The sequence below is a fragment of the Mobula hypostoma genome, chromosome 1, assembly GCF_963921235.1.
Source record: "Mobula hypostoma chromosome 1, sMobHyp1.1, whole genome shotgun sequence".
In the NCBI taxonomy this organism is placed as follows: domain Eukaryota; kingdom Metazoa; phylum Chordata; class Chondrichthyes; order Myliobatiformes; family Myliobatidae; genus Mobula; species Mobula hypostoma.
Window position 1 is genome coordinate 137,987,089 of NC_086097.1, and position 141,042 is coordinate 138,128,130.

General features: G+C 47.4%; 1 protein-coding gene across 1 annotated transcript; it reads right to left on the bottom strand.

The window, feature by feature from the left end:
- Window positions 1-21,460: 21,460 nt before the first annotated feature.
- Window positions 21,461-80,332, bottom strand: LOC134344248 (angiopoietin-1-like). The gene is made up of 7 exons (XM_063043770.1): window positions 80,294-80,332; window positions 58,038-58,193; window positions 55,681-55,802; window positions 47,894-48,126; window positions 38,266-38,375; window positions 30,158-30,259; window positions 21,461-21,631 (listed from the first exon to the last, which is right to left on the bottom strand). The coding sequence occupies exons 1-7, from the start codon at window positions 80,330-80,332 to the stop codon at window positions 21,461-21,463; spliced, it is 933 nt and encodes a 310-aa protein (XP_062899840.1).
- Between the last annotated feature and the right edge of the window lie 60,710 nt (window positions 80,333-141,042).

Genomic DNA, 141,042 nt, shown 5'->3' on the forward strand with positions numbered 1-141,042 from the left:
GGGAGGGTCACGGTGATGGAACGAGGGAATGAGGGAGAGTCACGGTGATGGAACGAGAGAATGAGGGAGGGTCACGGTGATGGAACGAGGGAATGAGGGAGGGTCACAGTGATGGAACGAGAGAATGAGGGAGGGTCACAGTGATGGAACGAGGGAATGAGGGAGGGTCACGGTGATGGAACGAGAGAATGAGGGAGGGTCACGGTGATGGAACGAGAGAATGAGGGAGGGTCACGGTGATGGAACGAGGGAATGAGGGAGGGTCACGGTGATGGGAACAGAATGAGGGAGAGTCACAGTGATGGAACAAGAGAATGAGGGAGGGTCACGGTGATGGAACGAGTGAATGAGGGAGAGTCACAGTGATGGAACGAGAGAATGAGGGAGGGTCACGGTGATGGAACGAGAGAATGAGGGAGAGTCACGGTGATGGAACGAGGGAATGAGGGAGGGTCACGGTGATGGAACGAGAGAATGAGGGAGGGTCACAGTGATGGAACGAGGGAATGAGGGAGGGTCACGGTGATGGAACGAGGGAATGAGGGAGGGTCACGGTGATGGAACGAGGGAATGAGGGAGGGTCACGGTGATGGAACGAGAGAATGAGGGAGGGTCACGGTGATGGAACGAGAGAATGAGGGAGGGTCACGGTGATGGAACGAGAGAATGAGGGAGGGTCACGGTGATGCCATGAGGGAATAAGGGAGGGTCACGGTGATGGAACGAGGGAATGAGGGAGGGTCACGGTGATGGAAAAAGGGAATGAGGGAGAGTCACTATGATGGAACGAGAGAATGAGGGAGCGTCACGGTGATGGAATGAGAGAATGAGGGAGGGTCACGTTGATTGAACGAGAGAATGAGCGAGGGTCATGGTGATGGAACGAGGCAATGAAGGAGAGTCACGGTGATGGAACAAGAGAATGAGGGAGAGTCACGGTGATGCAACGAGAGAATGAGGGAGAGTCACGATGATGGACCGAGAGAATGAGGGAGAGTCACGGTGATGGAACGAGAGAATGAGAGAGGGTCACGGTGATGGAACGAGAGAATTAGTGAGGGTCACGGTGATGGAACAAGAGAATAAGGGAGTGTCTCGGAGATGGAACGAGAGAATGAGGGAGGGTCACGGTGATGCCACGAGGGAATAAGGGAGGGTCACGGTGATGGAACGAGAGAATGAGGGAGGGTCACGGTGATGGAACGAGGGAATGATGGAGAGTCACGGTGATGGAATTAGAGAATGAGGGAGGGTCACAGTGATGGAACGAGGGAATGAGGAAGGGTTACTGTGATGGAACGAGAGAATGAGGGAGGGTCACTGTGATGGAACGAGGGAATGTGGGAGGGTCACGGTGATGGAACGAGGGAATGAGGGAGAGTCACGGTGATGGAACAAGAGAATGAGGGAGAGTCACGGTGATGGAACGAGAGAATTAGTGAGGGTCACGGTGATGGAACAAGAGAATAAGGGAGTGTCTCGGAGATGGAACGAGAGAATGAGGGAGGGTCACGGTGATGCCACGAGGGAATAAGGGAGGGTCACGGTGATGGAACGAGAGAATGAGGGAGGGTCACGGTGATGGAACGAGGGAATGAGGGAGAGTCACGGTGATGGAATTAGAGAATGAGGGAGGGTCACAGTGATGGAACGAGGGAATGAGGAAGGGTTACTGTGATGGAACGAGAGAATGAGGGAGGGTCACTGTGATGGAACGAGGGAATGTGGGAGGGTCACGGTGATGGAACGAGGGAATGAGGGAGCGTCTCGGTGATGGAACGAGAGAATGAGTTAGAGTCACGGTGATGGAACGAGAGAATGAGGGAGGGTCACGTTGTTGGAACGAGGTAATGAGGGAGGGTCACGGTGATGGAACGAGAGAATGAGGGAGGGTCACGGTGATGGAACGTGGGAATGAGGGAGGGTCACGGTGATGGAATGAGGGAATGAGGGAGAGTCACGGTGCTGGAACGAGAGAATGAGGGAGGGTCACGGTGATGGAACGAGGGAATGAGGAAGGGTCACTGTGATGGAATTAGAGAATGAGGGAGGGTCACAGTGATGGAAAGAGGGAATGAGGAAGGGTTACTGTGATGGAATTAGAGAATGAGGGAGGGTCACGGTGATGCAACGAGAGAATGAGGGAGGGTCACTGTGATGGAATTAGAGAATGAGGGAGGGTCACAGTGATGGAAACAGAATGAGGGAGAGTCACAGTGATGAACAAGAGAATGAGGGAGGGTCACGGTGATGGAATGAGGGAAGGAGGGAGGGTCACAGTGATGGATCGAGAGAATGAGGGAGCGTCACGGTGATGGAATGAGAGAATGAGGGAGAGTCACGGTGATGGAACGCGGGAATGAGGGAGGGTCATGGTGATGGGAACAGAATTAGGGTGGGTCACAGTGATGGAACGAGGGATTGAGGGAGGGTCACGGTGATGGAACGAGGGAATGAGGGTGGGTCACGGTGATGGAATGAGGGAATGAGGGAGGGTCAAGGTGATGGAACGAGAGAATGAGTGAGGGTCACGGTGATGGAACAAGAGAATGAGGGAGGGGCTCGGAGATGGAACGAGAGAATGAGGGAGGGTCACGGTGATGCCATGAGGGAATAAGGGAGGGTCACGGTGATGGAACGAGGGAATGAGGGAGGGTCACGGTGATGGAAAAAGGTAATGAGGGAGAGTCACTATGATGGAACGAGAGAATGAGGGAGCGTCACGGTGATGGAATGAGAGAATGAGGGAGGGTCACGTTGATTGAACGAGAGAATGAGGGAGGGTCATGGTGATGGAACGAGAGAATGAGGGAGGGTCACAGTGATGGAACGAGGGAATGAGGGAGGGTCACGGTGATGGAACGAGAGAATGAGGGAGGGTCACGTTGATTGAACGAGAGAATGAGGGAGGGTCATGGTGATGGAACGAGAGAATGAGGGAGGGTCACGGTGATGGAACGAGGGAATGAGGGAGAGTCACACTGATGGAATGAGGGAAAGAGGAAGGGTCACGCTGATGGATCGAGGGAATGAGGGATGGTCACGGTGATGGAACGAGAGAATGAGGGAGGGTCACGGTGATGGGAACAGAATGAGGGAGAGTCAAGGTGATGGAACGAAGGAATGAGGGTGAGTCACAGTGATAGAACGAGGGAATGAGGGAGGGTCACAGTGATGGAACGAGAGAATGAGGGAGGGTCACAGTGATGGAACGAGAGAATGAGGGAGGGTCACAATGATGGAACGAGTGAATTAGGGAGGGTCACAGTGATGGAACGAGGGAATGAGGGAGGGTCACGGTGATGGAACGAGGGAATGAGGGAGGGTAACGGTGATGTAACGAGAGAATGAGGGAGGGTCACGCTAATGGAACGAGAGAATGAGGGAGATTCACGGTGATGGAACGAGAGAATGTGGGAGGGTCACGGTGATGGAACGAGGGAATGAGGGAGAGTCACAGTGATGGAACGAGAGAATGAGGGAGGGTCACGGTGATGCAACGAGGGAATGAGGGAGGGTCACGGTGATGGAGGGACAGAATGAGAGAGGGTCAAGGAGGTGGAACGAGAGAATGAGGGAGGGTCACGGTGATGGAACGAGGGAATGAGGGAGGGTCACGGTGATGGAATGAGAGAATGTGGCAGGGTCATGCTGATGGAACGAGGGAATGAGGGAGGGTCATGGTGATGGAACGAGGGAATGAGGGAGGGTCACAGCGATGGAACGAGAGAATGACGGAGGGCCACGGTGATGGGAACAAAATGAGGGAGGGTCACAGTGATGGAACGAGAGAATGAGGGAGGGTCACGGTGATGGAGTCAGGGAATGAGGGAGAGTCACGTTGATTGAACGAGAGAATGAGGGAGGGTCATGGTAATGGAACGAGAGAATGAGGGAGGGTCACGGTGATGGAACGAGGGAATGAGGGAGAGTCACGCTGATGGAATGAGTGAAAGAGGAAGGGTCACGCTGATGGATCGAGGGCATGAGGGATGGTCACGGTGATGGAACGAGAGAATAAGGGAGGGTCACGGTGATGGGAACAGAATGAGGGAGAGTCAAGGTGATGGAACGAGGGAATGAGGGAGGGTCACGCTAATGGAACGAGAGAATGAAGGAGATTCACGGTGATGGAACGAGGGAATGAGGGAGGGTCACGGTGATGGAACGAGGGAATGAGGGAGGGTCACGGTGATGGGACGAGGGAATGAGGGAGGGTCACGGTGATGGAACGAGAGAATGAGGGACGGTCACAGTGATGGAACGTGAGAATGAGGGGGGGTCACGGTGATGGAACGAGGGAATGAGGGAGAGTCACAGTGATGGAACGAGAGAATGAGGGAGGGTCACGGTGATGCAACGAGGGAATGAGGGAGGGTCACGGTGATGGAGGGACAGAATGAGAGAGGGTCAAGCAGATGGAACGAGAGAATGAGGGAGAGTCACGGTGATGGAACAAGAGAATGAGGTAGATGATGGAACGAGAGAATAAGGGAAGGTCACAGTGATGGAACGAGAGAATGAGGGAGGGTCACAATGATGGAACGAGTGAATTAGGGAGGGTCACAGTGATGGAACGAGGGAATGAGGGAGGGTCACGGTGATGGAACGAGGGAATGAGGGAGGGTAACGGTGATGTAACGAGAGAATGAGGGAGGGTCACGCTAATGGAACGAGAGAATGAGGGAGATTCACGGTGATGGAACGAGAGAATGTGGGAGGGTCACGGTGATGGAACGAGGGAATGAGGGAGAGTCACAGTGATGGAACGAGAGAATGAGGGAGGGTCACGGTGATGCAACGAGGGAATGAGGGAGGGTCACGGTGATGGAGGGACAGAATGAGAGAGGGTCAAGGAGGTGGAACGAGAGAATGAGGGAGGGTCACGGTGATGGAACGAGGGAATGAGGGAGGGTCACGGTGATGGAATGAGAGAATGTGGCAGGGTCATGCTGATGGAACGAGGGAATGAGGGAGGGTCACGGTGATGGAACGAGGGAATGAGGGAGGGTCACAGTGATGGAACGAGGGAATGAGGGAGGGTCACGGTGATGGGAACAAAATGAGGGAGGATCACAGTGATGGAACGAGAGAATGAGGGAGGGTCACGGTGATGGAGTCAGGGAATGAGGGAGAGTCACGTTGATTGAACGAGAGAATGAGGGAGGGTCATGGTAATGGAACGAGAGAATGAGGGAGGGTCACGGTGATGGAACGAGGGAATGAGGGAGAGTCACGCTGATGGAATGAGTGAAAGAGGAAGGGTCACGCTGATGGATCGAGGGCATGAGGGATGGTCACGGTGATGGAACGAGAGAATAAGGGAGGGTCACGGTGATGGGAACAGAATGAGGGAGAGTCAAGGTGATGGAACGAGGGAATGAGGGAGGGTCACGCTAATGGAATGAGAGAATGAAGGAGATTCACGGTGATGGAACGAGGGAATGAGGGAGGGTCACGGTGATGGAACGAGGGAATGAGGGAGGGTCACGGTGATGGGACAAGGGAATGAGGGAGGGTCACGGTGATGGAACGAGAGAATGAGGGACGGTCACAGTGATGGAACGTGAGAATGAGGGGGGGTCACGGTGATGGAACGAGGGAATGAGGGAGAGTCACAGTGATGGAACGAGAGAATGAGGGAGGGTCACGGTGATGCAACGAGGGAATGAGGGAGGGTCACGGTGATGGAGGGACAGAATGAGAGAGGGTCAAGCAGATGGAACGAGAGAATGAGGGAGAGTCACGGTGATGGAACAAGAGAATGAGGGAGATGATGGAACGAGAGAATGAGGGAGAGTCACAGTGATGGAACGAGAGAATGAGGGAGAGTCACAGTGATGGAACGAGAGAATGAGGGTGAGTCACAGTGATGGAACGAGGGAATGAGGGTGAGTCACAGTGATAGAATGAGGGAATGAGGGAGGGTGACAGAGATGGAATTAGAGAATGAGGAATAGTCACGTTGATTGAACGAGAGAAGGAGGGAGGGTCACGCTGATGGATCGAGGGAATGAGGGATGGTCACGGTAATGGAACGAGAGAAGGAGGGAGGGTCACGCTGATGGATCGAGGGAATGAGGGATGGTCACGGTAATGGAACGAGAGAATGAGGGAGGGTCACGTTGATGGATCGAGGGAATGAGGGATGGTCACGGTAATGGAACGAGGAATGAGGGAGGGTCACGCTGATGGATCGAGGGAATGAGGGATGGTCACGGTAATGGAACGAGAGAATGAGGGAGGGTCACGTTGATGGATCGAGGGAATGAGGGATGGTCACGGTAATGGAACGAGAGAATGAGAGAGGGTCACGCTGATGGATCGAGGGAATGAGGGATGGTCACGGTAATGGAACGAGAGAATGAGGGAGGGTCACGCTGATGGATCGAGGGAATCAGGGATGGTCACGGTAATGGAACGAGAGAATGAGGGAGGGTCACGCTGATGGATCGAGGGAATGAGGGATGGTCACGTTAATGGAACGTGAGAATGAGGGAGGGTCACGGTGATGGGAACAGAATGAGGGAGAGTCATGGTGATGGAACGAAAGAATGAGGGAGAGTCACAGTGATAGAACGAGGGAATGAGGGAGGGTCACGGTGATGGAATGAGAGAATGAGGAAGAGTCACAGTGACGGAACGAGGGAATGAGGGAGGGTCACGGTGATGGAACGAGGGAATGGAGGAGGGTCACGGTGATGGAACGAGGGAATGAGGGAGAGTCACAGTGATGGAACGAGGGAATGAGGGAGAGTCACATTGATGGAACGAGAGAAAGAGGGAGAATCACAGTGATGGAACGAGAGAATGAGGAAGGGTCACGGCGATGGAGGGACAGAATGAGGGAGGGTCATGGTGATGGAACGAGATAATTAGGGAGAATCACTGTGATGTAACGAGAGAATGAGCGAGGGTCACGTTGATTGAACGAGAGAATGAGCGAGGGTCATGGTGATGGAACGAGGCAATGAAGGAGAGTCACGGTGATGGAACAAGAGAATGAGGGAGAGTCACGGTGATGCAACGAGAGAATGAGGGAGAGTCACGATGATGGACCGAGAGAATGAGGGAGAGTCACGGTGATGGAACGAGAGAATGAGAGAGGGTCACGGTGATGGAACGAGAGAATTAGTGAGGGTCACGGTGATGGAACAAGAGAATAAGGGAGTGTCTCGGAGATGGAACGAGAGAATGAGGGAGGGTCACGGTGATGCCACGAGGGAATAAGGGAGGGTCACGGTGATGGAACGAGAGAATGAGGGAGGGTCACGGTGATGGAACGAGGGAATGAGGGAGAGTCACGGTGATGGAATTAGAGAATGAGGGAGGGTCACAGTGATGGAACGAGGGAATGAGGAAGGGTTACTGTGATGGAACGAGAGAATGAGGGAGGGTCACTGTGATGGAACGAGGGAATGTGGGAGGGTCACGGTGATGGAACGAGGGAATGAGGGAGCGTCTCGGTGATGGAACGAGAGAATGAGTTAGAGTCACGGTGATGGAACGAGAGAATGAGGGAGGGTCACGTTGTTGGAACGAGGTAATGAGGGAGGGTCACGGTGATGGAATGAGGGAGGATCACGGTGATGGAACGTGGGAATGAGGGAGGGTCACGGTGATGGAATGAGGGAATGAGGGAGAGTCACGGTGCTGGAACGAGAGAATGAGGGAGGGTCACGGTGATGGAACGAGGGAATGAGGAAGGGTCACTGTGATGGAATTAGAGAATGAGGGAGGGTCACAGTGATGGAAAGAGGGAATGAGGAAGGGTTACTGTGATGGAATTAGAGAATGAGGGAGGGTCACGGTGATGCAACGAGAGAATGAGGGAGGGTCACTGTGATGGAATTAGAGAATGAGGGAGGGTCACAGTGATGGAAACAGAATGAGGGAGAGTCACAGTGATGAACAAGAGAATGAGGGAGGGTCACGGTGATGGAATGAGGGAAGGAGGGAGGGTCACAGTGATGGATCGAGAGAATGAGGGAGCGTCACGGTGATGGAATGAGAGAATGAGGGAGAGTCACGGTGATGGAACGCGGGAATGAGGGAGGGTCACGGTGATGGAACGAGGGAATGTGGGAGGTTCACGGTGATGGAACGAGGGAATGAGGGATGGTCACGGTGATGGACGAGAGAATGAGTTAGAGTTACGGTGATGGAACGAGAGAATGAGGGAGGGTCACGTTGTTGGAACGAGGTAATGAGGGAGGATCACGGTGATGGAACGAGGGAATGAGGGAGGGTCACGGTGATGGAATGAGGGAATGAGGGAGAGTCACGGTGCTGGAACGAGAGAATGAGGGAGGGTCACGGTGATGGAACGAGGGAATGAGGAAGGGTCACTGTGATGGAATTAGAGAATGAGGGAGGGTCACGGTGATGCAACGAGAGAATGAGGGAGGGTCACTGTGAGGGAATTAGAGAATGAGGGAGGGTCACAGTGATGGAAACAGAATGAGGGAGAGTCACAGTGATGAACAAGAGAATGAGGGAGGGTCACGGTGATGGAATGAGGGAAGGAGGGAGGGTCACAGTGATGGATCGAGAGAATGAGGGAGGGTCACGGTGATGGAATGAGAGAATGAGGGAGAGTCACGGTGATGGAACGCGGGAATGAGGGAGGGTCACGGTGATGGGAAAAGAATGAGGGAGGGTCACAGTGATGGAACGAGGGATTGAGGGAAGGTCACGGTGATGGAACGAGGGAATGAGGGAGGGTCAAGGTGATGGAACGAGGGAATGAGGGTGGGTCACGGTGATGGAATGAGGGACTGAGGGAGGGTCACGATGATGGAACGAGAGAATGAGGGAGAGTCACAATGATGGAACGAGAGAATGAGGGAGGGTCACGGTGATGGAATGAGGGAGGGTCACGGTGATGGAACGAGAGAATGAGGGAGGGTCACAGTGATGGAACAAGAGAATGAGGCAGGGTCACATTGTTGGAACGAGGTAATGCGGGAGGGTCACTGTGATGGAATTAGAGAATGAGGGAGGGTCACGGTGATGCAACGAGAGAATGAGGGAGGGTCACGGTGATGGAACGAGGGAATGAGGGAGAGTCACGGTGATGGAACGAGAGAATGAGGGAGGGTCACAGTGATGGAACAAGAGAATGAGGCAGGGTCACATTGTTGGAACGAGGTAATGCGGGAGGGTCACGGTGATGGAACGAGGGAATGAGGGAGGGTCACTGTGATGGAATTAGAGAATGAGGGAGGGTCACAGTGATGGAAACAGAATGAGGGAGAGTCACAGTGATGGAACGAGGGATTGAGGGAGGGTCACGGTGATGAAAGGAGAGAATGAGGGAGAGTCACATTGATGGAACGAGGGACTGAGGGAGGGTCACGGTGATGGAACGAGGGGATGAGGGAGGGTCATGATGATGGAACGAGGGAATGAGGGAGAGTCACGGTGATGGACCGAGAGAATGAGAGAGGGTCACGGTGATGGAACAAGAGAATAAGGGAGGGTCTCGGAGATGGAACGAGAGAATGAGGGAGGGTCACGGTGATGCCACGAGGGAATAAGGGAGGGTCACGGTGATGGTACGAGGGAATGTGGGAGGGTCACGGTGGTGGAACGAGGGAATGAGGGAGCGTCTCGGTGATGGAACGAGAGAATGAGTTAGAGTCACGGTGATGGAACGAGAGAATGAGGGAGGGTCACGTTGTTGGAACGAGGTAATGAGGGAGGGTCACGGTGATGGAATGAGGGAGGATCACTGTGATGGAACGTGGGAATGAGGGAGGGTCATGGTGATGGAATGAGGGAATGAGGGAGAGTCACGGTGCTGGAACGAGAGAATGAGGGAGGGTCACGGTGATGGAACAAGGGAATGAGGAAGGGTCACTGTGATGGAATTAGAGAATGAGGGAGGGTCACAGTGATGGAACGAGGGAATGAGGAAGGGTTACTGTGATGGAATTAGAGAATGAGGGAGGGTCACGGTGATGCAACGAGAGAATGAGGGAGGGTCACTGTGATGGAATTAGAGAATGAGGGAGGGTCACAGTGATGGAAACAGAATGAGGGAGAGTCACAGTGACGAACAAGAGAATGAGGGAGGGTCACGGTGATGGAATGAGGGAAGGAGGGAGGGTCACAGTGATGGATCGAGAGAATGAGGGAGCGTCACGGTGATGGAATGAGAGAATGAGGGAGAGTCACGGTGATGGAACGCGGGAATGAGGGAGGGTCATGGTGGTGGGAACAGAATTAGGGTGGGTCACAGTGATGGAACGAGGGATTGAGGGAGGGTCACGGTGATGGAACGAGGGAATGAGGGTGGGTCACGGTGATGGAATGAGGGAATGAGGGAGGGTCAAGGTGATGGAACGAGAGAATGAGTGAGGGTCACGGTGATGGAACAAGAGAATGAGGGAGGGTCTCGGAGATGGAACGAGAGAATGAGGGAGGGTCACGGTGATGCCATGAGGGAATAAGGGAGGGTCACGGTGATGGAACGAGGGAATGAGGGAGGGTCACGGTGATGGAATGAGGGATTGAGGGAGAGTCACGGTGATAGAACGAGAGAATGAGGGAGGGTCATGGTGATGGAACGAGGGAATGTGGGAGGTTCACGGTGATGGAACGAGGGAATGAGGGATGGTCACGGTGATGGAACGAGAGAATGAGTTAGAGTCACGGTGATGGAACGAGAGAATGAGGGAGGGTCACGTTGTTGGAACGAGGTAATGAGGGAGGGTCACGGTGATGGAATGAGGGAGGATCACGGTGATGGAACGAGGGAATGAGGGAGGGTCACGGTGATGGAATGAGGGAATGAGGGAGAGTCACGGTGCTGGAACGAGAGAATGAGGGAGGGTCACGGTGATGGAACGAGGGAATGAGGAAGGGTCACTGTGATGGAATTAGAGAATGAGGGAGGGTCACAGTGATGGAAACAGAATGAGGGAGAGTCACAGTGATGAACAAGAGAATGAGGGAGGGTCACGGTGATGGAATGAGGGAAGGAGGGAGGGTCACAGTGATGGATCGAGAGAATGAGGGAGGGTCACGGTGATGGAATGAGAGAATGAGGGAGAGTCACGGTGATGGAACGCGGGAATGAGGGAGGGTCACGGTGATGGGAAAAGAATGAGGGAGGGTCACAGTGATGGAACGAGGGATTGAGGGAAGGTCACGGTGATGGAACGAGGGAATGAGGGAGGGTCAAGGTGATGGAACGAGGGAATGAGGGTGGGTCACGGTGATGGAATGAGGGAATGAGGGAGGGTCAAGGTGATGGAACGAGAGAATGAGGGAGGGTCACAGTGATGGAACAAGAGAATGAGGCAGGGTCACATTGTTGGAACGAGGTAATGCGGGAGGGTCACTGTGATGGAATTAGAGAATGAGGGAGGGTCACGGTGATGCAACGAGAGAATGAGGGAGGGTCACGGTGATGGAACGAGGGAATGAGGGAGAGTCACGGTGATGGAACGAGAGAATGAGGGAGGGTCACAGTGATGGAACAAGAGAATGAGGCAGGGTCACATTGTTGGAACGAGGTAATGCGGGAGGGTCACGGTGATGGAACGAGGGAATGAGGGAGGGTCACTGTGATGGAATTAGAGAATGAGGGAGGGTCACAGTGATGGAAACAGAATGAGGGAGAGTCACAGTGATGGAACGAGGGATTGAGGGAGGGTCACGGTGATGGAAGGAGAGAATGAGGGAGAGTCACATTGATGGAACGAGGGAATGAGGGAGGGTCACGGTGATGGAACGAGGGAATGAGGGAGGGTCATGATGATGGAACGAAGGAATGAGGGAGAGTCACGGTGATGGAACGAGGGAATGAGGGAGAGTCACGGTGATGGAACGAGGGATTGAGGGAGGGTCACAGTGTTGGACACAGGAGGAATAGAGGGGCCGGTCACCTTGGAGATGGAGTGGTTTTGAGAGGGACAAGGGGTGCAGTCCGTGGAAGGATCCGAAAACACGGCTGGGGATTTGCTGGGGATTTCACTGAGCTATTGCCATCCATTGTGCCAGTGCTCCCCAGGGAGGACGGCTGAGGGGACTCATTCTCCGAGCTGTTGTCTGGCTCACGTGAGTTGTTAGTTACGTTACTAACACTGAGAGATGCGAGATTGACTCACGCATTGGAGCTGCCACCTGCAGAGTGCTGAGACGACTGTCCACACTCTCGTCACACAAGCAGTTGGTAATCGCTCTAATCGGCTCACAGCCTGCTTCTCCCAAAAATAGTCGAAGTGACAGGGAACATTGAGTCTGCCGAAATCATTCGTACAGCCTCATCTGATTGTGAGTCCCAGCTCTCCCTGTGTGTTGAAGTCATTGAGAAAGTGAAGCCAAAATTGACACTGATAGATCCCAGTGGAAGCAGCCTGTGTGGGGGCTGAGACTGTAATCGAACCTCGTTCCACTGCATGTGATGTGTCAGCCTGACGTGCAAGCAGAGCGCACACACACACGCACACATACACACACACACACACACACACAGTGATACACACACACACACACACACGAAACAGACAGACACACACATACATACACACACACACGCACACACGAAACAGACACACACATACATACACACACGCACACATACATACACACACACACACACACACGAAACAGACACACACACGCACACATACATACACACACACACATGAAACAGACACACACACACACACACACACAGCTCACAAAATCCCAGCTCACCAGGGCCCATTGCAAAGGAACATAAAACGGGTGAAAGTGACACGGGGAATTCTGCACAGAGGGAGGGTGGTACTGAGGGAGCGTCTGTTCGCAGGTCCAGGCGGCGGGCAGTCGGGAACTCTGCCCAGGCCGAGTGCCTGTCCCCTTTCCGGGGGATGCGTTCGTGCCCGGTGCAGTGGGGGATTTCCGTGAACAGTGGGCCTCCCGGGGAATTGACTGTTTTACAGACAGTAATAATTATATTTTAATTTGAATTTAATTCGTAAATATTTGATGTTTGCATTTCATGTATTTTTGTGTGAATAAACTTGAGGTTTTGGAAAAAAAAACAGGGTTGGTACGGGGGGGGCGTGGTTACGATGGGCTGCACTCTCGGAAAAAGCTCCCTTAAAAGAAAGACTAGTTTTATAGAAAGACTTGGAGATGAGTGCTGAGAGATCGTTTAAATAGCACACCAGAGCATAACAAACATAAATATTTGAGGAATTGGGCCAAAAGTCAGCCCAGCTGGGACACTTTGGAGAGGACAGTTACTGTGTAGACAAGAAAGTGTTGTGGTATTCAAGCATTCCGGAAAACATTCCAGGGCAGACGAGGATCGGAGGGGGGAGAAGGGACATTTACTCCGAAAGGAAGCAAGCCAAGATTTGAGACGGCTTTGATGCTGTCCCAGGTCGCTGGGCTGAGGAACTTTCTAGAAAGCATGATCATCAACAGCACATAATATAAATGTCTATTTCAACAGTGCGTGCAAACTCGGCTGACAGCTTTGGTCAGGACACTCCCGGGGAACCTCTGCATCAGGCTGGGCCATGCCTGTACCAGTCGGTCCCTCAGAGAAGCCAGCATGCTTACAGCTATCACCCAGTCCAACTAACTTACAACTGGATTCGAGACTACCCTCCCCACAGTGCACCCGAGGCTCAACAGGTCGTTTCAAACCTCCGGACCCCAAGCCGTCATCTATTCAGTCGGGTTAGCGGACGGACAGGACAAACGTTGCGACAGAATCCCCAGACGTCAGCCAGTGGCGTGTTGGAGGTGCAGAAGCTGGTACTTTGAGGAAAACATAACAGCCTATTTCTACACGCACTTGCCAAGTCTTCCTGCACCTTATGCTTCGTGCAGACTGGTATCTCACCTGTCCCTCTATCCATCCCCCTCCCACCACCACCCACCACGGCCCTATGGGCAGCTCTGGGATTCCTTCCGTAAACCCTGCACCTCATCGGGAATGGGGACAGTGGCTGGGGTCGGATTAACACAGCAGAGGTACCAACAAATAATGACTAGCAACAACATCACAGAACAGGACAGGCAGTAATGTCACAGGACAGGGAGACACCACAGGACAGGGGAGACACCACAGGACAAGGGTGACATTATAGAACAGGGGAGACACCACATGACAGGGAGACACCACAGGACAGGGGAGACACCACAGGACAGGGTGACATCACAGGACAGGGGAGACATTATAGAACAGGGGAGGCATCACAGGACAGTGGAGACATTATAGAAGACAGGGGAGACATCACAGGATGGGGAGTCATCACAGGACAGGGGAGACATAGAACAAGGGCGACATTATAGAACAGTGGAAACATCACAGGACAGGGGAGACATCACAGGACAGGGGGGTGACACCACAGGTCAGGGGAGACACCACAGGTCAGGGGTGACATTATAGAACAGGGGTGACATTATAAAACAGGGGAGACACCACAGGACAGGGGTGACACTACAGGTCAGGGGAGACATCACAGAACAGGGGTGACACTACAGGTCGGGGTGACACCACAGGTCAGGGGCGACACAACAAGTTGGGGGGGTGGAAGGTGTAACACCACAGGATGGGCATGATACTACTGGACAGTTGTATGTGACACAAAGATAATGTAGAAGTATATTGCTATGTCACATCTAACACAAAGTAAGGGTGATAGTCCCGTTTACAACTGGGTACTTTGTGGAGTTACTGTTATATTATGGGAACCTTAACAGCCAATTTGTGCACAACAAGCTCCCACAAACAAAAATACAAGAATGACAAGATAGCGATGGTTAGTGAGATGTTCTAGGAACGGTGCTGAGGGGCCTGTTATGAGAGTAAACAGATCTGGATTTAACATCCTTTGACAATGTACATTTCCCCAGTACTGCATGGGAGGGTCTGTCTGAAATACCCTCTCACGCCCCGGTACAGCTTAAACCCAGAACTCTACCTAGGAGTCCTGCTCACTGCCACAGCTGACATAGAAAGCGGGTAGAATACTGTCCGTGATCTTGGTTAATTCTATGAGGGGTCTGCACTCTTTTAGTGACAAGACCATTTACACTTACAGAGAGTTATGGAGGCAGAGTTACTGAATAGAGTCAAGGCTGAGACTGACTGATGGCTGGTCAACGGCAGGGCAGTGAGGCAGAGGCCAAGAGTGATTCCACCAGAATTTCATCAAGTGCTAGGGTAACTTCTAATAAGTTTAGGAGGCTTTGCCAAGAACACCAGTGTGACATGTACAATGCTTGAGTCCCAGATGTTTCCAGCTGACAAACAGGTCAAAAGGAGGAAGTGCAATATATTTTTATGTTAGTAAATCCATCCTAGTTCCAAAATCCCCAATTCCAACTTAATATGTCAGTGCTGTCACAATTCTGCTAACCAGACCTAGAATATCTAGCAGTTAAGTGCTGTCTTTTTTACCTACAACGGGTATCTTTGATAGCAGTTTACATTCCATGTCAGGCCAATGTCAGGCAGGCTTTAGATGATCTGAGCAATGGGATCAACATGCACGAAACAGCGCACCCTAATGCATTTGCCATCATTTTGGGAGATTTTAACTAGGCCAGTCTGAAAAAATCACTAAGCAATTACCATCAACAGATCACTTGCAATACCAGAGGAAACAACACACTGAACCATTGTTACATTGCCTTCAAGAATGCCTACCGTGATATTCCATAAGACAAAGGAGCAGAAGTCAGCCATTCGGCCCATCGAGTCTGCTCCGCCACTTTATCATGAGCTGATCCATTCTCCCATTTAGTCCCACTCCCCTGCCTTCTCACCATAACCTTTGATGCCCTGGCTACTCAGATACCTATCAATATCTGCCTTAAATACACCCAATGACTTGGCCTCCACTGCTGCCCGTGGCAACAAATTCCATAGATTCACCAACCTCTGACTAAAAAAATTTCTTCGCATTTCTGTTCCGAATGGGCACCCTACAATCCTTAAGTCATGCCCTCTCATACTAGACTCCCCCATCATGGGAAACAACTTTGCCACATCCACTCTGTCCAGGCCTTTCAACATTCAAAATGTTTCTATGAGGTCTCCTCTTATTCTTCTAAACTCCAAGGAATACAGTCCAAGAGCGGACAAACATTCCTCATATGTTAACCCTCTCATTCCCAGAATCATTCTAGTGAATCTTCTCTGTACCCTCTCCAACGTCAGCACATCCTTTCTTAAATAAGGAGACCAAAACTGCCCACAGTACTCCAAGTGAGGTCTCACCAGTTCCTTAACATCACATCCCTGCTCCTATACTCTATTCCTCTAGAAATGAATGCCAACATTGCATTCGCCTTCTTCACCACCGACTCAACCTGGAGGTTAACCTTAAGGGTATCCTGTACGAGGACTCCCAAGTCCTGTTACATCTCAGAATTTTGAATTCTTACCCCATTTAAATAATAGTCTGCCCATTTATTTCTTCTGCCAAAGTGCATAACCATACACTTTCCAACATTGTATTTCATTTGCCACTTCTTTGCCCATTCTTCCAATCTATCCAAGTCTCTCTGCAGACTCTCTGTTTCCTCAGCACTACCTGCCCCTCCACCTATCTTCGTATCATCAGCAAACTTAGCCACAAAGCCATCTATTCCATAATCCAAATTGTTGATGTACAGTGTAAAAAGAAGCGGCCCCAACACAGACCTCTGTGGAACATGACTGGTAACCGGCAGCCAACCAGAATAGGATCCCTTTATTCCCACTCTCTGTTTCCTGCCAATCAGCCAACACTCTATCCACGTATGTAACTTTCCCGTAATTCCATGGGCTCTTATCTTGTTAAGCAGCCTCATGTGTGGCACCTTGTCAAAGGCCTTCTGAAAATCCAAATATACAACATCCACTGCATCTCCCTTGTCTAGCCTACTTGTAATTTCCTCAAAAAATTGTAATAGGTTTGTCAGGCAGGATTTTCCTTTAGGAATCCATGCTGAGTTCTGCCTATCTTGTCATATGCCTCCAGGTACTCTGTAACCTCATCCTTGACAATCGACTCCAACAACTTCCCAACCGCCGATATCAAGCTGACAGGTCTATAATTTCCTTTTGCCTCCTTGCCCCCTTCTTAAATAGCGGAGTGACATTTGCAATCTTCCAGGCCTCCGGAACCATGCCACAATCTATCGACTTTTGAAAGATCATCGCTAATGCCTCCGCAATCTCCACAGCTACTTCCTTCAGAAAACGAGGGTGCATTCCATCTGGTCCAGGAGATTTATCTACCCTTAGACTATTCAGCTTTCAGAGTACTTTCTCTGTCGTAATTGTGACTGCGTACACTTCTCTTCCCTGCCACCCTTGAGTGTCCGGTATACTGCTGATGTCTTCCTCAGTGAAGACTGATGCAAAATACTCGTTCAGTTCCTCCGCCATCTCCTTATCTCCCATTACAATATCTCCAGCATCATTTTCTATCAGTCCTATATCTACTCTCACCTGTCTTTTACTCTTTATATACTTGAAAAAGCTTTTAGTATCCTCTTTGATATTATTTGCTAGCTTCCTTTCATAGTTAATCTTTTCCCTCTTAATGACCTTCTTAGTTTCCTTTTGTAAGCTTTTAAAAACTTCCCAATACTCACTTCGGGAAGTCTGATCACCTAGCTGTACTTCTACTCCCTGAGTATAGGCAGAGACAGAAGACTGCAGCACCAGTAGTGAGGATCATGAAGGTTTGGACAAGGGAAGCACAGGAGCGCCTTTGAATCAATGGACTGGACTGATTTAGTTATTCATCTTCAAACCTGGATGAGTATTCTGCAATTGTTACCGACTTCATTAAAACCTATGCGGATGAGCGTGTGCCTACAAAGACACTGCACATCCCCAAACCAAAAGCCCTGGATGAACCAGGAGGTACATGGTCTGCTGAAGGCTAGATCTGTGGCATTCAAGTCTGGCAACCCAGGCCTGCACCAGAAAACCAGGTATGAATTGCGGAGGGCTATTTCAACTTAGCACTCAACGTCAGTAAGACAAAAGAGCTGATTGTGGACTTCAGGAAGGGTAAGACAAGAACACATACCAATCCTCATAGAGGGATCAGAAGTGGAGAGAGTGAGCAGTTTCAAGTTCTGGGTGACAAGATCTCTGAGGATCTAACCTGGTCCCAACATATCGATGTAGTTATAAAGAAGGCAAGACAGCGGTTATACTTCATTAGGAATTTGAAGAGCTCTGGCATGTCAACAAATGCACTCAAAAACTTCTATAGATGTAACTTCTATAGAGCATTCTGACAGGCTACATCACTGTCTGATATGGAGGGGCTACTGCACAGGACTGAAAGAAGCTGCAGAAGGTTGTAAATCTAGTCAGCTCCATCTTGGGTACTAGCCTACAAAGTACACAGGACATCTTCAGGGAGCGGTGTCTCAGAAAGGCAGCGTCCATTATTAGGGACCTCCAGCACCCAGGGCATGCCCTTTTCTCACTGTTACCATCAGGTAGGAGGTAAAGAAGCCTGAAGGCACACACTCAGCAATTCAGGAACAGCTTCTTCCCCTCTGCCATCTGATTTCTAAATGGACATTGAACCCTTGGACACTATCTCACTTTTTTTAATATACAGTATTTCTGGTTTTTTTGCACTTTTAAAAAATCTATTCAATATACGTATACTATAATTTATTTATTTATTATTTTTATTTTTATTTAATTTATTTTTTTCTATATTATGTATTGCATTGAACTGCTGCTGCTAAGTTAACAAATTTCACATCACATGCCGTGAATAATTAACCCGATTCTGATGTTAAAAAAATAAATTGCTGTATTTTTTTTGGTCAACTCCAGTAGAGGCATGAAGCTGGGAGAGATTATGTCTGGGTGTATCAGAGAGTGAAGGGCTGAAAGACAGCCTGCTGCTTCTAATCCTTTCTTGTTCTGATTTTTAAGACTACACATCCAGGACATCCTTACAGAGCTACTGATTGGGGGAAGCACAATCTGACCTAATTTGGAGGCAGCACAGACCGGGTGCAGACACAACCTGTTGAAGTCACACAAACTAAAATTGTTTCAGAGAATGGATGTGATTACTTTAATAATTCAATGTTAAAGCAACATCAATGTGGCAGCAGGTTCTTAAAATGTTGTTACAGAAATGGAATAAAACCTTTAAGAATAATTCGAGCCTTTTATAGGTGACTGAGGCTTTCAGAACAGCAACAGCCATGTGATGGGAAGTGTGAAGTTACACTATACAAAGAGTTGTGCCTTGTCTTAGTGCTGCGAGTCTTAGGGATCACCAAGAGAACTACCAGATGTCCTGCTTCTAATTCTTGTCTGTCACATGTCTGCCCTCTGGCTTGATCAATAGAACGTGACTCAATCTAGAGCCAAACCTAATTATTTTCTACAACTGAAAGCAATAAAACTCATCAGTTCTCCTTATACTTGGGCATAATCTGTCTCTTCCAGCTCCATACCGCCCCTGACGGAGTTGGCCAAAAAAAGCAATCAGTAATTTATCTTCATTAAACTGGAATTGAGGATTTTGGGGCTAGGATGAATTTATTAACAGAAAAATCTACAGTACTTGCTCCCTTTTGACTTGCTTGTCAGCTGTAAACTTCTCAGTGAAATGTTTAAGGAGACATAGAGCTCAAGCATTTGTATTTCATTGCACATGTTACAACTGTGGTCTTGGCAAAGCTTCCCAAACTTGTTAGCAGTTATTTGAATCAGATCGCTTAATGACTATATTATACAGCTGCTATCGCAATAGATGTTGTGGTGTCATCTCCACATGGGAAAACTATTTAAAACAATGACATAGCTTGTGTACATTTCCTCTACAAGCTCGTAGCCAATCCAGCGCCACGATGGAAAACCAGTGGCAAGAGTCAGAAGTTGTCTTGTCATGCCAGAATACTTTCCCAAGGTGTCAAACAGTTGATGAAACTGCTACCCTATCTCGTGCATAACATCGTGTGCTCACAAAGCAAGCTCTCACTCTGTCGTTCTACAGCTTGCATGTATATAGTGGTCTTCATGGGACACTTAGTGGGATGGCCATGAAGTGGACCAAAGAGGCTTGTTTAAAGAAGAGCCTTAAAGCAAGTGAGAGTTAGAGAGGTTTAGGCCACAGGCTGCTGTACACACAGTTGTCTAAACCACTAGAATTAAACTCAGGAAGTGTGTCAGAGGCCAGAATTGGAAGATTGTGGAGTCTTTGGCAGCAGGAGGCTAGAGATAGAGAGGGTGAAGTTATAAGGGGATTGGAAATCAAGAGTGTCAATTAGAGGAACATGAAGTGAAAGATATAAAGTCCAGTAACTATCAGCAGGAAGACTGGGATACCATGACTTACAATCTATATTCTCCTCCTCATCAAAAGCAGACAGCCAATGTCACCGAGTTTTGTTCCTTGTGTTAACATGATCTGAGCTTTAAAAGCTGTGAGATTGCCACTGCTTACTGACATCTAAGGTCACGAGAGTGGTGCCTGGATTTGATCTTCTCCAATGAAGCCATCTGTGCAAACATGGTTCACTAGCCGCCTCTGATAGGAACTTATCTGGCTGAAGCCCAAGATTTCTGTCTAATATGAAGGGGAGTGGGTAAGATACCACTAAATCCAATCATACACAACCAATATAGGGCAAAGTATATAAAGATGAGATTGACAGAAACTTGAATCCCTGGGTACTGGATCACAGTGACTGGGTTTAGTGACCTATGACACTGGGTCAATCATACAACTTCAATATAAACTCTTTAAGCTGCCATTGTGTGGTTCAGAGCTGGTCTTGTGATCTGCACACAAATGCCGGGTTTATGATCACAGATAACATGATGCTGTGTCAACAGCATTACAGACCCCGGCAGGAAAGGATTGAGGAAGGACGCAGAGAGTTGTCTGAGGACGTGAAGAGTGGCTCATCAGCCAAAAGACCCGAGGTCAAAAGTGTGGCCAGCAGGTGCCTTTACCAAACACCACTGATCTCAGCATGGCCGATCTCACCGACAGATACAGAAAATGAAAATGTATCTCTGGTCACATGCACTGAATATTGTCTTCTGCTGCTGTGTTTCGTTGCTGTCACCTTCAATAGAAGCGATGTTCAGATGTAGGGTACAAGGTACAGGTATGTCCTTTCACCATCAGGTCAGAATTTAACTCTTGGCCCCAAGACCCCACCATCTACAGAAAACAAGTTCTCAGTGATTAGACCTATCTATTTTGAGGACCAGTTCATTAATTCAATTGCACATTCGATAGATTTTGTGATGTAGTAAAGGACTGAGGAATGTCACATGGCTTTGCTGGGAGATACAGAGTATCCTCCCATCTTTGGGATCCTCTAATCGGATGCCTCGGTCTGCTAATGAGTCATCAATGAGGTGCTACGATTAGTTGACCACGCTGCTGTCATTGGATCCCCCACTGACTCCAGAGTTTCACAACTTGCCAAGATTCAGCAGAGGCGCGGGCACACACTACCTGTAGTTCTGCTTTTCACTTGCCACTTGAATTTTCTCGTAGAGGGAATAAGCCTGATTTCCTTCCCAGTCTCGCATGTCAATCCTCAGGGAGTATTGCCGCTGGTTTGTCTGAAGGAAGAGCATCTCATTGCCAAGCCAGTGTTCGCTGGATGGATTCCCAAAGCCCTAGAGGAGAGCGGATAACAAGTCAGTGGTGTACACCTGCTGGGACAGGGGCGTAATATAAACATCAGAAAGACTGCCCGTGCTGGAAGTCCAAAGCAACACACGCAAAATGCTGGAGGAACTCGGCAGGCTGGGCAGCATCTATGGAAATGAATAAGCAGTTAATGTTTTGGACCGAGACCCTTCTTCAGGACTGAAAAGGAAGGGGGAGACAGCAGAATAAGAAGGCAGGGGGAGGGGAAGGAAGACAAGCTAAAAGGTGATAGGTGAAGCAAGGCGGGTGGGAAAGGTCAAGTGCTGGAGAGGCCAGTGGAGCACAGGAGAAAGGGAGAGAGGAGGGGATCAAGGGGGAAGCGATAGGCAGGTGAGGTAAAAGGCCAGAGTGGTGAATAGAGGAAGAGAGGAGGCGGAGGGAAAAAAAACCTGAAGGAGAACTCGACAGTGCACCACAACTTGCACAAGTATGTGAACTTTGCAAATGCGTTAACCGTTAATGCTGAGGTGTTGAGGGATCTCCTTCCCTGCAGGCTCAAGGACAGCTTCTATCTCATTCACCCCGATCTCTCATATACTAAAAGGTTTACTCTTGCTCTCGCATTCTGCCTTGCTGTGGACCCATGTACTTTATTTATCTGCCTGCTCAGTATGCTTCCGTAATTGTTACACTAAATTCCGCATTATGTTTTTTTTCTTTTCCGTAACGCCTCGAAGTGCTTATGTATGGAATGATCTGTCTTAGATGTCACACAAACAAAAGCTTTACACTGAACCTTGGTATGTGCAACAATAATAAATCAAGCACTAATTAGAAGCAGGGACTGTGCGATCTCCAGCTTTGTTTTCCAGCTATCACTTCTCAAAGCTGATGAAGACTGAGTCCTGATGAGGGATCACCCTCCGGTATAAAATTCTGAATTTTCTGGTTCAGCTCAACCGTTGTTCACTATTAAAATCTGGAAGGATGAAGCAATTCCGCACAGGAGGAGGTTGTGTCAGCTCTTTGGAAGAAATCTTCGACTGGTCTGATCCTCTCTGCTGTCCCCATGACCCTGAAACACTTGCAGCCTTCTCTTTGCAAGTCCCTGTGAAACTGTTCCCTCACCACCTCATTCAGTATCTCTCAAACCACTGGGTGTAGACGTTCTCCCCTTCTCCCCTGTTCTCTTACCAGCCTCCCTCACACCACCTCAGGCTCCTCTTTGTCCCTCTCTGAACCGGTTTCAACACCTCTTCACCAAGGAGAGAAATCCCGGCTGGTTACGGAGGTGGCATCTCGCAGTCATGTTACAACAGTTTGGTAAAACACGTACCAGCACTTCGCAGAGCCTCTCAACCAGAGCTGGACCCCAAAGCCTGCTGTGTCTGCAGGTCGGTAAACATCCAGTCAGAGGGGGATGCTTAATAGGGAGCTGGGAGATGACTCAATTCATCACACATCTTCTACAAACTCGACTACCCTCTAAAACACCTTACAGTTTTGCTACCTCTTATATAGTTTGCACTGTAGTGCCACGGCAGCTGATCTACACACAACAAGATCCTACAGGCAGCGTTCTGTACCTCAGGATGTTACCTGGACAGCAAACATTGGCCAGGATTCCAGGGAGAACCTTTTGGCTGCTCGTTTACGTCGTGTCGTTTTAAGACTTGGGAGTCCTCGTGCAAGATTCTCTAAAAGTTAACTTGCAAGTTGAGTCTGTGGTGAGGCAGGCAAATTCAATGTTAGCATTCATTTCGAGAGGACTAGAATATAAGAGCAAGGATGCAATTCCAAGGCTTTATAAGCTATTGGCCAGACTGTGTTTAGAGTATTGTGAGCAACTTTGGGCCCCTTATCTAAGAAAAGATGTACTGGCATTGAAGAGGGACCAGAAAAGGTTGACAAGGATTATTCCAGGAATGAAAGGGTTAACATATTGGGAGTATTTGATGGCTCTGGGCCTGTACTCACTGGAGTCTGGAAGAAAGATGGGGGATTTCATTGAAACCTATCAAATATTGAAGGGCCTAGATGGAATGGATGTGGAGAGAATGTTTCCTATAGTGGGAGAGTTTAGAACCAGAGTACACAGCCTCAGAATAGAGGGACTTCCATCTAGAACAGAGATGAAGAGGAATTTCTTCAGCCAAAGGGTGGTGAATTTATGGAACTCATTGCCACAGACAGCTGTGGAGGTCAAACCATTGGATATATTTAAAGCGGAGGTTAATAGGTTCTTGATTAGTTGGGGCAACAAAGGTTACAGGGAGAAGGCAGGAGAAGGGAGTTGAGAGGGATAGTAAATCGGCCATGATGGAATGGCAGAGAGACTCGATGGGCTGAGTGGCTTAATTCTGCTTCTATGTATTATGGTCTTATGGTCATTGGAGTAGAGGGTCAGTTTAATGTCCAGTAAATGAGCAGCACCTCTGACAGAGAGCACACTGGCAGTCAGCATGGCTGATTTTCTTGATAACTGGAGAGGGACTTCATCTGATAATATTCTGAAGTGAGAGTACAGACCTCGGGGCAAAGGGATGGTGGTAGGTAGAGGGAAATCTCAGCCGGAGGAGAGGAAGTGTGATAACATGAACAATGCGAACCAAACCAATACACTAAGAGCATTAACCTCGACGGAAGAGGGTGGACCATGGGGGAATGAGAGAATTGTAAGGCAAACATCAGGCAGTTGGAAGAACCAGCTCAGAACAAGGACATTGTTGTCTGCTAACCAGACTAACTATTAAATAGCCCTCTGCTTAATTGTACTTCAGGGTATTTATTTCTTTTCTTCTTGCAGTGTTCAAGTAGACCTGAGTGGGTTTGCTGTAAATTATTTCTCCGACGGTTTCTGGTTTCTGACAAGCCGTACACAGTGAGTGCTGGGAAGGAAGCTCAGCACAGCCAAAGTACTGGGGGGGTGGAGTGATGGGATAGCTAACTCCATACCACCTTCCGTCCTACCACAGCCCAGAGGTGCCACGTACCTAATCAGACCACAGCCAAGGCACTTGAGCAACGTACACAGAGCGGTGCATCACGTAGTGCTGCTGCCACACAGCTCCAGTGACCCAGGTCCAGTCCCAATCTCTCGTGCCGTCTCCGTCGAGTCCATTCGTTCTCCCAGTGGCTGTGTGGGGTTTCTCCCACATTCCACACACATTCCGGCTGGATCATCTGGGCTGGACAGGGGTGGCAGTACGTCGCCCTTGGGCTTAGACAAGTGGGCACCAAACAATGGGTGTGTGGGAGGAATTAACATTGCAGAGAGGCAGGCAAGTGAGGGGAAATGGATTGATATGAGATGGCATGGGTTCAATGGACCGAATGGCCTCTGAGTTGTTGTTGGATCATGGACACTGCCACATCACCCTTGGTGCAGCCAAACGGACACCCTTGGGGAGGCAGTTGAGTAACTCTTCAAATGTTCAAGTGATGTCATTGGCATCCCATGACGTGATGGTATCACCAGGGCCCACCTGAAGCCCTTGCAATGAGAAGCTGTTGCCATCTGCCTGATAATCCTTTTACCCGTATTTGAGACCATCCAGGGCTATGGGATGCCTGGGAGGGGAGAAGTGTTATCTTTCTCATTGTCCCCTCACAGACAATATCCTCATCCCCTACCCCTCACTCACCATTCTCATCCCAACCCTGGGGTCCCTCCCTTCCTGAAGATCGGAGCCCAGACCCTCATGGCAATGACGGGGAGAGAGCACTGCTTCACTTGGAGCGTGATGGAAACCACTGACTCCCTGGATCCAGGAGTCCATGTAGCATTTCACTTGGAGCTGGCAAACTCTGCCATTATTAAGGGTGTAGCGACCACAATCAGTCGAGTGAAGATGTAGATCAAACATCCTATGACTAGTGGTGTGCCACAGGGATCAGTGCTGGGTCCATTGTTATTTGTCATCTATATCGATGATCTGGATGATAATGCGGTAAATTGGATCAGCAAAATTGCTGATGATACAAAGATTGGAGGTGTAGTGGACAGTGAGGAAGGTTTTCAAAGCTTGGACCAGCTGGAAAAATGGGCTGAAAAATAGCAGATGGAGTTTAATACGGACAAGTGTGAGGTATTGCACTCCGGAAGGACAAACCAAGGTAGAACATACAAGGTAAATGGTAGGGCACTGAGGAGTGCAGTAGAACAGAGGGATCTGGGAATACAGATACAAAATTCCCTAAAAGTGGCGTCACAAGTAGATAGGGTCGTAAAGAGAGCTTTTGGTACATTGGCCTTTATAAATCAAAGTATTGAGTATAAGAGTTGGAATGTTATGGTGAGGTTGTATAAGGCATTGGTGAGGCTGAATCTGGAGTATTGTGTTCAGTTTTGGTCACCAAATTACAGGAAGGATATTAATAAGGTTGAAAGAGTGCAAAGAAGGTTTACAAGGATGTTGCCGGGACTTGAGAAACTCAGTTACAGAGAAAGGTTGAATAGGTTAGGACTTTATTCCCTGGAGCGTAGAAGAATGAGGGGAGATTTGATAGAGGTATATAAAATTATGATGGGTATATTCAGAGTGAATGCAAGCAGGCTTTTTCCACTGAGGCTAGGGGAGAAAAAAAACCAGAGGACATGGGTTGAGGGTGAGGGGGGAAAAGTTTAAAGGGAACATTGGGGGGGGCGCTTCTTCACACAGAGAGTGGTGGGAGTGTGGAATGAGCTGTCAGATGAAGTGGTAAATGCAGGCTCACTTTTAACATTTAAGAAAAACTTGGACAGGTACATGGATGAGAGGTGTATGGGGGGATATGGTCCAGGTGCAAGTCAGTGGGACTGGGCAGTAAAATGGTTGGCACAGCCAAGAAGGGCCAAAAGGCCTGTTTCTGTGCTGTAATGTTCTATGGTTCCATGGTTCTATGGTTCTATTATCTACCAAAGCCTACCACACACTGAAAGGTCTGGATAGAGTGGACGTGGAGAGGATGTTCCTATTACTAGGAGAGTCTAAGAGATGAGGGCACTCTCTCATAATGGAGGGATATCCCTTTAGAACTGAGATGAGAAGGGGGCAGTGAATCTGTGGATTTCATTGCCACAGAGGGTGGCGGAGGACAAGTCATTGGGTACATTTAAGGTAGAGGTTGATAGGTTCTTGACTGGTAAGGGGGTTAAGGGTTATAGGGAGAAAGCAAGAGAATGGGGTTGAAAAGAATCAACCATGATTGAATGGCACAGCACACTCAATCGCTTGAGTAGCCTAATTCTGCTTCGTTTCTTATGGCCATATGATAATCTGATTGAATGGTGAATGGCTCCTACAGTCCCTGTCTCTTTTCTTGTTCCAGGAACAACCCTGAGGACAGTATACCAGCATGGGAAGAATGAAAGAAGCAGGTTCTACTATTATTTACATATTATTATTTAATTATTTATGGTTTCATATTGCTATATTTATACTCTATTCTTGGTTGGTGCAACTGTAACTAAACTCAATTTCCCTTGGGATCAATAAAGTATGTCTGCCTGTCTAAAAGAATCCTGAAATGTTCTAACATAGGCTACGGCCCTTTGGCCCATCATGTCAGCCCTGACCTTCTGCAAGAATATCCAATGAATCCTATTCACTTATTCTCTTTTACAAATTAGCGTTGCCCCAGAGATCTATTTGCAATATCCTTAAAAAACAGTGAGGTAATGAGAGGCTGATTTTCTGTACAAAGAGCCCAGACTGTTTAAGCTCAGGGTCAACTCCCCAACCAGAGAAATGAAAAATCTCTTAAACTAAAGCAACAAATACTGTATATCATTTTCCAAAGTTACATATCAGTTCCCATTGTGCCCACAATGAATAAACCTGCTAAGATTTTACATGGCTAACACTGACCCAATGAGTGCAAGCAATTTATGGACACATTAAGACAAGTCTCCAAGGCACAGCCATTAAACAGGCTAGGATATCGAGTGACGCAGACTGGCGCTATTGTTGCTCAGCCTCCATCCAGGAAGTTTTTGGGTCTGATCTTCTGCCCAGTCTTCCTCCGTCCACTCCCGAGTTTCCTCCCTAATTCCAGACAGGCAGAGACGTTTACATAGCAAGTGAGACACCTCCACTCAAGGGAAAATTTATGCAGGAAGAAGATTGTTGGTCAAAGCACCGGCACTTTGGGTGAGAATCAGTGGTGATTTTGTATCTTTGCACTCTCTCCTTGGAAATTAAGATGGTAAGAAACAACAGGAGTAGGCCAGTTGGCCCATCAAGCCAGCTCTGCCATTCACGGCTGATCCTGCTACTTGTCTACTTGATTCCCATATACCTCATTCACTTCCGGGACAACAATCTGTCTTTCCCAGCTTTGAACATACACAATGCCTGAGGAGGCAGAGTCTACTAGAGCTGGGAGTTCCAACAATTCATATCTTCCCCAAAGTAAACTGGTGAATAATTTTATTATTGTCACATATACCAAGGTACCGTGAAAAACTTTGCTTTGGAAGCCATCCATACAGATCACTTCACTTCAGTACATCAGGGTGGCATTAGGGAAAGCAATTAAAGAGAATAAGATGTAAGGTCATTTGAGGTCACGAGTCCATCTTAGAGTACTGTTCAATATCTTAGTGCACAACGGGAGACCCATTTTCCTCAAGCTGTGGCCCTCCTCAGACTCTCCGAAGGGAATTGCCCTCTTGCCTTCCACCCTGTCCGTCACCCCTCGTATGTGTCCGAGTGTGGATTCACAGGCTGGCAATTCAAAGGTTGCGAATCTAATCCAGTGGTGGTGGGGAGAAGGTGTTGATCCCACACACACTAGAGTTGGAGTGAGTCACACACACCCTCTAATAGCAGGGCTCTACCCCAAATTCCCAGTTGCCACTCCAGTCTCCGGTTGTAAGGGAGTGGATTCTAACCCTGCACCTGCTGCCTCAGCACGGAGTCAAGGGAGAATCCAAAAACCAGGGCAGAACAAGGGCTGAGTTCGATGTCCGATGTCAGGGTCCTGACACCATCTACTCATCAACAGACCTTCAAGAGCAGAAGGGAACCAAGTTGTATTGTGATTCTCTTCACAATCTAAGAGAAAATAACCCATTTTGTATCCGGAGTTAAATATTCCGAATACTTCATAGAATTACAACAAAGCTCAAGACTCTGACGGAATACTCTGTAATATAATTAAAATCTCATTTCCCCAATGAAAGTGCATACAAGTGCAACTGGATATTAAGTGTCTGGAAATTTGGAGAGGTTCCGATTGGACTGAGATCCTATTGAAACATTCTACAAGGAGCATGTTGGACACATTTTATTGAGACCTTTTGCTGGTCTTTTAACCCATTCTTCACTGGGCTGGGATGCAATCTCTTGCTAAGCCCAACCTTCTGGCAAACGAGCACTGGTCCAAAACTCCTATAGGTAGGGTGGGAATGATTGGAAGTGCTCTGGAATTCTCTTTCCAAGAAGGATTTGGCTGGGTGGAGGGGGGGAGATTCACCTGTGGGTTGGAGGGTTTGCACAACCTGAATGCCAGAGCCAGCCCTTGCCAGAGAGGTGACTGGAGGGTCTGCCTCACAGAAAAGGCAGAGGAGATCTGGAATGCTCCCAGCTACAATGCCATTGTATTCGGGGTAGCATCCATAATACTGAGCATCTGGATAACCATCAGCTGGAAGATTCGAAAGCACAATATCACATTCCACTAGGCTCAAGGACACCTCCTATCCCACGGTTATCGCCCCTTGTGCTATAAAGATGAAAACTTGATCTCTCAATTTACCTCACCATGGGCCTTGCATTTTGTCTACCTGCAAAGTAATTTCTCTGTAACTGTGACACTGCATTCAACAGTCTGCTTTCATAGAAACATAGAAACATAGAAAATAGGTGCAGGAGTAGGCCATTCGGCCCTTCGAGCCTGCACCGCCATTTATTATGATCATGGCTGATCATCCAACTCAGAACCCAGCCTTCCCTCCATACCCCCTGACCCCTGTAGCCACAAGGGCCATATCTAACTTCCTTTTAAACATAGCTAATGAACTGGCCTCAACAGTTTGCTGTGGCAGAGAATTCCACAGATTCACCACTCTCTGTGTGAAGAAGTTTTTCCTAATCTCGGTCCTAAAAGGCTTCCCTTTATACTACACTGATGTACTTACGTGTGAATGATCTACCCGGACAGCATGCAAACGGAAGCTTCAACCTGTATCTTGGTATGCGTATCAATAAAAACCAATTACTAATGAGCAAAAATCTTGCATAAGAGATAAATTTTAAAGATCATTTTAAAGTGAGGTGGGGAGGGAGTTCCAGAACTCAGGATCCAGGCAGCTGAAGGCACGACCATCATTTATGCTACAATTGGGTGCAGAGTCGAGATGGAAAAAGAATCAAATACAGGTCAGCCCTGGACTGACGAAAGGGAGAAATGACTTGAGGACTGAATGTCTTCCTTTCCCTAATGAAATAACTCATTTCCAGAAAAAAAAGTTTCGGAACTAATGTTTCTGTTGTAACTTCTAATCCTCACACTGACAGCACTTCATCTCTAAGGGACATCAAATATGTCGGCTGAAACTTTCCACTCACCATTTTATATTCCTTCCAGGTCCTGTGAAAGTCTACACTGCCGTCCCTTCGGTGTTGGATGACTGTCCAGCCACCTCCAGCAGTCTCCATGTTGCAGTACACCTGAAGAGGAAACAATGGCTTGGCTTAGGGTGACAGCTGGCAAACATTTCACTCCATGTGTTGTCATATCCACCAGGGAGTCAGTGTATTCACCTGCTACAGCACCAAACATTGATGAAGGCGGGGTGGTAGACATTGTCTACGTAGACTTTGTAAAGCATTTGACAAAGTCTCGATGGTAAGCTGGTCCAGAAGGCTAAGGTTCATGGGATCCAAGATGAGCTGGGTAATTGGGTGATGGGGGCCTACAATGGTGGTGTGATGACATTTTTCTGTTTGGAAGACTCTGGCCAGTGGAGTGCCGAAGAAGTGATAGATAGTATATTAATAACTTGCTTGTTAATGTAGAAGCTATGATTAGTAAGTTTGTGGATAACATTTAAATTGGTGGCATTGTGGATAGTGAGCAAGGTTGTCTAAGGCTACAGCAAAATAATGATCAGATAGAAAGTTGGGCAGAATGTTAGCAGATGGAGTTTAGTGCCAACAAGGGTGAGGTGATGCATTTTTTGAAGTCACTCTGAGGTAGGACATACACAATAAATGGTGGGTACTATGGAATGCATATAAACTGAGGCACGTGGGGGTCTAGATCCATTGTCCTCTGAAAGCGGTAAGTCAGGTTGATAAGGCAATGAAGAAGGAATAAAGATGTCATACTTGCCTACATAGGACAGGTCATGGAATATAAAGTAGGATGTAATACAATACTGGCTAGACAGCATAGTGTGCAGATCTGGTCGCTACACTATAAGAAGGATGTGATTATGCTAGAGACAGTGCAGAGGAGATTCACCAACATACTGCCTGGATTGGAGGACTTCAGATATGGGGAGAGATTGATTGGTTGGCTTGTTTTCTCCAGAGCAAGGGTAAAGGTATCAAAATGAGAGGGCATAGATTTGTGAGTGAAAGGAGTTTGAGAGGGACTTAACGGGCAAGGTTTTATACACGGTGAGAAGTTGATTTCAGGAATTCACTGCCAGAGGAGGGGGTGGAATCAGGTACAATTATTATATTTAAGAAAGCTTCAAGCAGACACTTAAATAGGTACCTTATATGGGCAAATGGGATTAGTGTAGATCGGTAAAGAGGTCAGTGTAGACGTGACAGGCCAAAGGGCCTGTTTCTGGGCTGTTCAACTCTATGCTTCTATGATGTGTCCACCTAGGCTGGAAGGTCATTGATGTGGGCAGCAGACAGAACAGGAGTTGAAATAAACACATGAGGGAGAAGAGAAAAGAGATGTTGATTAGGTGTGAGAAATCGGGCTAGGAAATGGCTCCCACACCATTTTTGAATCCCAATTCCATCTCCATCCTCAATTCCATCTCCTATCCTATGCCTACTTTTAATATCCAACTTGCGTCCCTCTCCAATGTCTATTTCCTCTCTCATGCAACTTTATGGCCACCTTTCAGGGAGCTCACTGATTGAATCTCTTCATTCACATTTTTGTCTCTGCCACAATATAGATAAAGTTCTGCCCGCTCAACAACGTCACATGATATCCTAGTGCTAGTGTTTAGGGATAGGTTGACAATGGCCAACTCTTGCTTCCTCTCTCTCCTACTGTCCAAATCTCTCATCATCACCATCATCAGGTGCCATGCCTAGTCTGAGCTTTGACTGCCATGGCCCACACACTCCTGTTTCGGGTCAAGTGGATCAATTCATTGGTATTCATTTCCAGTCCTCTGGCTGCTGTCTCCATCATCATTTGTCTTTGCCTTCCTCTTGCTTTCTTCCCTTCAATCTTTCCCATAATTACCGTGCATTCTAACTCCTCTTTCCTAATCACATGTCCAATGAAGTTACCTTGCCATTTCATGATCTCATACATTATTTCTCTTTTTCTGCTTGCTCTGTTCATGACATCCTAATTAGATATTCGTTTCGTCCATGATATTCTTCGCATCCTCCTCAAAAACCACATCTCTGCTGCTTCAATTCATTTCCTCATGTTACTAGATATTGTCCAACATTCTGATCCATATAACATAATTGGATAAACGTAACATTTCAGTACTCTGAGGCGGGTTGTCATGCCTAGTTTAGTATTGGTCAGTACACTCTTCATTCTTGTAAAGGTGTCTTTTGCCATCCCTATTCTTCTTTTGATGCCCATGTCGCACCTGCCATCTGATCTCACCCAGCTTCCTAAGTAGCAACAGTTCTGTACTTGTTTTATGTCTTCCCCATTTATTTTCAGCCTGCAGATAGGATTCTCCTTCTTTTTGGAAATCATCATACATTCTGTCTTTTTACGATTGATAGATAGACCCATTTTTGCACTTTCTTAAACAATTACATCAATTAAGTTTTGTAGTTCTTCCTCCGTACTTGCAATTAACACAGCGTCATCTGCATATCTGAAATTATTGATGTTTTCACCGCCAACTTTGATTCCCAAGATGTCTTTTTTTTTTGTAATATTGTTTCACTGTACACATTAAACAAATCGGGGAGAAAACACATCCTTGTCTAACGCCTTTCTTGATTTTCGTAAACTGACTCACTTCTCCATCTATTCTTACAGCGGCAGTTTGCTCCCAGTACAGATTTCTGATTAGGCAGAGGTCTTTCGAATCTAGATCTAGAGTTTCCTGTAATATTTTGAATAACTTATTGTGCTTCACTTTATCAAATGCTTTTGTGTAGTCGATAAAACAAACAAATCTTTTTGCACTTGAATAGCTCGTGTTTCTTTTACCCTTGTCTTTCAAAAAACCACATTGTTCTTTACCTATTTCAGCTTGTATCTTACTTTTAGATCTTGTCATCAAAATTCTTAGAAGTATCTTAATGATATGACTCATTAAACTTATGGTCCTATGTAATTCACATTCTATTGCTCCAGGTTTCTTAGGAAGAGTGATAAGTAATGATTTTTTTCATCTCTTCTGGTATTATTCCAGTCTCATAAATGTCATTGATTAAATCAGTAAGTTTTTCAATTCCATAATCTTCAAGGGCGATAATTTGTTCTATTACTAATTCATCAGGGCCTGCTGCCTTTCCTTTCTTCATCTTATGTATTGCATTGCAAACTTCAGATTTTAAAATACTTGGACCTTCAATGTTCTTCTTAATTTCTGATTTTTCGCCTCAATCGTCTTCAAACAATTCCTGAATATACTCAGTCCATCTGTTCATAATATCATCTTTCTCCATGATAATGGTACCATCCTTTGCTTTCAAACATCCACCTGAAGAACAGAAGAGCTTTTTACCAGTGATATTCTTGATTTGTTGATGTACCCTTTTTGGATCAGTAATAGGGATTCCTTCCAGTTGCTCACATTTCTGGTTTAACCATTCTTCTTTGGCTTTTTGACATAAGCTTTTTACTTTTTTATCTGAGGACATACTCCATAGGATTTGCTTTCTTCAGTCTCCTTTCTTCCATTAGATTTTTGATTTCATCTGTCATCCGTTTATTCTTTGTGCTCTTTTCTTTTTTAGGAATCACTAACTTTGCTGGTTCTACCAAGGCATCCTTCAGAGAGTTAAACTTCGTTTCTACATGATTGCTATCATCTTCAACAGATTCTATTTCTAGACTTTGAAATCTATTCCTTACTTCAATTGTAAATTTTTGTCTTAAATTTTCTTCTTTAATTAATTGCAAGTAGTCAAGGGATTGTTCCAAATCTCTAGTCTGACATTTATTCCAATTAAACATTAAATTTGTGCCTGGTCTCCATCTCAGTCTCCTGACTATTAATATCATCCCTCATTAACAACTACCATAAAGGAACCTGACTGTAACCTTTGGGCTATACATTACCAGAAGATGGGCTTTGGACCAATTTTAGGACCATTTGTATCTGCCCTCATTATCCAGCATGACATAGCCCTGTCCCAAATCCTTAGCTACTTCTGGGCCTTTGCTAATTCAGCAGCCCTTATGATACATTACCTAAACCGAATCTCATCTAAATCTCCCCCTCTTTGAAATCCTGATGGAGAGTCTTGGCCGGAAACACCAAACGTTTATTCCCCTCTGTAGATGCTACCCGACTTGCTGAGTTCCTTCAGCATTTTGTGTCTGTCCCTCTCCAAGCTGTCACCAAGATTTAGTTAAGCACTACATGATTTTAAATAACATCTGTGACCTACAACCTCCGAGGCCATTCTTAGCCCCTCAGTCACCAGGATCCAGCACTGGCAGCTGCCTAGTCCAAAACTCTAAAGTCTCTTCACAAACCCTCTCTGCCTCTCTCCTTCCTCATCTTTGTGTCACCTGCCCTAATATCTGCATCGATAAGGCTCTTTTTGGGATTGGTAAGAGATCTGAAGGTCATAAACCTATGACAGGATCGGGCTGCAATGTGGACGTAGATCTAGCTGTAGACTGAGATTAATAATCCACCCTCCTGTGTGTCTTTATAATTCATAAAATGTCGGAGGTAAATTGTCACTTTAGAGAAACGCTTTCTGGTGAAAAGTGAAAGAGATTAAAACAGAGATCATATTGCTCTCTGAAGTGCTGCGGTGGGGCCTCAGCACTGACTGGGCCATTGATGGATCTGTAGTCACTTTCTCCACAGCTCAGCCCTGTCGAGGAGCTGGCTTCCGCCTGCAGCCAAGAATCCATCACTCATGGCTGACAGGTCCTAATGAGGGGAGCCAGTCACTCAACTCACTAGCATCGAGGCACTGGACATTGGCTCTGGGGACCTGGGAACTTTCCACTTCATCAACCTCCTTACCAGCCCTCCGGTGTTTCTACTGGGGTGAGACTGCCCCCCTGTCAGAGGGTCAAGTGTGAGGGGGGTTTGTACCAGAACTAAGTGTGATCTGCCACAGTGAAGAGGTGTATGAAGTAATGTGCGTTGTACAAACAAATTGAGGCCTACTTTCCATTGTAGAGCTCATCGAGACTGAACTGTTTCTCCCACCCGCCCACTGGGCCCCGACACCAGCAGCTAATCTTTGGTGAGGCCCTTGAAACAACTGGAGGATGTGAGAGATTTGGTGAGATGGCAGTGTTGGCGGGAGGGAAGGGTAAGGGGTAAGATGAGAGGGATTTGAACTCAACTCAACCCGTCACTATTTCAGACAGATCACAAAGACAGTAGGTTCTGAATGACGCAAACACGAGGAAACCCGCAGATGCCGGAAATTCAAGCAACACACACAAAATGCTGGTGGAACACAGAAGGCCAGACAGCATCCATAGGAAGAAGCACAGTCGACGTTTCAGGCAGAGACTCTTCGTCAGGACTAACTGAAACAGCCCAGGCTTCAGAGTTGATGAAGCAGCAGGTACTTGTTTGACAGGAAGTGCACCATAATGAGCTTCCAGAAAGGCCTTACTGTCTCCTCAATGTCACTGGGACAAACTCCTGGATGCTCCTAGGTTGGAGGAAGTTTAATAACCATTGATAAGTTCCCTCCATTTTGTAGAAACCTATCTGGAGCCATAGCTGATTGGGTGTGAATACCCAATACTTCAGAGGATCAGATTACCTTATACAACACCAGTGTGTGAAGCCTTGTTATCCCCCCCCCAAACACCCATTACTTGCTCATTTATATCTTGTGATTTGAATAAAAGAAATACAGTGCTAACGACAAGAAAAAGTGACTTTGAAATTATTCGCAGTGTTGTGACAGGGGAGCTAATGGTGGACTGCGACCCGTAAGAAAACCTAGACAAGGGGCTTGTCTGTATTTTACAAATTCACATGATTTCAGTCTGAGATTCACAATTGCCTATACCCCTAGAGCTATGCGATGCACGAACAAGGCTGAGATTTTAGGTCTGGTTGCAAGAGAGACCAGGAAGGCTGGGACTGTTATTCCTGGAAGAGGGGAGGCTGAGAGGGGGTGGGGGGAGCTGATAGAGGTGTACAAAATTATGATTGTGGAGACAGTTGCCAAGGAGGGTGGGTCAGAGACAAGAGGATGGAGGTGTAAGGTAGAGGGTTGGAGGTTTGGAGGGGGAGGAGGGAGGATCTAAGCGGGATTTTTTTTCACTCAGTGTGAGTGGTGGGTAGAAGGTACTGATTGAGGAATGGTGGAGGTAGACACTCTCACAAAATCTAAGAAGCATCCAGACAAGAACATGAATTTCCAAGGCATGGAAGACTATAGACCCAATATAAATATATGGGATTACTGTAGATGGGTATGGTACAATGGGTGGTGTGTGTGTGTGTGTGTGTGTGTGGTGTGTGTGTGTGTGTGTGTGTGTGTGTGTGTGTGTGTGTGTGTGGGCCTGTCTTTGAGCCGTGTGACTCAATGACTTTCTGACTACAGAGGGACTGTGGTCCAACTGACAGGATAGTATTAAATGAAATATCATTGTTGGTTGGGATCACTCTTATTTCAGAGAACTTAACTTTATAAGTTTATAAAATGAGTTGATGAGTTTATTTATCACATTTAAACATTTGCTGTAATCTTTGTGCTGGCACAGTGTCTCAAGAATTTGTTCCAAGATTCAGGAATTGACAAATAACGGGGATAATTGGTTCTTAAGTGAAAGCCAGCAAACAAATGAACTAATCCCAGTCTAATTTATTCCTGGCACACCACGCTCCTGCAGTTTCCCATGCCAGCTTGCAATCTGTGTGTGTGTTTTAGCCGTGTGTCTGTTTTCCTGTGATTGTCAGTGTAAATCGGTTATGACTACTTTGACAGCCAGTGGCACAGGGTCAGGACTGCACAAGGGTGTGTGTGTTTGTGTGTGTGTGTGTGTGTGTGTTTGTTTGTGTGTGTGTTTGTTTGTGTATGTGTGTGTGTGTTTGTGTATGTGTGTGTTTGTGTGTGTGTTTGTGTGTGTGTATGTGAGTGAGAGAAAGAGAGAGATTGAGAAAGAAAGAAAAACTGTGAAGCATGAGTATGTGAGAGAGTCTGTATGTCTGAGGTATGTATCAGAATAAATCGGCAACAGCTCTGAACTGGTGAACAACGAGCAGGCGATCAGCTCTGCACAGAATTGAAGGAGGAAAAAAATCATCGCATTTTTAAAATTTGTCAGTGAAAGCAAGAAACTGCTTTTTCAGACCAAATAAAAATGTGAACAGTCAACGTCAGATAGAGGGAACATCCACTTCTTGTTCTGGCCTCCACCAACCATGTCATGTGTCCCAAATGAAGCTTCACAGCCACCGAAAGGGCTCCACAATGGGGGTCTAGACATGTGACAACACAGCAAAATAATTCATACTTCCACCCCATCATTACTGGGACAGAATGTCCTGGGGAGCTTCAGAGGAACCTTAGCAAACACACAGTGTCTGCTGAGTGACAGAAAGATAGACAGTCAAGAGCTGGGTCAGAGCAGGAGGGACTACAGGGTGTGTTACGCACCGAAAGGGGTGTGGAGAATTAGAAGAAGGTGGCATGGTGGTGCAAGATGACATGGGGAATGTGAAGATGAAGGTGTATATCAGCCAGGAGTTCGAGGAGCTGATATAGTGTGAGGTGATGCTGGAAGGGATGGAGGACACAGAGCTGCCATCCACTTCAGTATCCACAGATAGAACGATGGTGTCCACGGGACAGTCAGCTCTAGAGGTGGCAGGATCGGCAGTGATGGTTACCTGGGGGCTGGGGTGGGGCTGGAGGATGTCAGTTTGGTGAGGGGACGCAATGTAGTCTCAGAATCATCTTGGGGACAACTCTCAGACCAATACGAAGACTCACATGGCCCAGTGTAGATGTGGAACCAAGGGTCTGATGTCTCTGAAGCCAAGGAAGGGCCTAATGATGTTGGACCCAACTGCTCATTCAGGCTGGAAAAAACTTCCAGAGTAACGCTCAGGGTGACTGGAACCTGAGGGAAAAAATCCAGCCACTACCCCATAGCTGTAACCCCTCACCCTCTCTCCCTCACTTATCCCCAGACTCCATCATCTGGATGCTGACAGGTCCCACTGCCCACCATGTGCTGCTCAATGCTGAGATGGCGAGGAGCAGTCCCCCTCATCCCTGGACCCCTCACTTCACACGGACCATGGCCCAAAGTCCCGGAGCGAGTTCTCACGCCTTGCCTTCCTGGGCTCCGACATCTCAGCGAGGCGGATGCTGTAGACCCCACTCGTGTTGTGGCCAGCCTCATAGGCCTCAGCACAGTCCCGGAATAACTTCTCCTCCGGTTTCCCTAGGATTGGAGAGAGGAAATGGAGAGCTAGTTACAGGGCTGGAGTGTTCTGTGATTCGGAGATTCAGACCTAATGAAACTGGCCTCTTCCTGCCTACATTCTAGTACACATACAAATTAATCTGAGCTACGGACTCAATGAGCAAGGCACAGTGCGAGAAGCAGGACTGAGGGAGTGTCACACTGTGGGATGGACGGTACTGAGGGAGTGTCAGACTGTGGGATGGACAGTACTGAGGGAGTGTCACACTGGGGATGGACAGTACTGAGGGAGTGTCACACTGTGGGATGGACAGTACCGAGAAAGTTCCTGGAAATTAGAGAATCGATGTTCATGCCATCAGATCGGAGGCTATCCAGATGGAATATGAGGTGTTTCTCTTCCACACTGGGAGCAGTCTCATCATGACAGTTGAAGAGGCCATGGACCGACATGTTGGAATGGGTAGGGGGATTGGAATTAAAATGGTTGTCCTCCAGCATATCTTGCTCGTTGCTGCTGGAGTGACAAAGTGTGTGGGGTTTTGCCAGCGAAAAGGAATCAAATACTGTAGCTGGAGGACTGGAGGACCAAATACTGTAGCTGATCCCAACAGACACACAGGTGAAGTGTTGCCTTACCTGGAAGGACTGTTTGGGGCCTGAATGCGGGGGGGGTGGTGTGCGGACAAGCGAGGAGGTAAGTGGGCATGTGCAGCACTCCTTGTGCTCGCAGTGATAATTGCCAGGAGGGAGAGGGATGAATGGAGAAGGTGATCATTGAGGGAGCAATCCCGGTGGAAAGTGGAGTGTGAGAAGCAGGGGGGGAGGGCTGATTGAAGGTATGTTTGGTGGTAGGATCTGATTGAAGATGGAGGAAGCTGCAGAGAGTGATGCGCTGATTGCAGAGGCTCATGGGGTGGTAGTTAAGGACAAGAAGTACTCTGTCCTTGTTAGGGTGCTGGTAAGGGCAGATGTCAGGGAAATGGAAGCAAGGTGGGCTTGGGCAGCATCAATGGTGGAGCTTGGGAACCTCTGTCCTCTGAAGAAGGAGAACACCTCCGATATTCTGGAAAGGAAAGGCTCATCCTGGGAACCGATGTGGCAGAGACGAAGAAACTGAGAAAAGGGAATAGCATTTTTACAAGTTATAGGTTGGGAAGAAGTATTGTCTGTATAGCTGTGAGAGTCAGTGGGTTAGTAGGTAGGTGGTAATGAGTAAGTTCTGGGATAATATTGATGCAAGTAGTAAGCCCACCCCCACACCCAGCAGTGGAATGATACATCTTCTTCATAACTTCAGCAATCAACTGAACATCGATCTGTTTTGTGGGATTTGTCCATTGATGATTCTTTCGAGATAACTTGGCAATGAATAATGAATCAGAATTGCCTGGGAAGCTATGGCTTGCTGTGCAGGATTTGGTATAACCTCTCACAGGTATCTAACCTGCAAGAATAGAAACAGATTAATTTTTACTTTGAAATAACAGAAATTTGGAGAATGTTAACCGTGCCTGGAGGACAGAGGAAACGTTCTCAACCTCTTAGTTGCAAGAACGCAAGAAGGTCCTGTTCCAAAGTTTATTTAAAAGAAATATATCTGCTCTATTCTCTCCATGACGTTTAATAAAAAAAATAAATAATTTGCTTAGGCTTGTTTAAACCAGGAAGATGGAGGATGAAGAGTCGGTGAGGTCCTTAAATATCCCTAATCTGAGCAGAGCATAGGCACCAGGGTTGTGCTGAGGTATCCCAGGAGCACTGCAGCTGTTGGCAGTGTCCAATAAGACAGGTCAGCCTTTAACATATCTCGAAGCAGAGTTATTCAAAACACATAAAACCTATGCTTGTTATATAACATGAAAAGAGATTTCCCCTCCCATTTGTTCTGTGTCAATTCACAATGCCTCTGTTTATCCACAGATTTCAACATCTGGAAACAATAATGATTATGGGGATGGCCATTGAAGGAATCCTTCAGTGACTGACGGTGAGGGCCATCTGTGCATCTCTGCAGTCTTCCAGGTTAGACGGCAGCAGGTGAGACCTTCAAAGCAGAACAGTTTCTGGTCAAGGCAAGGCCAAAGCTGAAAGTCCCTGAGCTTGTTTGGAGCTGTTCAGGGGTGCAGCAGGGAGTGCTCCTGCCTCACGGCTTCCGCGACCCAGGTTCGATCCTGACCGTTGTCAGTGTGGGATTTGCTCTTTCTCCCTGTTTCCCCCAAGTACTATGGTTTCCTCCCAACTCCCAAAGACCTGCCAGTTGGGATGTATAGGAAAGATGTGGAGGCTTTGGAGAGAGTTCAGAAAAGGTTCACAGGATGTTGCCTAGATTGGAGAGTGTTAGCTAGAAGAAGAAGTTGTATACACTTGGATTGTTTCTCTGGAGAATAGGAGGCTGAGGGGGACTTTATAGAAGATTACAAAATTATAAGAGCCATGGAAGGGGTAAATAGTCAGAGTCATTCTCCCAGCATGGAAAAATGAAATACTGGAGAGCATATGTTTCAGTTGAGAGGGGTGCTGTTTAAAGGAGATTTACAAGGCTGGTTTTTCAACACAAAGACAGCTAGGCACCTGGAAGGCACTGCCAGGTGAGGTGGTAGAATCGGATATGATAGCAACATTTAATGGGCATTTAAACAGGCATATGAACAAGCAGAAGATGGGGGGAGATGGACCATTTTCAGACAAGTGTGATTGTTAGATTAGCATCATGGCTAACCCAGTTACAGTGGGCCGAAGAGCCTGCCCCTGTGTGGTACTATTCTATGTTCTATGTGTTCTATGAAATAATCCACCTATCTTTAATAGAATTCCTTTGCTTCCCCCAGGCTCTGTCTTCATTCTTTCCCTGGGTGTTACATCGTCCTCTTCACTGCTGTACCTGAATTTATCTGGATAAAAGAGGCTGCAGATGCTAGGACATGGAACCAAACGCCTGAACAAAATGACGCAAAGTCTTGATCCAAAACATTGTGCATCCTTTTACCTCCACAGGTGCTGTTTGACCCCATTGAGTTCATCCAGACTTTACCTTTTTCTCTCTCTGGCCCCATTTCTGATTCTCAACCTTTCAGTAGTACCATCCCCCCCATCCCTCCCTTCCTTGCCTCTTGCTGCTTGCGTACATCCTACTGTGGGACTTTGCTGGATTGACTGCAATAATCCCCCTGACATTTGACCGGCATGGATTCAATGTCATGTCTTCTGTTATTTTAAAGAACACAAGAGTTTAAGTATACACAGGATCTGTGAGGTTGACTTTGGCACTCTTTAACCAAGGGGCAAGTGGCAAGTGTTGGAGGAATGTGGCTTTTTCAAATCACACTTCATCAGACCAGAGGGATCTCACCCTCTACAATTCTTCCATGTTTTAGTCAAAACCAATTCACGGAACGTCCTGTTGTTATTACAGTGCTGACAACTCATCGCGGATGTTGAGTGATGTTATTTAATGTGAATTTGTTTTTTTTTAAATAATGGTTCCTCTAACTTCAATTGCTCCACAGGGCTAGGATCTCAACGACCAAACTGTCAGTCAAGCCACACACCGGGCGCTGATGGGAAACGGTTGGTTCTAGCTGCTATTTGTGAAGCAGGAACCATCCTATTACTAGGATTATTGCTGTTATTATTGTAATTAATTTACTTTTTCTCTCAGCTCACCTGGTAAAATCAGAGGTACGGACATAGCCAAGCACACTCATATGTCAATTGCTAGGAACTTTTGGATTATTCTAGTGGTGTTTAGTATTTTGGCTTTCTGGAGATTTACACAGACATTGCTGTGTAGCCCTAATTGTTTGATGTTATTGGGTAGTGACTTTGGGATGATACCAGTTGTAGATACAACTATTGGGACAATGTATACCCTGTTCATGTTCCACAGTCTTTCAATTTCCTTTTTCAATTCAGCATATTTCTGGAGTTTTACACTTATTGATTTCTGTAAGTTACAGTATGTGTAGTTGGAATGGCTCTTATTATTATTATTAGGTGGTGCAGTAGGGTAGCGATTAGTGAAATCACATTACAGTGCCAACAATCATCAATCAGGGCTTGATTACCACCACCATCTGTAAGGAATTTATACATCCTCCCTGTGACCAGGTGGGTCTCCTCCACCTGCTTTGGTTTCCTCCCACATTTCAAAGATACATGGTTGGCTTTAGGGTTAGTGCATTGTGGGCATACTATGTTGCCGCCGGAAGTATGGCAGCACTTGTGGGCTATCGCCAGTGCAATTCTTGGACTCTGTTGGTCATTAATGCAAAATTACTGCATTTCACAATGTTTCTATGTACATGTGACAGATAAGGCTAATCATCTTTAATCATCATGTAACTCCAAAACATAAAAACTAATCAAAATAAAAACAAGGCCATCCAGAATAATGTATCTAACTTGGTGTTGACTTTAAGTGAGGTGCGCATGTATGACGTAGTGGTGTAATGACGTATGCCATTCACATACTTTTTCAGAATACGCACGATGCATTCTGTGAGCAACAAAGAATGCTTAATCAATCAATATAATTACAACATTACTCAAACATTACTGAAATGTTAAATACACAACACTCCTGAGCTATACACTCCAACTCAATATATATGTTATAATATATAACCCAACTACTATATAGACATCCACAGCATAGTAAATTTTAAATTGATTTAGATTTAATCATTGCAGAGGATTCCTTACTCTTGAGGGATAATATCTTTCTTGACGAGGGTGTCACTCTGCTTGGCAGTTGAGACTTGTGGCTATGAAAAGATCCTGGGTTCTGGGGCCTCTCCACGGTGGCTGTAGGGGCTGACTCTGAGACTGCAGAAGCAGTTCCGACAGCTCTGGATACCCTTCTTCTGGGTGTATTGACATCCCAAAAAGTGTCTGGCAAGGTTCACTGGATGATGTGGATCATAATATGTGAGTACAGACTCGGACATCGCCATTTCACCGCCAATTCACTTGGTCTATCTCGGAACTCAAATTCGCTTGGTCTATCTCGGACACTTCTCTCCCCTTTCTCGATCTCTCGGTCTCCATTTCTGGAGACAGACTGTCCACTGACATATTCTACAAGCCCACTGACTCTCATAACTACCTCAGCTATACCTCTTCCCAACCCGCGACATGCAAAAATGCCATTCCCTATTCCCAGTTCCTCTGCCTCTGCCGCATCTGCTCCCAGGATGAGGCCTTCTGTTCCAGGACATCTCAAATGTCCTCTTTCTTTAAGGATCGTGGTTTCCCTTCTGCTGTCATTAATGATGCCCTCACCCGCATCTCCTCCATTTCCTGCACTTCGGCCCTCACCCCATCCTCCCAACACCACAACAGAGACAGAGTTCCCCTTGTCCTCACCTACCACCCCACCAGCCTCCAGATCCAGCACATTATCCTCCGCAACTTCCGCCACCTTCAACAGGACCCCACCACTAAGCACAGCTTTCCCTCTCCACCCCTCTCCACTTTCTGCAGTGATCGTTCCCTCCGCGACTCCCTGGTCCACACGTCCCTCCCCACGGATCTCCCACCTGGCACTTATCCCTGTAAGCGTACGTGCTGCACCTGCCCCTACACCTCCTCCCTTGCCACCATTCAGGGCCCCAAACAGTCCTTCCAGGTGAGGCAACACTTCACTTGTGAGTCTGTTTGGGTCATCTATTGCATCCGGTGCTCCCGGTGCGGCCTCCTCTACATCGGTGAAACCCGATGCAGATTAGGGGACCGCTTCGTCGAGCACCTCCGCTCCGTCTGCCACAACAGACAGGATCTCCTGGTTGCCACCCACTTCAACTCTGCTTCCCATTCCCATTCGGATATGTCCATACATGGCCTCCTCTACTGCCATGATGAGGCTAAACTCAGGTTGGAGGAGCAACACCTCATATTCCGTCTGGGTAGTCTCCAGCCCCTTGGTATGAACATAGAATTCTCCAACTTCCGGTAATTCCCTCCCCCTCCCCCAGCTGCCTATCACCTCCCTCATGGTTCTGCCTCCTTCTACTACCCATTGTGTTTTCCCCTATTCCTTCTTCACCTTTCCTGCCTATCACCTCCCTGCTTCCCCTCCCCCACCCCTTTATCTTTCTCCTTACTGGTTTTTTACCCGGAACCTTCCAGCCTTCTCCTTCCCACCCCCCCCACCTTCTTTATAGGGCCCCTGCCCCCTCCCTTTTCAGTCCTGATGAAGGGTTCCAGCCCGAAATGTTGACTGGTCATTTCCATGGATGCTGCCCGAGTTCCTCCAGCGTGTTGTGAGTGTTGCTTTGACCCCAGCATCTGCAGAGTATTTTGTGTTTTCCATTTCCTTTACCTTTTGGAAAGGCACATCACACTGCTTTGTCCAATATCATTTTTTTTCTTATCTGTAGTGATGAGTGCAAGGGGTGGAGCTCAGTAGCCAGGTTTTGAGGGAACATGTTATAGTAATTGACAAAACCCTTCCTTTGGTTTGGAGCATCCACCACTTCTTGAATTTTCTCAGCATACTTGTGTGACCATAGTAAGAGATGCTTTATAGTCATATATATCACTTTGTGAGTGTTAACGGTGAGAAACACTTTGGACTCTTCTTCCATCTCCATCTGTAGGTGGGCCTCAGCTTAGTCCACTTTGCTGAAGTGTTTCTCTCCAGAAAGGTTTGCAAAGATACCTTCTATCCTGGACAAAGGGCATTGATCTACTTTCAGTACCGGGTTGATGGTGACCTTAATATCATCACAGACCCATTCTTCTTAGCACTGGGATCACTGGCATTGCCTAGGGGCTCCACTCATCCTTGGAAAGAATTCCTTCAGCCTCCATGTGATCTAGCTCACAGGCTTCTTTATCATGGATGGTTTAAGGAACCAGACGGGCTTTGTAAAACTTGGGTGTGGAATCTTCATTTAACACTATTTTACCCTAGATATGTTTGAGTTTTCCAATGCCATCCTTGAACACTGTCGTAGCATCATCCAGTACCTTCTTTGATTTGCTTCCAGTTGGCGCTATTACAGAGGATATGACATGCAAATGGTAGATGGATCTCCAATCAAGTTGTAGTTATCTCAACCACTCATAACCTCACATTGCTGGCCCTCTTGTTTTTAAGACATACAAGCCCACTTTTTCTTGTTGGTTTTTGTATTTCACTGTTATGAATGTCATTCCCACAGGAGTTACCTTTTCTTCTGTATAAGTTCTTAACAATACATCTACAGGCTTCAATTCAATATCTTTTAAATGCCATTCAAACTCACTTTGTGGAATGACTGAAACCTCCAAGCCAGTGTCCAATTCCATTTTAATTAATTTGCTGTTCACTTCTGACGTAAGTCATCTTTCTATCTATTGTTAGTTTTCACACTTTAAATCTCAAGGCTACTCAGTCCTATGTCACTCTCATCATTATCCGATGTTTCAATAACAGCGTGCAGATTAGTGCTCCTTTTGAAACTGCAACCTGACTTTTAAAAAAATCTTTTTCTCTTTCCTGTGCAGTTCATTTCTTTTTGTCTGCCCGAAATACTCTTTGTACGTGTCCTACTTTGTTGCATTTTCTGTAAGTTTTGCCTTTACACCTGTATTGGTCTGCTGTATGTGAGGCCCTGCCACAACGGCAAGCCAATTTGTCTGGTCAGGCCAGTTTCCGTTTAGATGTTGCAACTGTGTTCACACTCACTCCCATTCCTGACTGCAGCTCAATTGTGTCGCTATCTGCTGTCTCAGAGGATTGTATATGATTGCATGTATGTACTTTGACAATAAATTTACTTTGTTCTTTGCATCTGTTTTCTGACTGGCCATGGGAAGGCAAGCCTCTATAAGGGAGGTTGGTCGACCAGTGGTGGGATTGTGGGGGGGGGGGGGCGGTGGGCTATGGAAGAAGGAGTCATGTGATGTATCGGAGTTGGCAGCATTGCATGGAACCCAGGTTACTGATGTGCTCCCGGGACTGCTAGTTCAAAGCCCAGGGCAGCAGGTGAGTAGTGAAGCTGGAGAGTAACTGACTCACCTGCTGCTTGTTCAGAATTACATGTCAGATGCAAAAAATGTAGTGTGGGTGGACATAGTGTTGGACAGAATGAGCAGTTCACTGTGGAACCTAGGCGTGAGATGATTCCAACATGCTAAGATGGAGAACTGCACTTTCCGTGCCCCTTTCACAAGCTCAGGACATGCCAACACTCAGCATAGTCAACGGTGCTAATGGACAAAACACAGCAGCCAACTATGCACAGCAAGATCTCCGAAGTACCAATACAATGGTGCTTCTTTCTTGGTGAGTGACAAACGCTGTCAGTAACACAGGAGAGAGCTCTCCTGCTCGTTAAGCAGAACAGATTCACTAGAGAGGCAGCAGTTTTCTGGAATCGGACTAGTTTAACAATGGTCATCACCCCCTGTCCTGCCAACTCTCACTGGATAAGCCTCAGTTGTAAATCCCTTATCCTTGCTTTTAAATTGCTCCCTCCTTCCCTCTGCCTCGGTCAGCCTCCTACAGCCTCCAGGATCTCTGCTTTAATCCTCTCTACTCTTCATCCCCACTTGTAGCAAAGAAATGAGCTGCTGGAAATCCCTCCTGAACCTCCCTGCTTCTTGGAGACATCCCACAAAGCAATCTCTTAAACCTGTTAGATCCCAGTGTGGTTGCTTATCAAAGGGTGGATAGCACTCCTGTGAACGTTCTTGGCCTTCCTGTGTAACAAGACAATGCTGCCGACCTTCCAGGCAGGACTATGAGCCAGCAGATGCACTGAAGCTTGGTGCAACCAACAGACTGGCTGTGCGGAAGGCCACAGTCCAGGATCCTGTTGCCTCTGGACGGTAAGGGACTGAATCCTGCGTCACAGACCCGCAGGCTTACCGCAGGTACTTTTCTTAAAGGGAAAACATGAGCAGCAATGACGCACTGCGAAAACTCTGGTATGATAAAGATGAACTCTTGACCTTACTATCTACTTCACCATGGCCATTGCAATTTATTTGTCTTGCCTGCACTACACTCATTTGTTACAAGTGTAACATAGGGGCCAGCACGTCAGTGTAGTGGTTAGCACAATGCTTTACAGTACCAGTGACCCAGATCCCACTCCTGCCGTTGTCTGTAGGAAGTTTGTACGTTCTCCCCATGACCGTGTGGTTTTCCTCCGGGTGCTCCGGTTTCCTCCCACAGTCCAAAGACATACAGGTTAGTAGGTTAATTGGTCATTGCAAATTGTCCTGTGATTAGGCAAGGGTTAAATTGGGGGAAGGGGGCTTGAAGAGCTGGAAGGGCCTATTCTGCACTCTATCTCAATAAATAAATATTTTGCATTCCATTATTTTTCCCTTCGCACCAACTCGATGTAGTTATATATGGAATGACCTTGCTGGATGGAACGCAAGCAAAACTTGTTCACTGTGTCTCAGCACGTGTGACAATATTGAAGCAATTACCAATTAATGATGTGCATTGGCTTGTTAGGGAAATGGTTGTACTGAATTTTCTGTAAATATTTTTCATGAGCAAAGCGTATTTTTGAACAAAAGGGAAGTCTGCTGACCTGACCCCCGTGAGACGAGTTGGAGGAGGTTGTTCACGGTCTCGGCGAGCTGCCTCTGCTGCTTCTGCAGGCTGGTGTTGTTGATGGTGACCCAGCCCAGCTGCGTCTCCAGCTCACCGATCAGGCGACTCTGCCGAAGCAGCAGGTCCTGGAGGCTCCCCCTCTCCTGCCTCAGGCTCTGCATCTCTTCCTTGTGCTGGCTTTCCATTGCCAGGAGTTTCTGCTCCAGGAAGCTGATGGTGAGTGAGGGGGGAGAGGGGGAAAAAAGCACAGCAAATCCCTGTTACTGAATCACCACAGGGAGAAAGCAGACCATCACAAGGTTAAAGAGAACCATCTCCATTCCAGACTCAAGCTATCCCTCACCCTCAGCCAATGAGGTGCTTTCGATAATGTACTCACTCTTGTAGTACAGGCTGCACAATGGCCATTTAGTACACAGAAAGATGCCACGAACACCAACGGCCCTATAACCATCTTGGGTGATTTAATCAGGCAGTCTATATATGATCACAGAGTAAAGCCTGATCTGCCAATGAGTGACTGTGACCAATTGTAATGACCCAATGGATGGAAAGATTAAAGCAAAATTAACCCACAAAATGAACTTAATGGCAATATGGATAACATTGTGCAAACTGTTTTTTAACATGTCCTGGCCTATTCCGTGAAATAACAGCTGATTAGGAGCGCCATCACCTGCACTTTTCCTCCAAGTAGCACACCATTCTGACTTGGAAATATATTGCCAAACTAAACCCTGGAACTCCCTCTCCAACTCTCCCCCCTAACATACACCTTCACCAGAAGGACTGCAGCAGCTCAAGCTCACCCCTCCACCACCCTCAAGAGTAATTAGGGTGGGCAATAAATGCTGCAACTAAACAAGATTAAATGTAGAAAAGAAAAATTGTCAGTTCATGAAGGAAAATATTTTTGCTTCAATAATGAGATTAGTGTTTACTTTCTTTGCAAACGGACAGGCATGCACCATCCTGACACACATGTTCCACTCCAGCTGCTGGAAGTGATATCAATGCAATAGATCTGCAAACCACTCCCTGGTCCATCTCCTTAAGAAAAATAATAAAATGCATTTAAAGCCACACACACAAAGTGCTGGAGGAACTCAGCAGGTCAGGCAGCATCGATGGAAGCAAATAACAGTCAATGTTTCAGGCTGAGACCCTTCTTCAGGACTTTTCCATAGATGCTGCCTGATCTGCTGAGCTCCTCCAGAATTTTGTGTGTGTGTTACTCTGCATTTTCAGCATCTGCAGTATCTTTTCTGTTTATAAAATGCCTTTGGATCTTTTTTCTTCAGCTGGTGACCTGGCCATTATCTTTTGATGTTTATGGGATGTTGCTCAGAACAAAGTTGGACACCTCCTCATCACCTTTCCAAAGCTGTGCTTTAAGAAGTGTTTATTGAATGGAAATTGATTGTAAGGTTCCAAGACGCAATGGAATTTGAAGATTCTCTCTTAAATGGAAGAAACTGATCTAAATGTGCAGTTTGCAGTTTCCTTTGACTCCAGGTGAACCACAGCAGAAATTAAGGCATAGCTTCAATGAATATCACAGCAGCAATGAGTCCTACCATTGAACTCAGTTCAATGTTTGGAAATGACTTTAGTGAGCAAAGCTCTCAACTGTCAAAATAATGTGCAAACTTGCTTAAGTGATCCCGGATAGGAACTGACCGTAACTGGGAAATATCATGTTTCTCACTTTAAGGAAAACAACTGTAATTGAAGAAAATGGGGAACTTCTATCAGTGTGATTCTTGTCCAATGAAGACCAGCATGTGATAAATTTCTGCTGTGCTTCTCTATCCATTCACAAGGCAGGTTTAGGAGTATGTGACAAAGTTCTACCCTGCGTCTCAATCCATTCACAAGGTAGATGTAGGAGCATGTGACAAAGTTCTACCCTTCACGAGGCAGATTTACGTGCTTTAGTCCTGTCAAGGACACCCCAGGTCCGGTAATCTGTCCTAGCCAGCAACTTGTAACATTGAAGCAGATCTGTGGAAATCTCCCATCCCAAATAGTTGAAACAGCAGGGAGTGTAGGATACTTTCAGAGTGAACAGAAGCATAGATTAGTACTCTGTCAGATATTTACCGGTGTTACACAGGGCTTTATTGGCTCAGATCACTGATCAATGAATGACATTAAAGCAATGAGAGAGCTTTAGAATATGATTCCTGACAAAATTCTCCCTTCAATCCCTTCAGTCCTGATTTAAATTTCACTCAAATGATGGAATTTGCTGCAGTGGGAAGAAATTTACAGGCTGAGGCCTTCTGGCCCAACGGGCGTATGCTATAAATCTATCCCTCCGTTCTACTCCATCAGTCGACACTGCTGTTCCTTCTGGCCATTTATGTTTATCTAGTTTCACCTAAATATTCAACATCCCAGTGAGCCAGTCTGCAAGTGTGATATATATGCCATGGAAGAGAGCTATCCTACTGTACAGATCAGCTCAGACAGCATGCAAAGAAATTGTCCCCTTCAGCGAACTGCAAGAGCCAGGAGACGTGGGTTTAATCGGGTTCTAATGCAAGATGCAATCCGCTGTTTGGACAATTTAAACTCCGGCCCAGATAGACTGGAAAGGCAGGGTCGGGCAGGTTTCGTGCTGAGACTGTGAGAATGCCGCGGCTGCTGTGCTTTGTGTCTGCAAGTTTGCGGCAATTTTGTCTGCTAATATGATGAACCGAGACCAAGGCTTTGGGCCTACTCTGGCCTGCTTCAGGGATTCGGATCATAGGACTCAATTTGGTTCAGAACGCTGCTGCTCACTTCCATTGTTTGCATGATCAGTGTTGTTTCTCTCTTTCGCTGCACATTGGGTGTTGGTCTTTATTTTTTTTAATTGGGTTTTTTTTCCTGGTTTCTTGCTTTGTGGCTGCCTGTAAGCAGACAAATCTCAAGGTTATATCTTCTTTGATATTAAATGTACTTTGAATCTTTTGTTTAACATCAAGGAGAGTGTGAGGAAAAGCTTTTTTACTCAGAGTGTGGTATTGATCTGGAACTCAACGCGTGAGAACAGTCAATGGGGACCTTCGACAGAGGCACCTGGGTGAGAATAAATTTGTAGGGACGGTGAGCTAGTGAGATCTCTGATGAGATTACTTCACTCAGGGTCAGCATAGATTCAAGGACCCAGATGAATTCCCATACCATAATCTATGACCTGTTTGGGAAGTCTGGCCACACACTCTGGTAGAATGAGTCCACTTATTTACCTGTCTCACTTGGCCCCACTCTCATTGATTCAAAACCCACATCTTCTGCCCTCCCAGGCATCAACACTGCAGGTAAAGACAACCTGTTTCAACCAATCACAATCTCTTATTCTTCCTAGTAAACCACTGGGGAATTTGCCTGTGATCAGAACACTGAATTAAATTGTTTCCTCAAGGTACAGTGGGGAAGGGGAACACTGCTATGATCGGAAAAGAGCAGTGGGAGCAGTTCGAGTGGGTGCCACATAAATAAAGTAGATGTTAGCAGGGCTGGGGAAGGAGTAGGGGAGTAGGACTAATGAGACAGCTCAGTGAAAGGGCTGACACAAGCTTGGTAAGTCAATTGGCCTCTCTTGCACCATGTGATTCCACAATACTGGTGGCATTAGAAGTATAATCATTAATCAACGATATCTAACCCAGTTCCTGCAGGAATCTCTGTGGCTGATGCTGGTGGGAATAATCTTGCTTCCAATCTCCAGTTGGAATTGTCCTCCAGATTGTTCTAACATCTGTGTTCACTAACACTCTCCACAGCCTGTCACTTCTCTGTTCCTTCCAGTACCCTGCACAGTCACCAAATACACACTCCACCTTGCCACTTACAACCCCTGTCTTTACTCAGGGTGTGGTACTCCTTCGCCTTTGTGTCAGGAAGATGTGGATTTGTCCCACTGAACAAATCTGGGGGTAGCACCCTTGCGGCAATGTGGGACTCTTGGACTGTCTTCCTGATGAAACATTAATTGGAAGCCCTGCCTTCCCTCGCGGGTGAATTCTGAAAATCCCATGGTTCCAGAAAGAGAATGGAGTTCCTGATGTCATGGGCAGCACTTCCTTACCGCTGACCTCCAAACAAACCCCCATGGTCAGACTGGCTACCACGTTTCCTACAACACAGCAGTGTCTAGGCTTGAAAGGCAGTGGGAACTGTAGGAAGTGTTGAGATTGCCTGCTTCATCTCTCCACTGCCTGGTTTTGAGCTTCTGGTCACTTTACCGCCTCTGCTGCTGATTGAGAATTAAACTCATGCTTGTCTACTTCAATGTGATGACAGGTCTTGCAACAATTGGTTTACTGGCCTGAACACACAAATCCACATGCACTGGAGAGGGGCCAAACCCCAAAATCAAAGCAGCTGGCAGAGAAGCAACATCAGGCCTGTTTTTCCACAGTTGTGGACTGGCTTTTGCTCATCCCAGAATCATGGAAAACTTACAATCCAGAAGATGGCCATTCAGCCCATCGTGCACGTGCTGATTCAACAGATCTTCCCAGCTCCGCTTACTGGAGTCAAGGTCTGCTGTCAGCACTCCAAATATGCAACCAAATAGAAGTGTAATTGGCTCCTACCTCTCCCACTGTTTCAGAATTAAGTTCCCACCCATAAATAACAAACACTTTACTCCATCTCCCATGTGATCCCTCTACTCTAAGCTCAGATCCTGTGGCTTAGGACAAAAGGAGTCTTCTCATTTACTTTATTCAGTCCCCTCATCACACACAGCACACTTAATCCTTCCTAAGCCTTCCGCATTCCAAAGAACACAACTTGAGCTTTTCCTCAGAACTACACATTTCAGTTCTGGCCACATCATTCTCTGCCCTCTCCCCAGGGTACTCAGATAGAACAGAGCATATCAAACAGTGGAGCACAAGAACAGACCCTGGAGTCAATAATGTTGTGCCAAACACTATGCCAAATTAAACTAAATCTCTTTTGCCTGCACATGATCCACATCCGTCTATTCCTAGCACATTGAAAATGAAAAAGAGAAGATAAGATCAAGCAGAGCAGGCAGTTTTGGAGTGCCATTGTGAGAGTGGGCCAGAGTAAGAGTGGAGAACTGAGGCTAATGACTAGAGAGTCTCTGGTGAGTGAGCAGCAGGTAAGAATCAGGCTCTTATTTTTCCGTTAATGCGTGATATTTGACAGAATAGATCAAATAGTAGTCGGGGCAGTGGAATGCTCCTTCTCCAAGATGTGGGAAGTTAGGGAACCTCAGGGTCTCCTCGATGACTACGTCCGTGGGAAGCGCCCTCCTGGCAGAACAGGTCCAGGAACTGGAACTGGATCCTGATACTCAGCGTCATCTGACATTCCGAGATGAGGGTTTTAATGAGGTGGTCACACCACAGGCATCGACTGCAGACAGGTGGGTGACTACCAGGAGAGGTAAAGGAATAAGCAAACAATTCCCCTCAATAGTTCTGATATAAAAAACTGTCCTGTCATTTTTAAATGTCCTGTAGGGGTGGTAGTAGATCCAGGTACTTTAGGGTCATTTAAGAAACTCCTGGATAGGGACACGGATGATAGAAAAATGGAGGGTTAGGTAGGAGGGAAGGGTTAGATTGATTTTAGAGTAGGTTAAAAGGATGGTATAACATTGTGGGCTGAAGGGGCTGTACTACATTCTATTTTAACAGGTATACTTGTTTGAATAGTGGTGTTGGGGGGTGCGGTGACCTTTCAGAGACCAGCAGCAGTAGGCAGGCCAGTGGCATTGTGCCCACCTCTGAGGTGGGAGTGAGGTCAGGCAGAGTCATACTGATACAGGAGCCATAGTAAGGGGAACAGATAGGTGCTTCTGAGTTTGTAATCGAAACTCTGGGGTGGTATGTTGCCTCCCCGACGCCAGGGTTGAGGGTCTCTTGCAGTGGGTGCAGGACATTCTGAGAGGGGAGGGTGAATAGATAGAGGTCATGCTGCATATAGGTACCAGTGACATAGTCATGAGGTCCTGCAAAGGGATTTCAGGGAGCTAGGTAGAAAGTTATAAAGCAGGGCTTCCAGGATTGTAATCTCAGACTTAGTAACCGAGCCATACTGTATACTAGTGAGATGAGAAATAATTATGTAATGCAGGGTTGAGGGGAGAAAGATGGCACTATATTTAAGACTGAAAGGGCAGACTAATCAACACAGTGAGACTAGTGGGCTGAAATGCGTTTATTTCAGCGCTAGAAATATACGTCAGGAAGGATGAGCTTAGACTAGATCAGCACATGGAATGACAGTGTTGCCATCACAGAGACCTGAGGGGAGGGAGAGGCGGATCAGCACTCCTGGGTTTTGTTATTTTAGACATGACAGAGAGGGGGTGAGAGAGGTGGAGGGGTTGCACTACTGATTCGGGAGAAGGTCACAGCAGTACCCAAGAGGACAGACTCGAGAGCTCATCCACAGAGGTGATTTGGGTGGAATTATACTATAGGCTCCCAGTAACTACCAAGAGGTGGAGAAACAGATATTTAGACAGATATAGGAAAAATGCACAAACAATAGGGGGACCTTAATTTCCCCAGTATTGATTGGAACTTCCTTTGTACAAGAGGCTTAAATGGCGAAAGACTTGCATCTTGAAACAGCATGTGGAGAGTCCATATTTAGGAGAAAACATGCTAGACCTGGTTTTGGGTAATGAGGGCAAATTCTGGCTAGAGGCCTGTGACCAGTGATCAGTTCTGGGACCTCTGTTGTTTGTGATATAAACCAATTGTAATGATTGCTTGGACAAACTTGAGTTGTTCTCTCTGTTGCTTCAGAGGCTGAGGGGAAACCTGATAGAGGTTTTTAAAGTTATGAGAATCATGGATGGGGTAGATAGAATCTTTTTCCGTGGGTGGAAATGTCAAATGTCAGAGGACATGCTTTTAAGGTTAGAGGGGGAAAGTTTAAAGGTGCTGTGAGGGGTAAGTTTTTACATGCAGAGAGTGGTGAATGCCTGGTAAATTACTAGAGTAGTAGTGAAAAAATGCAATTTGTTAAAATTAAAGAGGCTTTTAGATAGACACATGAATATGAAGAGAATGGAGGGATATGGACGGTGCAGGAGCACATTTAGTATAAATTGGCATGAAGATCAGCACATGATGGGCTGAATAGCTTGTCCAGTGCTGTAGAATTCTAAGTTCTATATTCATATATCTTTTATAATCTATGAATGATTTACGTTCAATGTATGTGTTTCATCTGAAGGTGATGTGTGTGATGCTGCTACCAGTAAGTTTTTCATTACACCTAAACATACATATACTTGTGCATCTGGCAGCAAACTCAAAACTGTTTCGACTCGACTATCTAAAAGCTTCTTAAACTCCACTATCATAGCTGTCTCCACCACTACCTGGCACACAGAACTCTGTATAAAAAAATAAGCTTACCTGGCACATCTCCTTTAAACTTTCTCACTTTCACCTTAAATGCACTTCTGCCCCAGGAAGAAGATTGTACCCGCCTTCAGAACACGTGATAAACTCTCCCGAAACATGCAGACCCGAGCTGTGCTCAAGCCGTACCTAACCAGTGTAGAGCTGTGTTCAAGCATAACTCCCTGTCTGGTCCTGCAACTGTTAAGGATCTGTGGATGTACCCTACAACATCCCTTGGACCCGAAACCTTCAGTGCTGTTTTATCTCTCCCCAGCATTCTCTGTTCTTGTTCCAGTGAGAATTTAACGACTTCCCTTCCGGAGTCTGCCTGTCGCTGGGTGCCTCACGCTTAGTGATTCCAGGTGGAGCATACCTGTTCTTTTCGCGCAGCCAGTAGATGTTGTTGGTCTGGAGCAGCAGCTCCTTCTCCAGCTTGTTTGTGAATAAAGAATTTTCCAACAGTTGGATTTCCAGTCGCGAGGTTTGATTCAAAACCTAAACACAGTAAATCATCATTATCTCAAAACAAATCATCATTCTTCAATAAACACTGCAAACTAGGACATCAATTAATGGAAACAGATTAAAGTAATTTGTAAACAAAATGCAAATATAGAGTTTACAGCACAATCCCAGTTCCCCCCTCATAGACTTGGAACACCATGTTTGTTTGGCGAGTGCAACACCCCCCCAAAAAAGACCACCCCCTCCCTCTTCTGTCATTCCTGGTCTCCCTCTCACCTTAGCACAGACATTTCTTTCTCGGTACTCTGCCACCTCCTTTCTGCAACTTACAACTTGGTTTGTCTCTCTCTGTCCCACATCTTTCAAAAGATCTCCAACCTATTTTTCCCTCTCCACAGTTGCCGCCTGACCCACTGAGTATTTCCAGCTTTTTGGTTTCGTTTAGGGTTTCAGCATCTGCAGCATTTTGCAGTAGGTTCCGTCCCCAGTCTGTGTTGTGGAAGCTGATCCAGGAAAGAAAGGGAATGGATTCCTTGAGCCTGCTCCTCCATTCAATATTTCACAGCTCCAGCGAACGAGACTCAATCCTGACCTACGGTTCTATCTGTGTGGAGACTCTCCCCATGACCACGCCGATTTCCTCCAGGTGCTCTGATATCCTCTCACATCCCAGAGGCACATACGTTGGTAGATTAATTGGTTGCTGTAACTTCCCCCAGTTTGTAGACGAGGGGAAAATTTGGGAGTTGAGATGAATATCAGGAGAGTAAAATGGGATTAATGGGAATGCGTTGGTTGACGGTCCTAGTGAATTCAATAGGTGGTAGGGCCTGCTTCGATGGTCTGCGGGTCTATGATCACTTTGCCTTCATTCCACTTAAAAACACTCTAGGTATCCAAATGCAGCCACCCACTCTGGGCTTTGACACAGTGAATCCTGGAAAGAGAATCTCTCTCCAGAAGAGGCTTGAGCTCAGAGACCAGAGTAAAATTGACCTCCCAGTCCTGTATTCCAGGCTGGCACCAAGCAGTGACTGAGAGGGAATGCTCCCAGCTGATTGGCTAGTCACTCAGGATCCCTAAACATTGCAGAATTCTACAAAACCTTGAAAGTCTACGTTGATGCCCTAGAGCAAAATATTCACTCTGTGGATGTGTGAGAGAGAAAGTATGTGTGAAAGACTGAGAGAGTGTAACAGAGTGACTGTGAAAGTTTGACTGTAATTGTTACTTAGCTCATTGTCACATACCGATGTTCAATGAAAAATTTAGATATGTTAGACATTGAAACACATGACTTCTGAACGTAAGTGCATTGAGTAAGCACAAACAGGAAAGCAATAACAGAGTTACTGTTGCAGAGGAAGTATTGCAGGTAGATTTGGAGATCAAGGGTTCACCTTTATTTGAAGAGGTCCATTCAAGTGTCTTACAACACCAGGATAGGAGCTGTCCTCGAGCAAGGTGGTGCAAGTTTTGCAGTTTTGTGTCTTTTACCCAGTGGAAGGAGGAAGAAGAGACAATGACGTCGCTGCGGGGTGGGGGGAGGTGTCCCTATGATAGTGAGACTGTGTGAATGTATGGGCTGAGGGTGTCCTTTTGAAGGCTGTATGTGCAAGTGTGTTTGTCCCAGTTTACTCGATTCTTCTCATCACAGCGCACATTTTGAGCCACTTAGCACAACATTGGGAATAAAAGCTGAGGGTTTCTCCAGGTCACGCTGAAGAGTCCGGATGCAGAACCACAATCTCAAGGCTGGGGGCCACTGGTTTTAAACCAATGGTACCTCGCCACATCAGGCCTAAACCTATCACCCACTCACAGCTGCCTGGCTTTCACTCACAAAGAATAGTCTCTCTCCTCAGAGAAGGACCCTCCAAGTCAGAATGATATTACAACTATTTATTGACATTTCGTACAGCTTTGTTAAAGTGCCAAGGGCCGATTCACTCTTTCAAACCTAATTAAACAAAATTCTTACAACATGTTGTAACCAGATAAAGATACCAGTGATGTATTTACAAGAATCACTCAGTCCTGACTGAACATTGCCAGGAATTTTTTTCTTCAAGAGCTTGTATTTAACTTGGAAGAGGTGCATAAGACTGTGTGTTATTCTGGCCCAGCTTAAGTGTAAAATGGTCCCTTGTGCCACTTGCAAAAGAAGACAGAACCCAGCCCCCTCTTGTTGTTCGCTGTCCGCAATCAGCTACCCAAACCAACCTTCCTCCCACCACCCCCACCCCCAAGTCTCAAGGGCCGTACCTGCGTCTCAACATCTGTCAGTCTGCGTGTGTGCTCGGCAGTCTGGCTCAACAGACTGTTGCTGATCTCCAGCATGGTGGCTGTGTGGTTCTGCACAGCGTTCTGCTGTAGCTGGGCCAGCTCGCTCTTCATGTTATCCTGGATGTAGGTCTCCAACTGGGGAGAGACATTCGAACACCATTAGAGAGTTAAGTCCTGGCCTACACTGAAGCAGGATCCCCATCTTCCTGATCAAGTTCAGGCCATTACTGGCATCAATCCCATCAATCCACCAATGCTCTATCCGTGCTAGTATCTTTCCGGTAACACCATGGGCTCTTATCTTGTTAAGCAGCCTCATATGTGGCACCTTGTCAAAGTCCTTCTGAAAATCCAAGTACACAGCATCCACCGATTCTCCTTTGTCTATCCTGCCTGTTATCTCCTCAAAGAATTCTAACAGATTTGTCAGGCAAGATATTCCCCAAGGAAACCTTGCTGACTTTGGCTTATTTTATGAGAACCAAGAACCCTGAAACCACATCCTTAACAATTGACTCCAATATCTTCTTAACCACTGAGGCAGGCTAACTGGCCTATAATTTCCTTTCTTCTGCCTCCCTCCCTTCTTGAAGAGTGGACGACATTTGCAGTTTTCCACTTGTCTGCAACCATTCCAGAATCTAGTGATTCTTGAAAGATCATGACTAATACCTCCACAATCTCTTCAACTACCTCTTTCATAGCCCTGGGGTGTAGTCCATCTGGTCCAGGTGACTTATCTACCGTCAGACTTTACAGTTTCCCAGCACCTTCTCCCTACTAGTAGTAAGTGCACTCACTTCTGCCCCCAACACCCTCGAATTTCCAGCATACTGATGGTGTCTTCCACAGTAAAGACTGATGAAAAATCCTTATTCAGTTCATCCACCATTTCCTTGACCCACATGACTAACTCTCCGGTGTCATTTTCCAGCAGTCTGATATCTACTCTCACCTCTCTTTTGCCCTTTATAAAGCTTTTGGCATCCTCTTTGATATTATTGGCTAGCTCATCTTCATATTTCATCTTTTCCCCACTTAATGGCTTTTTTAGTTGCCTTCTGTTAGTTTTTAAAGTTTCCCAATCCTCTAACTTCCCACTGATTTTTGCTCTATTATATGCTCTCTCTTTGGCTTTTATGTTGTCTTTGACTTCTCTTGTCCACCATGGTTGTGTCATCCTTCCTGCAGAATACAAAGAGTTGAGCCACAGCTACTTTCCAATGGGCTAGTTATAGATTAAAGTAAAACAAACCCCTATAGTGACCAAATGTGCAAATTTACAGATTTATCAATGGTGTTTTGATCGGTAAGATTTGGGTCTGATCAAATACTAAATAGACTTAAAAATAAATAAGGATGTCCAAAGTTTCAAAAGGTGCTTTGCAGATACAGATGTGGGAAAGAGACTGTTTTGCAGCAACGCAAGAAGATAGGAAAAAGAATAGGCTATTCAACTCCTTCGATCTGTCCCGCCATCCAATACAAACTTGCCTGAACTGTCCTAGGGCTCAACTCCTCTTCAGCTCAGTTCCCTGATAAGGTCATTAGAAAATGTAAAGAGTTTCATATCACAGAATAAAATAAACATCGTATAAATTAGGAAAAGTTTAGGCAAATAGGTGGACTCTAATTGGTTGGGTGAACTTTGACCAAGGGTTCCAAGTAAGACTCTATTTTATTGGGGTAATGTCTTCTTGGGCAGATAGAGAACTGGAACCCTTGCACCTGATACGTACGGAACATGAATGAAAAGCACAAAGGATCAGATGACCCAATCTACATCATCTCACTGAGTCATTGTACCGTAATGAAGAACACATCCAATCAGAAACAATAACTCACACAAGAACCAGATACCTGAACTTGGTCTCAGGTGCCAGCAATTACAGTGCAGAGGGTCAGTCACATCACTGACTTCTTTCAGTATCCTTTATTACACTCTGCTGCTAACTGATCCTTGAAGTTCAGCAAGAGGGTCAATAGCCTGCTGACTACTTATAGGGACTTCGGGTAAGATGGCAGTATGTTCAGACGTAACAGTCTCTCAGCAGCCAACCAAAGGTGTTTTTTGTCTTTTTTAAACATCTTTTTCTAATGATTGCAGGACAATGCCGGATATTAAGACTTCAGGTAGTGTAGGTGTACCCATCAGTGAGCTGCTCGTTGGTGGAGGAGCTGGATTTAGTGCAAGCCATGTTATTGTCTGCTACGTGATGGCTTCGGAGCTGGTGCATGAAGGCGCTGTGCAGTCTAACCGCGAGTGATTGCCTTGGGTGTTTCTCTTGCAATCGCAAGACCCTGTTGGACATTGATAATGTAAAATGCTGCAAGTCCGTTTCCCTTGTTTATTGGTGAGACAGACAGCAGGGGGAGCTGTGCAGCCTAGGTGAGGACTAGGCCTCAAGCCGCAGGCTTGCCTGTTGCAGTAGTTCAGGAGAGGAGAAGCCAGAGGCAGTGGGGAGTGTTGTGTCTATGGGGGCTGACTCCTCCTGTCGGTGCTGCCCTCTAATATTCGCTCGTTGAAATGACAAGCTGAATTGTATGTATGAGTGTATGCATTCATCTGCTGACTGCTGAAAACTGCTTGTCCTTGTCGATAACACCTGTGCACCATCAATTTACAGGTATGTCACTTTGGGACCTGGGGCTGTAGAAATTGCCTGACTTGCTGAGTTCCTCCAGCATTTTGTGTGTGTTCCTATATATAATGTAAATTTTTTGTTTGAATGTATGTTTACTTGCTAACTGATATGTGCTATATGTACCTTGTGCTGTGTATGACTGTCGGTACTGTGTTTTGCACCTCGGCCCTGAAGTAACACTGTTTCACTTGGTTATATTCATGGATATTCATATATGGTTGAATGACAATTAATAGCTTTGGAAGAATCTGTTGCAGTCCATTGAACATCCAAAAATCACAATCAGGCAGGAAGAGGACAGCTCCTATTATTTTGTTTTCTTGAAATATCAACTGCGTTTCAGTTGATTGCAAACTCTGAGTCAGGGGGACCGACCTCAAAAACCTCTGCTGAGACGGGAATAGTGATTCAGCCTGATACTTCAGTCCGGCGCAGAGGGAGCATAGAACCGATAACGGGAAATGCTTTCAACCAAAGACAGAAGAGAGACTGCAGATGCTGGGAATCTGGAGTGACACAAAATGCTGGAAGAACTCAGTGGGTCAAATCTACAGCGGGAAATGAACAGTTGAAGTTTTGGGCAGAGCCCCTTCAACGGGCCTAGAAAGAAAAGAGGGCAGAAACCAGAATACAATGGTGGGGGTGGGGAGTAGTATGAGCTGGCAGGCAATTTCATTAATGTTTAGATGCTCTGGGTCTAAATCCTAGAATTCCCTACACAACAGCACCATGGAAGAACCTTGGCTCAATCTGTGATGACACAACAAAAGGTAGATAGGGGCAAATATTCCAATATAGCTAACAACCTACCCGAGGAGCGACCTGCTATCTGCTGGAGGAATGCAGTTGGTCAAGCATTATCTGTTGGGGGAAAGCAACTGTTGATATTTTGCGTCATCTAGACCTTGATGAGTCCAAATGCAGTGTTTCAACCCAAAATATTAATACTTCCTTTCTTCCCGCAGATGCTGCTTGACATGCTGAGCAGATTATGTGTTGCTCCAGACTTCAGGATCTACAATCTCTTGTGACTCCATCTACCTGAGAAGATATTCCACACTTAGGCCCAGGAACATTGGATTATCCCAGTACAAAGGGAACTGTAGTGGACTAAATCCATTTCTTAAAAGGATCTTCCGGAGTTCCTTTTGTGAAATGCAAGTACCTCCCCTGAAACTCTTGCAGTCTTCCACAGAGAGAACATCAGAACCCTTCTTCCATGAATATTTTCCAGAATAAACAGCCCGGGATTTTTTGGGGGGAAATAAAACAATGGATTCCAAGTGAATCCTGTCACAGTGGGAGCTTGGATTGGAGAACGTGTTCAACATTTCAATAAGTAGCCAAGTAACTAAAATCATGTCAAATTGGGTGTGAATTTTAACATGAGTTCTGCACTCATCCAAATCTCAAAAACAAGGCACAAGTCTGGAGTGTGATGTAATCCACTCACCTGGATTGATGTAACTTGGCAGCTCTCAAGAAGCTCAACACCATCCAAAGTAAAGCAGCCTACGTAATGATAACCCATCCACCACCATGAAAATCCATTCTCTCTACCACTGGTACACGGAAGCTTAAGTGTCTATCATCTACAAAATACATTACAGACACTCACCTGCGCTATTCTGCTACCATCTCCTGAACGTGCAGCTAACAAGAGGAAAAGGGCAGTGGGTGCAGAGATTCCTCTCCAAGCCATGTACCATCCTGACCTGGAAATACCTGCAGACTGCCCATTCCTTCATTGTCACTGCTTCTGAATCTTAGCACTCCATTAATATTAATATCATGTTGGAGCTCACACAACCAAACATAGAATAGTACAGCACAGTACAGGCCCTTTGGCCCACAATGTTGTGCCGACCCTCAAACCCTGCCTTCCATATAAGCCCCCACCTTAGATTCCTCCATATACCTGACTAGTAGTCTCTTAAACTTCACTAGTGTATCTGCCTCCACCACTGACTCAGGCAGTGCATTCCACGCACCAACCACTCTCTGAGTAAAAAACCTTCCTCTAATATCCCCCTTGAACTTCCCACCCCTTACCTTAAAGCCATGTCCTCTTGTATTGAGCAGTGGTGCCCTGGGGAAGAGGCGCTGGCTATCCACTCTATCTATTCCTCTTAATATCTTGTACACCTCTATCATGTCTCCTCTCATCCTCCTTCTCTCCAAAGAGTAAAGCCCTAGGTCCCTTAATCTCTGATCATAATGCATACTTTCTAAACCAGGCAGCATCCTGATAAATCTCCTCTGTACCCTTTCCAATGCTTCCACATCCTTCCTATAATGAGGTGACCAGAACTGGACACAATACTCCAAGTGTGGCCTAACCAGAGTTTTATAGAGCTGCATCGCGACTCTTAAACTCTATCCCTCGACTTATGAAAGCTAACACCCCATAAGCTTTCTTAACTACCCTATCCACCTGTGAGGCAACTTTCAGGGATCTGTGGATATGTACCCCAGATCCCTCTGTTCCTCCACACTACCAAGTATCCTGCCATTTACTTTGACTCTGCCTTGGAGTTTGTCTTTCCAAAGTGTACCACCTCACACTTCCCCGGGTTGAACTCCATCTGCCACTTCTCAGCCCACTTCTGCATCCTATCAATGTCTCTCTGCAATCTTTGACAATCCTCTACACTATCCACAACACCACCAACCTTTGTGTCGTCTGCAAACTTGCCAACCCACCCTTCTTCCCCCACATCCAGGTCGTTAATAAAAATCACGAAAAGTAGAGGTCCCAGCAGCACTGTGGCAGCACCTTCACCAGAATGACTGAAGCAGTTTAAGAAGGTGACCCACCTCACCTTCTAAAGATGTATTAGAGATGGGCAATTAATGCTGGCTTTGCCCATATCCCAAACGTAATCATTTATATCAATATTGTGTTCATATCGTAAGTAGTGCACTCACTCGCGTCAAATACGATGTTCTCCAAAGGAGTTGTCTGTTGGTAGGTCAGTTGTGGAGACGGATCGGGGATTCACATAACCAGGATGTCGGGATGGATTCCCTTAGTGGGAAACGCATCTGCGTGATTTTACCTAATGTGGGAGGCTGATGCATGGGCAACCACCCCACGGTCTGTGACAGATCGGGGTCAGGGTCCGGGGGCATGGAATGCAAGATGACTGGGGACTCCTTGCTACTGTTGTGATGTGTTGTTATCTTCCACCAGCTCCACCTTCGAGGTTTTGGTCGTGCATTCATAAAAAATCCTAATTCCAAAGCCTGCAGGAGTTTCTAGTCAATATTTCAGGGGGGGTGTCTAAACTAAAATCACTACCCTGAAGTTTCTATGGGTTTTGAAGTTTCTGTGAACATGTTGTACATTTATTATTCCTTCAGTAATGTATCTCAAGTTCTGGTTGGAAATAGGACCATGATAAGAATAATTATGTCATCTTGGTCTCTGTTCCCAAATCTCAGCCTTGGCTTCTGTTTGTCCTAGGAGAGTTAAGCTGTAAAATCCATTCTATAAAATCACATCTCTGGTACAAATTAACGTCAGGATTAATGTATGTCAGCAGAACATTGGCACCAACATTTCAGGGAAAGGAGATATGCAGCCATAACTAATTGTTCATGGGAATGGTCATGAAACTGGCACATAAGCCAGCAGCACACTATGGACCATTAATCCAATTCATATTTGAATTCCCAGGAATCCTAGATTCCATCCAATGCACCCTTCCTGTGTTTTGGACTGTGCATGAGAAGGTCCATTAAACTGATGTGATCAACAGCCAAGTAGCTTGATGGACCTTACATCAAGTCTCTCATCAAATCGTAGCCCACTAATGTACTTGACATGGTCCGTTCCTTCTCCCACAGTCCATCTTTTTGCTGAGGCTCCTCCTCCACGATGAGGCACCCACCTCCCCCACCGTCATCAATGAATGAAACAACCCCAGCTTCAGGACTGAGGCAGGACTCAGCATTTGAAACTTTCCCAGCTCGCTGCATGATAAATAATCTGTTTGCCAGCTCAGCGCTTCAGCATCAGCAGAGCAGAAGTACAACTGTGGCATGTGAAGGTTACAGGGGGAAGCTGTGGATACACCCGAAGAAAGGAGCACGAGGAGACGATTCATGCCTCGCGTCCGCCCTGTTATTCAGTCTGATCACAGAAGGTGCCTCGGGACCATTTTCATTCACGATCTCCATATCCTCCTCCTCCCAAAGCGTCCCTGACCCTAATCTTGAACACATCAACAATGGAGTGTCTCCAGCTCTCTGTGGTGGACAATGTCATGGTATTCTAACCTCTTGGAGAACATGTCCTCACCTTACCCCTCAACATGAACCTTAACTCCAAGCAACCAGGAAAATCGCCCTCACATCATTCAGCCTGTCAAACCCCTTAAGAATCAAGTGTAGCCCGTCTGTCAGTTCCACGTCACAGGGCCAGATTCATCATTCCAGGTCTGAATGTCATGAGCTTGACAGCTCATGTCCTGCTCTGACATGGGCTACGCTGGCCCACTGTTGCTGTACACGTGGACTGCAGTACTGGAGAAAGGACACAGTTCAGAGACAATAACCTCCAGGAAGCAGCACACAACATCGCTAGTAAGTTCATCAAGAGCCAAGTCACAAGCAAGACAGCTCTCTCAGTTGAACACAACAAATCTGACGGCAACTGTTTGAGGAAGAGCAGCAGAGTTATCCCACGATCACCATCACAATGACAGACATCTCACAGAGATCTGGAGATCTTGCTCCTTTTACAGCACTGTATCAGCCACTATATTTACAGTCCAGTTGGATACACTGGCCCGAGACCAGCACAATGCAGACTGACCACAATAGTGACACAATCGATTCTGCAGATGCTGGAAATCTTGAGCAAGACGCACATAATGCTAGAGGAACTCAGCAAGACGAGCTGCATCTCTGGGTAGAAATGGATAGTCAACTCAATAAAATCAACTGTATAATTCACTCTATAGATTCTGAATGAACTGCTGGGTCCCTCCAGCATTTTTTGAGTGTTGGCCAAAAAAAAAAGTAACAGATTGCTAGGGCTTAATTTGCCTGAACTTGCACTGATATCGTAAGTATCTGTTTACTTTGTCACGCAAGTTGTATAACTTATGTTAATTTGATTACATAATTTATGTTTGTAATGTGCTGTGCTGATGCTGCAACCATTTTCATGGCATTTATACCTTCAATCATTTCCTCCCCATAACCTACGAAGTCTTTAATCTCTACAAATTTGTCCTACTCCTTCAATACATTCAGCAACATGGCCTCCACTGCCCTCTGCGGTAAAGAATTCCCAAGGTTCAGCAATAAAGAAATCTCACCCATTACGATTTACAGGAATGACCTTAGACCTAGATCCCAGCAAGGGGAATATCCGATTTGTATCCAACCTGCCCAGCCCTGTCAGATCCTTATGTTTCAGTGTGGTCAGTTCTCATTCTCCTAGCCACCCCAATGTCTCCTTAGGAACCAGGAACCATCTTGGTGGATCCTATTGCACTTCTCTCTGGGAAGGACTTACTAGTAAGACCAAAATCACATAGTGAGGTATGACCTCAACAAGGCCCTATGCAAATCCAGTTTCTGACCTTTGTTATCGTAAAGGAAACCTTGTCACTGCTCTTTAGATATTTGACAGTGAATTTAAACTTCTAATCTGCTGTGACTAATTCATTCATCAATAAGGTCTTATTAAAACCTATGTCACCTTAGATACCATGAACAGGTTTCCCACTTAACCCTCTGCTAGCAGCTTTGTTTCAGCTGTTCAAATTTACAACGTATTGTACTGGCAATCAACTAATTCAGTGGGACACAAAGGCCATTAAGCTAAGGGATTTATTACATTGATACCATGGAGGTAGACAGCCAAGAGAGAAGAGGATTGTAAGGCTAAAAGGAGTTTTGAAGGAGGAGTCCAAAGTCCCAGGGGAATTCCTTTTGAAGTCATTTAAGGGAATCTTGTACCGGTCAAGGGGTATTAATTTAGGCGCCTGTTCACAGCGATGGAGAGAATAGGTGATGGCTTGCAAATCAGTAAAAGGTCCTTCCGAAGAACAAAGGCAGAATGCAGTGATTCACAATCCTCTGACAGGAAACATTTTCTTTCATCTCTGTTGTAAGTGGGAAACTCCTTTTTTGAATAATGTTCTCCCCACAAGAGGGAACATCCTCTCCGCCCGCACCCAGTCAAGATCCTATATGTTTCAATCAAGTTCCTTTTCACTCTGCTGAACAAGCCTCATCTGGCCAAACCTTTATCAGAAGATAATCCAGGTATCAATTCAGTAAATCTTTTAAAGGTTCCACCACATAAACTTTACAAAGGAAAAGCTGCAGAAAGTTGTAAACTCAGCTTCACCAGCATCAAGCATGTCTTTAAAAGGTAATGCTTCATGAAGGTGACATCCATCATTAAGCACCCAAATCTCCCAGGATATTCCGTTGGGGGGGGGGGAGGTACAGGAGCCTGAAGGCTGATGCTCAATGTTTCACAAACACCTTCTTCCCCTGTGCCATCTGATTTCTGAATGGACAATGAACCCATGAACACCACCTCAGCTTTATTTAGTTTGCTCCCTTTTTGTATTACTTAATCAATTTATTTTTTTAATAAACAACACACATCAAAGTTGCTGGTGAACACAGCAGGCCAGGCAGCATCTCTAGAAAGAGGTACAGTCGACGTTTCAGGCCGAGACCCTTCGTCAGGACTAACTGAGGGAAGAGTGAGTAAGGGATTTGAAAGTGGGAGGGGGAGGTGGAGATCCAAAATGATAGGAGAAGACAGGAGGGGGAGGGATGGAGCCAAGAGCTGGACAGGTGATTGGCAAAGGGGATACGAGAGGATCATGGGACAGGAGGCCTAGGGAGAAAGACGGGGGGCGGGGGGGGACCCAGAGGATGGGCAAGGGGTATAGTCAGAGGGACAGAGGGAGAAAAAGGAGAGAGAGAGAAAGAATGTGTGTATAAAAGTAAGTAACAAATAACTGCGTAAGTTACAAAAGTAAGTAAGTACGTCCGGTGTTCCCGATTTGTGCTCTGGATCCATTTCTTTAATATATTCCTTATTGTAATTGTACAATTTTTAAAAATTATTATGAACTACAATGTATTGCTGCTGCAAGACAACAAACATCACAACATCCAGGGTGGCAATCTCAGGATTGCTACCCCTGCCACGTGCTAGTGAGGCTAGAAATAGGAAGATAATGCAGCTAAATACGTGGCTAAGGAGATGGTGCAGGAGGGAGGGCTTCATGTTTCTGGACAATTGGGCCTTGTTCCAGGGAAGGTGGGACCTGTTCCGACGGGACGGGTTGCACCTGAACTGGAGGGGGGCTAACATCCTTGCAGGAAGGTTTGCTAGTGCTGCTCTGGGGGGGGGGTTAAACTAGATTTGCAGGGGGAGGGGAACCAAGTGTTAGAGCAGATAGTGAGGTGGAGCAGGATAAAGGTCATGCGAGAACTGCAAGTATACATGTAGTGCATGGAGTAAAGCTCGATCTAACATATAAAGAGGTTTTGAGGAAAGAGAAGCAGAAAAAATGGTGTAAAGGTAGGAAGGTAGAAGGGCTAAAGTGCGTGTACTTCAATGCAAGAAGCATCAGGAACAAAGGTGATGAACTGAGAGCTTGGATACATACATGGAATTATGAAGTAGTGGCCATTACAGAGACTTGGCTGGCACCAGGGCAGGAATGGATTCTCAATATTCCTGGATTTCAGTGCTTTAAAAGGGATAGAGAGGGGGGAAAAGGGGAGGAGGGGTTGCATTTCTGGTCAGGGATACTATTACAGCTACAGAAGGGGTGGTTAATGTAGCAGGATCCTCTTTTGAGTCAATATTGGTGGAAGTCAGGAACAGGAAGGGAGCAGTTACTCTATTGGGAGTATTCTATAGGCCCCCTGGTAGCAGCAGAGATACTGAGGAGCAGATTGGGAGGCAGGTTTTGGAAAGGTGCAAAAATAACAGGGTTGTTATAATGGGTGACTTTAACTTCCCTAATATTGATTGGCACCTGATTAGTTCCAATGGTTTAGACGGGGCAGAGTTTGTTAAGTGTGTCCAGGACGTATTCTTGTCACAGTATGTTGACAGGCCGACTAGGGGGAATGCCATACTAGATCTAGTATTAGGTAACGAACCGGGTCAGGTCACAGATCTGTCAGTGGGTGAGCATCTGGGGGACAGTGACCACCGCTCCCTGGCCTTTAACATTATCATGGAAAAGGATAGAATCAGAGAGGACAGGAAAATTTTTAATTGGGGAAGGGCAAATTATGAGGCTATAAGGCTAGAACTTGCGGGTGTGAATTGGGATGATGTTTTTGCAGGGAAATATACTATGGACATGTGGTCGATGCTTAGGGATCTCTTGCAGGATGTTAGGGATAAATTTGTCCTGGTGAGGAAGATAAAGAATGGTAGGGTGAAGGAACCATGGGTGACAAGTGAGGTGGAAAATCTAGTCAGGTGGAAGAAGGCATCATACATGAGGTTTAGGAAGCAAGGATCAGATGGGTCTATTGAGGAATATAGGGTAGCAAGAAAGGAACTTAAGAAAGTGCTGAGGAGAGCAAGAAAGGGGCATGAGAAGGCCTTGGCAAGTAGGGTAAAGGAAAACCCCAAGGCATTCTTCAATTACGTGAAGAACAAAAGGATGACAGGAGTGAAGGTAGGACCGATTAGAGATAAAGGTGGGAAGATGTGCCTGGAGGCTGTGGAAGTGAGCGAGGTCCTCAATGAATACTTCTCTTCGGTATTCACCAATGAGAGGGAACTTGGTGATGGTGAGGACAATATGAGTGAGGTTGATGTTCTGGAGCATGCTGATATTAAGGGAGAGGAGGTGTTGGAGTTGTTAAAATACATTAGGACGGATAAGTCCCCGGGGCCTGATGGAATATTCCCCAGGCTGCTCCATGAGGCGAGGGAAGAGATTGCTGAGCCTCTGGCTGGGATCTTTATGTCCTCGTTGTCCACGGGAATAGTACCGGAGGGTTGGAGGGAGGCGAATGTTGTCCCCTTGTTCAAAAAGGTAGTAGAGATAGTCTGGGTAATTATAGACCAGTGAGCCTTGCATCTGTGGTGGGAAAGCTGTTGGAAAAGATTCTTAGAGATAGGATCTATGGGCATTTAGAGAATCATGGTCTGATCAGGGACAGTCAGCATGGCTTTGTGAAGGGCAGATCATGTCTAACAAGCCTGGTAGAGTTATTTGAGGAGGTGACCAGGCATATAGATGAGAGTAGTGCAGTGGATGTGATCTACATGGATTTTAGGAAGGCATTTGACAAGGTTCCACATGGTAGGCTTATTCAGAAAATCAGAAGGCATGGGATCCAGGGAAGTTTGGCCAGGTGGATTCAGAATTGGCTTGCCTGCAGAAAGCAGAGGGTCGTGGTGGAGGGAGTACATTCAGATTAGAGGGTTGTGACTAGTGGTGTCCCACAAGGATCTGTTCTGGGACCTCTTCTTTTCGTGATTTTTATTAACTACCGGATGTGGGGGTAGAAGGGTGGGTTGGCAAGTTTGTAGATGACACAAAGGTTAGTGGTGTTGTGGATAGTGTAGAGGATTGTCAAAGATTGCAGAGACATTGATAGGATGCAGAAGTGGGCTAAGAAGCGGCAAATGGAGTTCAACCCGGAGAAGTGTGAGGTGGTACACTTTGGAAAGACAAACTCCAAGGCAGAGTACAAAGTAAATGGCAGGATACTTGGTAGTGTGGAGGAGCAGAGGGATATGGGGGTACATGTCCACAGATCCCTGAAAGTTACCTCACAGGTAGATAGGGTAGTTAAGAAAGCTTACGGGGTGTTAGCCTTCATAAGTCGAGGGATAGAGTTTAAGAGTCGTGAGATAATGATGCAGCTCTATAAAACTCTGGTTAGGCCACACTTGGAGTATTGTGTCCAGTTCTGGTCGCCTCACTATAGGAAGAATGTGGAAGCATTGGAAAGGGTACAGAGGAGATTTATCAGGATGCTTCCTGTTTTAGAGAGTATGCATTATGATCAGAGATTAAGGGAGCTAGGGCTTTACTCTTTGGAGAGAAGGAGGATGAGAGGAGACATGATAGAGGCATACAAGATATTAAGAGGAATAGATAGAGTGGACAGCCAGCGCCTCTTCCCAGGGCACCACTGCTCAATACAAGAGGACATGCCTTTAAGGTAAGGGGTGGGAAGTTCTAGGGGGACATTAGAGGAAGGTTTTTTACTCAGAGAGTGGTTCGTGCGTGGAATGCACTGCCAGAGTCAGTGGTGGAGGCAGATACACTAGTGAAATTTAAGAGACTACTAGACAGGTATATGGAGGAATCTAAGGTGGGGGCTTAGTTGGGATGCAGGGTTTGAGGGTCAGCACAACATTATGGGCCGAGGGCCTGTACTGTGCTGTAGTATTCTATGTTCTGTGTTCTATATGCCAGTGATATTAAACTGATTTGTCACATGTACATTGAAACAGAGTGAAATGTGTCACTTGTGTCAAACCAGATCAGCAAAGTCTATGCTGGGCAGTCCGCAAGTGTTGCCATACTACCGGTGTTAAAACAACATGCCCACAACTCACTAACCTTAACCCGTACATCTTTGGACTGTGGGAGGAAACTGGAGCAGCTGGGGGAAACCCACGTAGTCATAGGGAGAGCGTACCAACTCCTTACAGACAGCAGAGGGAATCGAACCTTAACTTTACAGTGTTATGCTGACCACAGTGCTACCTTGACGTTACCCCCATCACACACCTTCTGGGAATCCAAGTAGAGGACCCAGTCCGACACAGGTTACTTCTTCAAACGTCTCCAGTAAACACCATTTCCCATTGACAAAATCACGTTGACTTTGCTGATTCTTGAGCAACACACACAGAATGCTGGAGGAACTCAGCAGGTCAGGCAGCGTCTATGGAGGGGAATAAGCAATTGACATTTTGGGTCGAGACCCTGCATCAGGACTGAAAGTGAAGAGGGCAGAGGCCAGAAAAAGAAGGCGGTGAGAGGAGAAGGAGTACAAGCTGGCAGGTATTAGGTGAAACCATGGTAAAGTGGGTGGGAGAGAGAGGGGATGAAGTAAGAAGCTGGGAGCTGATAGGCTGAAGAGCTTCAATATTTCTGCGCTGTGTTATTGAATCTCTATATATAGCTCCACTGTTACCCCATGGCAGAGAGCAGAGTAAGAGAAAGAGAAGAAGAAAGAGACAAAATGCCCACTGATCTGCTGCAGATATGTTCCAGTGGAGATGTGCTAGTTGAAGGTGTAATGAATATTACATCAGGCAAACCATCATTGTTCCATGGCTGCAACTTACTACAGACTGATCTCGATCAGGCCTGGTGGCTTCTGGGAGATACACACACACACGCACGCACGCACACACACACACACACACACACATTCTCTCAACCATGTGGCTTCCGCTCTGTTTCTGCCATGACATCTGTGGAAAGGTTTACTAACGAAGGCAATAGTCATCCCCTGGGGAATGTAGATATGAGCTCATTCACTCTCAGGAGAAAATCTGACTCATGGTCGAATAAATCAAACACATCAAGTGTGGCTGAATTCCAGCACCATCAGCTGGCTGGGCTTTATGGAATATCTGGTGTATTAGTAACATGAAGATTATTCAGGAAATATAATGCCAACAATATTGCATTTTCTTTGATTAGATCGGGAGGAATTATTGTTGTCTGGAGGGAAGAAATTCCTTGCTACAGGGCCTTCAGAAGAGGACAGTGACTGAATTACATGGAAGACTTTCTAACAGGTGAGCAGGGGCACCTGGAAGTGGTTGAATGCCTGGACTCTGAGGGGTATCAATGGACTACAACCCACTGGGGTTTTCCAAATTCTGCATCAGGGCAGTTGTAGTGTGCCAGCATCAGAAGCCATAACCTGTGGAATAGGCAAACAGGGAATAATGGACGTGCTGCATAGGGCTTACAGAAGGTCCTCTATCAGGTGCTACTCAAGAGGGAAAGCACTGTTGTTGTCCTAACTGCTCTCCTGATTCCTCCCGTTGAATGTTCAGGAGAACCCTGTTCATACAGAGCTGGTCCAACACATCCTCCTCCTCTCAGTGACATCCTCTGATGCTGAGTTCCTCAAACAAAATAGAATCTCTGTGATTCTCTCTACCTCTCTCATTCCTTCTCCATCTGCTTGCTTCCCTGCCAATCTGCTTTCACTCCTTTTCAATCTCAAACTTCAAAGTTCAAAGTAAATTTATTATCAAAGTAGGTATATGTCATCGTACACTATCCAGAGATTCATTTTCTTCCAGGCATTCATAGTAGAACAACGAAGTGCAAAAGAACCAGTGAAAAACTGCATGCAAGCAAGGACTGATAAGCAACCAATGTGCAAAAGAAGACAAACTCCAAATACACAAAAAAAAAATCAAACCAGCAAGCAAATAAATAGATAACTAAATAAAAATACTGAGACCATGAATTGTTCAATGTCTTCAATGATCAGTCTAGTGTTAAGGTCAGTGAAGTTGTCCACACTGCCTCAGGAACCTAACAGCTGAAGTCATAATTGTTCCTGAACTTGGTAGTGTGGGGCCTAAGACTCCTGTACCTCCTTCCCGATGGCAGCAGTGAGAATCTTACCGACTTTCTCTCTGCATTTGTCTATTTCTGCCTCTCTTACCATTTCACTCTTCATTTCCTGTTTTGCTTTCCCACTTTCTTCTTGTTCTATTCCTTTCACCAGCTCATTGATTTAATCTCTGACTCTTTCCACTGTCACTTTGTTCCCTTATCTCTCTACTCCCTCTTTCCATTTGTCCCTCTTGCTCTGTCTCACTTTCTCCCCGTCCCTCATTCGTAGTTTTTGTCCCTTTCTCTGTCTCTCACTTGCTGCACTCATCCCCCTCGGATATGAGAAAGGGAAACCCAGTGCTGAGTCAGGCTGGGAAGAGACAGGAGATAGGTATACGCAAAGGCTCAAGTGGCCTCCATGTTGCAAGGAAATATGATAGTATAGAATGCTCCATATTCGTGGAGGAATTTTTAAATTTATCCCATCTCATATTTAAGACCATAAGACCATAAGACAAAGGAGCAGAAGTCGGCCATTCGGCCCATCGAGTCTGCTCTGCCATTTTATCATGAGCTGATCCAGTCTCCCATTTAGTCCCACTCCCCCGCCTTCTCACCATAACCTTTGATGCCCTGGTTACTCAGATACCTATCAATCTCTGCCTTAAATACACCCAATTACTTGGCCTCCACTGCTGCCCATGGCAACAAATTCCATAGATTCACCACCCTCTGACTAAAAAAAATTTCTTCGCATTTCTGTTCTGAATGGGCGCCCTTCAATCCTTAAGTCATGCCCTCTCGTACTAGACTCCCCCATCATGGGAAACAACTTTGCCACATCCATGCCTTTCAACATTCAAAATGTTTCTATGAGGTCTCCCCTCACTCTTCTAAACTCCAAGGAATACAGTCCAAGAGCCAAAAACGTTCCTCATATGTTAGCCCTCTCATTCCCGGAATCATTCTCGTGAATCTTCTCTGTACCCTCTCCAACGTCAGCACATCCTTTCTTAAATAAGGAGACCAAAACTGCCCACAGTACTCCAAGTGAGGTCTCACCAGTGCCTTATAGAGCCTCAACATCACATCCCTGCTCCTAAACTTTATTCCTCTAGAAATGAATGCTAACATTGCATTCGCCTTCTTCACTACCAACTCAACCTGGAGGTTAACCTTAAGGGTATCCTGTACGAGGGCTCCCAAGTCCCGTTGCATCTCAGAACTTTGAATTCTTTCCCCATTTAAATAATAGTCTGCCTGTTTATTTCTTCTGCCAAAGTGCATAACCATACACTTTCCAACAGTGTATTTCATTTGCCACTTCTTTGCCCATTCTTCCAATCTATCCAAGTCTCTCTGCAGACTCTCTGTTTCCTCAGCACTACCGGCCCCTCCACCTATCTTCGTATCGTCAGCAAACTTAGCCACAAAGCCATCTATTCCATAATCCAAATCATTGATGTACAATGTAAAAAGAAGCGGCCCCAACACTGATCCCTGCAGAACACCACTGGTAACCGGCAGCCAACCAGAATAGGATCCCTTTATTCCCACTCTCTGTTTCCTGCCAATCAGCCAACGCTCTATCCACGTATGTAACTTTCCCATAATTCCATGGGCTTTTATCTTGTTGAGTAGCCTCATGTGTGGCACCTTGTCAAAGACCTTCTGAAAATCCAAATATACAACATCCACCGCATCTCCCTTGTCTAGCCTACTTGTAATCTCCTCAAAAAATTGTAATAGGTTTGTCAGGCAGGATTTTCCTTTAGGAATCCATGCTGAGTTCTGCCTATCTTGTCATATGCCTCCAGGTACTCTGTAACCTCATCCTTGACAATCGACTCCAACAACTTCCCAACCGCCGATATCAAGCTGACAGGTCTATAATTTCCTTTTTGCTTTCTTGCCCCCTTCTTAAATAGTGGAATGACATTTGCAATCTTCCAGTCTTCCGGAACCATGCCAGAATCTATCGACTTTTGAAAGATCATCGTTAAAGCCTCCGCAATCTCCACAGCTACTTCCTTCAGAAAATGAGGGTGCATTCCATCTGGTCCGGGAGATTTATCTACCTTTAGACTATTCAGCTTTCAGAGTACTTTCTCTGTCGTAATTGTGACTGCGTACACTTCTCTTCCCTGCCACCCTTGAGTGTCCGGTATGCTGCTGATGTTTTCCTCAGTGAAGACTGATGCAAAATACTCATTCAGTTTCTCCTCCATTTCCTTATCTCCCATTACAATTTCTCCAGCATCATTTTCTATCAGTCCTATATCTACTCTCACCTGTCTTTTTCTCTTTATATACTTGAAAAAGCTTTTAGTATCCTCTTTGATGTTATTTGCTAGCTTCCTTTCATAGTTAATCTTTTTCCTCTTAATGACCTTCTTAGTTTCCTTTTGTAAGGTTTTAAAAACTTCCCAATCCTCTGTCTTCCCACTAATTTTTGCTTCCTTGTATGCCCTCTCCTTTGCTTTAACTTTGGCTTTGACTTCTCTTGTCAACCATGGTTGCATCCTTTTTCCACTGGAAAATTTCTTCTTTTTTGGAATATACCTGACTTGCACATTCCTCATTTCTCGCATAAACTCCAGCCACTGCTGCTCTGCCGTCTTTCCCACCAGTGTCCCTTTCCAGTCAACTTTGGCCAGTTCCTCTCTCATGCCACTGTAATTTCCTTTACTCCACTGAAATACCGACACATCAGATTTCAGCTTCTCTTTTTCAAATTTCACAGTGAACTCAATCATGTTATGATCACTGTCTCCTAAGGGTTCCTTCACCTCAATCTCTCTAATTACCTCCGGTTCATTACACAATACCCAATCCAGTACAGCCTATCCCCTAGTGGGCTCAACAACAAGCTGTTCTAAAAAGCCATCTCGCAGACATTCTACAAATTCTCTCTCTTGAGATCTAGTGCCGACCTGATTTTCCCAATCCATTCGCATGTTAAAATCCCCCACAATTATCATAACACTGCCCTTCTGATAAGCCTTTTCTATTTCCTGTTGTAATTTGTAGTCCACATCACTGCAGCTGTTTGGAGGCCTATAAATAACTGCCATCAGGGTCCTTTTACCCCTGTGATTTCTTAGCTTCCGGTCCTATATCACCTCTTTCTAATGATTTAATATCATTTCTTACCAATAAAGCCAGGCCTCCCCCTCTGCCTACCTTCCTATCCTTCTGATACACCGTGTATCCTTGGACGTTCAGCTCCCGGAGACATGCATCCTTTAGCCATGTCTCAGTGATGGCCACAATATCATACCTGCCAATCTGTAGCTGTACAACAAGATCATCCACCATGCATTTAAGTATAACACCTTAAGACCAGTATTTGGTACTTTTCACTTTGTTTTCACTGCAACTTTATTGCACTGCAACTCATCCCAATGGCTACAAATTGGCCCCATCACCTGCCTGTCTTTCCTGACATCTTTACTGCTCACAATCTTAGTTTTATTTCTGTTTTTCCCTTCCTCCACTCTATCATTTCAGTTCCCATCCCCCTGCCAAATTAGTTTGAACCCTCCCTAACAGCTCTATTAAACTCTCCCGCCAGGATATTGGTCCCCTTCTGGTTCAGGTGTAACCTGTCCATTTTGAACAGGTCATACTTCCCCCAGAAGAGATCCCAATTATCCAAGAATTTGAGCCCAATGAGCTGTAAAATCAGGGATTCTTCATAAAAATTGGAGAAACCAGTTGGGATATTTCTGAATGTTCACTTCAGGTATGTTACAGCAGCATTCAATAGTAGTTCAATCAAAGCAACTAACTGGTCAGTGTGAGCAGCAGCTTCCCAATAGCCGACTGTTGTTCAGACCTTTGCTTATTGATCCATTCAAGCAAGTTCAAATCATTTGGAAAATACTGTAAACAGTACTGGCCAATAAAAGGCACTCAGCCACCAAACATGTCCACAAAACCTGACAGCATAAATGGCAGTGAGGCTTCACTACTCAATGAGCTCAATGCCTTTTATGCATGCTTTGAAAGGGAGAACACCACTACATCTGTGTGAATCCCCACACCATATAGCAACCCCCTTGTGACCTCTGCCTCAGAGGTCAACATCAAAGAAATTCCTTCAAGAGGGTGAAACCTCAGGGCCCAATGATGTACCTGGCCAGGTACTGAAAACCTGCAGTAGCACAGGGAGATCTGGGAATACGGATCCACAGTTCTTTGAAAGTGATGTCATGGGTAGCCAGGGTTGCAAAGAGAGCTTTTGGCACCTTGGCCTTCATAAATCGGAGCACTGAGTACAGGAGTTAGGATGTTATGTTGAAGTTGTAAAAGACATTGGTGAGGCCTAATTGGAGTATCGTGTCAAGTCCTGGTCACCTACCGGCAGGAAAGATGTCAATAAGACTGAAAGAGTACAGAGAAAATTTACAGGCCGTTGCCAGGACTTGAGGTCCTGAGTTATAGGTGAAACCCCCTGGTTTCCTTGGCTACATAAGTCTAGGGAAGACTCTCTCCGGACGCCTAAACATTGAACCAGGGCATTACATAGGGAAAGATTGAATAGCTTTGGACTTTAAAGATTCTCTGTATGAGGTGAGATCTTATAAAGGTATACAAAATTATGAGGGATATAGATAGGGTAAATGCATGCAGGCATTTTCCACATTGGTGGGTGAGACTAGAACTAGGTCATAGGTTAAGGGTGAAAGGAGAAATAGTTAAGGGGAACAAGAGGGAACCTTCACTCAGAGGATGGTACGAGTGTGGAATGAGCTGCCGGTGGAGGTGGCAAATGCAGGCTTGATTGCAACATTTAGGAGACCTTTGGGTAATTAGGTGGATGAGAGGGGTATGGACAGCTATGGTCCATGTACGATCAATGGAATGAGGCAGATTAACAGTTCAGCATGGACTGGATGGGCTGAAGGGCCTGTTACTGTGCTGTAGTGCTCTATGACTCGATGACCAGCTGGCTAGGGTGTTCAAGGACATCCTCAAATTTTCACAGCTGCAGTCAGAGGTTTCCACCTGCTTCAAAAGTGCAGCAGCCATACTGGTGCCCAGGGAGAGAAGGGTGAGTCGTCTCAGCAGCTACTGTGAGCTAGCACTCACATCTACCATAGTGGAGTATTTGGAGAGATTGCTTATGGCTAGAACTAACGCCAGCTTAAGCAAAGATCTGGACTTACTGCAGTTCTCCTACCACAACAACAGACCTACAGCGGACGCAATATTACTGGCTCTCTTTTCTGCTTTGCAACATCTAGACAACAGGGAAACATATGCCAGGCTGCAGTTTATCGATGACTGCTTGGTGTTCAATATAATTGCCCCTCAGTATCAATCACCGAACTTCTAAACCTGGGCCTCAGTACCTCCCTAACTAACTGGACCTTCCACTTCCTCAACAGGAGACCACAGTCTTGGTGATAACATCTCATCATAGACTATTAACATTGGCACATCTCAAAGACGAGATTAGCCCACTGCTCTACTGTCTCTACACTCATGACTGCGTGGCTAAGTACAGCTCCAACACTATTTATAAATTCAGAGATGATACCACTGTTGGCACACTCTCAGGTGGCAGCGAAGAGGCGTGGAGGAGTGAGATAGATAGGCTGGTTGAGTGATGTCACAACAACCACCTGGAAGCCAGCAGAAAATTGATTGAGGATTCAGGAAGAGGAAGTTGGGAAAACACGGTCCAGTCCTCATTGAGTGCTCAGTTGTGGAAAGGTGAGCCAATTCAAGTTTCTGGGTGTCGACATTTCGGAGGATCTAGCCAGGCCCGACACATTGATGCAGTCAGGAAGAAGGCACACCAGTAGCTCTATTAGGTGGTTGTGGTGATTTGGTATGTCACCAAATATCCTTGCAATTTTCTATAGACGTACAGTATAGAGCATGCTGACCAGTTATATCACAGCAGGGCATGGAAGCTCCAGTGCAAAGGATTGCTAGAGGCTGCAGAGGACTGTAGAGTCTGCCGGCTCCCTCATAGCACAACTTTCCCTGCCACCGAGGACATCTTCAAGAGGGTGGTGCCATCTGTCGCTAAAGACTTTCACCATCTTGCGAAGACATGCCTTCTCCTTGTTCCTACAAGGTACAGGAGCCTGAAGGCCCACATGCAACGATTCAGGAACTGCTACTTACCCTCCGCCGTCAGATTTATGAAAAGTCCGTGAACCCACGATCACTACCACATTATTCCCCTGGTCTTGCACTGTTTGTTTAATCATAGCAATTTTATGTCTTTGCACTCTACTGCTGCCAAAAAGCAACAAACTTCGCTGCAGATAAGACTGTGATACTAAACCTAATCCTGAGACTGGTTGGCCTTCTGAGGTACTCCAGAAGACTGGGGAGCCCATCGCTTAACCCTGTCCCTGGCTTCAGGCACCAACTCCAGGATCATCTTCCTCCAGCTCTGTTCACTCTCCCTGCACCAGACTGCACCCAAGACAGGTAGATCATCTCCATTCATCCACTGAAGGGAACTGGTGCTGAGGAAGGAAGGTCGGCTTCTTGTGTTCCATTTCTTTGAGATGTAGTAGCAGTGACATCATTTGAGTTGAGTATGATGTTCTCCTAAGGAGTTGTTTACTGGAGGGTCCTCAGGTGGTTGGAGAGGCTGATCTGGGATTTTATGGTGGATTCCCTTAATGGAGGTCGCCTGTGTGTAAGATAAATATAGCTCACTTTAGACAACATCAAGCAATAAACTAAATTTGAATTGATTTTCAATTATGATTATATTTATTAGGTACATTCACCTAATCGATATAATTCTTAATTTGATTCAATTCAAATCTAGTTCATTATTTTATGTTGTCTAATATTAAAGATAAGTACACAGAGATTTCTTAGTAACTTTTTGAAGATTTTAAAAATTATAATTGTAGAATATTTTAAGCTGTTGCTGTATGTCACAGACATCCACTGATGTGCAATGCCTGGTAATGTCGGTATTAACCCTGGGCCAGAGCTCCTGTGACTGTGTGGCTTTTCAGAGGGAGATTTACATTTGCAGCAGAAAACTCACCGCGCTGGGCCTCGCCACAGAGGCCAGCTGTGGGTTCATGTTACTGCAGTATATCGGGGGGTGGGGGCGCGTGCAGGGGCAGTCAACACTGAATCACAACATCTTATAAACAATATCCCCTCTCATTTGTAATGACCAGTGTGTGCAAAAATCTTGTGCTGTGCAATTTCTTGCCCAGTGACAACAACATGTGTGCACTGAATTTTATATGTACAGGTATTCATTTTAACAGCTAGCAAAGCACTGTCAATAAGAACTTTGATCTCCTCTGAGTTTGATTGTTTTCGCTCTTGTTCATCTGCGCTCTCATAAAACATACGTAGCAGGCCTGTGGTGGGTAATGAAGAATTTTCTCGCCAGAGCTTTTGCACACCATCCACGTGTGATTTGCTTGCTACATGACGCTTTAAAAAGTTGTTTCCAAATATCACTCCATTTCTTCCCACTTGCAAATTCTCCAGCAACTTTTGCATCATGACAATACATGCAGGTAGCACCATTTTACTGTATTGCACCCAAGTATTTCTCGAAGCTGTACGTTCCTGACCTCATGTGCTTTCGGTGTAGCAGTTTCTACGGTTTCATTAAGCCATTCACTTTAAATGAATGAGCAGATCTTTCTGTTTCATGCTCTTTACTTCTTTGGAATTCAAGACAATGAATCAATAATTTCTTCAATAAGAACAGTGTAAATAAACCAGATCTAAAATCTGCAGACAACTCATCACAAACTCCACGTTGTCAACACCATCCATATCAGAAACCGGAAAAGGAAATGTGATTGTGTACGACTGTGAAATATACTTAACATGCCAATGAGGCAGACGGTGACAACCTTTTGTGCACGGTTTCAATTCCTTTGTGTGCTAGTAGCAAAAGAGGAGTGCGTGCGCACATGTGCACACCTTAGAGGGAACATTGCTAAAGTGTAAAGAACTGTCTTTTGAGCTGACAATTGATCACCGTAGCTCTGGAACCACAAAATCATCTGATGATGTTCTGCCATTTCCACAACCTTGAGGCTATTGTTCCACTGTAGTTGGCAGTGTCCGCCCTCGTTTCTCACAGCCTGCCTGTTCTCTACCCTCAGCTATAGATCGTCCAATTACACACTTTGCTCTGAGACCTCTGAGGATCCGCACAAGAGTTTCATCCTTCTGTGGTAACAGCAGCAAACTCCCATCTGTTCAGCAAACTGCTGGACTGTGTGCGACTTAACCCCGTGCCACATGCCACCCCTCTTACAAAGATACTTTGGTGCCCACGTATCCCCGGAGATCTTATGGGACTGTTAGGGCTGAAGTACATCCATATAAGGACAGGCATTTGCTTTTGATCTTGAATTTTGCAAATATTCCCCTGGAAATGATGTGCATTTTGTAATTTTCTAAAAAAAAGTCTCTTTTCTAAAAAAAAGGACACACTATTTCTGTGCTGGTCATAAATATTAAGCCCTGTAGAAGTTGGACTCATTTTCAAGGACTCTTCATCTCTTGTTCTCAATATTTATTGCTTATTTATTTTCTATTGTTATTTCTTTTTTTCTTTTGTATTTTGCACAGTGTGTTGTCTTTTGCACACTGGTTATTTATCCACCCTGTTAGATGTGGTCTTTCATTGATTCTATTATGGTTTTTAGTTTACCAAGTATGCCCGCCCGCAAGAAAATTAATCTCAAGGATGTAAATGGAGACATATGTAGTATGTAGTTTGATCATAAACTTACTTTGAATGCACAGTCCAACACTATGAAGGTTTGTTGGTCCAGCACAGTGCAGAATAGGACTGCAGAGCCCACAGTCTATACTGACAGTTACTCATGGTAGTTTGGCCAATTTGTCTCCCTCACTTCCATCCCATTTGCTCTGGAGGTTTTTGTTCCTCCAGGTATTTATCAGTCTAGTATTGAGCGTGCCTCAGAGTAAAATGTTTCAAAGAAGATTGAAGCAACAAGGAAATGATTGCTTCAATGATAAACTTCAACAGACAACAGGCATTAACTGCAGTAAATCACTCCAGTTCCTGGAGAAACATTGGCGACAAAGCAAAACTTCAGCCAGTCTTCCTTTTTATTCCTTGTAATCCTTCTTCAAATAAGGTACTCTGTGTATTTGCCCAGCAGCTGTGTAAATCTGAGCTCTTTGTATAATAAATCTCTTGCCATATAATTTGGGCCAGTTTCGAAGTGAGAAGAGTGATTATTTTCTCATGGTTTAGGTTAATCTCTGCTTTCCTTCCTCTTGCTGATTTTAGTTGGGCCTGGTCAGGTCAGAAATACCCAAGTGATTGAAATTAGGAATTGCAAACACGTCTGACACAGAGCAAGAGGGCCTCTGAACTAGAGGAAAATATATCAAGGGAAATTCTCATCAGCTCAGTCTTATCTTGGGTCTAGTTTCCACCTGGATTTGACATTTAATGGCCAATTATTGCAGTACCCTGTAGTTGGGTCACACTGGGGTCTGTTGTTAATGACTTTGTTGGGTGTTTGATCATTTTGATGGATGGTGTATAAAATGCAGCAAAGATTCGAATTTCCCACCTTCCTGTGATACTGAGCTCTGATGCTTTATGGCAATTCCTACATGGTTGAATTAATAATTCCTGCATCTTCAACTCAACAGGTCCCTCAGCCGGGTTCAGGTTCTGCTCGTGTCAAGGTTGGGAGGAAAGTAGGAGGACAACTGTGTACCCTCTTGAATTCTAACCAGCGAACTGATTCTGCAGTTGATCCCTTTTAATCTCCCAGATCTATTTTAATACGATGACTGAAAGGCCTGGATAGAGTGGACGTAGAGTGGATATTTCCACGAATACGAGTCAAGACAGAGCCCCAGAATTAAGGGATGTCCCTTTAAAATTAAGAAGAGGGTGAATTTCTTCAGCCAGAGGATAATGACTTTGTGGAATTCATTGCCACAAAGGGCTGCGGAGGTCAAATCATTGGTGTATTTAAGGCAGAGATTTTCCGGTTCTAAATTGATAAGGGGAGATTAAAGGTTACAGGGAGAAGGTGGGAAAACTGAGCTGAAATGAAATCAGCCATGATTGAACGGAAGAGCAGATTCAATGGGCTGAATAGTCTAATTCTGCTCCTAAACGTATTATGATCATGATGTATCTCTACGCTTCTTATCTATAGGCGGTCCCTAAGAATCACATCCCCCTCCACAGTATGAGTGCTGAGGTGACTAATGAGGCTGATTTGGGAACCACAGTCTCTTCCCCAGAGGGGACAGGGGTGGGAGGGTGAGTACTTTGTGAAGAGGTGTATTCACTCCACAATTTACCCTGGGCTTCTGCATGTTCCCAGCGGGTAGACACAGGTCCTCAAGCCTACCCCAAGTGCTCCTTCTCCACAGCTGTGGCTACTCAGGAGTTGATGGGGTGTTGGGTTTTTCAGGGAAGCATTGATCATAATCACCAGCTCTTTACGTTATCCAGCTGGTAACGTCTTCCCACAAGACAGCTTGAAACAAAGCGTTCGTTTCAAGACTCTAGTGTTGGGCATGCAAACACCTTATGTTGATGGGGCCCCAGTGCTGAGGTGTTGGTTTGGGTGAGGACACAGATATTGGTTCCTGTATCCTCCATGTGAGTTCAGGGGACTTAGTAGAGAATGAGTTGGTGCTATCCTTCAAGTACCTACTGCAGATCTGAATAGCATGCAGGAGGACAAGAACCGGCAGTTTTGTGAAACCACAATGTGTATGGACACAAAAACACACTTCACATTTACCTATTGACCTTATGGGTTTGTAGTTGACATTATGAGATGGAATTTTGATAGTTAGGGGGAAAGAAAGGAGATTCTTTGGCTGCAAAACAGCCACCAGGATGGTGTATTGCCTCCCAGGTGCTAACGTCCAGGATGTATTGGAGCAACTGTAGGATATTCTAAAGGAGGAGGGGAACTGCCGGAGGCCCTGGTGCATATTGGCACCAATGACATAGGCACAAAAGGGGAAGAGGTCCTACACAATGAGTATATAGATTTAGGAAAGATACTGAAGAGAAGGATCTCCAAGGTTGTAATCTCCAAATTACTCCCTGTGGCACAGGCTAGTGCAGGTAGGAATGGGGAATTAGCACAATGAATGAGTGGCTGAAGAGATGGTACAGGGGGCAGGATTTTAAGTTCTTGGACCATTGGAACCTTTTCTGGGGAAGGAGTGACCTGTACAAGAGGGACGGGTTGCACCTGAACTGGAGGGGAACCAATATCCTGGCAGGGAGGTTCGCTGATAGTAGTCAGAAGAGTTTAAATTAGTTTGCAGAGGGCTGGGGTCCCGAGCCTCAGGTCAGTAAGGGAAGGATTGGACCGGAGGGCAGATGTCAGGGAAAGTACTGAAAGGCAAAATCAAAACAGCAGGTACAATGAGTCAGATAGTTTGAAGTGTGTATATTTAATGCTAGGAGTATTATGTGTAAAGGTGATGAACTTAGAGCATGGATCAGTACTTGGAACCACGATGTTGTAGCCATTATTGAAACTTGGTTGAGAGAGGAGCAGGAATGGGTGATTAATGTACCAGTTTTCTGAAGTTTAAGAAAAGATAGAGGAGGAGGTAAGGGGGCGGGGGGGAGGAGTTGCACTACTAATCAGGGACAATATCCCAGCTGCACTCACAGCAGACATAATAGAGGGGTCAGACACTGCGTGTATTTGGGTGGAACTCAGGAATAGGAAAGGTGCAATCACGCTGATTGCAGACCTCTCAAAAGCCACGGGGACATTGAACAGCAGTTGTGTAATCAGATTAAGGAAATGTGTAAAAATAATAGGGCTGTTGTCATTGGGGATTTCAACTTCCCTAATATAAACTGCGACCTTCTTAGTGCAAGGGATTTAGATGGGGCAGAATTTGTTAAGTGTATCCAGGAAGGTTTCTTAAATCAATATGTGGATGGTCCAACGACAGGAGGGCCGTACTGTACCTGGTGTTGGGTAATGTGCCTGGCCAGGTGACTGACCTTTCAGAGGGTGAACAGTGACCACAACTCATTAACTTTCAGGATAGCTGTAGATAAGGATAGGTATGGTCCCTGTTGGAGAGATTTAAATTGGAGTAGGACAAATTACAGGGGCATTAGGCAGGAACTACGAATCGTTAACTGATCACCTTTTCTCTGGTACGTCCACACCAGCCATGTGGAGGGTGTTTAAAGATCAATCGCTCAGAGTACAGGGAAAGTATGTTTCTGTTAGAAGGAAGGGCATGGATGGAAAGATAAGAAAACCTTGGATGTCCAGAGAGGTGATGAATTTAATGAAGAAGGAAAAGGGAAAATACGTAAAGCCTTGGAAGTTAGGATCAAATAGAGCACATGAGGATTATAAAGAAGAGAATTAGGAAAGCCGGGAGGGGCCAGAAAAAGTCCTTGGCAAGTCAGATTAAGGTGAATTCCAAGGCATTCTATATATACATCAAGAGCAAGGAGATATCTAGGGAAAGGGTGGGAACATTTGCTTGCATGCAGAGAATGTGAGTGAGGTACTTAATGTGTAACACACATCAAAGTTGCTGGTGAACGCAGCAGGCCAAGCAGCATCTATAGGAAGAGGCGCAGTCGACGTTTCAGGCCGAGACCCTTCGTCAGGACTAACTGAAGGAAGAGTGAGTAAGGGATTTGAAAGCTGGAGGGGGAGGGGGAGATGCAAAATGATAGGAGAAGACAGGAGGGGGAGGGATAGAGCCGAGAGCTGGACAGGTGATAGGCAAAAGGGGATACGAGAGGATCATGGGACAGGAGGTCCGGGAAGAAAGACGGGGGGGGGGGTTGACCCAGAGGATGGGCAAGAGGTATATTCAGAGGGACAGAGGGAGAAAAAGGAGAGTGAGAGAAAGAATGTGTGCATAAAAATGAGTAACAGATGGGGTACGATGGGGAGGTGGGGCCTAGCGGAAGTTAGAGAAGTCAATGTTAACATTCCCTTTTGCCTATCACCTGTCCAGCTCTCGGCTCTATCCCTCCCCCTCCTGTCTTCTCCTATCATTTTGCATCTCCCCCTCCCCCTCCAGCTTTCAAATCCCTTACTCACTCTTCCTTCGGTTAGCCCTGACGAAGGGTCTCGGCCTGAAACGTCGACTGCGCCTCTTCCTATAGATGCTGCTTGGCCTGCTGCGTTCACCAGCAACTTTGATGTGTGTTGCTTGAATTTCCAGCATCTGCAGAATTCCTGTTGTTTGTACTTAATGTGTACTTTGCTTCAGTATTTACCAAGGAAAAAGATATGGAGGACCAGGGGATCAGCACTGAGTTTATAAATATGTTAGGGCATTTAGATGTCAAGGTCGAGGAAATGATGGGCCTCCTAATGAGTATTAGGGTGGATAAGTCCCTAGGGCCTAATGCAATTTACTCCAGGTTATTTAAGGAGGCAAGAGACAAGAGACAAGATTACTGGGCCCTTGACCAGTATCTTCGTGCCCTCTCTAGCCACAAGCAAGGTCCCAGAGGACAGGTGAGTGGCTAATGTTGTACCTCTATTTAAGAAGGGAACAAGGGAAAATCCTGGGAATTATAGACCATAAAACCATAAGACATAGGAGAAGAATTAGGCCATCTGGCCCATCCAGTCTGCTCCACCATTCAATCATGGTTGATCCTTTTTTTTCAACTCCTCCTCAACCCCAGTTCCCTGCCTTCTCCCCACAACCTTTGATTCTATGTCCAATCAAGAACCTATCAAACTCCGTATTAAATACACCCAATGACCTGGCCTCCACAGCTGCATGTGGCAACAAATTCCACAAATTCACCACCCTTTGGCTAAAGAAATTTCTCCGCATCTCTGTTTTGAAAAGGCTCTATCATGAGGCTGTGCCCTCTTGTCCTAGACTCTCCCACCATGGGAAACATCCTTTCCACACCTACTCTGTCTAGGCCTTTCAACATTTGAAAGGTTTCAATGAGATTCCCCCCTCATCCTTCTGAATTCCAGCGGGTACAGACCCAAAGCCATCAAAGCCTCGTATGATAATCCTTTCATTCCTGGAATCATCCTTGTGAACCTCCTCTGAACCCTCTCCAATATCAGCACATCTTTTCTAAGCGGAGGAGCCCAGAACTGTTCACAATACTCAAGGTGAGGCCTCACCAGTGACTTATAAAGCCTCAGCATCACCATCCTTGCTCTTGTATTCTAGACTTCTTGAAATGAATGCTAACGTGGCATTTGCCTTCCTCACCACCGACTCAACCTGCAAGTTAACCTTTAGGGTGTTCTGCACAAGGACTCCCAAGTCCCTCGGCATCTCAGATTCCTGGATTTTCTCCCCATTTAGAAATATGTATTTCTACTACCAAAGTGTATGACCATGCATTTTCCAACATTGTATTTCATTTGCCACTTTCTTGCCTACTCTCCCAGTCTGTCTAAGTCCTTCTGCATCTTACCTGTTTCCTCAACACTATCTGCCCTCCACCAATCTTCATATCATCTGCAAAATTGGCAACAAAGCCATCTATTCCATCACCTAAATCATTTATATACAGCATTAAAAAAGTGGTCCCAACACCAACCACTAGTCACTGGCAGCCAACCAGACAAGGATCCTTTTATTCCCACTTGCTGCCTCTTACCAATCAGCCAATGCTCTAACCATGTTAGTAACTTTCCTGTTATGCCATGGGCTCTTAACTTGGTAGGCAGCCTCATATGTGGCACCTTGTCAAAGGCCTTCTGAAAGTCCAAATATACAACATCCACTGCATCCTCTTTATCTATCTTACTTGTGATCTCCTCAAAGAATTCCAACAGGTTCATCAGACAGGATTTTCCCTGAAGGAAACCATGCTGACTTTGTACTATCTTGTCCTGTGTCACCAAGTACGCCATCAGCTCATCCTTAACAATTGACTCTAACATCTTCTCAACCGGTCTATAATTTCCTTTCTGCTGCCTTCCTCCTTTCTTAAAGAGTGTATGAGTGCAATTTTCCAGTCCTCTGGCACCATGCCAGAGTCCAATGACTTTTGAAAAATTATTTCTAATGCCACCATAATCTCTAACATTACCTCTTTCAGAACCCTAGGATGCAGTTCCTTGGTCTGGGTGACTTATGTCCCTTTAGGTCTTTCAGCTTTTTGAGCACCCTCTCCCTTGTAATAGTAACTGCACTCACTTCCCTTCCTTCACACACTACAACATCAGGCATACTGCTAGTGTCTTCCACAGTGAAGACTGATGCAAAATGCTTATTTCGTTCATCAGCCATCTCCTTGTCCTGTTATTATTTCTCCTGCCTCATTTTCTAACAGTCCTATATTCACTCTCACTTCTCTTTTATTTTTAACATACTTGAAAGAAAATTTTACTATCCACTTTGATATTATTTGCTAGCTTGCTTTCATATTTCAACTTTTCCCTTCTAATGATTTTTTTAGTTGCTCTTTGTCGGTTTTTAAAAACTTCCCAATCTTTTATCTTCCTACTAACTTTTGTTTTGTTGCATGCCCCTTCTTTTGTTTTTACATTAGCTTTGACTTCCCTTGTCAGCCATGATTGACTATTTTACCATTTGAGTATTTCTTCATTTTTGGAATACACACGTCCTGCACCTTCCTCATTTTCCCCACAAACGCACGCCATTGCTGCTCTGCTGACATCCCTGCCAGCAGGTCCTTCCAATTTACTTTGGCCAACTCCGCTCTCATACCACGGTGATTTCCCTTACTCCACTGAAATACTGCTACATCAGACTTTACTTTCTTCCTATTAAATTTCAAGTTGAACACAATCATATTGTGATCACTGGTTCCTAAGGGTTCTTTCACCTTAAGCTCCCTAATCACCTCCGGTTCTTTACATAACACCCAATCCAATATAGCTGATCCCCTAGTAGGCTCAATGACAAACTGCTGTAAAAAGCTATCTCTTAGACATTCAACAAACTCACTTTCTTGAGATCCATTACCAACCAGATTTTCCCAATCGACCTGCATGTTCAAATCTCCCATGACCACTATAACATGGAGCAGTGAGTCTCACATCAGTTGTAGGGAAATTGCTGGAGAAAATTATTAGGGATAGGATATATGAGCATTTGAAACCCATGGGCCTAACTAGGGAGGGCCAGCATGGCTTTGTGCGCGGCAGGTCATGTCTTACCAACCTGATTGAGTTTTTTGACAAGGTGACGAGAGAGATTGATGAGGGTAAGGCAGTGGATGATGTCTACATGGATTTTAGTGAGGCGTTTGACAAAGTCCCACATAGGAGGTTAATCCAGAAGAGTAAGATGCATGGGGTCCATGACAAATTGGCTGTTTGGATTCAGAACTGGCTTGCGTATAGAAGACAGAGGGTACTGGTTAGAGGGACTTATTCGAGCTGGAGGTCTGTAATTAGAGGAGTTCTGCAAGGATTTGAACTGGGATCTCTGCTGTTTGTGATGTATATAAATGACCTGGATGAAAATGTAGATGGGTGGGTTATTAAATTTGCAGATGATACCAAGATTGATGGAGTTGTGGACAGTGCAGAAGACTGGCAAAGAATACAGCACAATGTAGACCAGTTGCAGATATGGGCTGAGAAATGGCAGATGGCGTTTAACCCAGATACATGTGAGGTGTTGCACCTTGGTAGGGCAAGTGCAATGAGACAGTACACTGTTCAGGGCAAGATCCCTAACAGTGTTGCTGAGCAGAGAGATCTTGGGGTCCAAGTTCGTACTCCTTGAAACTGGCTACACAGGTTGATAAGGTGGTTAAGAAGGCTATGGAATACTTGCTTTTATTAGTCGAGGGACTGAGTTCAAAAGTCAGGAAGTTATGTTGCAAATTTATAAAACTCTGGTCGCCCCACTGTAGGATGGATGTTGAGGCATTGGAGACGGTGCAGAAGAGGTTTACCAGGATGCTGCCTGGTTTAGAGGACATGTGCTATCATGAGAGGCAGGATAAACTTGGGTTGTTTTCTCTGGAGCATCGGAGACCTGAAAGAGGTTTACAAGATTATGAGAGGCATAGACAGAGTGGACAGAGAGTATCTGTTTCCCAGGGTTGAATTGCCTAATACCAGAGGGCATGTATTGAAGGTGAGAGGGGGTAGGCTCAAGCAGGGTGTGAGGGGCAAGTATTTTACTTAGAGAGTTGTGGATGCCTGGAATGCTCTGCCTGGTATGGTGGGAGACGCAAATACATCAGAGGCTTTGAAGAGATGTTTGGATAGGCACTTGGATGTAAGGAAGATGGAGGGGTAGGGACATGGTGTAAGTAGGAGGGATTGGTAATTTTGAACTGCTTTTGGTTGGTTCTTTAGTTTTCAGAATGGCCTGATCCTGTGCTGTCCCGTTCTGTGTTCTATGTTCTAATTTCCATGGAATTACGTTCTTTTCCCTGCTTTGATGTGACGGAGAGAGATGTTGCAGAGGCAGGAATTCTCATCCAGAGAAAGAACAAAGAAAGATCTGCCGCTATTCAACACTAAACACACATAAGTGGATAGTAAAAGTTTTTTCAAGTATGTTAAAGATAAAAGAGAAATGAGAGTGGGTATAGGATTGCTAAAAAATGAGGCAGGAGAAATAATAACAGGGGACAAGGAAATGTCTGATGAACTAAATGAGTATTTTGGGTCAGTCTTCATTGTGGAAGACATTAGCAGTATGCCTGATGTTGTAGTGTGTGAAGGAAGAGAAATGTGTGCAATTACTGTTACAAGAGAGAAGGTGCTCAAAAAGTCACCTTGTATATAAACACTCCTGGGCCTTGTGTCACAGTATGGACATACAATCAATCTATATATATAAGCTACCTTATATATTTATGTAACTGGGTGACCGTCGGATCTTATTCAGTATCGTTAGAAGTGTACTTAGGCATCCATCCGGGTAATGCTAGAATAGTTGCCTGTGCCTTTAAGGGAGACAGTGATGTCATTACACACGTGCAAGATAGTGGGGAGACCATTTTGCTTTCTGCTGAAGATGTGGTAAGGCGTTGGAATTGGGTTCTTCCCAGAGTGTGTTGGGCATAGTGAGGAAAGGTGAGCATTAATTGATAATATCCATGTGAATTCATTTATGCTTGTTGGCAGATCGAGAATATCAGTAATTTGACATGCTTTACATGTAGATGCTTTAGATTTCCATGAGTGAAGAAATCAATGCTGGGTAGCATGGCTTATACCAAGTTCCCCACCATCCAAGTAGGTCAGTCTTCCTGTAATTTAACTACCAGGCAATACCTTGTAAACATTGTGCCAAAGTGTATCTTTTGTCTAACTTTATTGTATAGGGACTGATTGTGCATGTAACCACGTAGCGTGAATGTTTAGTCTCTGTTCGGAAGTTCAGCATGTGTGTACGTCTTAGATGAGATGTATTCGCTTACATTTTTCGCTGTTATGCTTAAGATGCAGGGTGGGTGGGATTCTAATGTTGTTTGTACAGTATTGTGTTCCTTCAGGATTGCCACTACCGTATTAGTACCATATTAGTTCTGGTATTTTTATACTGCATACGCAATTCTGTCCATACGCGAGGGTGTGGATCGAAAGTTAAACTGAGATTGTAATGGCAGGAACTGGTTGTAAATTTGTTCGTTTTGTTTTGCGACCCCCTACTGGCATTTAAACATCGAAAACCGATAAAGGAATTAAAACCCAAAAAAGTCTTTGTTGTCCTGAGTGTGTTCTTTTCCCCAGGCTACATTTATATTTATTGTGTTTTTATTATTATTATTGTGTTCTTTCTCTTATTGTGTTTATTTTGTGCTGCAATAGATCTGAAGTAACAATTGTTTCATTCTCCTTTACACTTGTGTACTGGAATGACATTAAATAATCTTGAATTCTTAAATTCTTGAATTATTGCACGAAAGTCAAGTACAGCAGGGTGACCCTCTGGAATGTACCAGCAATGAACTCAAGCAGATTGAAACAACAAGGTCAGCACTATTGTTGGACGGTGGACCATCAGTGACAGCAAATTGCCTTTCATTTTCCTCCCTGCCTGATCTCTTTGTTCAGGAAATGAGGGATTTCTGTGTTCTGTGTTTTACGGAGATATGGCTGAGCTCAGATACTCCAGATATGTCAGTAAGACCCAAGGGCTTCTTGGTTCACCGGATGAACCGGACTGCTGATTTGGAGAAAACAAAAGCTGGGGTTCTGTGTTTCATGAAAAGTCCTCCGTGGTGCTCGGATGTAGTGATCTTGTCGTAATCTTGTTCCCCTGAGCTGGATCATCAAATGATCAAGTTCTGAACATTCTACTTACTGATAGAGTTCTCCTCCGTGTTCTGACCGCTGTTTATTTACAGCCAAACACCAGTGTTAAGCAAACACTCGAGATAATGAGTACAATGATTACCAAACAAGAAACAGCCTATGCTGACACCTTTCAAACCATTGCCAGTGACTTCGGTCAGGCTTGTTTGAAGAAAGCTCTGCCCAATTATCACCAACATATCACCTGCAGCACAAGGAGTCCCAACACACTTGACCACTGTTACACTATGATTAGGAATGCCTACCATCCCATCCCTAGTCCACCTTTCTGGAAATCTGTCATCCTCCTACCTGCATAGAGGGAGAGGTTAAAGAACAAGACTCCAGAGGTAGCGACAACAAAAAGATAGTCACGAGAGTGAGAGGAGCGGCTACAGGATTGCTTTGAGTTGGCGGACTGGGCTGTGTTTATGGATTCATCAGATGGATATGAACAAATTCATCATGGTTGTCACTGACCTTATAGAACAAGTCATAAATGAATGTGTCCCCACAAAATCATTCAGAATTTTCCCCAGCCAGCAGCTCTGGAGATCCGCAATCTCCTGGAGGCCAGATTAGTGGCATTCAGGTCTAGCAACGGAGTAAAATTCAAGATGTCCAGGTACGACCTCCGGAAATGACCTACCTCTCACGCACGAAGCGGCAATTCCGGAACAATCTTGAAATCTGAAGAATGCTCAACGGCTGTGGCAGGGCTCGAATGCAGTCACCTCCTACAAAGTGAAACCAAGCGACATCGGTGACAACAAGGCTTTGCTCCCAGATGAGGTCAACGCCTTTTATGCTGGCTTTAAAGGCACCTTCACAAACTCCCTCAGCCCCAATGACACTGTGATTTCAATCTCTGAGGCTGACGTGAGAGCATCCTTCAGGGTCGCGAGCCCCTGGAAAGCATCCGGCCCAGACAGGATACCCAGCCAAGTACTAAAGTCCCGTGCTGATCAACCGGTTGGAATTTTCGCCAATATCTTTACCTCTCACTTCAGCAGCTTGAGGTACCCATCTGCTTTAAACAGGCTTCAATTATACCAGTGCCGAAGAAGAACATGGTAATCTTTCTCAAACACTATCGTCCGGTAGCACTTGCATCCTCTGTGATGAAGAGCTCTGGTAAGTTGGTTATGAAACATATCATCTCCTGCCTGAGAAGTAACCTGGATCCACTCCAATTTGCCTCCCTTCACGACAGGTCAACGGTAGATGCCATCTCATTGGCTTTTCACTCAATCCTGGAGCATCTTGACAGTGAAGGTGCATACATCAGAATGCTCTTCATTGCCTACAGCTCAGCAGTGAGTACCATCATCCCCTCAAAACTAATCAATAGGCTTCACAACCTAGAACTCAATAGCTCCTTGTGCAGCTGGATCCTTGAATTCCTGTTGCTGGTTCTTCATGCGTGATGGGATCTTGGTGGTGGCAGGAAGTTCAGTAGTCTCACAGCCTGGGGGAAGAAACTGATTCCCATCCTAACCGTTCTTGTCCTAATGCTACTCTACCTCCTGCCTCATGGTAGGGGGTCAAAGAGATTATTGGATCGATGGGAGGGATCACTGACAAAGCTGAGGGCCCTGCGAATGCAGCACTCCTGATCAATATCTCTGATGGATGGAGGAGAGACCCTGATGATCTTCAGCAGTCTTCACAATCCTTTGTAGGGATTTGCGATCAGATGGCTGCAGTTCCTGTGCTGGAGGTTGATGCAGCTGGTCAGGGGACTCCTGTGAAAATTGGTTAAATGATGTGGGGGCGGGAGGGGGTGACTCACTTGGTTCAATCTCCTCCACAATCACATCTCAAGGCTGTGTGCTTAGCCCTCTTCTCTACTCACTTTATACTTATGACAGTGAGGCTATGCACAACTCTCATGCCATCTTTAAGTTTAGCGATGACACCACTGCTGTTGGTCAAATCAAGAGTGCTGATGAATCACAGTATAGCAAGGAGACTGTAAATCTGGCTGAGTGGTGCCACAATAATAACCTCTCACTCAATGTCAGCAAGACCAAGGAGCTGATATTTGACTACAGGATGAGGAAACCAGATCCATGAGTCAGACCCCATCGGGAAATCAGAGGTCAGCAACTTGAAATTCCTCAGTGTTAACATTTCAGGGAACCTGTCCAGGATCCAGCACGTAAGTACCATTACAAAGAGTATATGGCAGTGCCTCTGTTTTCTTAGAAATTTGCGAAGATTTGACGTCATCTAAAACTTTGAGAGACTTCTATAGATGTGTGATGGAGAGTATATGGACTGCTTAAGAGCCTACAAAAAAGTAGTGGATACGGCCCAGTCAATCACAGGGAAAGCCCTCCCCATCACTGAGCACACCTACACAGAGACGAGGAAATCTGCAGATTCTGGAATTTCAAGCAACACACATTAAAGTTGCTGGTGAACACAGCAGGCCAGGCAGCATCTCTAGGCAGAGGTACAGTCGACGTTTCGGGCCGAGACCCTTCGTCAGGACTAACTGAAAGAAGAGCTAGTAAGAGATTTGAAAGTGGGAGGGGGAGGGGGAGATCCGAAATGATAGGAGAAGACAGGAGGGGGAGGGGAGGAGCCAAGAGCTGGACAGGTGGAGACAGACCATGCTGTCTTCTCACTGCTGCCATTAGGAAGAAGGTACAGGAGCCTCAGAACCCACACCACCAGGTTTAGAAACAGTTATTACCCCTCCAGCATCATGCTCTTGGACGAAAGGGATAATTTCACAAAACTTCACTAACCCCATCACTGAACTGTTCCCACAATGTACAACTCACTTTCATGGACTCTTCATCTCATGTTCTCAATATTTATTGTTTATTTATTATTTTCTTTTCATATTGGTTATTTGTCAGTCTAGTGTGTGGTCTTCATTGATTCTATTGTGTTTGTTTGTGAATGCTTGCTAGAAAATGAATCTCAGGGTTGTATTAGGTCCTTTGATAATAAATTTACTTTGAACTTTGAACCATCACCCTTTTGCTACTCACAAACGACCAGTTCTATGGGAGAAAAGACTGTAGATGCAGGAACTCTGAAATTAAAACCAAACATAGTCTAGTGAAAAGTCTTCATTATGAGATATCAATTCTGGTCCTCGCTCCTTCGATGCTAGCTGAGCTGCTGAGTATGTCCAACGTTTTCTGTCTGTACTTCAGTTCTGCAGTGCCTTCTGCTCACCCTCCCGATTCCCCTCTCTATCTCAATAACTTCAACATTCAGCAGCTGGCACAGCTGTCCGGAGCACGACCTAATCTGATCCAAACTGCCGACTGTAGGCGACCGCACCTAATCTCAGACCCCTGCCAAACCAGGACATCGGTTTCTCACTGCTTCCCATCAGCTCCATCTGTGGGAGCTGTACATCAGGCTGATCAACATCTCCGCCCATTAACCCTTCCACCTCCATTATATGTCACTTAGTGCCACAGGACTAGAGGCAAGGGTAGGGATGGTTCTGCTCGTTGCTCGGCAACATTTACTCCACTCTTTGCTGAACTGAGGCTGAGGCTGCGGGCCTGCTCCGGCTTTCTGCCTGAGTGCTCACGCTTGTTCTGAGTGCTATTCGCTTACTTCTGTTGTTTGCTCAGTTTGTTTCTCTCTCACACTGCACACTGCTGTTTGCCAGCCTTTTTTTTAATGGGTTCTTTTGGGTTTCTTGTTTTGTGGCTGCCTGTGAGGAGACAAATCTCAAGGTTGTATAATGTATACATACTTCGATAATAAATTTGTTTAGAACTTTGAACTTTGAATCAGTCTATGTATGCAAGTTACTTGTGCACTGTGTTTTATAGGATTGTTTTACATTTATACTTAGTATGTTTTTTATGCTTATTGTACTTTGTATGCTACAACTGATTCGGACTAACAATCATTTCGTTCTCTTTTACACTCACGTACTGAAGAGTGACAATAACCCACCCTGAATGTTGAACACATTTTAGTGATACCCCATTGTTTAACAGGGATGGTAGGGTGACCATCAATGGTGCAGTTCATGCTGAATAGCTCTGGCTGTTTCAGAGTACAGCGTACATTATTGCCAGCTAAATCCCTGTTGCTGTGAATCTTGACAAAGTGTTTTAGTGAAGCTGACTGTCAATTCTCTTTTTCCAATACCAGCTTTCAATCTGCACAGTAAGGTCAGTTTCTCATTTTCCTTGGCAGTTTTGAGCTGCAGTTATCATGATTGCATTTTTGTATGATAACAAAATTCACTCCAGCTTGCGCTTTTTTGTTTCTTTGCCACAGAGAGCAGATGGACTGAATCTATGGATGTGCAGCCATGTAAAGGGGAATAAAACCTAGCAGGGGTATAACCCTGAGAGCAACGGCAAAGCAGGAAGTGTGGGAATCCCATTCTGGTCAACACCGACTTTCAGTAGGCTATTCAGTCTCGAGATACGTCTGCCACTCATGACTCCCCTGCATATTACCACATTTGCGCAACCAGCAACCTGCTGGAGGAGCTTAGAGGACTGAGCAGTATCTGGGTGAGGGAAGGAGTCGTCAACATGTCAGGTCAAAACCCAAAGCAGCTCAGCCCATTGAGTTCTTCCCGAAGATTGCTTGCTACTCCAGATTCCAGCATTTGCATTTCTTATCACCCCTTTTACTCTTCTTTAGGGCATATTTCTCAATACCCCGGTTAGACCTATCCAAGCACCAAATCCTACTTACACTCACCCACTACGTTTTAGGAGTCCTGGATTTCCACTGCACATGGAGCGAAGGAGGGGTTGGTGACATCCCCACAGCAGCCTGGCTCCAGTTTTCACATTCTGCCCCTTTCTCAAAACTTCCTCAACAGTTTCCATATCAAATCCTTACAGCATTTTATAATACGCTCCTGTAATTATCAGTGGAATAGATGCCACATTTAAGCAAAGCATATTCTTTAATTAACCCTCTCAGCCCTGGCCTGTCAAATTCCACTAAGCATAGTTCACCATGAACTTTGGTTTAACCCACCCAGGACTGTGTCGGATCCTCATCAAAGTCCAACTTCAACCTCACTAACCTGGTCACCTTCCTCAGACTAGACAAATCAGTGCCAGTCACTGTCACCCAGAGTCCGGTCCTCTCGAAAGATCTTGCTTTGTCATTAGTTATGATATACACGGTTTCCTCAACCTTGGGTCCAAGAGCAGAGAAACCTGTGTGTGATGCAGAATCTAGAGATCAGCTCAGTTATGACTATGTCTGCCCAGCTGAACTGGGCCAGTTGTGGTACCTCCCACTAATGAAGTGGTGAGGTTCACACAGGGAGCTTGGACCAGTTTGGGAAGATCTTGCACCTATGACCACGAGCAGGCAATCACCGCACTAAAGCACTACCTGACTCACCAATCATGCACCGACATCATCTGCATTCCTACTGATTATAACATATAATCTCAGGAGATCACCTGCCAGCAGCTCTAATACCTCAGGAGGCTCAAGGAATTTGGCATGTTGACGCTACCAAATTTTATAGGGGCATCCCAGAGAGCATCCTATCTGGAAGTACCGCAGCTTGGTATGGCAACCTCTCTGCCCTAGACCACTAGAAACTGTGGACACAGTTCAACACATCATGGAAGCCAGTCTCCCCTCCACCTCCTACTGCCTCAGAAAATCAGCCAACATGATCAAAGATCTCTGCAACTCTGGACTTCCACTCTTCTCTCCTCTTCCATCGGGGAGAAGATGCAAATGCATGGAAGCCTGCACTCCAGGTTCAAAGACAGCTTCTATTCCACTGGAATAGGACTCTTGATTGACATCCTGTATGTGAAAGATGAACTCTTGACATCACTATTTACTTTACTATGGTCCTTGCACCCAAATGTCTCCCTACAATGTATTTTCTTTTCTAACTGTAACATTATATCCTGCATTCTTTTATTGCTTTCCCTTTGTATATCTCAATGGACTGAAGTTTTGAAGCAATCTGTATGGTTGGCATGCAAAAGTAAGTTTTTCACTGTATCTCAGTACTTGCAACAATATTAAACTGATTCCAATTCCTCTGCAGCTCCCTTCTGAAGGGAGTCCACTCTTACTGCACGTTTAGTTACTCTGCACAAGGAAAGCAACCCACCCAACCTGAGGATTGGAAAGGTCACACAGCAAGTCCTTCACTGCGCCTCTGATCGTCATTCCATACTGAGCTGTCGTCCGGCTCTCCCCTTCAACTTTCCCAATTGCCTCCCGTCTCGGACTGGGACCGGGACTGGGACCCTGCAGCAATAAGGTCAATAAAGTGCTCACATCTGGTCAGGTTTCAGATGACGCTAACCAGGTGTGGTGACCCACAATTACCAAATCAGGAGCCGGGGTGACATGCTCATGCTCCCTGATCTTTCGTGTGTTCGTACAGTGACCCTGATTGGATAAATGAGCCATATGGAGTGCCTGCTGAAAACATCACCACTGACACCAAGTCTGCAGTGGCTTCTACTGTCCTTCTGAAGACAGGGGAGACCAACAGAAGACCATAAGGTTTAGGAGCCGAATTAGGCCAATTGGCCCACTGAGCCTGCTTTGTCATTTCATCATAGCTAATCCATTTCCCTCTCAGCCCCAATCTCCTGCCTTCTCCCCATATCCCTTCATGCCCTGATCAATCAAGAATCTATCAAACTCTATCTTAAATATACAAAAAGACTTGGCCTCCAGAGATACCTGTGGCAACGAATTCCATAGATTCACCACTCTCTGGCTAAAGAAATTCCTCCTTACCTCCATTCTAAAAGGACAACCCTCTGTTCTGAGACTGACTCACCCACCATAGGAAACATGCTTTCCACATCCACTCTGTTGAGGCCTTTCAATGTTCAATAGGTTTCAATTAGGTCACCCCTCATTCTTATGAATTCCAGTGAGTAGAAGCTGAAGCTCCTCATATGACAAGCCTTTCAATCCCAGAATCGTCTTCGTGAACCTCCAAAGGCAGCACATCCTTTCTTAGAAAAGGGGTCCTAAATTGCTCACAATACTCCAACTGAGGCCTCACCAATGCTTTATAAACCCACAACATTACATCCTTGCTTTTATATTCTATTCCTCTCAAAATGAATGCTAATATCGCATTTGCCTTCCTTTCCACTGACTCAACCTGCAAAATTAACCTTTAGGGAATCCTGCACAAAGACTCCCAAGTCCCTTTGCACCTCAGATTTTTGAATTTTCTCTCCATTTAGAAAATAGTCTACACTTCTATTTCTTTGATCGAAGTGCATGACCATACACTTCCCGACACTATATTCCAACTGCCTCTTCCTTGCCCATTCTCTTAATCTAAGTCCTTCTGTAGCCTCTCTACTTCCTCAAAACTACCTGCCCCTCCACCTATCTTCGTAACATCCACGTACTTGCCCACAATGCCATCAATTCCATCATCCAGATCATTGACATATAAGATAAAAAGAAGTGGTACCAACTCAGACACCTGTGAAACACCGGTGGTCACTGGCAACCAACCATAAAAGGCTCCCTTGATTCTCACTCTTTGCCTCCTGCCAATCAGCCAATGCTCTATCAATGCAAGTATCTTTTCCTGTAATAAGCAGCCTCAAGTGTGACACCTTGTCAAAGGCCTTTTGAAAACCCACAACATCCACCGATTCTCCTTTGTTTATCTTGCTTGTTATTTCGCCAGAATAGATTATCAGCTAATGTCACATTGATGATTTGGGAGCTTGCTGTGCACAAACTGGCAGACACATTTCAAAAGCTGCTTCATCAGCTGCAAAGTGCTGATGAGAAATCCTGAGATCAGAATCTGAATCAGGTTTAATATCACCAGCATATGTTGTGAAATTTGTTAACTTAGCAGCAGCAGTACAATGTAATACATGATAAATATAGAAAGAAAATTAAGTAAACCAATTACAGTGGTGTATATATATGTACATTAAATAATTAAATTAATATTACAATATTATGAGATTATGATAGATGCTATAGAAATGCAAGTTTCTCTCTGCTTAGATGCAAGCACAAGGAAGATACGCTAGCATCTTCACTCTCTTAGAAGGTTAAGGTGGTTCAATATACCACCAAACACTCTAGCAAACTTTTACACTTGTACTTCTATAAGTGTCAGGTGGCCTGGTATGGCAATTTGAATGCACAGGAATGTAAGATGCGAGAGAGAGCAGTGGACTCTGTGCGATATATCATGGGCACATCCCTCTCCAACACTGGAAGTATCCATGTGGCTTGCTGTCTAAAGAAGGCAACATCTGCCATGAAAGATTTCCATCTCATCCACGCCATGATATCTTCTACACAGAGATTCCGCAGATGCTGGAAATCCCAAGCAACACACACAAAACACTGCAGTATGTCAGCAGTCAGGCAGAATCTATGGAAATGAATAAACAGTTGACATTTTGGGCTGAGACCCTCCCTCAGGACTGGAAAAGAAGAGGGAAGATGCCAGAATAAAAAAAGTAGAGGGGAATGAGGGCAAGCTAGAAGGTGATAGATTAAACCAGGTGGGTGGGAAAGGTAAAGGAGCAGAGAAGAAGAAATTGTATAAGAAAGGAGAGTGGACCTTGTTGACTTCAGAAGGAGTAGCGGACCACATGACCCAATTTACATCGGTGGTGCACAAGTGGAACAGGTCAAAAGCTTTAAGTTCCTCGGGGTCAATATCACAAATGACCTGACTTGGACCAACCAAGGAGAGTCCACTGCCAAGAAGGCCCACCAGCGCCTTTACTTCCTGAGAAAGCTAAAGAAATTTGGCCTGTCCCCTAAAACCCTCACTAATTTTTATAGATGCACCATAGAAAGCATTCTTCTATGGTGCATCACAACCTGGTATGGAAGTTGTCCTGTCCAAGACCGAAAGAAGCTGCAGAAGATCATGAACATGGCGCAGCACATCACACAAACCAATCTTCTGTCCGTGGACTCACTTTACACCACACGCTGTCGGAGCAGTGTTGCCAGGATAATCAAGGACACGACCCACCCAGTCAATAGATTTTTCGTCCCTCTTCCCTCCGGGAGAAGGGTCAGGAGCTTGAAGACTCGTACAGCCAGATTTGGGAATAGCTTCTTTCCAACTGTGATAAGACGGATCCTGACTCAGATCTGGGCCGTACCCTCCAAATATCCGGACCTGCCTCTCGGTTTTTTTGCACTACCTTACTTCCCATTTTTCTATTTTCTATTTATGATTTATGATTTGAATTTTTAATATTTACTAATTTTAACTATTTTTAATATCTTTAATATTTAATATTTGTAAACCACAGAGTGTGAAGCGCAGAATCAAATATCGCTGTGATGATTGTACCTTCTAGTACCAATTGTTCAGCGACAATGAAGTATAAAGTGGACCATGGAAGAAAGGAAAGGAGGAGGTGCAGCAGGGGGAGGAGATAGACAGGTGAGGAGAGGAAGCAAAAGGTCAGAGTTCAGAAAAGAAGAAGAGGGAAGGAGTGGGAAAAAAATTACCAGAAGGAGAAATTGATGTTCATGCCCTCAGGTTGGAGGCAGACAGAATGTGAGGTGTTGCTCCTCCAACCTGAGAGTGGATTCATCATGGCAGAAGAGGAAGCCATAGACTGACATGTCAGAACAGGAATGGGGATAGGAATTAAAATAGTTGGCCACCAGGAAATTCCGCTTTTGGTGGATGGAGTGGAGGTGCTCGTCAAAACAGTCCCCCAATATACATCAGATCTTACCAATGCAGAGGAGGCAAATCTGAAACATCCTGCTATCTTCTCGCAGCTAGCTTCAAGAGGAAGTACAGGACCCTGAAGTCCCACACCACCAGGTTCAAGAACAGCTACTTTTCTACAGTCATTCAGTTCTTGAAGCAACCTGCACAACTCTGATCACGAACTCAATATTACGACACTATGACACTTTGATCACTTTGCTCTACAATAGAGTTTGTTTATTTTGTTTTAGTGGCGCTCTTTCATATAAAGTTTAAGGTTTCTTGCAAATATTGCGTCTCTGACGCTCTGTACCTGTGATGCTGCTGCAGGTGAGTTTTCCATTGCCCATATTACATATGACAATAAACTCAACTTTGACTTTTAAGTTGAAAAACCAGGAAGATAGTGGAGTCGGTGCAAGTGGGTTGTATAATGTGTTTGGATCTGGAAACGATTAGCTGGATGAGCACGTGTTCCAGACATCACTGCAGTGGTATCCTGAACTGCCTCTACTACACAGCGTTCATGACACCTCCCCTTCCCTTGACAGCTCATCAGCACCCTAGGTAGTAGAACTTCTACTGAGTCACAGGCTTGTTTCGATCAAAAGTGGCACAGTTTAAAGTCAAATAGTTTCGCTGCAGTCAGAGTAAATTTTCCTCTGGCTTGAGACTGGAAGCTCACTCAGGAGGGAGTCTGAAATGGAATTAAAACCCAGTGCAGGGTTTGTGTTGTCTGTAACCTAATGTGGCAGACATAATCGTTGGAGGAACTCAGTGGGTCAGGCAGCATCTATGAGGAGAAATGTTCATAGTGTCTCTTCTACTCTGCAACCATCTGCACTTTGATCTATCTATATCACCTGTCAGCTCTTGCTCCACCTCTTCCCTCTAACTTTTTATCATGATTTTCTCTGTTCCTTCACCCAGGCTAAATAAAGGGTCTTGACCTAAAATGTCAACTGTCCATTTCCTTCCATAGACGCTGCCTGACTCACTGAGCTCCCCCAGCTCTTTGTGTGTTGTTCCAGTGTCTGTGTTAGTTCCTGGGTCAGCATGTATAGATCCTTTCTCCAGAAGTAATGACTTTGTCATTTTCCAAATGGACAGGAAGGTCCAAAAAAGGTAACAAGCATTGACAAGTGCAGAGGCAAGAAATCACCCGGGAGACCCTTGAGACTGAACTGTAGGCATTTGCAAATAGCAGAGCATTTCAGCTTCCCGGGGTATCAAGAATGGGTCATCTGTAGCTACAGAGAAGACAAAGGCTAAAGAAAAGTTGAGTATGTTGTCATACGCACAAGTGCAATGAAAAACTTATTTGTAGCCGCATTGTATAAACAGCATTCAAGAGAAAAACATAAATTATTCACAAGTTGTTATAACATGTGGTGAAATTCAAGGAGAGTGTTTGATGGGGGAGGGGGGATCAAGCTCATCATCAGTGAAGGTTGTCCATCATAGCCGGGGAAAAGGAACACACTGTGCAGGGAAAATGAAACTTCACCCACAATACAGAACACAGAAACCATCACTGTCTCTAAGCCCTGGTTCTGCACACAGTTCCTTCTCACTGCTGTCTCTTTAAAGCTCCTAAGAATTCCAGTCCATAGCGGTTGAGAAGAAATTAATCGGAAAAGAAAACAGAATCCTCTTTAGAAGTCTTTACCACCTCAGGATAGCACAAACAACTTCAGAGATGTCAATTTACTTCTGCCGTGTAGCAGCTCGTTTGCACGCAGCAAGCTCCCACTGTATCGATGCGCGAATGACCAAACGGTTTTCCTTAGTTATATTGCTGAGGAAGAAGTATGGAGTAGGGCACCAGGGAGAACTTCCCTGATCTCCTTCGAAATCATGCCCCGGGAATCTATACAGCCAGCGGAGGAAGGAAATGGAGACTCAGGTTAATGGCTCTTCCAAAAGATAGAAGCTTCAACAGTGAAGCTTTGAATTTCCTCCGACCAGGACCACCCTGAGGATGCCCCATTGAGTCGTCAACACGTTGCTGGGGAAACTGGTACACCCCAGTGATAGGTACCTCAGTCACTCTCCATAACCAAATGCCATGCTGGCTCAGAATACAGGCTACTGCATCGTGCTGCTTAGTAAAGGAGCTGGAGAGACGATGGTCATCAGAAGGCACGGAGCAGCTTTGTAATTCTCCTTCCTGAAGCCCTGCCAAAGGGACTCTAGACGTCTGAACTCCCTGTATTCCCCACATACTTGTTTGAACATAAAACATGAGGAATGGGAACAGGAGCAGGCTATCTGGCCTATTGAACCTGCCCTGCCATTCGACATGATCATGGCTGATCTGACCATGGACTCAGCTCCTCCTGAGTCCAAACCCCTAATCCCCTGCTGTGCAAATATCTATCTAACACTGTCTTAAATATATTTAATGAGGTACCAGAGGCAGAGAATTCCACAGATTCACCACTCTCTGGAAAAAGCAGTCTCACTTCATCTCTGTCCTAAATCTATTCCCCTGAAAACTATTCATTTATTGGATACAGCATGGAATAAGCCCTTTGAACATTGCTGCCCAGCAATACCCCAATTTTTAGTCCTAGTCTAATCACAGGACAGTTTACAATGACCAACCGGTATGTCTTTGGAATGTGGGAGGAAACCGGAGCACCCGGAGGAAACCCACAAAGGTCACAGGAAGAACGTAGAAATGTTTTATAGGCAGCAGCAGGAACTGAACCCGGGTCACCTGTATTGTAAAGCATTGTGCTAACCACTTCGCACCTGTGCAACCCTAAGGCTATGGGTTATGTCCCTTAGTTCTAGTCTCACTTACCAGTAGAAACTACTTTCCTGCCTCTATCATATCTATCACTTCCATAATTTTAGATTTTTCTATAAGATCTCCTCTCATTATTCTGGGTGTTTGTTACTGCAAAGACAATTTCAGGTACTTCAGGAGTTAACCAGAATCCCAGAATTCACTTTCACCATTCCTGAACTCAGGAATTCCCAAAACACAGCACAGCCAATAACAGAGTTTTGAAGTGTGGTCACTGACAGACTTCACATCACAGCGGTTGAGTGTACATTACATATTGCTAAATACTTTAAAATAAATATACATCTCAGTCTGGTGTACTGACACGAACCAGTGCTTTATATAAATATTCCACAACCTGCTGTCAATGGCCTAATTGGCACCGGAACAAATCAGCTCTCCCTGTGGACTGAGTCTCCTCACTCTTCTGGACTGCACTCCATCTTGTGCAGAGGGAGATAATGTCTGTATGTTCACTATTTCTGTAAACTCCTCCAGCCCCACCAGGTTCTCTACCCTCTGCCTCATGGGCCTTCTTGAGTTCTATTGAAAGATGCCCTGGTAGTAACCTCTTAGATTCCCATCCTCCTCCTCATCTCCCACCCCCGACAGATTGTCGTCACTGCCAGTTGTGTTGGGAAGATCCTATCTGATGGACACATACTGGCTTCAGAGTAACCCAGCTAAGTGATTTATTTCCATGTGCCTCCTGCCCTTGTCCAGAAGTAACTGACACTTGGAAAGCTTGGTATGGCTGAATTATGAAATCAGAGAAGCCTACAATTAAGATTGGACAAGGTGTTGGAGGCTCTCAAAGATAATTCTATGACTCTATGTCTCCATATTAAATTTCATTGCCACTCATACCAAGCTAGAATGAAAAATGTGTCTTGCATACATCACAAACTGTTAAAACCAGGGGATTCAGAACTTTACCTCATGTTTTGTGACCAACCAATCCATTCATGATTCATACTTTCACTCCCTAGCCATCTTGTGTGCACCTCGGCTCAATTTATAAAGATCATCAAAGCCCCTACCCTTTGTCACCACCAGTCTTTGTGCAGGGTGCAGCCAAAAAGCAGAAATGGCAAGGTCTATATTAACATTCATTTGCACATTTTAGTTTTGAAATTTGCCACAAACGTGTTCCAGAGGGGTATTGGGGTTATAAGCCTTGCTTCTATTTTTGTTGATTTGTAGTAAGAACTACAATAATAAGTGTAATAAGTGAGATAGGGAGTTGCCTATCCCAGCATGTGAAGTCAGACTCCAGCGGATTGAGCAGACGAGACCAATGGAAGTTCCAACGGTGAGGAAGGCGATCTCTGCAAGCGTCGTGGAACGTGTAGAGCAGGACAAGACACAGAAGACGTCCTGGTCATCCACTGTGCCTAGTCCCATCTCCAGCCATCTCGACTCTTGTCTTGCTGCTGGATCCAGATGGGAATTGGGAAGAGAGAGTGAGGCTGACACCGTGCAACTCTCCCTCACTTAAATCCAAATCACGCGCTAGTCTCGACACCATCATCGCCGGCTGGTGGCGCAGTGACACCAGCACCTGGACTCCGGGAGCAAAGGTTCCCGAGTTCGAATCTAGTCGAGCCGCTGCCGGGCACGCTTTCCACCCGTGCCGGGTTGAGTGTCGAGCTAGCAACTTGACCTCGTAAAGAGTACTACTGGTGTCGAGGTCTTCATCGATGATGATGGACGAACTTTATAGTAAGAACATATGGACACAAGGAGACCTTTCAGCCTTTTGGACCAATGTCATCCTTTAACATAGAATATAGAACAGTACAGCACAGGAATGGGACCTGCAGACCATTATGTCTGTGCCAAATATGATGCCAAGTGAACTGAATTTCTTCTACCTGCACATGATCCATATCACTCCATTTCCACATAGTCATATGACTGTCTTAAAGCCTCTAAAGTGCCACTGTCGTATCAGTTTCCACTGTCACCCCGGGTTGCCTGCTCCAGACACCTCTGTGCAAACAAACTTGCCCCACACATCTCTCTTAAATTTTCCTTCTTTCACCTCTACCCTGGGAAAAAGATTCTGACTGACTACCTTACCTACACCTCTCATAGTTTTACAAACTTCTATCAGATCTCCTTTTAGCCTCTGATGCTCCAGGGGAGTCAATGCAAGTTTTTTTAACCACTTCTTATAGTTCATACCCTCTAATCTAGGCAGCATCCTGGTAAAACTTTCCTGCACCCTCTCCAAAGCCTCCACACTAGACTAATTGCCTGGTTCACAACCCTGCCGCACATTCCACACCTTGACCGTTGAGATTCACCTTTGCATTTTAAATTGGTTTTAATCTCCTCAGCCTATGGGAAGAGAGTTCTGGATCTCAAGATCTCTACATATTAGGTAATTCCACTCTCACCCTGAACACTAACTGTGCGTTTAAGATTCTGCTTCGTGTTGCTGACAGCCTTCACCAGAGATGAAAGTTTCTCCTCATGCCCCTGACTGAAGTTTTCATCAACTGAAACTCCTCAAGAACATGCTTCACCCTCCCTAACGCAAGCCCTTCACTCACCTAAGAGAAAATCTGCAGGTGCTGGAAATCCTAACAACACACTCAAAATGTTGGTGGAACTCAGCAGGCCAGGCAGTATCCATGGAAAAAAGTACAGTTGACATTTCGGGCCAAAACATTGACTGTACTTTATTCCATAGATGCTGCCTGGCCTGCTGAGTTCCTCCAGCAGTTTGTGTGAGTTGCCCTTCATTCATCTGGCTGTTCCTTGTGTTGCAAATAGAAAAATATTCCAAATGGACCCAAACTGAGAAAAACATTGTGAAAATTCTTCTGTGATGACCAATTGTCTTTTCTTTCTGGAGCGTACTTGAATTGAAGCGTAAAACTAAATCTATTTATGTCACTTAGCAAGCCATTCCTTCTGGTTGGTGTGAAGGGACAAAAGTCATGTGTTCCCCTTCACCAAATACAACAGGGAAAAGTAAAGTCTATGCTCCATTTTAAAAGTACCGTCCAGTACAGATCCAACTCTACCCATCCAGTTCTCCACAGCCAAAGCTAAACTAACTTATTTTTTCTATTTCCCAGCATTGATAGGGGTCCTTGAATCTAAACACTAACTCTGGTTTTCTGTCTCCACAGATGCTGCCTGACCTGCTGAGTGTCTTATGTATTCCAACATCTCGAATTTCCAGTACCGCTAGCTTTTTGATTCTCAACAAGAGGTGACTTTACTTTCTTCCCTTCCTTGTGCATCACTGGGACCAAATTCACCAGTCCCGAGGTCTGCAGTAAGAATCTAGACTCAGAGGTTCAGAGAAAAGAACGCCGCTGTGACAAGAATGCTTTTGCCTTTGTTCAAGGACAGTGCGTGTCATTAGCACAGCTAGCATTTATTGCCCATCCCAAATCGATCCTGAAACGAGAGGCTTGCTGGGCCATTTCAGAGAGCAGAGTCAGACATACCACTGCATCTGGAGTCACACAGTCATTACACGGTCCCGGGAGGAAAGAGTTACCAACTGGAGCTTTTACTTCAGATTTACTGAAATACTTGCATTCCCCTAATGAGAGTGGAACTCACCAGATCAATGAAGTGGTCTAATCCCAGAATTCAACCCCCCATTTTACAGTAATCCTGTTTGCCTAAATTTGCTTCTGGTATTATGGGTCACACTGTATATTCATCAGATTTACCAGGGTTAGACCATGAGGGTGATGAGCTGGTAGAATGGCCCCCAGAATCTCACATTATGGGTGCTATTGAACATTATTGGGAGTCATCGCTGGCTCTCGCCCTTGCCCAGGCCCTTGACAGTGGAGCATCCCAACGTGCTTCACAGGAAAGAAAACACCCAAAACCAGAGAATAGGGTAAGGTGGGGGTGGTGGGGAGGTAACTACCAATGAAGAGCTGGGCTTTAAACAGGTGGTAAGTTCAGGAAGGATGGTCAGAAATTAGGAGGGGGCCAGGAGGCGGTGGGGCAGTCATCGAAGGCGAAGCGAAGAAGGAATCCATTCCATGTGGAACCTCCTCAGCTTAATTATGCTTAGGCTGACCTTACCATCTAATTGTCCTCTAGTTCAGATCAAATAGCTCAGTATAGACAGAGACAGTGATGAGATCTCTCCAGTCTGGAGAGCATAGTCAGAGACAGCTGGACACCAAGGCAGTACAGGGGGAGCTGGAGACCTTGTGAGAGACAGGAATCAGAGAAACTTGCATCCGAAGGGGGACTGAACGGCCTTCTGTTCGATGGTAGTACATTCTGACAGAATGTATTTCCAACAAACAGATTCAGCTAGTTGGTAGTCAGTCAACCAGCACATTCAGTAAACATTTCTGAAACTCTGACCTTAATCAGTCACACAAGATGTGCCAGGTATTTTGCAAATTAGCGTAGATTTCACTTCCTTTGATCATGGATGTACAATTTATGTAACTGCTACAAAATAAAGTCTTTATTAATCAACCATACATCATCTGCTCTGAACTTCAGCCTTGTAATCAAAGGCCCACACACTACACTATCATACACATCATCAGCTGTAACAAGACACGAGATTTAGTTCAACAAAACGGAACTAAAAATATAAAGCAAACTTGATGAATGAGCGAAAGCCCAAATATAACCATGTGCTTGGCTGAAATGCATTGGACAAGAATGTAGACATATACTTTCCCCAGGGTTTTCTACACTCCCTAAAAACGCAAGCTTCATACTGCAGCAATGGGCACAACTGTAAAATAACCACCTCGAGAAGATTACACAGGATTAACAGTACAGAAAAAGGCCATTCGTCCATTAATTTCATACTAGCATTTATGTTTGACTTAAGCCTCTTCCTTCCTTTTCTCATCTACTGTAAATCTATCAGCACAGCCCTCTGTTCTCTTCCTCCTGTACCTAGTAAACTGGCCACTGAGTGTATGTCTGTGGTCTTCTGCTGCTGTAGCCCATCCACTTCAAGGTTCGTTGTGTTGTGCATTCAGACATGCGATTTCTCCATGCCACTGTAGCAATGCATGGTTAATTGAGATATTGTTGCCTTCCAGTCAACTTGAACTAGTCTGGCCATTCTCCTCTGAGCTCTCTCATTAACAAGGCATTTTCACCCAAATCTGCCGTTCATTGAATGTTTTTTGCTTTTTGCACCATTCTCTGTAAACTCTAGAGACTGATGTGCATGAAAATCCCAGGAGATCAGCAGTTTCTGAGATACTCAAACCATCCCATCTGGCACCAACAATCATTCCACAGTCAAAGTTATTTAGATCAGATTTCTCCCCTAGTCCGATGTTTGGTCTGAACAACAAGTGAACACCTTAACCATATCTGCATCTTTTTATACATCGAGTTGCTGCCACATGATAGACTGATTAGATATTTGCATTCTCAAGCAGGTATACCTTTACCTAATAAAATGGCCACTGAGTCTATACCACAAACAAGAGAAAATCTGCAGATACTGGAAATCCGAGTAATATGCACAGAATGCTGGAGGAATGCAGCAGGCCAGGCAGCATCTATGGAAAAAAGTACACTCGACGTTTTGGGCCGAGACCCTTCGGCAGCACTGGACTGAGTGTATACCCTCACAACACACTTCAAGCACTCTCAGTAGGATTGAGTCCGTTTGTTGTGAATTCCCTACTGGATTCCCTGGTGATCAATAGTCATTTGTTGCATTATGATAGAAAGGCAAAGGAAAGCCAGTATTTGTGATGCCTCTGATGAATCCTATAAAACAGATTTCCAATACCTCCAGTGACCTTGGGCAAAAGATAATGACCAGCTTCATTCTGATCCAGTGAAGGACGAGACAAGGCCGGCGCTCGGCAAGCTGACTGACACTCACCTCAATCGAGACACAGCAACCCTGTACCCAGGCCGGCGCTCAGCAAGCTGACTGACACTCATCTCAGACAAGACACAGCAACCCTGTCCCCAAGTCTGGCTCCTGAGAAATGAGGAATCTTCACTCCCTAGGATTCAGCATCTCCAGAACAAAGTGCAGGTACAAAACTACACCCATGACAGCCCTCTTCAGTCACGGAGCTGAGGGTCCTAGCCCACTACAGAACATTCAGGACATATTTGGAGTTGCCATTCTCAGAATACTACCAGGGAGTGTCACACTGTGAGGGGGACACTACTCAGGGAGTGTCACATTATGGGATGGAGGGTACTGAGGGAGTGTCACACTGTGAGATGGACAGTACTGAGGGACCATCACACGGTGGGATGGAAAGTACTGAGGGGGTGTCACACCGTGGGATGGACAGTACTGAGGGGGTGTCACACTGTGGGATAGACAGTACTGAGGGGGTGTCACACTGTGAGATGGACAGTACTGAGGAAGTGTCACACTGTGGGATGGACAGTACTGAGGGAGAGTCAGACTGTGGGAAGGGCAGTACTGAGGGAGTGCCACAGTGTGGGACGGGCAGTACTGAGGGAGTGTCACACTGTGTGTGGACAGTATGGAGGGAGTTTCACACTGTGGGATGGACAGTACTGGGGGGGGTCACACTGTGAGATGGACAGTACTGAGGGAGTATCACACTGTGGGATGGACAGTACTGACGGAGTGTCGCACTGTGAGATGGTCAAGACTGAGGAAGTGTCACATTGTGGGATGGACGGTACTGAGGGAGTGTCACACTGTTGGATGGATGGTACTGAGGGAGTGTCACACTGTGGGAAGGGCAGTACTGAGGGAGTGTCACAGTGTGGGTCGGGCAGTACTGAGCAAGTGTCGCACCGTGTGTGGACAGTATGGAGGGAATGTCACACTGTGGGATGGACAGTACTGAGGGGGAGTCACACTGTGAGATGGACAGTACTGACGGAGTGTCACACTGTGGGATGGACAGTACTGAGGGACTGTCACACTGTGGGATGGACAGTACTGAGGGAGTGTCACACTGTGAGATGGACAGTACTGAGGGAGTGTCACACTGTGGGATGGACAGTACTGAGGGAATTTCACACCCTGGGAAGGGTAGTACTGAGGGAGTGTCACAGTGTGGGACGGTCAGTACTGACCAACTGTCGCACTGTGTGTGGACAGTACGGAGGGAATGTCACACTGTGGAATGGACAGTACTGAGAGAGTGTCAGACTGTAGAATGCACAGTACTGAGGGAGTGTCACACTGTGTGTGGACAGTATGCAGGGTGCGTCACACTGTGTGTGGACAGTATGGAGGGAGTGTCACACTGTGGGATGGACAGTACTGAGGGGGTGTCACACTGTGAGATGGACAGTACTGACGGAGTGTCACACTGTGGGATGGACAGTACTGAGGGGGAGTCACACTGTGGGATGGACAGTACTGACGGAGTGTCACACTGTGGGACGGACAGTATTGAGGGAGTGTCGCACTGTGAGATGGACAAGACTGAGGGAGTGTCACATTGGGGGATGGACGGTACTGAGGGAGTGTCACACTGTGGTATGGACAGTACTGAGGGAGTGTCACACTATGGGATGGACAGTACTGAGGGAGTGTCACACTGTGGGATGGACAGTACTGAGCGACTGTCACACTATGGGAAGAACAGTACTGAGGGAGTGTCACACTGTGAGATGGACAGTACTGAGGGAGTGTAACACTGCTGGATGGACAATACTGAGGGAGTGTCACTCTGTGAGATGGACAGTACTGAGGGAATTTCACACCCTGGGAAGGGCAGTACTGAGGGAGTGTCACAGTGTGGGACGGGCAGTACTGACCAAGTGTCGCACTGTGTGTGGACAGTACGGAGGGAATGTCACACCGTGGGATGGACAGTACTAAGGGGGAGTCACACTGTGAGATGGACAGTACTGACGGAGGGTCACACTGTGGGATGGACAGTACAGAGGGAGTGTCGCACTGTGAGATGGACAAGACTGAGTGAGTGTCACATTGGGGGATGGACGGTACTGAGGGAGTGTCACACTGTGGAATGGACAGTACGGAGAGAGTGTCAGACTGTAGAAGGGACAGTACTGATGGAATGTCACACTGTGGTGTGGACAGTACTGAGGGACTGTCACACTGTGGGATGGATACTACTGATGGAGTGTCACACTGTGGGATGGACAGGTACTGAGGGACTGTCACACTGAGGGATGGACAGTACTGAGGGAGTGTCACACTGTGAGATGGACAGTACTGAGGGAGTGTCACACTGTGGGATGGACAGTACTGAGGGAGTGTCACACTGTGAGATGGACAGTACTCAGGGAGTGTCACACTGTGGGATGGACAGTACTGAGGGAGTGTCACTCTGTGGGATGGACAGCACTGAGGGAATTTCACACCCTGGGAAGGGCAGTACTGAGGGAGTGTCACAGTGTGGGACGGTCAGTACTGACCAAGTGTCGCACTGTGTGTGGACAGTACGGAGGGAATGTCACACTGTGGAATGGACAGTACTGAGAGAGTGTCAGACTGTAGAATGCACAGTACTGAGGGAGTGTCACACTGTGGTGTGGACAGTACTGAGGGACTGTCACACAATGGGATGGACAGTACTGAGAGAGTGTCACACTGTGTGTGGACAGTATGGAGGGTGCGTCACACTGTGTGTGGACAGTATGGAGGGAGTGTCACACTGTGGGATGGACAGTACTGAGGGGGTGTCACACTGTGAGATGGACAGTACTGACGGAGTGTCACACTGTGGGATGGACAGTACTGAGGGGGAGTCACACTGTGGGATGGACAGTACTGACGGAGTGTCACACTGTGGGACAGACAGTACTGAGGGAGTGTCGCACTGTGAGATGGACAAGACTGAGGGAGTGTCACATTGGGGGATGGACGGTACTGAGGGAGTGTCACACTGTGGTATGGACAGTACTGAGGGAGTGTCACACTATGGGATGGACAGTACTGAGGGAGTGTCACACTGTGGGATGGACAGTACTGAGGGACTGTCACACTGTGGGATGAACAGTACTGAGGGAGTGTCACACTGTGAGATGGACAGTAATGAGGGAGTGTCACACTGCGGGATGGACAATACTGAGGGAGTGTCACTCTGTGGTATGGACAGTACTGAGGGAATTTCACACACTGGGAAGGGCAGTACTGAGGGAGTGTCACAGTGTGGGACAGGCAGTACTGACCATGTGTCGCACTGTGTGTGGACAGTACGGAGGGAATGTCACACCGTGGGATGGACAGTACTGAGGGGGAGTCACACTGTGAGATGGACAGTACTGACGGAGGGTCACACTGTGGGATGGACAGTACAAAGGGAGTGTCGCACTGTGAGATGGACAAGACTGAGTGAGTGTCACATTGGGGGATGGACGGTACTGAGGGAGTGTCACACTGTGGAATGGACAGTACGGAGAGAGTGTCAGACTGTAGAATGGACAGTACTGATGGAATGTCACACTGTGGTGTGGACAGTACTGAGGGACTGTCACACTGTGGGATGGATAGTACTGAGGGAGTGTCACACTGTGAGATGGACAGTACTGAGGGAGTGTCACACTGTGGGATGGACAGTACTGAGGGAGTGTCACTCTGTGGGATGGACAGCACTGAGGGAATTTCACACCCTGGGAAGGGCAGTACTGAGGGAGTGTCACAGTGTGGGACGGGCAGTACTGACCAAGTGTCGCACTGTATGTGGACAGTACGGAGGGAATGTCACACTGCAGGATGGACAGTACTGAGGGGGTGTCACACCGTGGGATGGACAGTACTGAGGGGGAGTCACACTGTGAGATGGACAGTACTGACAGAGGGTCACACTGTGGGATGGACAGTACAGACGGAGTGTCGCACTGTGAGATGGACAAGACTGAGGGAGTGTCACATTGGGGGATGGACGGTACTGAGGGAGTGTCACACTGTGGTGTGGACAGTACTGAGGGACTGTCACACTGTGGGATGGACAGTACTGAGGGAGTGTCATTCTGTGGGATGGACAGTACTGAGGGACTGTCACACTGTGGGATGGACAGTACTGAGGGAGTGTAACTCTGTGGGATGGACAGCACTGAGGGAATTTCACACCCTGGGAAGGGTAGTACTGAGGGAGTGTCACAGTGTGGGACGGGCAGTACTGACCAAGTGTCGCACTGTGTGTGGACAGTACGGAGGGAATGTCACAATGTGGGATGGACAGTACTGAGGGGGTGTCACACCGTGGGATGGAGAGTACTGAGGGGGAGTCACACTGTAAGATAGACAGTACTGACGGAGGGTCACACTGTGGGATGGACAGTACAGACGGAGTGTCGCACTGTGAGATGGACAAGACTGAGGGAGTGTCACATTGGGGGATGGACGGTACTGAGGGAGTGTAACACTGTGGTATGGACAGTACTGAGGGAGTGTCATACTGTGGGATGGACAGTACTGAGGGACTGTCACACTGTGGGATGGACAGTACTCAGGGGGTGTCACACCGTGGGATAGACAGTACTGAGGGGGTGTCACACTGTGGGATAGACAGTACTGAGGGGGTGTCACACTGTGAGATGGACAGTACTGAGGAAGTGTCACACTGTGGGATGGACAGTACTGAGGGAGAGTCACACTGTGGGAAGGGCAGTACTGAGGGAGTGCCACAGTGTGGGACGGGCAGTACTGAGGGAGTGTCACACTGTGTGTGGACAGTATGGAGGGAGTGTCACACTGTGGGATGGACAGTACTGGGGGGGGTCACACTGTGAGATGGACAGTACTGAGGGAGTATCACACTGTGGGATGGACAGTACTGACGGAGTGTCGCACTGTGAGATGGTCAAGACTGAGGAAGTGTCACATTGTGGGATGGACAGTACTGAGGGAGTGTCACACTGTTGGATGGATGGTACTGAGGGAGTGTCACACTGTGGGAAGGGCAGTACTGAGGGAGTGTCACAGTGTGGGTCGGGCAGTACTGAGCAAGTGTCGCACCGTGTGTGGACAGTATGGAGGGAATGTCACACTGTGGGATGGACAGTACTGAGGGGGAGTCACACTGTGAGATGGACAGTACTGACGGAGTGTCACACTGTGGGATGGACAGTACTGAGGGACTGTCACACTGTGGGATGGACAGTACTGAGGGAGTGTCACACTGTGAGATGGACAGTACTGAGGGAGTGTCACACTGTGGGATGGACAGTACTGAGGGAGTGTCACTCTGTGGGATGGACAGTACTGAGGGAATTTCACACCCTGGGAAGGGTAGTACTGAGGGAGTGTCACATTGTGGGACGGTCAGTACTGACCAAGTGTCGCACTGTGTGTGGACAGTACGGAGGGAATGTCACACTGTGGTGTGGACAGTACTGAGGGACTGTCACACAATGGGATGGACAGTACTGAGGGAGTGTCACACTGTGTGTGGACAGTATGGAGGGTGCGTCACACTGTGTGTGGACAGTATGGAGGGAGTGTCACACTGTGGGATGGACAGTACTGAGGGGGTGTCACACTGTGAGATGGACAGTACTGACGGAGTGTCACACTGTGGGATGGACAGTACTGAGGGGGAGTCACACTGTGGGATGGACAGTACTGACGGAGTGTCACACTGTGGGACGGACAGTATTGAGGGAGTGTCGCACTGTGAGATGGACAAGACTGAGGGAGTGTCACATTGGGGATGGACGGTACTGAGGGAGTGTCACACTGTGGTATGGACAGTACTGAGGGAGTGTCACACTATGGGATGGACAGTACTGAGGGAGTGTCACACTGTGGGATGGACAGTACTGAGCGACTGTCACACTATGGGAAGAACAGTACTGAGGGAGTGTCACACTGTGAGATGGACAGTACTGAGGGAGTGTAACACTGCTGGATGGACAATACTGAGGGAGTGTCACTCTGTGGGATGGACAGTACTGAGGGAATTTCACACCCTGGGAAGGGCGCTACTGAGGGAGTGTCACAGTGTGGGACGGGCAGTACTGACCAAGTGTCGCACTGTGTGTGGACAGTACGGAGGGAATGTCACACCGTGGGATGGACAGTACTGAGGGGGAGTCACACTGTGAGATGGACAAGACTGAGTGAGTGTCACATTGGGGGATGGACGGTACTGAGGGAGTGTCACACTGTGGAATGGACAGTACGGAGAGAGTGTCAGACTGTAGAATGGACAGTACTGATGGAATGTCACACTGTGGTGTGGACAGTACTGAGGGACTGTCACACTGTGGGATGGATAGTACTGATGGAGTGTCACACTGTGGGATGGACAGGTACTGAGGGACTGTCACACTGAGGGATGGACAGTACTGAGGGAGTGTCACACTGTGAGATGGACAGTACTGAGGGAGTGTCACACTGTGGGATGGACAGTACTGAGGGAGTGTCACACTGTGAGATGGACAGTACTGAGGGAGTGTCACACTGTGGGATGGACAGTACTGAGGGAGTGTCACTCTGTGGGATGGACAGCACTGAGGGAATTTCACACCCTGGGAAGGGCAGTACTGAGGGAGTGTCACAGTGTGGGACGGTCAGTACTGACCAAGTGTCGCACTGTGTGTGGACAGTACGGAGGGAATGTCACACTGTGGAATGGACAGTACTGAGAGAGTGTCAGACTGCAGAATGCACAGTACTGAGGGAGTGTCACACTGTGGTGTGGACAGTACTGAGGGACTGTCACACAATGGGATGGACAGTACTGAGGGAGTGTCACACTGTGTGTGGACAGTATGGAGGGTGCGTCACACTGTGTGTGGACAGTATGGAGGGAGTGTCACACTGTGTGTGGACAGTATGGAGGGTGCGTCACACTGTGTGTGGACAGTATGGAGGGAGTGTCACACTGTGGGATGGACAGTACTGAGGGGGTGTCACACTGTGAGATGGACAGTACTGACGGAGTGTCACACTGTGGGATGGACAGTACTGAGGGGGAGTCACACTGTGGGATGGACAGTACTGACGGAGTGTCACACTGTGGGACAGACAGTACTGAGGGAGTGTCGCACTGTGAGATGGACAAGACTGAGGGAGTGTCACATTGGGGGATGGACGGTACTGAGGGAGTGTCACACTGTGGTATGGACAGTACTGAGGGAGTGTCACACTATGGGATGGACAGTACTGAGGGAGTGTCACACTGTGGGATGGACAGTACTGAGGGACTGTCACACTGTGGGATGAACAGTACTGAGGGATTGTCACACTGTGAGATGGACAGTACTGAGGGAGTGTCACACTGCGGGATGGACAATACTGAGGGAGTGTCACTCTGTGGTATGGACAGTACTGAGGGAATTTCACACCCTGGGAAGGGCAGTACTGAGGGAGTGTCACAGTGTGGGACGGGCAGTACTGACCATGTGTCGCACTGTGTGTGGACAGTACGGAGGGAATGTCACACCGTGGGATGGACAGTACTGAGGGGGAGTCACACTGTGAGATGGACAGTACTGACGGAGGGTCACACTGTGGGATGGACAGTACAGAGGGAGTGTCGCACTGTGAGATGGACAAGACTGAGTGAGTGTCACATTGGGGGATGGACGGTACTGAGGGAGTGTCACACTGTGGAATGGACAGTACGGAGAGAGTGTCAGACTGTAGAATGGACAGTACTGATGGAATGTCACACTGTGGTGTGGACAGTACTGAGGGAGTGTCACACTGTGAGATGGACTGTACTGAGGGAGTGTCACATTGGGGGATGGACGGTACTGAGGGAGTGTCACACTGTGGTATGGACAGTACTGAGGGAGTGTCACACTATGGGATGGACAGTACTGAGGGAGTGTCACTCTGTGGGATGGACAGCACTGAGGGAATTTCACACCCTGGGAAGGGCAGTACTGAGGGAGTGTCACAGTGTGGGACGGGCAGTACTTACCAAGTGTCGCACTGTGTGTGGACAGTACGGAGGGAATGTCACACTGCAGGATGGACAGTACTGAGGGGGTGTCACACCGTGGGATGGACAGTACTGAGGGGGAGTCACCATGTGAGATGGACAGTACTGACAGAGGGTCACACTGTGGGATGGACAGTACAGACGGAGTGTCGCACTGTGAGATGGACAAGACTGAGGGAGTGTCACATTGGGGGATGGACGGTACTGAGGGAGTGTCACACTGTGGTGTGGACAGTACTGAGGGACTGTCACACTGTGGGATGGACAGTACTGAGGGAGTGTCACTCTGTGGGATGGACAGCACTGAGGGAATTTCACACCCTGGGAAGGGTAGTACTGAGGGAGTGTCACAGTGTGGGACGGGCAGTACTGACCAAGTGTCGCACTGTGTGTGGACAGTACGGAGGGAATGTCACAATGTGGGATGGACAGTACTGAGGGGGTGTCACACCGTGGGATGGAGAGTACTGAGGGGGAGTCATACTGTAATATAGACAGTACTGACGGAGGGTCACACTGTGGGATGGACAGTACAGACGGAGTGTCGAACTGTGAGATGGACAAGACTGAGGGAGTGTCACATTGGGGGATGGACGGTACTGAGGGAGTGTCACACTGTGGTGTGGACAGTACTGAGGGACTGTCACACTGTGGGATGGACAGTACTGAGGGAGTGTCACTCTGTGGGAAGGACAGCACTGAGGGAATTTCACACCCTGGGAAGGGTAGTACTGAGGGAGTGTCACAGTGTGGGACGGGCAGTACTGACCAAGTGTCGCACTGTGTGTGGACAGTACGGAGGGAATGTCACAATGTGGGATGGACAGTACTGAGGGGGTGTCACACCGTGGGATGGAGAGTACTGAGGGGGAGTCATACTGTAAGATAGACAGTACTGACGGAGGGTCACACTGTGGGATGGACAGTACAGACGGAGTGTCGCACTGTGAGATGGACAAGACTGAGGGAGTGTCACATTGGGGGATGGACGGTACTGAGGGAGTGTCACACTGTGGTATGGACAGTACTGAGGGAGTGTCATACTGTGGGATGGACAGTACTGAGGGACTGTCACACTGTGGGATGGACAGTACTGAGGGAGTGTCACTCTGTGGGATGGACAGCACTGAGGGAATTTCACACCCTGGGAAGGGTAGTACTGAGGGAGTGCAACAGTGTGGGACGGGCAGTACTGACCAAGTGTCGCACTGTGTGTGGACAGTACGGAGGGAATGTCACAATGTGGGATGGACAGTACTGAGGGGGTGTCACACCGTGGGATGGAGAGTACTGAGGGGGAGTCACACTGTGAGATAGACAGTACTGACGGAGGGTCACACTGTGGGATGGACAGTACAGAGGGAGTGTCGCACTGTGGGATGGACAGTACTGAGGAGTGTCACACCATGGGATGGACAGTACTGAGGGGGTGTCACACCGTCGGATGGAAAGTACTCAGGGAGTGTCACTCTGTGGGATGGACAGTATTGACGGAGTGTCACAATTGTGGGATGGACGGTACTGAGGGAGTGTCACACTGTGGGAAAGACAGTACTGAGGGAGTGTCACTCTGTGGGATGGACAGAACTGAGGGGATTTTACACCACGGGAAGGGCAGTACTGAGGGAGTGTCACAGTGTGGGACAGACAGTACTGAGGGAGTGTCACACTGTGTGTGGACAGTACGGAGGGAGTGTCACACTGTGAGATGGACAAGACTGAGTGAGTGACACATTGGGGGATGGACGGTGCTGAGGGAGAGTCACACTGTGGAATGGACGGTACTGAGAGAGCGTCAGACTGTAGAATGTACGGTACTGAGGGAGTGTCACACTGTGGGATGGACAGTACTAAGGGACTGTCACACTGAGGGATGGACAGTACTGAGGGAGTGTCACACTGTGGGATGGACAGTACTGAGGGAGTGTCACACTGTGAGATGGACAGTACTGAGGGAGTGTCACACTGTGGGATGGACAGTACTGAGGGAGTGTCACTCTGTGGTATGGACAGCACTGAGGGAATTTCACACCCTGGGAAGGGCAGTACTGAGGGAGGGTCACAGTGTGGGACGGGCAGTACTGACCAAGTGTCGCACTGTGTGTGGACAGTACGGAGGGAATGTCACACTGCAGGATGGACAGTACTGAGGGAGTGTCACTCTGTGGGATGGAGAGTACTGAGGGAATTTCACATCCTGGGAAGGGCAGTACTGAGGGAGTTTCACAGTGTGGGACGGGCAGTACTGACTAAGTGTCGCACTGTGTGTGGACAGTACAGAGGGAATGTCACACTGTGGAATGGACAGTACTGAGAGAGTGTCAGACTGTAGAATGCACAGTACTGAGGGAGTGTCACACTGTGGTGTGGACAGTACTGAGGGACTGTCACACAATGGGATGGACAGTACTGAGGGAGTGTCACACTGTGTGTGGACAGTATGGAGGGTGCGTCACACTGTGTGTGGACAGTATGGAGGGAGTGTCACACTGTGGGATGGACAGTACTGAGGGGGTGTCACACTGTGAGATGGACAGTACTGACGGAGTGTCACACTGTGGGATGGACAGTACTGAGGGGGAGTCACACTGTGGGATGGACAGTACTGACGGAGTGTCACACTGTGGGACGGACAGTATTGAGGGAGTGTCGCACTGTGAGATGGACAAGACTGAGGGAGTGTCACATTGGGGGATGGACGGTACTGAGGGAGTGTCACACTGTGGTATGGACAGTACTGAGGGAGTGTCACACTATGGGATGGACAGTACTGAGGGAGTGTCACACTGTGGGATGGACAGTACTGAGCGACTGTCACACTATGGGAAGAACAGTACTGAGGGAGTGTCACACTGTGAGATGGACAGTACTGAGGGAGTGTAACACTGCTGGATGGACAATACTGAGGGAGTGTCACTCTGTGGGATTGACAGTACTGAGGGAATTTCACACCCTGGGAAGGGCAGTACTGAGGGAGTGTCACAGTGTGGGACGGGCAGTACTGACCAAGTGTCGCACTGTGTGTGGACAGTACGGAGGGAATGTCACACCGTGGGATGGATAGTACTGAGGGGGAGTCACACTGTGAGATGGACAAGACTGAGTGAGTGTCACATTGGGGGATGGACGGTACTGAGGGAGTGTCACACTGTGGAATGGACAGTACGGAGAGAGTGTCAGACTGTAGAATGGACAGTACTGATGGAATGTCACACTGTGGTGTGGACAGTACTGAGGGACTGTCACACTGTGGGATGGATAGTACTGATGGAGTGTCACACTGTGGGATGGACAGGTACTGAGGGACTGTCACACTGAGGGATGGACAGTACTGAGGGAGTGTCACACTGTGAGATGGACAGTGCTGAGGGAGTGTCACACTGTGGGATGGACAGTACTGAGGGACTGTCACTGTGAGATGGACAGTACTGAGGGAGTGTCACACTGTGGGATGGACAGTACTAAGGGAGTGTCACTCTGTGGGATGGACAGCACTGAGGGAATTTCACACCCTGGGAAGGGCAGTACTGAGGGAGTGTCACAGTGTGGGACGGTCAGTACTGACCAAGTGTCGCACTGTGTGTGGACAGTACGGAGGGAATGTCACACTGTGGAATGGACAGTACTGAGAGAGTGTCAGACTGCAGAATGCACAGTACTGAGGGAGTGTCACACTGTGGTGTGGACAGTACTGAGGGACTGTCACACAATGGGATGGACAGTACTGAGGGAGTGTCACACTGTGTGTGGACAGTATGGAGGGTGCGTCACACTGTGTGTGGACAGTATGGAGGGAGTGTCACACTGTGGGATGGACAGTACTGAGGGGGTGTCACACTGTGAGATGGACAGTACTGACGGAGTGTCACACTGTGGGATGGACAGTACTGAGGGGGAGTCACACTGTGGGATGGACAGTACTGACGGAGTGTCACACTGTGGGACAGACAGTACTGAGGGAGTGTCGCACTGTGAGATGGACAAGACTGAGGGAGTGTCACATTGGGGGATGGACGGTACTGAGGGAGTGTCACACTGTGGTATGGACAGTACTGAGGGAGTGTCACACTATGGGATGGACAGTACTGAGGGAGTGTCACACTGTGGGATGGACAGTACTGAGGGACTGTCACACTGTGGGATGAACAGTACTGAGGGAGTGTCACACTGTGAGATGGACAGTACTGAGGGAGTGTCACACTGCGGGATGGACAATACTGAGGGAGTGTCACTCTGTGGTATGGACAGTACTGAGGGAATTTCACACCCTGGGAAGGGCAGTACTGAGGGAGTGTCACAGTGTGGGACGGGCAGTACTGACCATGTGTCGCACTGTGTGTGGACAGTACGGAGGGAATGTCACACCGTGGGATGGACAGTACTGAGGGGGAGTCACACTGTGAGATGGACAGTACTGACGGAGGGTCACACTGTGGGATGGACAATACAGAGGGAGTGTCGCACTCTGAGATGGACAAGACTGAGTGAGTGTCACATTGGGGGATGGACGGTACTGAGGGAGTGTCACACTGTGGAATGGACAGTACGGAGAGAGTGTCACACTATGGGATGGACAGTACTGAGGGAGTGTCACTCTGTGGGATGGACAGCACTGAGGGAATTTCACACCCTGGGAAGGGCAGTACTGAGGGAGTGTCACAGTGTGGGACGGGCAGTACTTACCAAGTGTCGCACTGTGTGTGGACAGTACGGAGGGAATGTCACACTGCAGGATGGACAGTACTGAGGGGGTGTCACACCGTGGGATGGACAGTACTGAGGGGGAGTCACACTGTGAGATGGACAGTACTGACAGAGGGTCACACTGTGGGATGGACAGTACAGACGGAGTGTCGCACTGTGAGATGGACAAGACTGAGGGAGTGTCACATTGGGGGATGGACGGTACTGAGGGAGTGTCACACTGTGGTGTGGACAGTACTGAGGGACTGTCACACTGTGGGATGGACAGTACTGAGGGAGTGTCATTCTGTGGGATGGACAGTACTGAGGGACTGTCACACTGTGGGATGGACAGTACTGAGGGAGTGTCACTCTGTGGGATGGACAGCACTGAGGGAATTTCACACCCTGGGAAGGGTAGTACTGAGGGAGTGTCACAGTGTGGAACGGGCAGTACTGACCAAGTGTCGCACTGTGTGTGGACAGTACGGAGGGAATGTCACAATGTGGGATGGACAGTACTGAGGGGGTGTCACACCGTGGGATAGAGAGTACTGAGGGGGAGTCATACTGTAAGATAGACAGTACTGACGGAGGGTCACACTGTGGGATGGACAGTACAGACGGAGTGTCGCACTGTGAGATGGACAAGACTGAGGGAGTGTCACATTGGGGGATGGACGGTACTGAGGGAGTGCCACACTGTGGTATGGACAGTACTGAGGGAGTGTCATACTGTGGGATGGACAGTACTGAGGGACTGTCACACTGTGGGATGGACAGTACTGAGGGAGTGTCACTCTGTGGGATGGACAGCACTGAGGGAATTTCACACCCTGGGAAAGGTAGTACTGAGGGAGTGTCACAGTGTGGGACGGGCAGTACTGACCAAGTGTCGCACTGTGTGTGGACAGTACGGAGGGAATGTCACAATGTGGGATGGACAGTACTGAGGGGGTGTCACACCGTGGGATGGAGAGTACTGAGGGGGAGTCACACTGTGAGATAGACAGTACTGACGGAGGGTCACACTGTGGGATGGACAGTACAGAGGGAGTGTCGCACTGTGGGATGGACAGTACTGAGGAGTGTCACACCGTGGGATGGACAGTACTGAGGGGGTGTCACACCGTCGGATGGAAAGTACTCAGGGAGTGTCACTCTGTGGGATGGACAGTATTGAGGGAGTGTCACATTGTGGGATGGACGGTACTGAGGGAGTGTCACACTGTGGGAAAGACAGTACTGAGGGAGTGTCACTCTGTGGGATGGACAGAACTGAGGGGATTTTACACCACGGGAAGGGCAGTACTGAGGGAGTGTCACAGTGTGGGACAGACAGTACTGAGGGAGTGTCACACTGTGTGTGGACAGTACGGAGGGAGTGTCACACTGTGAGATGGACAAGACTGAGTGAGTGACACATTGGGGGATGGACGGTGCTGAGGGAGAGTCACACTGTGGAATGGACGGTACTAAGAGAGCGTCAGACTGTAGAATGTACGGTACTGAGTGAGTGTCACACTGTGGGATGGACAGTACTGAGGGACTGTCACACTGAGGGATGGACAGTACTGAGGGAGTGTCACACTGTGGGATGGACAGTACTGAGGGAGTGTCACACTGTGAGATGGACAGTACTGAGGGAGTGTCACACTGTGGGATGGACAGTACTGAGGGAGTGTCACTCTGTGGTATGGACAGCACTAAGGGAATTTCACACCCTGGGAAGGGCAGTACTGAGGGAGTGTCACAGTGTGGGACGGGCAGTACTGACCAAGTGTCGCACTGTGTGTGGACAGTACGGAGGGAATGTCACACTGCAGGATGGACAGTACTGAGGGAGTGTCACTCTGTGGGATGGAGAGTACTGAGGGAATTTCACATCCTGGGAAGGGCAGTACTGAGGGAGTTTCACAGTGTGGGACGGGCAGTACTGACTAAGTGTCGCACTGTGTGTGGACAGTACAGAGGGAATGTCACACTGTGGAATGGACAGTACTGAGAGAGTGTCAGACTGTAGAATGCACAGTACTGAGGGAGTGTCACACTGTGGTGTGGACAGTACTGAGGGACTGTCACACAATGGGATGGACAGTACTGAGGGAGTGTCACACTGTGTGTGGACAGTATGGAGGGTGCGTCACACTGTGTGTGGACAGTATGGAGGGAGTGTCACACTGTGGGATGAACAGTACTGAGGGGGTGTCACACTGTGAGATGGACAGTACTGACGGAGTGTCACACTGTGGGATGGACAGTACTGAGGGGGAGTCACACTGTGGGATGGACAGTACTGACGGAGTGTCACACTGTGGGACGGACAGTATTGAGGGAGTGTCGCACTGTGAGATGGACAAGACTGAGGGAGTGTCACATTGGGGGATGGACGGTACTGAGGGAGTGTCACACTGTGGTATGGACAGCACTGAGGGAGTGTCACACTATGGGATGGACAGTACTGAGGGAGTGTCACGCTGTGGGATGGACAGTACTGAGCGACTGTCACACTATGGGAAGAACAGTACTGAGGGAGTGTCACACTGTGAGATGGACAGTACTGAGGGAGTGTAACACTGCTGGATGGACAATACTGAGGGAGTGTCACTCTGTGGGATGGACAGTACTGAGGGAATTTCACACCCTGGGAAGGGCAGTACTGAGGGAGTGTCACAGTGTGGGACGGGCAGTACTGACCAAGTGTCGCACTGTGTGTGGACAGTACGGAGGGAATGTCACACCGTGGGATGGACAGTACTGAGGGGGAGTCACACTGTGAGATGGACAAGACTGAGTGAGTGTCACATTGGGGGATGGACGGTACTGAGGGAGTGTCACACTGTGGAATGGACAGTACGGAGAGAGTGTCAGACTGTAGAATGGACAGTACTGATGGAATGTCACACTGTGGTGTGGACAGTACTGAGGGACTGTCACACTGTGGGATGGATAGTACTGATGGAGTGTCACACTGTGGGATGGACAGGTACTGAGTGACTGTCACACTGAGGGATGGACAGTACTGAGGGAGTGTCACACTGTGAGATGGACAGTACTGAGGGAGTGTCACACTGTGGGATGGACAGTACTGAGGGAGTGTCACTCTGTGGGATGGACAGCACTGAGGGAATTTCACACCCTGGGAAGGGCAGTACTGAGGGAGTGTCACTCTGTGGGATGGACAGCACTGAGGGAATTTCACACCCTGGGAAGGGCAGTACTGAGGGAGTGTCACAGTGTGGGACGGTCAGTACTGACCAAGTGTCGCACTGTGTGTGGACAGTACGGAGGGAATGTCACACTGTGGAATGGACAGTACTGAGAGAGTGTCAGACTGCAGAATGCACAGTACTGAGGGAGTGTCACACTGTGGTGTGGACAGTACTGAGGGACTGTCACACAATGGGATGGACAGTACTGAGGGAGTGTCACACTGTGTGTGGACAGTATGGAGGGTGCGTCACACTGTGTGTGGACAGTATGGAGGGAGTGTCACACTGTGGGATGGACAGTACTGAGGGGGTGTCACACTGTGAGATGGACAGTACTGACGGAGTGTCACACTGTGGGATGGACAGTACTGAGGGGGAGTCACACTGTGGGATGGACAGTACTGACGGAGTGTCACACTGTGGGACAGACAGTACTGAGGGAGTGTCGCACTGTGAGATGGACAAGACTGAGGGAGTGTCACATTGGGGGATGGACGGTACTGACGGAGTGTCACACTGTGGTATGGACAGTACTGAGGGAGTGTCACACTATGGGATGGACAGTACTGAGGGAGTGTCACACTGTGGGATGGACAGTACTGAGGGACTGTCACACTGTGGGATGAACAGTACTGAGGGAGTGTCACACTGTGAGATGGACAGTACTGAGGGAGTGTCACACTGCGGGATGGACAATACTGAGGGAGTGTCACTCTGTGGTATGGACAGTACTGAGGGAATTTCACACCCTGGGAAGGGCAGTACTGAGGGAGTGTCACAGTGTGGGACGGGCAGTACTGACCATGTGTCGCACTGTGTGTGGACAGTACGGAGGGAATGTCGCACCGTGGGATGGACAGTACTGAGGGGAATCACACTGTGAGATGGACAGTACTGACGGAGGGTCACACTGTGGGATGGACAGTACAGAGGGAGTGTCACACTCTGAGATGGACAAGACTGAGTGAGTGTCACATTGGGGGATGGACGGTACTGAGGGAGTGTCACACTGTGGAATGGACAGTACGGAGAGAGTGTCAGACTGTAGAATGGACAGTACTGATGGAATGTCACACTGTGGTGTGGACAGTACTGAGGGACTGTCACACTGTGGGATGGATAGTACTGAGGGAGTGTCACACTGTGAGATGGACAGTACTGAGGGAGTGTCACATTGGGGGATGGACGGTACTGAGGGAGTGTCACACTGTGGTATGGACAGTACTGAGGGAGTGTCACACTATGGGATGGACAGTACTGAGGGAGTGTCACTCTGTGGGATGGACAGCACTGAGGGAATTTCACACCCTGGGAAGGGCAGTACTGAGGGAGTGTCACAGTGTGGGACGGGCAGTACTTACCAAGTGTCGCACTGTGTGTGGACAGTACGGAGGGAATGTCACACTGCAGGATGGACAGTACTGAGGGGGTGTCACACCGTGGGATGGACAGTACTGAGGGGGAGTCACACTGTGAGATGGACAGTACTGACAGAGGGTCACACTGTGGGATGGACAGTACAGACGGAGTGTCGCACTGTGAGATGGACAAGACTGAGGGAGTGTCACATTGGGGGATGGACGGTACTGAGGGAGTGTCACACTGTGGTGTGGACAGTACTGAGGGACTGTCACACTGTGGGATGGACAGTACTGAGGGAGTGTCATTCTGTGGGATGGACAGTACTGAGGGACTGTCACACTGTGGGATGGACAGTACTGAGGGAGTGTCACTCTGTGGGATGGACAGCACTGAGGGAATTTCACACCCTGGGAAGGGTAGTACTGAGGGAGTGTCACAGTGTGGGACGGGCAGTACTGACCAAGTGTCGCACTGTGTGTGGACAGTACGGAGGGAATGTCACAATGTGGGATGGACAGTACTGAGGGGGTGTCACACCGTGGGATGGAGAGTACTGAGGGGGAGTCATACTGTAAGATAGACAGTACTGACGGAGGGTCACACTGTGGGATGGACAGTACAGACGGAGTGTCGCACTGTGAGATGAACAAGACTGAGGGAGTGTCACATTGGGGGATGGACGGTACTGAGGGAGTGTCACACTGTGGTATGGACAGTACTGAGGGAGTGTCATGCTGTGGGATGGACAGTACTGAGGGACTGTCACACTGTGGGATGGACAGTACTGAGGGAGTGTCACTCTGTGGGATGGACAGCACTGAGGGAATTTCACACCCTGGGAAGGGTAGTACTGAGGGAGTGTCACAGTGTGGGACGGGCAGTACTAACCAAGTGTCGCACTGTGTGTGGACAGTACGGAGGGAATGTCACAATGTGGGATGGACAGTACTGAGGGGGTGTCACACCGTGGGATGGAGAGTACTGAGGGGGAGTCACACTGTGAGATAGACAGTACTGACGGAGGGTCACACTGTGGGATGGACAGTACAGAGGGAGTGTCGCACTGTGGGATGGACAGTACTGAGGAGTGTCACACCGTGGGATGGACAGTACTGAGGGGGTGTCACACCGTCGGATGGAAAGAACTCAGGGAGTGTCACTCTGTGGGATGGACAGTATTGACGGAGTATCACATTGTGGGATGGACGGTACTGAGGGAGTGTCACACTGTGGGAAAGACAGTACTGAGGGAGTGTCACTCTGTGGGATGGACAGAACTGAGGGGATTTTACACCACGGGAAGGGCAGTACTGAGGGAGTGTCACAGTGTGGGACAGACAGTACTGAGAGAGTGTCACACTGTGTGTGAACAGTACGGAGGGAGTGTCACACTGTGAGATGGACAAGACTGAGTGAGTGACACATTGGGGGATGGACGGTGCTGAGGGAGAGTCACACTGTGGAATGGACGGTACTGAGAGAGCGTCAGACTGTAGAATGTACGGTACTGAGGGAGTGTCACACTGTGGGATGGACAGTACTGAGGGACTGTCACACTGAGGGATGGACAGTACTGAGGGAGTGTCACACTGTGGGATGGACAGTACTGCGGGAGTGTCACACTGTGAGATGGACAGTACTGAGGGAGTGTCACACTGTGGGATGGACAGTACTGAGGGAGTGTCACTCTGTGGTATGGACAGCACTGAGGGAATTTCACACCCTGGGAAGGGCAGTACTGAGGGAGTGTCACAGTGTGGGACGGGCAGTACTGACCAAGTGTCGCACTGTGTGTGGACAGTACGGAGGGAATGTCACACTGCAGGATGGACAGTACTGAGGGAGTGTCACTCTGTGGGATGGAGAGTACTGAGGGAATTTCACATCCTGGGAAGGGCAGTACTGAGGGAGTTTCACAGTGTGGGACGGGCAGTACTGACTAAGTGTCGCACTGTGTGTGGACAGTACAGAGGGAATGTCACACTGTGGAATGGACAGTACTGAGAGAGTGTCAGACTGTAGAATGCACAGTACTGAGGGAGTGTCACACTGTGGTGTGGACAGTACTGAGGGACTGTCACACAATGGGATGGACAGTACTGAGGGAGTGTCACACTGTGTGTGGACAGTATGGAGGGTGCGTCACACTGTGTGTGGACAGTATGGAGGGAGTGTCACACTGTGGGATGGACAGTACTGAGGGGGTGTCACACTGTGAGATGGACAGTACTGACGGAGTGTCACACTGTGGGATGGACAGTACTGAGGGGGAGTCACACTGTGGGATGGACAGTACTGACGGAGTGTCACACTGTGGGACGGACAGTATTGAGGGAGTGTCGCACTGTGAGATGGACAAGACTGAGGGAGTGTCACATTGGGGGATGGACGGTACTGAGGGAGTGTCACACTGTGGTATGGACAGTACTGAGGGAGTGTCACACTATGGGATGGACAGTACTGAGGGAGTGTCACACTGTGGGATGTACAGTACTGAGCGACTGTCACACTATGGGAAGAACAGTACTGAGGGAGTGTCACACTGTGAGATGGACAGTACTGAGGGAGTGTCACTCTGTGGGATGGACAGTACTGAGGGAATTTCACACCCTGGGAAGGGCAGTACTGAGGGAGTGTCACAGTGTGGGACGGGCAGTACTGACCAAGTGTCGCACTGTGTGTGGACAGTACGGAGGGAATGTCACACCGTGGGATGGACAGTACTGAGGGGGAGTCACACTGTGAGATGGACAAGACTGAGTGAGTGTCACATTGGGGGATGGACGGTACTGAGGGAGTGTCACACTGTGGAATGGACAGTACGGAGAGAGTGTCAGACTGTAGAATGGACAGTACTGATGGAATGTCACACTGTGGTGTGGACAGTACTGAGGGACTGTCACACTGTGGGATGGATAGTACTGATGGAGTGTCACACTGTGGGATGGACAGGTACTGAGGGACTGTCACACTGAGGGATGGACAGTACTGAGGGAGTGTCACACTGTGAGATGGACAGTACTGAGGGAGTGTCACACTGTGAGATGGACAGTACTGAGGGAGTGTCACACTGTGGGATGGACAGTACTGAGGGAGTGTCACAGTGTGGGACGGTCAGTACTGACCAAGTGTCGCACTGTGTGTGGACAGTACGGAGGGAATGTCACACTGTGGTATGGACAGTACTGAGAGAGTGTCAGACTGCAGAATGCACAGTACTGAGGGAGTGTCACACTGTGGTGTGTACAGTACTGAGGGACTGTCACACAATGGGATGGACAGTGCTGAGGGAGTGTCACACTGTGTGTGGACAGTATGGAGGGTGCGTCACACTGTGTGTGGACAGTATGGAGGGAGTGTCACACTGTGGGATGGACAGAACTGAGGGGGTGTCACACTGTGAGATGGACAGTACTGACAGAGTGTCACACTGTGGGATGGACAGTACTGAGGGGGAGTCACACTGTGGGATGGACAGTACTGACGGAGTGTCACACTGTGGGACAGACAGTACTGAGGGAGTGTCGCACTGTGAGATAGACAAGACTGAGGGAGTGTCACATTGGGGGATGGACGGTACTGAGGGAGTGTCACACTGTGGTATGGACAGTACTGAGGGAGTGTCACACTATGGGATGGACAGTACTGAGGGAGTGTCACACTGTGGGATGGACAGTACTGAGGGACTGTCACACTGTGGGATGAACAGTACTGAGGGAGTGTCACACTGTGAGATGGACAGTACTGAGGGAGTGTCACACTGCGGGATGGACAATACTGAGGGAGTGTCACTCTGTGGTATGGACAGTACTGAGGGAATTTCACACCCTGGGAAGGGCAGTACTGAGGGAGTGTCACAGTGTGGGACGGGCAGTACTGACCATGTGTCGCACTGTGTGTGGACAGTACGGAGGGAATGTCACACCGTGGGATGGACAGTACTGAGGGGGAGTCACACTGTGAGATGGACAGTACTGACGGAGGGTCACACTGTGGGATGGACAGTACAGAGGGAGTGTCGCACTGTGAGATGGACAAGACTGAGTGAGTGTCACATTGGGGGATGGACGGTACTGAGGGAGTGTCACACTGTGGAATGGACAGTACGGAGAGAGTGTCAGACTGTAGAATGGACAGTACTGATGGAATGTCACACTGTGGTGTGGACAGTACTGAGGGACTGTCACACTGTGGGATGGATAGTACTGAGGGAGTGTCACACTGTGAGATGGACAGTACTGAGGGAGTGTCACATTGGGGGATGGACGGTACTGAGGGAGTGTCACACTGTGGTATGGACAGTACTGAGGGAGTGTCACACTATGGGATGGACAGTACTGAGGGAGTGTCACTCTGTGGGATGGACAGCACTGAGGGAATTTCACACCCTGGGAAGGGCAGTACTGAGGGAGTGTCACAGTGTGGGACGGGCAGTACTTACCAAGTGTCGCACTGTGTGTGGACAGTACGGAGGGAATGTCACACTGCAGGATGGACAGTACTGAGGGGGTGTCACACCGTGGGATGGACAGTACTGAGGGGGAGTCACACTGTGAGATGGACAGTACTGACAGAGGGTCACACTGTGGGATGGACAGTACAGACGGAGTGTCGCACTGTGAGATGGACAAGACTGAGGGAGTGTCACATTGGGGGATGGACGGTACTGAGGGAGTGTCACACTGTGGTGTGGACAGTACTGAGGGACTGTCACACTGTGGGATGGACAGTACTGAGGGAGTGTCATTCTGTGGGATGGACAGTACTGAGGGACTGTCACACTGTGGGATGGACAGTACTGAGGGAGTGTCACTCTGTGGGATGGACAGCACTGAGGGAATTTCACACCCTGGGAAGGGTAGTACTGAGGGAGTGTCACAGTGTGGGACGGGCAGTACTGACCAAGTGTCGCACTGTGTGTGGACAGTACGGAGGGAATGTCACAATGTGGGATGGACAGTACTGAGGGGGTGTCACACCGTGGGATGGAGAGTACTGAGGGGGAGTCATACTGTAAGATAGACAGTACTGACGGAGGGTCACACTGTGGGATGGACAGTACAGACGGAGTGTCGCACTGTGAGATGGACAAGACTGAGGGAGTGTCACATTGGGGGATGGACGGTACTGAGGGAGTGTCACACTGTGGTATGGACAGTACTGAGGGAGTGTCATACTGTGGGATGGACAGTACTGAGGGACTGTCACACTGTGGGATGGACAGTACTGAGGGAGTGTCACTCTGTGGGATGGACAGCACTGAGGGAATTTCACACCCTGGGAAGGGTAGTACTGAGGGAGTGTCACAGTGTGGGACGGGCAGTACTGACCAAGTGTCGCACTGTGTGTGGACAGTACGGAGGGAATGTCACAATGTGGGATGGACAGTACTGAGGGGGAGTCACACTGTGAGATAGACAGTACTGACGGAGGGTCACACTGTGGGATGGACAGTACAGAGGGAGTGTCGCACTGTGGGATGGACAGTACTGAGGAGTGTCACACCGTGGGATGGACAGTACTGAGGGGGTGTCACACCGTCGGATGGAAAGTACTCAGGGAGTGTCACTCTGTGGGATGGACAGTATTGAGGGAGTGTCACATTGTGGGATGGACGGTACTGAGGGAGTGTCACACTGTGGGAAAGACAGTACTGAGGGAGTGTCACTCTGTGGGATGGACAGAACTGAGGGGATTTTACACCACGGGAAGGGCAGTACTGAGGGAGTGTCACAGTGTGGGACAGACAGTACTGAGGGAGTGTCACACTGTGTGTGGACAGTACGGAGGGAGTGTCACACTGTGAGATGGACAAGACTGAGTGAGTGACACATTGGGGGATGGACGGTGCTGAGGGAGTGTCACACTGTGGGATGGACAGTACTGAGGGACTGTCACACTGAGGGATGGACAGTACTGAGGGAGTGTCACACTGTGGGATGGACAGTACTGAGGGAGTGTCACACTGTGAGATGGACAGTACTGAGGGAGTGTCACACTCTGGGATGGACAGTACTGAGGGAGTGCCACTCTGTGGGATGGACAGCACTGAGGGAATTTCACACCCTGAGAAGGGCAGTACTGAGGGAGTGTCACAGTGTGGGACGGGCAGTACTGACCAAGTGTCGCACTGTGTGTGGACAGTACGGAGGGAATGTCACACTGCAGGATGGACAGTACTGAGGGAGTGTCACTCTGTGGGATGGAGAGTACTGAGGGAATTTCACATCCTGGGAAGGGCAGTACTGAGGGAGTTTCACAGTGTGGGACGGGCAGTACTGACTAAGTGTCGCACTGTGTGTGGACAGTACAGAGGGAATGTCACACTGTGGAATGGACAGTACTGAGAGAGTGTCAGACTGTAGAATGCACAGTACTGAGGGAGTGTCACACTGTGGTGTGGACAGTACTGAGGGACTGTCACACAATGGGATGGACAGTACTGAGGGAGTGTCACACTGTGTGTGGACAGTATGGAGGGTGCGTCACACTGTGGGATGGACAGTACTGAGGGGGTGTCACACTGTGAGATGGACAGTACTGACGGAGTGTCACACCGTGGGATGGACAGTACTGAGGGGGAGTCACACTGTGGGATGGACAGTACTAACGGAGTGTCACACTATGGGACGGACAGTACTGAGGGAGTGTCGCACTGTGAGATGGACAAGACTGAGGGAGTGTCACATTGGGGGATGGACGGTACTGAGGGAGTGTCACACTGTCGTATGGACAGTACTGAGGGAGTGTCACACTATGGGATGGACAGTACTGAGGGAGTGTCACACTGTGGGATGGACAGTACTGAGGGACTGTCACACTGTGGGATGAACAGTACTGAGGGAGTGTCACACTGTGAGATGGACAGTACTGAGGGAGTGTCACACTGCTGGATGGACAATACTGAGGGAGTGTCACTCTGTGGGATGGACAGTACTGAGGGAATTTCACACCCTGGGAAGGGCAGTACTGAGGGAGTGTCACAGTGTGGGACGGGCAGTACTGACCAAGTGTCGCACTGTGTGTGGACAGTACGGAGGGAATGTCACACCGTGGGATGGACAGTACTGAGGGGGAGTCACACTGTGAGATGGACAGTACTGACGGAGGGTCACACTGTGGGATGGACAGTACAGAGGGAGTGTCGCACTGTGAGATGGACAAGACTGAGTGAGTGTCACATTGGGGGATGGACGGTACTGAGGCAGTGTCACACTGTGGAATGGACAGTACGGAGAGAGTGTCAGACTGTAGAATGGACAGTACTGATGGAATGTCACACTGTGGTGTGGACAGTACTGAGGGACTGTCACACTGTGGGATGGATAGTACTGAGGGAGTGTCACACTGTGGGATGGACAGGTACTGAGGGACTGTCACACTGAGGGATGGACAGTACTGAGGGAGTGTCACACTGTGAGATGGACAGTACTGAGGGAGTGTCACACTGTGGGATGGACAGTACTGAGGGAGTGTCATACTGTGAGATGGACAGTACTGAGGAAGTGTCACACTGTGGGATGGACAGTACTGAGGGAGTGTCACTCTGTGGGATGGACTGCACTGAGGGAATTTCACACCCTGGGAAGGGCAGTACTGAGGGAGTGTCACAGTGTGGGACGGGCAGTACTGACCAAGTGTCGCACTGTGTGTGGACAGTACGGAGGGAATGTCACACTGCAGGATGGACAGTACTGAGGGGGTGTCACACCGTGGGATGGACAGTACTGAGGGGGAGTCACACTGTGAGATGGACAGTACTGACAGAGGGTCACACTGTGGGATGGACGGTACTGAGAGAGCGTCAGACTGTAGAATGTACGGTAGTGAGGGAGTGTCACACTGTGGGATGGACAGTACTGAGGGACTGTCACACTGAGGGATGGACAGTACTGAGGGAGTGTCACACTGTGGGATGGACAGTACTGAGGGAGTGTCACACTGTGAGATGGACAGTACTGAGGGAGTGTCACACTCTGGGATGGACAGTACTGAGGGAGTGCCACTCTGTGGGATGGACAGCACTGAGGGAATTTCACACCCTGAGAAGGGCAGTACTGAGGGAGTATCACAGTGTGGGACGGGCAGTACTGACCAAGTGTCGCACTGTGTGTGGACAGTACGGAGGGAATGTCACACTGCAGGATGGACAGTACTGAGGGAGTGTCACTCTGTGGGATGGAGAGTACTGAGGGAATTTCACATCCTGGGAAGGGCAGTACTGAGGGAGTTTCACAGTGTGGGACGGGCAGTACTGACTAAGTGTCGCACTGTGTGTGGACAGTACAGAGGGAATGTCACACTGTGGAATGGACAGTACTGAGAGAGTGTCAGACTGTAGAATGCACAGTACTGAGGGAGTGTCACACTGTGGTGTGGACAGTACTGAGGGACTGTCACACAATGGGATGGACAGTACTGAGGGAGTGTCACACTGTGTGTGGACAGTATGGAGGGTGCGTCACATTGTGTGTGGACAGTATGGAGGGAGTGTCACACTGTGGGATGGACAGTACTGAGGGGGTGTCACACTGTGAGATGGACAGTACTGACGGAGTGTCACACCGTGGGATGGTCAGTACTGAGGGGGAGTCACACTGTGGGATGGACAGTACTAACGGAGTGTCACACCATAGGACGGACAGTACTGAGGGAGTGTCGCACTGTGAGATGGACAAGACTGAGGGAGCGTCACATTGGGGGATGGACGGTACTGAGGGAGTGTCACACTGTCGTATGGACAGTACTGAGGGAGTGTCACACTATGGGATGGACAGTACTGAGGGAGTGTCACACTGTGGGATGGACAGTACTGAGGGACTGTCACACTGTGGGATGAACAGTACTGAGGGAGTGTCACACTGTGAGATGGACAGTACTGAGCGAGTGTCACACTGCTGGATGGACAATACTGAGGGAGTGTCACTCTGTGGGATGGACAGTACTGAGGGAATTTCACACCCTGGGAAGGGCAGTACTGAGGGAGTGTCACAGTGTGGGACGGGCAGTACTGACCAAGTGTCGCACTGTGTGTGGACAGTACGGAGGGAATGTCACACCGTGGGATGGACAGTACTGAGGGGGAGTCACACTGTGAGATGGACAGTACTGACGGAGGGTCACACTGTGGGATGGACAGTACAGAGGGAGTGTCGCACTGTGAGATGGACAAGACTGAGTGAGTGTCACATTGGGGGATGGACGGTACTGAGGCAGTGTCACACTGTGGAATGGACAGTACGGAGAGAGTGTCAGACTGTAGAATGGACAGTACTGATGGAATGTCACACTGTGGTGTGGACAGTACTGAGGGACTGTCACACTGTGGGATGGATAGTACTGAGGGAGTGTCACACTGTGGGATGGACAGGTACTGAGGGACTGTCACACTGAGGGATGGACAGTACTGAGGGAGTGTCACACTGTGAGATGGACAGTACTGAGGGGGAGTCACACTGTGGGATGGACAGTACTGAGGGAGTGTCATACTGTGAGATGGACAGTACTGAGGAAGTGTCACACTGTGGGATGGACAGTACTGAGGGAGTGTCACTCTGTGGGATGGACTGCACTGAGGGAATTTCACACCCTGGGAAGGGCAGTACTGAGGGAGTGTCACAGTGTGGGACGGGCAGTACTGACCAAGTGTCGCACTGTGTGTGGACAGTACGGAGGGAATGTCACACTGCAGGATGGACAGTACTGAGGGGGTGTCACACCGTGGGATGGACAGTACTGAGGGGGAGTCACACTGTGAGATGGACAGTACTGACAGAGGGTCACACTGTGGGATGGACAGTACAGACGGAGTGTCGCACTGTGAGATGGACAAGACTGAGGGAGTGTCACATTGGGGGATGGACGGTACTGAGGGAGTGTCACACTGTGGTGTGGAGAGTACTGAGGGACTGTCACACTGTGGGATGGACAGTACTGAGGGAGTGTCACACTGTGGGATGGACAGTACTGAGGGACTGTCACACTGTGGGATGGACAGTACTGAGGGAGTGTCACACTGTGAGATGGACAGTACTGAGGGAGTGTCACACTGTGGGATGGACAGTACTGAGGGAGTGTCACTCTGTGGGATGGACAGTACTGAGGGAATTTCACACCCTGGGAAGGGTAGTACTGAGGGAGTGTCACAGTGTGGGACGGTCAGTACTGACCAAGTGTCGCACTGTGTGTGGACAGTACGGAGGGAATGTCACACTGTGGAATGGACAGTACTGAGAGAGTGTCAGAGTGTAGAATGCACAGTACTGAGGGAGTGTCACACTGTGGTGTGGACAGTACTGAGGGACTGTCACACAATGGGATGGACAGTACTGAGGGAGTCTCACACTGTGTGTGGACAGTATGGAGGGTGCGTCACACTGTGTGTGCACAGTATGGAGGGAGTGTCACACTGTGGGATGGACAGTACTGAGGGGGTGTCACACTGTGAGATGGACAGTACTGACGGAGTGTCACACTGTGGGATGGACTGTACTGAGGGGGAGTCACACTGTGGGATGGACAGTACTGACGGAGTCTCACACTGTGGGAAGGACAGTACTGAGGGAGTGTCGCACTGTGAGATGGACAAGACTGAGGGAGTGTCACATTGGGGGATGGACGGTACTGAGGGAGTGTCGCACTGTGGTATGGACAGTACTGACGGAGTGTCACACTATGGGATGGACAGTACTGAGGGAGTTTCACACTGTGAGATGGACAGTACTGAGGGAGTGTCACACTGCGCGATGGACAATACTGAGGGAGTGTCACTCTGTGTGTGGACAGTACGGAGGGAATGTCACACCGTGGGATGGACAGTACTGAGGGGGAGTCACACTGTGAGATGGACAGTGCTGACGGAGGGTCACGCTGTGGGATGGACAGTACAGAAGGAGTGTCGCACTGTGAGATGGACAAGACTGAGTGAGTGTCACATTGGGGGATGGACGGTACTGAGGGAGTGTCACACTGTGGAATGGACAGTACGGAGAGAGTGTCAGACTGTAGTATGGAGAGTACTGATGGAATGTCGCACTGTGGTGTGGACAGTACTGAGGGACTGTCACACTGTGGGATGGATAGTACTGAGGGAGTGTCACACTGTGGGATGGACAGGTACTGAGGGACTGTCACACTGAGGGATGGACAGTACTGAGGGAGTGTCACACTGTGAGATGGACAGTACTGAGGGAGTGTCACACTGTGGGATGGACAGTACTGAGGGAGTGTCACACTGTGAGATGGACAGTACTGAGGGAGTGTCACACTGTGGGATGGACAGTACTGAGGGAGTGTCACACTGTGGGATGGACAGCACTGAGGGAATTTCACACCCTGGGAAGGGCAGTACTGAGGGAGTGTCACAGTGTGGGACGGGCAGTACTGACCAAGTGTCGCACTGTGTGTGGACAGTACGGAGGGAATGTCACACTGCAGGATGGACAGTACTGAGGGGGTGTCACACCGTGGGATGGACAGTACTGAGGGGGAGTCACACTGTGAGATGGACAGTACTGACAGAGGGTCACATTGTGGGATGGACAGTACAGACGGAGTGTCGCACTGTGAGATGGACAAGACTGAGGGAGTGTCACATTTGGGGATGGACGGTACTGAGGGAGTGTCACACTGTGGTGTGGACAGTACTGAGGGACTGTCACACTGTGGGATGGACAGTACTGAGGGAGTGTCATACTGTGGGATGGACAGTACTGAGGGACTGTCACACTGTGGGATGGACAGTACTGAGGGAGTGTCACTCTGTGGGATGGACAGCACTGAGGGAATTTCACACCCTGGGAAGGGTAGTACTGAGGGAGTGTCACAGTGTGGGACGGGCAGTACTGACCAAGTGTCGCACTGTGTGAGGACAGTACGGAGGGAATGTCACAATGTGGGATGGACAGTACTGAGGGGGTGTCACACCGTGGGATGGACAGTACTGAGGGGGAGTCACACTGTGAGATGGACAGTACTGACAGAGGGTCACACTGTGGGATGGACAGTACAGACGGAGTGTCGCACTGTGAGATGGACAAGACTGAGGGAGTGTCACATTTGGGGATGGACGGTTCTGAGGGAGTGTCACACTGTGGTGTGGACAGTACTGAGGGACTGTCACACTGTGGGATGGACAGTACTGAGGGAGTGTCATACTGTGGGATGGACAGTACTGAGGGACTGTCACACTGTGGGATGGACAGTACTGAGGGAGTGTCACTCTGTGGGATGGACAGCACTGAGGGAATTTCACACCCTGGGAAGGGTAGTACTGAGGGAGTGTCACAGTGTGGGATGGGCAGTACTGACCAAGTGTCGCACTGTGTGTGGACAGTACGGACGGAATGTCACAATGTGGGATGGACAGTACTGAGGGGGTGTCACACCGTGGGATGGAGAGTACTGAGGGGGAGTCACACTGTAAGATAGACAGTACTGACGGAGGGTCACACTGTGGGATGGACAGTACAGACGGAGTGTCGCACTGTGAGATGGACAAGACTGAGGGAGTGTCACATTGCGGGATGGACGGTACTGAGGGAGTGTCACACTGTGGTATGGACAGTACTGAGGGAGTGTCATATTGTGGGAAAGACAGTACTGAGGGACTGTCACACTGTGGGATGGACAGTACTGAGGGAGTGTCACTCTGTGGGATGGACAGCACTGAGGGAATTTCACACCCTGGGAAGGGTAGTACTGAGGGAGTGTCACAGTGTGGGACGGGCAGTACTGACCAAGTGTCGCACTGTGTGTTGACAGTACGGAGGGAATGTCACAATGTGGGATGGACAGTACTGAGGGGGTGTCACACCGTGGGATGGAGAGTACTGAGGGGGAGTCACACTGTGAGATAGACAGTACTGACGGAGGGTCACACTGTGGGATGGACAGTACAGAGGGAGTGTCGCACTGTGGGATGGACAGTACTGGGGAGTGTCGCACTGTGGGA

Excerpts from the sequence above, each read along its gene's own strand:
- LOC134344248 (XM_063043770.1), bottom strand. The coding sequence starts at position 80,332 with ATGAACCCACAGCTGGCCTCTGTGGCGAGGCCCAGCGCG. Across the intron at positions 58,194-80,293 it reads CTGTGGCGAGGCCCAGCGCG|TTGGAGACCTACATCCAGGA; the intron begins GTGAGTTTTCTG and ends GTCTCTCCCCAG. Across the intron at positions 21,632-30,157 it reads CCTGGAAGGAATATAAAATG|GGCTTTGGGAATCCATCCAG; the intron begins GTGAGTGGAAAG and ends GCTCTCCTCTAG.